The sequence below is a fragment of the Phalangium opilio genome, unplaced genomic scaffold (genome assembly GCF_054372755.1).
Source record: "Phalangium opilio isolate 3A_F unplaced genomic scaffold, DU_Popi_V2 ptg000053l_1, whole genome shotgun sequence".
Classification (NCBI taxonomy): Eukaryota; Metazoa; Arthropoda; class Arachnida; order Opiliones; family Phalangiidae; genus Phalangium; species Phalangium opilio.
Window position 1 is genome coordinate 5,911,495 of NW_028324172.1, and position 139,164 is coordinate 6,050,658.

General features: G+C 39.0%; 5 protein-coding genes, 1 long non-coding RNA gene and 54 other non-coding genes across 60 annotated transcripts; 6 read left to right on the plus strand and 54 right to left on the minus strand.

The window, feature by feature from the left end:
- Nucleotides 1-15,967: 15,967 nt before the first annotated feature.
- Nucleotides 15,968-16,813, plus strand: LOC149673255 (uncharacterized). The gene has a single exon (XM_089840248.1). The coding sequence runs from the start codon at nucleotides 15,968-15,970 to the stop codon at nucleotides 16,811-16,813; it is 846 nt and encodes a 281-aa protein (XP_089696374.1).
- A 44-nt stretch (nucleotides 16,814-16,857) lies between these two features.
- Nucleotides 16,858-18,011, plus strand: LOC149673256 (uncharacterized). Its single transcript, XM_089840249.1, has 2 exons — nucleotides 16,858-17,844; nucleotides 17,901-18,011. Exons 1-2 carry the CDS (start codon nucleotides 16,858-16,860, stop codon nucleotides 18,009-18,011), a joined length of 1,098 nt encoding a protein of 365 aa, XP_089696375.1.
- A 19-nt stretch (nucleotides 18,012-18,030) lies between these two features.
- LOC149673257 (uncharacterized) lies at nucleotides 18,031-23,110 on the plus strand. The gene is made up of 3 exons (XM_089840250.1): nucleotides 18,031-18,608; nucleotides 18,661-19,267; nucleotides 23,090-23,110. The coding sequence occupies exons 1-3, from the start codon at nucleotides 18,031-18,033 to the stop codon at nucleotides 23,108-23,110; spliced, it is 1,206 nt and encodes a 401-aa protein (XP_089696376.1).
- Nucleotides 23,111-24,207: 1,097 nt separating this feature from the next.
- Nucleotides 24,208-25,268, minus strand: LOC149673258 (uncharacterized). The gene is made up of 3 exons (XR_016367116.1): nucleotides 24,852-25,268; nucleotides 24,416-24,552; nucleotides 24,208-24,348 (listed from the first exon to the last, which is right to left on the minus strand). It is a non-coding gene; the product is annotated as an uncharacterized LOC149673258 (long non-coding RNA).
- A 26,814-nt stretch (nucleotides 25,269-52,082) lies between these two features.
- TRNAV-CAC (transfer RNA valine (anticodon CAC)) lies at nucleotides 52,083-52,155 on the plus strand. Its single transcript has one exon. It is a non-coding gene; the product is annotated as a tRNA-Val (tRNA).
- Nucleotides 52,156-53,591: 1,436 nt separating this feature from the next.
- TRNAE-UUC (transfer RNA glutamic acid (anticodon UUC)) lies at nucleotides 53,592-53,663 on the minus strand. The gene has a single exon. It is a non-coding gene; the product is annotated as a tRNA-Glu (tRNA).
- Nucleotides 53,664-56,687: 3,024 nt separating this feature from the next.
- Nucleotides 56,688-58,530, plus strand: LOC149673261 (zinc finger BED domain-containing protein 4-like). Its single transcript, XM_089840251.1, has 3 exons — nucleotides 56,688-56,966; nucleotides 57,048-57,480; nucleotides 57,533-58,530. Exons 1-3 carry the CDS (start codon nucleotides 56,688-56,690, stop codon nucleotides 58,528-58,530), a joined length of 1,710 nt encoding a protein of 569 aa, XP_089696377.1.
- A 1,846-nt stretch (nucleotides 58,531-60,376) lies between these two features.
- Nucleotides 60,377-60,448, minus strand: TRNAE-UUC (transfer RNA glutamic acid (anticodon UUC)). Its single transcript has one exon. It is a non-coding gene; the product is annotated as a tRNA-Glu (tRNA).
- A 469-nt stretch (nucleotides 60,449-60,917) lies between these two features.
- Nucleotides 60,918-60,989, minus strand: TRNAE-UUC (transfer RNA glutamic acid (anticodon UUC)). The gene has a single exon. It is a non-coding gene; the product is annotated as a tRNA-Glu (tRNA).
- Nucleotides 60,990-61,466: 477 nt separating this feature from the next.
- Nucleotides 61,467-61,538, minus strand: TRNAE-UUC (transfer RNA glutamic acid (anticodon UUC)). The gene has a single exon. It is a non-coding gene; the product is annotated as a tRNA-Glu (tRNA).
- Nucleotides 61,539-62,015: 477 nt separating this feature from the next.
- Nucleotides 62,016-62,087, minus strand: TRNAE-UUC (transfer RNA glutamic acid (anticodon UUC)). The gene has a single exon. It is a non-coding gene; the product is annotated as a tRNA-Glu (tRNA).
- A 201-nt stretch (nucleotides 62,088-62,288) lies between these two features.
- TRNAE-UUC (transfer RNA glutamic acid (anticodon UUC)) lies at nucleotides 62,289-62,360 on the minus strand. The gene has a single exon. It is a non-coding gene; the product is annotated as a tRNA-Glu (tRNA).
- Nucleotides 62,361-62,562: 202 nt separating this feature from the next.
- TRNAE-UUC (transfer RNA glutamic acid (anticodon UUC)) lies at nucleotides 62,563-62,634 on the minus strand. The gene has a single exon. It is a non-coding gene; the product is annotated as a tRNA-Glu (tRNA).
- Nucleotides 62,635-62,701: 67 nt separating this feature from the next.
- Nucleotides 62,702-62,773, minus strand: TRNAE-UUC (transfer RNA glutamic acid (anticodon UUC)). Its single transcript has one exon. It is a non-coding gene; the product is annotated as a tRNA-Glu (tRNA).
- A 339-nt stretch (nucleotides 62,774-63,112) lies between these two features.
- On the minus strand, nucleotides 63,113-63,184 carry TRNAE-UUC (transfer RNA glutamic acid (anticodon UUC)). The gene has a single exon. It is a non-coding gene; the product is annotated as a tRNA-Glu (tRNA).
- A 613-nt stretch (nucleotides 63,185-63,797) lies between these two features.
- Nucleotides 63,798-63,869, minus strand: TRNAE-UUC (transfer RNA glutamic acid (anticodon UUC)). The gene has a single exon. It is a non-coding gene; the product is annotated as a tRNA-Glu (tRNA).
- Nucleotides 63,870-64,070: 201 nt separating this feature from the next.
- Nucleotides 64,071-64,142, minus strand: TRNAE-UUC (transfer RNA glutamic acid (anticodon UUC)). Its single transcript has one exon. It is a non-coding gene; the product is annotated as a tRNA-Glu (tRNA).
- A 202-nt stretch (nucleotides 64,143-64,344) lies between these two features.
- Nucleotides 64,345-64,416, minus strand: TRNAE-UUC (transfer RNA glutamic acid (anticodon UUC)). Its single transcript has one exon. It is a non-coding gene; the product is annotated as a tRNA-Glu (tRNA).
- Nucleotides 64,417-65,165: 749 nt separating this feature from the next.
- TRNAE-UUC (transfer RNA glutamic acid (anticodon UUC)) lies at nucleotides 65,166-65,237 on the minus strand. The gene has a single exon. It is a non-coding gene; the product is annotated as a tRNA-Glu (tRNA).
- Nucleotides 65,238-65,714: 477 nt separating this feature from the next.
- Nucleotides 65,715-65,786, minus strand: TRNAE-UUC (transfer RNA glutamic acid (anticodon UUC)). The gene has a single exon. It is a non-coding gene; the product is annotated as a tRNA-Glu (tRNA).
- A 1,159-nt stretch (nucleotides 65,787-66,945) lies between these two features.
- TRNAE-UUC (transfer RNA glutamic acid (anticodon UUC)) lies at nucleotides 66,946-67,017 on the minus strand. The gene has a single exon. It is a non-coding gene; the product is annotated as a tRNA-Glu (tRNA).
- A 341-nt stretch (nucleotides 67,018-67,358) lies between these two features.
- Nucleotides 67,359-67,430, minus strand: TRNAE-UUC (transfer RNA glutamic acid (anticodon UUC)). The gene has a single exon. It is a non-coding gene; the product is annotated as a tRNA-Glu (tRNA).
- Nucleotides 67,431-67,907: 477 nt separating this feature from the next.
- Nucleotides 67,908-67,979, minus strand: TRNAE-UUC (transfer RNA glutamic acid (anticodon UUC)). The gene has a single exon. It is a non-coding gene; the product is annotated as a tRNA-Glu (tRNA).
- Nucleotides 67,980-69,275: 1,296 nt separating this feature from the next.
- Nucleotides 69,276-69,347, minus strand: TRNAE-UUC (transfer RNA glutamic acid (anticodon UUC)). The gene has a single exon. It is a non-coding gene; the product is annotated as a tRNA-Glu (tRNA).
- A 341-nt stretch (nucleotides 69,348-69,688) lies between these two features.
- On the minus strand, nucleotides 69,689-69,760 carry TRNAE-UUC (transfer RNA glutamic acid (anticodon UUC)). The gene has a single exon. It is a non-coding gene; the product is annotated as a tRNA-Glu (tRNA).
- A 202-nt stretch (nucleotides 69,761-69,962) lies between these two features.
- Nucleotides 69,963-70,034, minus strand: TRNAE-UUC (transfer RNA glutamic acid (anticodon UUC)). Its single transcript has one exon. It is a non-coding gene; the product is annotated as a tRNA-Glu (tRNA).
- Nucleotides 70,035-70,101: 67 nt separating this feature from the next.
- Nucleotides 70,102-70,173, minus strand: TRNAE-UUC (transfer RNA glutamic acid (anticodon UUC)). Its single transcript has one exon. It is a non-coding gene; the product is annotated as a tRNA-Glu (tRNA).
- Nucleotides 70,174-70,650: 477 nt separating this feature from the next.
- TRNAE-UUC (transfer RNA glutamic acid (anticodon UUC)) lies at nucleotides 70,651-70,722 on the minus strand. Its single transcript has one exon. It is a non-coding gene; the product is annotated as a tRNA-Glu (tRNA).
- Nucleotides 70,723-71,475: 753 nt separating this feature from the next.
- Nucleotides 71,476-71,547, minus strand: TRNAE-UUC (transfer RNA glutamic acid (anticodon UUC)). Its single transcript has one exon. It is a non-coding gene; the product is annotated as a tRNA-Glu (tRNA).
- A 477-nt stretch (nucleotides 71,548-72,024) lies between these two features.
- Nucleotides 72,025-72,096, minus strand: TRNAE-UUC (transfer RNA glutamic acid (anticodon UUC)). Its single transcript has one exon. It is a non-coding gene; the product is annotated as a tRNA-Glu (tRNA).
- Nucleotides 72,097-72,570: 474 nt separating this feature from the next.
- On the minus strand, nucleotides 72,571-72,642 carry TRNAE-UUC (transfer RNA glutamic acid (anticodon UUC)). The gene has a single exon. It is a non-coding gene; the product is annotated as a tRNA-Glu (tRNA).
- A 202-nt stretch (nucleotides 72,643-72,844) lies between these two features.
- On the minus strand, nucleotides 72,845-72,916 carry TRNAE-UUC (transfer RNA glutamic acid (anticodon UUC)). The gene has a single exon. It is a non-coding gene; the product is annotated as a tRNA-Glu (tRNA).
- Nucleotides 72,917-72,983: 67 nt separating this feature from the next.
- Nucleotides 72,984-73,055, minus strand: TRNAE-UUC (transfer RNA glutamic acid (anticodon UUC)). The gene has a single exon. It is a non-coding gene; the product is annotated as a tRNA-Glu (tRNA).
- Nucleotides 73,056-73,532: 477 nt separating this feature from the next.
- Nucleotides 73,533-73,604, minus strand: TRNAE-UUC (transfer RNA glutamic acid (anticodon UUC)). The gene has a single exon. It is a non-coding gene; the product is annotated as a tRNA-Glu (tRNA).
- Nucleotides 73,605-74,081: 477 nt separating this feature from the next.
- Nucleotides 74,082-74,153, minus strand: TRNAE-UUC (transfer RNA glutamic acid (anticodon UUC)). Its single transcript has one exon. It is a non-coding gene; the product is annotated as a tRNA-Glu (tRNA).
- Nucleotides 74,154-74,901: 748 nt separating this feature from the next.
- Nucleotides 74,902-74,973, minus strand: TRNAE-UUC (transfer RNA glutamic acid (anticodon UUC)). Its single transcript has one exon. It is a non-coding gene; the product is annotated as a tRNA-Glu (tRNA).
- A 616-nt stretch (nucleotides 74,974-75,589) lies between these two features.
- Nucleotides 75,590-75,661, minus strand: TRNAE-UUC (transfer RNA glutamic acid (anticodon UUC)). The gene has a single exon. It is a non-coding gene; the product is annotated as a tRNA-Glu (tRNA).
- A 201-nt stretch (nucleotides 75,662-75,862) lies between these two features.
- On the minus strand, nucleotides 75,863-75,934 carry TRNAE-UUC (transfer RNA glutamic acid (anticodon UUC)). The gene has a single exon. It is a non-coding gene; the product is annotated as a tRNA-Glu (tRNA).
- Nucleotides 75,935-76,136: 202 nt separating this feature from the next.
- On the minus strand, nucleotides 76,137-76,208 carry TRNAE-UUC (transfer RNA glutamic acid (anticodon UUC)). Its single transcript has one exon. It is a non-coding gene; the product is annotated as a tRNA-Glu (tRNA).
- Nucleotides 76,209-76,275: 67 nt separating this feature from the next.
- On the minus strand, nucleotides 76,276-76,347 carry TRNAE-UUC (transfer RNA glutamic acid (anticodon UUC)). The gene has a single exon. It is a non-coding gene; the product is annotated as a tRNA-Glu (tRNA).
- An 888-nt stretch (nucleotides 76,348-77,235) lies between these two features.
- TRNAE-UUC (transfer RNA glutamic acid (anticodon UUC)) lies at nucleotides 77,236-77,307 on the minus strand. Its single transcript has one exon. It is a non-coding gene; the product is annotated as a tRNA-Glu (tRNA).
- Nucleotides 77,308-77,508: 201 nt separating this feature from the next.
- TRNAE-UUC (transfer RNA glutamic acid (anticodon UUC)) lies at nucleotides 77,509-77,580 on the minus strand. The gene has a single exon. It is a non-coding gene; the product is annotated as a tRNA-Glu (tRNA).
- Nucleotides 77,581-77,782: 202 nt separating this feature from the next.
- TRNAE-UUC (transfer RNA glutamic acid (anticodon UUC)) lies at nucleotides 77,783-77,854 on the minus strand. The gene has a single exon. It is a non-coding gene; the product is annotated as a tRNA-Glu (tRNA).
- A 67-nt stretch (nucleotides 77,855-77,921) lies between these two features.
- On the minus strand, nucleotides 77,922-77,993 carry TRNAE-UUC (transfer RNA glutamic acid (anticodon UUC)). The gene has a single exon. It is a non-coding gene; the product is annotated as a tRNA-Glu (tRNA).
- A 615-nt stretch (nucleotides 77,994-78,608) lies between these two features.
- TRNAE-UUC (transfer RNA glutamic acid (anticodon UUC)) lies at nucleotides 78,609-78,680 on the minus strand. The gene has a single exon. It is a non-coding gene; the product is annotated as a tRNA-Glu (tRNA).
- Nucleotides 78,681-80,121: 1,441 nt separating this feature from the next.
- Nucleotides 80,122-80,193, minus strand: TRNAE-CUC (transfer RNA glutamic acid (anticodon CUC)). Its single transcript has one exon. It is a non-coding gene; the product is annotated as a tRNA-Glu (tRNA).
- Nucleotides 80,194-80,944: 751 nt separating this feature from the next.
- Nucleotides 80,945-81,016, minus strand: TRNAE-UUC (transfer RNA glutamic acid (anticodon UUC)). Its single transcript has one exon. It is a non-coding gene; the product is annotated as a tRNA-Glu (tRNA).
- A 202-nt stretch (nucleotides 81,017-81,218) lies between these two features.
- On the minus strand, nucleotides 81,219-81,290 carry TRNAE-UUC (transfer RNA glutamic acid (anticodon UUC)). The gene has a single exon. It is a non-coding gene; the product is annotated as a tRNA-Glu (tRNA).
- A 201-nt stretch (nucleotides 81,291-81,491) lies between these two features.
- On the minus strand, nucleotides 81,492-81,563 carry TRNAE-UUC (transfer RNA glutamic acid (anticodon UUC)). Its single transcript has one exon. It is a non-coding gene; the product is annotated as a tRNA-Glu (tRNA).
- A 201-nt stretch (nucleotides 81,564-81,764) lies between these two features.
- On the minus strand, nucleotides 81,765-81,836 carry TRNAE-UUC (transfer RNA glutamic acid (anticodon UUC)). The gene has a single exon. It is a non-coding gene; the product is annotated as a tRNA-Glu (tRNA).
- Nucleotides 81,837-82,445: 609 nt separating this feature from the next.
- On the minus strand, nucleotides 82,446-82,517 carry TRNAE-CUC (transfer RNA glutamic acid (anticodon CUC)). The gene has a single exon. It is a non-coding gene; the product is annotated as a tRNA-Glu (tRNA).
- Nucleotides 82,518-82,718: 201 nt separating this feature from the next.
- TRNAE-UUC (transfer RNA glutamic acid (anticodon UUC)) lies at nucleotides 82,719-82,790 on the minus strand. The gene has a single exon. It is a non-coding gene; the product is annotated as a tRNA-Glu (tRNA).
- A 202-nt stretch (nucleotides 82,791-82,992) lies between these two features.
- TRNAE-UUC (transfer RNA glutamic acid (anticodon UUC)) lies at nucleotides 82,993-83,064 on the minus strand. The gene has a single exon. It is a non-coding gene; the product is annotated as a tRNA-Glu (tRNA).
- A 750-nt stretch (nucleotides 83,065-83,814) lies between these two features.
- On the minus strand, nucleotides 83,815-83,886 carry TRNAE-CUC (transfer RNA glutamic acid (anticodon CUC)). Its single transcript has one exon. It is a non-coding gene; the product is annotated as a tRNA-Glu (tRNA).
- A 750-nt stretch (nucleotides 83,887-84,636) lies between these two features.
- TRNAE-UUC (transfer RNA glutamic acid (anticodon UUC)) lies at nucleotides 84,637-84,708 on the minus strand. Its single transcript has one exon. It is a non-coding gene; the product is annotated as a tRNA-Glu (tRNA).
- Nucleotides 84,709-84,910: 202 nt separating this feature from the next.
- TRNAE-UUC (transfer RNA glutamic acid (anticodon UUC)) lies at nucleotides 84,911-84,982 on the minus strand. Its single transcript has one exon. It is a non-coding gene; the product is annotated as a tRNA-Glu (tRNA).
- A 1,838-nt stretch (nucleotides 84,983-86,820) lies between these two features.
- On the minus strand, nucleotides 86,821-86,892 carry TRNAD-GUC (transfer RNA aspartic acid (anticodon GUC)). Its single transcript has one exon. It is a non-coding gene; the product is annotated as a tRNA-Asp (tRNA).
- An 881-nt stretch (nucleotides 86,893-87,773) lies between these two features.
- Nucleotides 87,774-87,845, minus strand: TRNAE-UUC (transfer RNA glutamic acid (anticodon UUC)). Its single transcript has one exon. It is a non-coding gene; the product is annotated as a tRNA-Glu (tRNA).
- A 611-nt stretch (nucleotides 87,846-88,456) lies between these two features.
- TRNAE-CUC (transfer RNA glutamic acid (anticodon CUC)) lies at nucleotides 88,457-88,528 on the minus strand. The gene has a single exon. It is a non-coding gene; the product is annotated as a tRNA-Glu (tRNA).
- A 45,226-nt stretch (nucleotides 88,529-133,754) lies between these two features.
- Nucleotides 133,755-135,674, plus strand: LOC149673314 (uncharacterized). Its single transcript, XM_089840252.1, has 2 exons — nucleotides 133,755-134,061; nucleotides 134,119-135,674. Exons 1-2 carry the CDS (start codon nucleotides 133,755-133,757, stop codon nucleotides 135,672-135,674), a joined length of 1,863 nt encoding a protein of 620 aa, XP_089696378.1.
- The last annotated feature ends 3,490 nt before the right edge of the window (nucleotides 135,675-139,164 follow it).

Sequence of the window (139,164 nt, forward strand, 5' to 3'; positions counted from 1 at the left end):
CTCATGATTTAGTTTTCATTTATTTAATGAAGCACATAAAATTAAAACATCCCGAAATGTTTATAAAATTGCTCTTTAGTTCTTGATATTAAAACTAGATGGCGCTGTTGTCTTTTCAACATATATAATGTGGGTTCTTGATGAAAGGACGTAACGGTCCAAAGTTAACCGAAAGTTAAATACATATTAAAGCTAATAGCAGTAGTAGTTTAAAAGAAATGTGTCGTAACTGATGCTACATACCTATATTAGGATATAACGTACAATCACTTCGGCACATTCTCTGGGAATCGAAAGGGGTAAATAAGCGTAAATATGGACAAACGTTAGCAATATATTGGCAAACGATAACGAGAGGGCCTTGTTTTAATTTAACTACCGAAGTATAAAGAGAGGGTCTACTAAAAGTAGTGAGATCCTATCAAAAACATCAACATGTACAAAAATGAGCCAAGCCTCGCCTCGTGCCCTTTCCGCCGTGCAACGTTCTGAGGTCCCATGTAGAGCCAAGTCTGTCATTTTCTTCTCATTCAATAGCCAATTGAACAATTATGTTATAAATTAAGTCCTTTTCCTAATTAATAAACAATATTCTTTGACTCTTTCATTATTATACATCTTTGTTCGTATCAATAATATCGTGACTTGTACATGTTAATGTTATTGATAGGTTCTAGTCTAAGCGAGGCGAAGCAGTTGCCCTCGCACAGTACGTGAGAGTAAGTTTCTTCCTTCTTCCGGCACGACCTGCAGAGAGGGTCGTCAGCAAGGCCCATCAGATGGAGATGCCGATTTTGCCGACAGTTTCCGGTCAGAAGACCGGTTGCCAGCCTAATACCCCATCTGCTGAACGCAATAAGGTCTCTACCGCGAGACTTACAGGGGCCATTGACAAACTGTTTCGTCTGTCTCTGGCCCTCCATATTATGCCAGAGCTGATTTTGAATGACAGTCAACCTGTCATGCAGGCTTCGTCTAGCGTACCCGTAGAGGATGGGAACAACCGGCGCCGGTCCCAAGAACTTGGCCTCTGCCCCCTTTCAGCAAACCTTTCGGCTTGCTCATTGCCATGATGTCCGCTATGCCTCGGCACCCACTACATTTGGATCCTGTTGCGGGACGCCAGTGGCGCAAGCAGATCAAGGCAGCTGCGCACCAGTTGAGGAGTGATCTGACACTGGTTAAGCGCTCACAGTCCGTCCAGTATACCCTTTGTTGATGCAGTAGTCCGTGCAATAACAGATCGCGACAATTTCCGCCTGGAACACACATGCGTAGGTGCCCAGACTCTCTGAGAAACCCAACTCTGTGGTTTGGCAGTAGTAGCCGTCACCAGCGCCGGAATCACTCTTAGAACCATCGGTGAACGAAAAAACGTTTTGCACTAATTAAATGGGGCACATCTATAAAATTCATCATCTTATAAATTTTTACCAAGACTTTTCAATAATCTTGCAAATCAAAATCCATCATGATGTTATTGGATAAATATATTGATTAAATTCCACATGATTTATTCAATAATATTTCTTATATTTTTGTCACAATTAAAAAGTTCCTGTTGAGTCCATAGACCGGGTACAATTTAATTGTAGAAACATTACATATAAAGCATCAAAGAGGTATTAGAGGAAACATTTTCCAAAGCTTCTACTGTGATTGGAACAAAAAGCCATCACAGATTTGTCCCTTTGAATAATCAGAGACAGAGGACCGAAGCTGTCAAACGAAGAATCAGCCATTCCATCGCAAACTCCTACAATTGGGTTACCAATAAACTTGTCAGAGTTTAAACTATCTGCCTAGGGTGAATTTTCAAGGGTATCCATAATTAAGATAAAAAAATTCGTCGGGGATATTCCCACCCACGACTGAGCCCAAATAAGGGGACCTAAAACCTAATCTTAGGACTGTAACCCCTATATACTCGGGCACGTCCCACCAAGGGACATTTGACCTAAGCTCTTGAAAGGGGCAAGGCGATTGATTCGCTGCGATTACCGTGGACCCCTTGTCTTAGACAAGCTCAAGGACCAAGGACTGATTTCCCGTTAATACCGCAGATAACTTGTGATTTCTGATTGAATTCAGGTGATTTTTTTGGTTAATGCCGTGACTACCACGGGATTCTTCGTGAATTTCGATGAATGCAGTGATTATTTCTATTTCAACTGATTATGATTTTTACTTTGGATTTTCGAATTCCTCGAATGATTATGCGTGATTATTTCACAAAAGGTGTGATAAGCGAGGTGATTACAAAAGATTACTTGTAAATCATTTATTTCTGATTTTCTGAAGATTTCACCTGACTTCCAGTGATTATCGGAGATTTCTGATTACCAACAAAAATAACTGTGTTCACTGATGATTTTCTAGAAATCAAGTAATCAATTTCTGCGTTTTGGTACACCTGATTATTCAAGTTACTAACCCCTCGGGGCTGAACGTTGACTATCAGCTAATAAAGTCTTAAAGCAAAGCGCTGGTCCTGCTCTGCGCATCCCCTGCAAGTTGACTTTCCTCCTAATGTCCGCGTTTAGCTTGGCGAAGGCTAGTGGGCGGGATTTATAAGTGTGCTTTTAAATCACGCCCACAAATGACTCCTGCCTTCGCCAAGCCAAAACTGGAGTTCTCAAGGAAAGTCAAGTTGTAGGGGATCCAATGGACCCGCGCTTTGCTTTAAACCTTGTCAATAAATGGTGATTTTCACGATTTTCGAGAAACAAACGAAATTAAATTTCTTTTTATCATTAAAGACATTGATCACTATTATAAAGGGTAATCATAAGAAGTTGTCTTCTATCTTTTCGTTGCGGTTACGAAAACTAGTCACGTCATGCGCAAAAGTAAGTGAAACGCGAAGTGAGTAAATACACATAATGAAAGGTGTTTTCTAAAAAACATTTCCTCCCGTAATAATGATTTAAGGTAATTGGCCTGTAAAAATTAGCTTGTGAGTTACAGTAAGCAAGTGTGTTCAGGTGTAGCGTGGTTCGGGTGGGAAACGAAACAGCGCTTTGTCGCTTTGGAAACGGATTTTGGCAAAATTGATAACTACTGCCAAAAATCACTTTTTAAAACCGTGAATTTTAATCTCCCCAAAGGAGATCAGTAAAAGTAATTAGAACAAGATGGTCTAGCCCATAATTAAGCCACATCGTTTACGTACTCTCGCTATCCCTACTACATTAAATATACTTCTAGTGAAATATCCCCTAATATACCGGTCAGAGGGAATATCAATGGCTGCTTGGCAAAGAGAATCAAATATCGCCAACGCCCGTTACTAAATTACTAATACTACCACTACTACTCAGGTAAAACTATTAATGCCATCGATACCTTGTAGCTAAGAAGAAACTAAAAAGATTTCTAAAGCGCGCTTCTAGAATTCTTTCCCGCTCAGAATTTCTTTTAAAATTCTACTCGATTTGAGGAGAAATACACGTAAATTCTAATAATAAACACCATTCTACATATAACGTCGGTATTTACTTGCTTTTGCTTCTTAAAAATCCCCCTCCATTTCTTTGAATTTTAAAATCGGGGATCGGGATGATTGATGGCGTGAAACCCTTATTGTCCACGGGTGACCGGAATTTTAAAGGGAGTATTAAACCTTCCATTTAAATTAAGGCAATACCATAGTCCTCTCTCTCGCTTTAAATATATCGAACAAACGTAAATACAATTCTCAATGTTTAACTTTGCTAGTACAAATAAATCCAATGCTTAAACTAACAATTATAATTCCCTTCCTTTTAAAATACACGAACGAAATATATCATCTCACCCCAATTCTCTCCCATTCACTCTCCCTTCAATGACGACCGAAAAATTTTATACTGTCTAAGGCAGTTCTCTTTCACGACGGCCCCACCACCTCCAACAGGCCAGGTCAAACTAAGACCCACATCGTAGATGTTCATCATACGATGTGGCTAAAAATTCATTTGTCTCTTTGCCTGAGTTGATTGTCGAGCTAATAATTCGTTGCTTTGAAGGAATTCACAGATGTCGGCCGCCACTGCTAAATATGAAAAACTGTTTCCCGATAGATACTTCAAGTACAAGTGAGTACTTATTGAACGTAACCAAGAATATTAGTTCCTTTCAACATTATTTTCTCTCTTCTAACAGATTTACGGAACCAGTTTGTATCAAGTTCGGAATGCTTGAGGTATAAATAAAAAATGAATTTAAGATTAAAATGACGTTTTAATAATTCTGGTTTTATAAAATTATCTTTCCTAGGAGTTGGATTCACTTCCGCTACAAAAGAAAAAATGTTACGATGCTATCGGATATGGAACTATGATTCATAATTTTACGTAAATGGTTAAAATTGTTTGACAAATAGTTGAGGTTTTCAAGATAATATTTTGTTCAATAGCCCTGTTTACGAACCGATCAGCGCAATGGATGTCATAGACTTAATCAAGGGTGGAAAATTACCAACCGTAAGTTACAGATTCAACATCCCACTAGATTGTAGGGGGTTGATCATACAATTTAGAAGGCTTATCAAGATCACTGCTAAAACATTGTGGTCATTAGTTAGTATTCAGTTTTCTGAGGTATTTTCAGAGTTTGGACATCATACTTGCTCCATCGGATATTTCCACTTTAAGCAAGGTGAGAGGACTTGTTTCCAGTGGTTTTTACGACTTCACCGAGACGATCATATTGTCAGCGGCACCCAAAGTGTCACTGTCAACTTCACTCTCATTCTTGTCAATGGATTTGATGGTACATCTGCTCAGGATCCACGTACGTCTAATTCCGAAAATTCTAATCAATTACATTTCCAGTCTGGTGTCGGCATTGGCTTTTTCGCCATTGTTACATCACTGTTATTGACTCACAAATTGTGGCACGCCATCCTAACAAAGTCGAGAAGTAACTTAAATCAAGTAATAACGCGATATCTGATGGTTTTATGGGATATCTTTTCTGTGCTCTTCTTTGAACGTAAGTAAATTTATCTCTCAAAAATAGCAGTAATTTGGGAAACACATTTTGTCTCTCGTGTCAAGCAGCGTACCCTGGTCAATTGCATCATATTTCCGAGCGTCTCGCCTACGCTTTTTGGGTAGTTGGCGTCACCTTTATCGGGTTCCTCATGAGTTGTTTCCTCAAGTCCGAGTTCTTCAGTGAAAAATATTTATTCATCGAAACGCTCGAAGATCTTCAATACATGCAGCGTCACGCCAATGTTCAACCACTGATGATAAAAGACGCATTGGTTCACCACAGTCTAAGCAATAGAGTAAGCGTTAGCTTGTTATAAATCCAGTTCGATCCTTTCATAACTAATTTTGTCAATTTATTAGGCCAGGCAAGAGGAAGGGCTCGATAACTGGATGAAGAAACACTTGAACGAGGAGAATTTTTGCGAATTTTACGACCTGGTTTCGTTAGAAGTCTACCAGGAAATTGTAGACGGCCATAAAGCTTTGATTTTGAACCAAAATTTCTTGTCTGCTACGTTGGGTTACGTTCTTATGCAAGACGATGACATCATCAGTGAATGGAAAACCAAATTAGACGTATTCTACTTTTCGAAATCGCTAAAAAGCGATTAAATCGTCTTTCCAGCCAATTCATCCTTTTTCAGCAACCCGATCTTTCGTGAAAACTACGAAAAAGGGTAATTGATAACCGCTCCATTCTTATATTGTTAACTGCAAACTAATTTGGTTTTGATTATTATTTAGAATGCTCGTTTTCTTCGAGACGAAAGCGTTTAGATATTTTGATTTCCCCGGGGATTACGCCATGGATTTCGTCAAATGGGAACGTCCAATGAAGACCGCGTCAGACCTGACGTTATTCGCCGTTTCTAGCGTCTTTTACCTTACTTTATCGGCTCTAACTGTTTGCGTCGCCATCTTGTTCCTTGAAATAATCCTCGGCTGGAAGAAATATAGAGGCGATTAATCAGAATATCAATCAATCAAAACGTCTTAAAAAAGTACACCTTATTGATTTTGAAATAATGACAAATATTTACAACGACATAAAATCTTACAACTTACAACCGAACATTGAAAACACTTTATTCTATTTCATTTACGTAAATTCAAATATCCGTCATCGGAGAATATGATCTATTTCAAGCACAAATCTACAATAAAAACTATCGTGACGACTAAAGATATAAAATACACCGATATAAGTTAAACATGATTATTTGTGGTTGTTGTTGTTGTTTACGTAATTCTTGATAAACAAACACGTTATAATAAACGCATTTTAAATATCCCGTTGATTTATCTCAATAATATAACGTAACCTTAACTATAATGATGTAACTATTAAAGAATTATTAATATTTCGAAAAATGAAGGAGTTGGAACAACAAGGTAACTTACTGAACCCATAGAGATTATATAAAAAGGGACTTGGGTTGCCCAAGCCTAAAAATCAAAACGATAAGAGTTTTTTCCAGTTGACTGAAGCGCGGATATTTTATTTTTCTATATAATTTTAAAGACAATCCGTATTTTACTACTCTTTAAAATTTAATTCAATCTCCTGATTTTACTAGTAATGGATTTATTTCCTATAAATTAATTGAAATAAAAAATTACTTATCTCAGATTTTTCATGATAAAATTTTACGAAAATGGAATTGTTGTTGAAAAATCTGAGATAAGTAATTTTTTATATCAATTAATTTATAGGAAATAAATCCATTACCAGTAAAATCAGGAGTAGTAAAATACGGATTGTCTTTAAAATTATATAGAAAAATAAAATATCCGAGCTTCAGTCAACTGGAAAAAACTCTTATCGTTTTGATTTTTAGGCTTGGGCAAACCAAGTCCATTTTTATATAATATCTGTTCCTTCAGTCTCCATTTGTATTAATCTATTATAAAAAAAAATTTTTCCTGAAATGCGAAATTTTTCACTTCTAGGACGAGGTTAAAAATGGTTCTACACTTCTACTAATTCTTATAAGATACGGCTCACAATTCGTTTTAGAACCCGAGCTTTATGGTCAACTTCAAAACCAACATCCTGCCACGATTTTTAAACTATTAAAGCCGTATCTTTTACAGTCCACTTTACGATTGCAATTATCCAAGACATTGCGTTCACTGCCGTTGTACGTTTACAGTGAGTGGCACCGTGGCCAGTTATTTTAATTAAAATACCTAGGCCACAGGTTCAGTTATAAAAAAATCCTTATTTCCAACACTGATCCATCTATCCTTCAAGCTTTTACAATCACTCATTGCATAGACTCGCTCAATAGTCTGCCTAAGCATGGATTTATAATAGAAGCTTACGCTTCCTTGATATTTCACTCACCTTAAAACGCGCACAACATTTATTCCTCGTCTGAAATAGTACCAGCCTGGCACGCGCGTTTGTGACGTAGAATTTGAGACAAATTCAGGGGGGGGGGTTGAAGTTTTTCACGTGATCGAGTTCTAATTTTTAATAGCGCGCGCGAATTTATTTTTAGAAAAGCGCGCGCGCACGCGCGCCGAAAGAAAAAAGTTTGCCTCAACTTCTACGTCATCAGCCCCCCCCCAGTCCCCACCCACGCGAATTTTTATGACATAAATGTGTTTAAAATCAAAATGCCTTACTGAAGGCTACAGTGAAATATCCATGAAGCGTAAGCTTCTATTATAAATCCATGGCCTAAGTAAGGCAACTTAAGTCTTGGTCGAAACTAACATCTAAAATATAAATTAAAAAGGTATCTTAAGTATAGAATTTCAACCGAGACAAATAATTAAACGAAAATTAGACCCGCCAGAGAAATGTTTAATAAATTTAGTGTTATATTTATTGAAAAATATTAAGTTAAAGTTTCAAGGCGGTGAAATGGCAAATTAGCGTCGTCCACTGTAGAGTAATGAACAATTAGCGTTGTCTCCTGTAGCATATTCTTTTGAGGTACTTACATTTTTAATTAAATTAACATACTTAGACTTAATTAATTTTGATGAAACTTGAAAAAGGCACACCTTGAATAGTTACTTGTTAATTTGAAAGTATTCCGAAACGTAACTTCGCTTTAGTTTTTAAATGATTCGATGTGCAGGAGCACCAAAAACCCCATGTTATTCCTATGGGAAAATCGGCGAAAATCTGTCAATTTTCATTTAACATTACGGGAGGGTGTAGGATCTTATCTAGAAGGGCCTACCGGCCCTCTAGAATAAGCACTGATTTTTTAGAACTCGGCATTATCTCTCCATTGTCAACGTCATCTTATCTTTATCGATACTCGAAAGTTGTTCTCAGAACTTGCTTGTTAAATCATATTATATCCACAACTTTGTTTATAAATAATCGTTTATCGACTCTGGAGACCCTACCTTTTCCCAAAATGGCTCCGAAATAAAGGAAGAGTTTTTGAACAGCAACGGACATCATTGATCCAGGAATTCCCTTGACTCGCTTTTGAATGATATCAATCATCGTTAAGACTCCCATGACGCAAAGCAGCCCGCTCCAAACCTGATGTGTTTTAAGAGAAGAGATTATGAATTACTTTGCAAAAAAATAGATACCTCTCAAGCAAAAGGCTTAACCTTAAATTCACCGGCACTAACAACAGAGTTCTTGAATACGCTTCACATACTTAAAGATATACATTCTACAGATTTACACGAAGATAAAATTCTACATATTTTATATACACTCCATTCTACATCATTATTTTGAAAGATTTATTTTACACGAACAGAAGATAATTTGGAACTGAAGGAAAATGTTTGCCCCGAATTGTAACTCGTTCCTCGACGACTAAATCTGATTGATTGGAGTAGTTTGACATTTCGTAACTCTAATTGTTACGTTACGTTTGGTCATAGCTTACATGAAGGGAACGATTTCAATATCGCGGTGTAATCATGTTGCACCAAAAGCCTGATAACACTTTAGGTAATATTCGATTGGGGTACATTAAGGTCTTAACAAACATAGCTGAAAAGCTCTTTTCGTCTACCCAACATCAACAGACAAACCACAAACATACACACTCGCAAATCGTAAACAGCAACCCAGCCTTGACACATAGTGCCCTTACCGCCTAAAAGTGAATCTCTCACTCTAGCTTACTTGCCCGCATTCTCTATCCCCCTACCCGCGCTAACCCCAGAAACTATAGTAAAGAGAAAATTAATTTGAAACGCTTTCAACAAATGGGCTTCGCCACAGCTGTCCATCAAACTAAACCAAATTGGAGGGTTTCCCCAGTATAACAGGGTGAAGTCCTAGACGATACCAATGTTGTTTATTTCCCAATACTCCCAAAAGCCGGAAGAGGATCTTTTCTTAACATTGGTCCCAACTAATTAGTTTAACGTCCGAAGTCAGTTTAACCGTTTGAAACGCAAACAAAAGCCCCAATGTCCTTTTCCTGCACAAGTTTTTGCTCCAATGAGGTAGCAGATCTTATCTTATTCGGTATCTAGTCACACTTGTTCATGGGGAGTTTCCGGCCACAAACACACAAACAAACACACGTACAGATCATCAGTGCAAAGCAAGGTCCGGTTACATAACCACACCTAGCAAAATTACCTGTACGTTAGCGATTATAGTTATGGAATAACAAAAATTACCGTAATTTATGGTATTGTATGTTATAGCAGGCTTATTACCGTGGTAATGTACGCAATTTAACGGTAAATTACCTTTGTAAAATTACGGTAATTTACGCAATTTAACGGTAAATTACCTTCGTAAAATTACGGTAATTTATGGACCCACATCTCTATACCTACAAAAATGGAAATAGTTTTTAAATTGTCGAAGGCTCCTACTGGAGCACCGTTGAACGTCAGATTTTTGGCAGACAGTAATCTTTGATGGGCGTACATGAATGGTACTGTGAATTTTGAGGACAATTCGTTTCGCATTCCAAATTCGTAACTCATTGCAATTGTTACCAGGTCCGCTTTCTGGAAATGCGTATGAGAAAAACTGTTTGTAGTGGGCCCTTACAATGGGAGTATGAAGGATTGAAAGAAGATAAACTCATTCGCTTTAAAATTATACAGTGAAATGAAAAATGGTTAATGAAAAGTAACACCTTGCTTTTAAACGATTTTCATAATGCCTGAAATGTATTCTCGACCATTTTTACTCTGAATTTCAAATAAAGCTCGACCATCCATTTTAATTAAGCCTTGTCAAGAAAACTAGAGTGCTCTCAGGTTGAGAAGATTTCACGAACTAGAGTTTTGGCGGAGAACGTATCGTCAGAGGAACACGACCTAACTCGCTACTACGTCACACTTGTTATATATTTTACTTATTTAAACTTTGCGGGTCAAATTGTTTTGTATTACTCATCGCTAGAGGTCGCTAACGAACTAGTCAAAGCAGGCTACAATAAACCTTAGAACAAATATGGCACCCGAACATCGTGGTTGTTGTTTCTTATTCTTAATTCACACTCGAAAGAACCAGCCATTATAATTAGTTAAAAGTGGAAGAAACCGAACTAATATAAAAGAACGTAAAAACACTCGAGGACCGTCGCTCCGTCGAATTTTTCAGAGGAACAAAGAGCAATTCTCTGGCAGTATTTGGGGCCAGTATGAAAAGGCGATTCTTGGCGAGTGTTGCACTCGTGTTCCCAGTGACGGACGAAAACTGGCCCAGAGTGCGCTTAGAGTGTTCTAGTGCAGTCGGTGGACTTCGCTATTAAGTTTACCCAGTTCCTATCTTCCACCCTTCAAGCTCTTTTTAAAGCTTAATCGATCAGCGACGTGAGAATATATTTTTTAAGTTTACGCATAGGTACAATATTCGAACCCTAAGGTTTTTTAGTCATGGCGTTGCTTGTTGCAATTTCGACATCAATAGCGCGCTCTGGTTACATATTCAAGTAGCGAGTTTTGCCAGAAGTTAAAGACAGCCTGCGCAGCAGGTGATGTGCAAATTTTCCTCTCTCGTGTGGAACAGATCTGCTTTGCAACTTGAATATCACTCAATGAAACCCAGGGTGGGGCACTTATTTCAAATTTAAGGCTAAAATGTTTTATTTTTAGTGACAAACCTCCAAGGAATCTTCATTATCATCATTCACGTGTGTGTACCTTAAAATATAAGCTAATTTATGAAATCGTATTTTACAATACCAAGAGCAAACCAAGGGGAGTACCAATCTATAAACCTTGAACAAATTTCAATATCGAAAATCATGTTTTCTAAGGGTGAATTTAGAAACTATAAATTTAATCCCACTTTTTGGTGAGAAAGACTAAATTTTCCCATAGACATATCGTGATGGTAAAATAGGAACCGTTATAAATAAAAGTCACGCAAATACAATCTCCGTATTAACTACGTGTGGTTATAGGTGGGGAAGGCGTGTTATTTTCGTATGAGCTAATGTAGTACAGTCCCGGACAAAAGTTTCAGGACATTTTCATTTGGCTGCCATTTTGTTCCTATTTGAGCTAGAGTAACAAAATAGTACTTTCTCAGGGGCGGACTGGCAAGTTGCACAGCTATCTGCCACCGTTTTGAAAAGGGCCCCCAAGCCAATCCCTAAAATGAGAGGGTAGTATGTCGTTATAATTCACACGGCCGTCGAAAGAGGGGGGCAGTTAGGTCCTTTTTCCCGGGCCCGTACCTCTCGGGGTCCCAGCCGGGCCTCGACCTTGTTTAATTCTAGTGGATAATGGTTGTGAAAATATAAATATAAATATAAAACTTAATTAATCTTCAACTAAACAGTAAAATTCAAAAAGTGATGAAGAGTAGTAATTTTTGAAACTTTAGCCTCCTCTTAAAGGGAATGTAAAGAAGGCATCGGCGGGTGGGTAAAAATTATTTGAAATACGTCAGAGGCACGTGACCAAGGAGAGGCGTGGTTCAAAGAAGCTTAGTTCGTTTTATTTCGAAAACCACCACTTCATGGAATTGGTGCTGCAATCTCGCGAAAAAAAGGACTAGATGTGCAGTTCCACTCCATGAGGAGTCTTTGTATCTTGGCATCACGTGTTGTCTGTGACGTATTTCAAATAATTTTTACCCTGCCGCCGATGCCTTCTTTGCAGTCCCTTTAATGTGCTCTCAGTCCCTTGTTTTCCCTTTTCTCACTAAGCATGAAAGTAAAATATAAACGGAGGTTTAAGTTTTGTTTCTCTCGCGATAGGCCACGGAAAAGCTTCAACATCTTCTGTGCCGTCGAGAGGGGGGGCAATTTGGTCCATTTTCCCGGGGCCCGTACCTCTCGGGGGGGTGTAACTCGAGCAATTCTCGGAAGAGCAGTTCTCGAAATAGCAACCGCGATTCCAAAAAACAGCGGCGTTAATCATAACTGCTCTTCAAGAAATAGCAGCTGCTGTTTTAGAAAGGACACTCGTGCGGGATATGTAAGATAATAAAAAAGTGAAAAAATAGGGGCTAAAAAGCAAGCATGAGGTGAAAATTTCTTTACTAGACGCCATACCATCAGTTTTGAGCTAAATAAATATTAACTTAACAGTAGAACACCTAGCAGACAGCGTAATTCTTCAGAAGGAAAGTTATTCCCTAGCACCATCCTTAAACTACCGCACCATCGTGCGCCACTATCACTAAACCACCGCACCATCCCCGGCTTGGGAGGAGGCGGGGTCTATTTATCCTTTTTTGTGTCTTCAACTAGAGTTCGTTCTGGTGGAGTCAGCAAATAAGTGTTTACTTAAAAAACTCGAAATCGGGATGATAGGGATGAAAAGCCCCAAACACACGGTTTTCCTGTCGCCATGCATTGCCAAAGCTATGCTAGAGAGAACTTGAAAAACCGGGACCAATACCTCGTGCGAGGGGGGGATTCTCCCCCGCACGAGTAGAACACCTGGCAGCAATACCAAAAGCTATGTTCTTCGGTGCAGCAGTGATACCGATAAGGTACTTGACCCGAACATCTGGCCTTCTGGGGTCTCTTGCCGCTGCTTAACAACGGATAAATTGCTATCGGAGGAAAACCTTAAAATCTGGGGAGTAAATGATGACCCGAGCTATAAAGCTGGTCCTCCTTACCAAAATCTAGATATATATTAACAAATTGCGGGGCCGAACTGAGGGCCGAAGATATCGTAGCTCATATAGAAGGGATAAACGTAACGGGTGTCAATGTATACCCGCATGATGGTGGCGAATACTGGACTGCAGACTTCATTATAGAATGTAATGGGAAATTTGATAAAAATATTCTAAACCTTTAGAATTGGCCAGCACCACTAGCCGTAAAACGATACAGGCGACCAAAAGAAATGGATAATTCTAATGAAATCAACATGAAGTCTGACTTCAAAACCCTACATTTGTTAATCAAGCTACATACGATTGCAAGCCTGGAAGCAATGGGGAGGGAAAGCGTTGACCGGGACTAAAAATTGCCTACCTGAATATAAAAAGTTTAAAATATAAGATTACCGAAGTGGAAAATTTACCAAGAAGTTATATCAGTATCTCAGAGAGAAGATATAAATTCGCCAGATTTCCAGCTTTATCTCCAGTCCTAACGTAGGTCCGCAGTCAATCCCCGTCTCTAAATTACAACCAGCATCTCATTGGTTCTTGAAAACTCACGTCAGCGCGACGACGCGAGTGAGGAAAATTTCCGACTGACGAGAGCGAAATAGCCCTGCGCCTCCTTTTACGTCCCCCCTTGTATTTTGAAAGGGGGACTGGGACTATGGCGCGCGAATACAAAGGCATCTTATATCTTCTCTCTGAGATACTGATATAACTTCTTGAATTTACTTAAAAGCCATAACATAGACATATTAGGCTTAAGCGAGACCTGGCTGCACGACGACATACCAAACGTAGTCTGTAATATACTAGGATACACACTATGGAGGGAAGATAGGCTGGGAAAAAGGGGGGGGGAGGTATTGCCGTATATCACAAAGACATGTTACCTATAAACCGAATAATACCTAAACCAGATAAATTACACCACTCCGATGTGGAGTCGATCTGGATGGAATTAATTTACCAAAGATCTAGCAAGTTCTATATAGGTATTCTATATATTCCACCAACTCCTAAAGTGGAAGAGACTCTTAAAGAACTACATAACCATATTACTTGGTTAGGATCCAAATCGAATAGTGAATTGATGGTATTAGGGGATACCAACTGTGATATAATAGCAACCCCTCTTTCGGCGAAAACAAAAGCACTAACAAATACCCTGGCTGATTTTAAACAAATGATACAAGAACCAACCACAAAACGCTACAGACAAGAACCCTAATAGATCACGCATATACGAATTACCCACATAGAATACTTAATGTAAAGGTAATAACCTGTGGAGTGTCAGATCATGATATGATTTTGCTAACAAGAAAGAAGATATGACCCAAAATCCCGAAGAAAATGCTTAAAGTCAGAAACTACAAGGATATAAACACAGACTCCTTCGTGTAAGACTTACAAATGAAATTTATTAATATAGCGCTCGAGACCACTGACCCTGTGTTGAAACTGTTTATAAGAAATAGTGGAAAGTTTTGGAGTTAGCAAGAAACGCGCTCTTGGGTGGTCAATAAGGGAAAGTTTGTGTCATCGACGAGAGCGTTTGACAGCTTAGGAGTCGCGGTGGCACACAAGCTTACATGGGTTAGGCCCCTTTCGTGGGGAGCTTTGGAAGAGGGGTTAAATTTGAAAAACAACCCTCTCCTTTGCACCAGCGAAAAGGGGGATTTGTTAAGAGAAAATCAGTTAGATTCTAAGGATAGGCGAAATAAGTTGTACCTTTTTACACCAGTCAAATAAACCTTATTTTTTTGTTTGTTACTCTGTGCGAATGATAATTTCGGGAGTATTTGGAAATTAGTTAAATACGAATGATATCCCAACAACATTACTCAACATTTGGTGCCGAAACCTGGAAAAATAGGAACTTTAGATAATTGGACAAATTAATTTGGATATCATAGTTAATTAACCGGGAAAAATGGCGTCGACAACGGTCAGGAAACGAGGCAGTTTAAAGGCTTCAATTACGAGGTTAATGAATAAAATGGATGATTGCCTTAATACGGAACCGGTCGACACGAAAAGATTGGAAGTTTGGCTGGAACAACTTATTCAAAAGGAATCTTTACTCCCAGCTTTGGACTTAGAAGTGCAAAATGCAATCACGGACAATAATGATTTCGACGAGGACTATAGAATTTCACTTGAGTATATGGAGGAAATTAGTGAAGCTAAAACATTGGCAAAACAACGTTTACGGGAAGACGCGGCGGGAAAAGAGGACAGCGCGAGCACATCGGGGCATTCGGGCTCAAGCGGTTGCTGCAAAGGAGGAAACGAAAAAGCGGTTTTAGTGAAACTACCAACTGTGACTAGTAGTAGTTATGGAACGGAAGCCACCGTTACTTGACGGTTCAACGTCAACAAACCAAATGAACAGGAGAACTATATATCTCCAAACGGCGCAGGCGACACTTCGTGGGCCGAAACAGCAACAAGAAAGGCTTCGCTGCCTGTTCGATAGCGCAAGTCATCGAAAATTCATCAAGGAAGAAATCTCGCGTCGTTGTAACTTATCAGTTATCGGCGAAGAAATTCTGGAAGTATACAGATTTGAAAGCGATACCCCAGAGAGGGTTAAAAGAAGACTCGTTAGAAAAACGCTGGAAAATATTCGAGATCCCAGGAATAGGATCGAAATAGACGCGCTCGAGTCTCCTAATATCTGTAGCGCTCTCATTGCCATCCCAGAAGGTGACATGATAGCGGAACTTCGAAAGAGAGGGCTGGAAGTTGCAGACGAACAAGATTCAGGCTTCACAGGAAATGGAGACCTTGGAATATTAGTCGGATCAGACCACATGTGGACAATCCTGACAGGGCAGGTCGAACGGTTAGGAGAAAAGCTGGTAGCGGTAGAGACTATCTTCGGATGGTCAGTACAGGGACCGAAATCTCACATTCGTCTACATCGTCGATTTGAGTAAACAGTGTCTCAGTAATGACAATTGGGGTCAATGACGCTGAAACCGAACTGAACAAGCAAATTCAAGCCTTATGGGAGCTTGATTCTATTGGGATTAAGGAAGATGGAACGAAATCCCTAACAGAACTAAAGGTTTTGGAAAACTTTGAGTATACTGTCACTTTTAAGAATGACCGATACGAAGTGTGCCTACCATGGAACGAACGAAAGGAAGAGCTTGGTGATAACTATAATGTGGCCAAAAGAAAAACTCTGAGACTAGCCAAGAGATTTAGAACAGATCCTGTATTATTTAAGGGATACAGAGACGTCATACGGGAGCAGGAAGAAAAGGGAATAATTGAAGAGGTTAAGGAAGAAGATAATTCGAATAATAACCCAAGGTATTATTTACCCCATCAAGCGGTCATCCGCGAAAACCACGATACGACCAAGTTACGAGTGGTGTACGCCGCTTCGTCCCACGAGAATGGGGTTCCTTCGCTCAATGACTGCTTGTCTACTGGAATAAATCTCAATCCAGAGCTACTCGGAATTCTTATTCGGTTTCGAAAATTCAAAACGGCGTTCACGGCCGACGTAGAAAAGGCGTTTTTGATGATTTCGTTGTCTCCAAGGGACAGAGACGCGGTTCGCTTTCTGTGGTACGCAGATCCTCAAAGGTTGGATGAGATCAAAACAAATCGAATAACCAGAGTACCGTTTGGAGCTTCTCCTAGTCCATTCCTGCTTTCGGCTACAATACATCATCACCTTAAGCAGCATGAAGATGAACAGGGCAAACTCTGTCAACTACTGAAGGAAGGAACGTACGTAGATGACACGAAGCGTACGAGATATCAGTTAAGGCAAAAGAATTAATGAAGAAGGCAGGGATGAACCTTCGAAAATGGCGCACAAATTCAATGGCGTTACAGGCTAGGTGGGACCAGGAAGACTCAGAGCCCAAGTGGAACGTCCGGAGTCATTCATTTAAAACGGAAGAGCTCAAGGAGAACCTGAAGTTTCTAGGATTGACGTGGAATCCAGACAACGACACACTAGTATTCGATTTGCGGTCGCTCCTGGAATTTATTACCACCAAGGAAATAACCAAGAGAAGTGTCCTGAGGTGCGTAGCACGTATCTTCGACCCTATAGGGTTTTTGGCCCCATTCATCGTTAGAATGAAAATACTGTTTCAAGAACTTTGGCAAGGCGAGTTCAAATGGGATGAAACACTAACAGGAGAGTTAGGGAAGAGGTTCGAAGATTGGTGTGCAGAACTTCCAAGGTTACACATACTCGAAATTCCTCGACATTATTATGGCGGTCTCACTGAAAATGAAATCGAAAGAGGTCAAATTCACGTATTCTGTGACGCAAGCGAACGAGCGTATTCAACGGTAATATATCTAAGATACGAGAATTCAAACGAACTCGTGGGCGTCAAATTGCTCCTGTCAAAAACGAGGGTGGCACCCTTGAAAAGGATAACCTTGCCCAGGTTGGAGCTGATGGGCGCAGTCCTAGGAGCTCGGATGCTGAGATATGTCAAGAACAATTTGCATGAGGAAATTTCAAGCGTCCACATGTGGACGGACTCGCAAATTGCACTACATTGGATCAAGGGAAATTCTCTAAAATGGAAACCCTTTATGGCCAACTGGGTACAGGAAGTACAGGCAAATACGGAACCAGTTGTTTGGAACCACGTGAAAGGAACTGAGAATCCGGCGGATCTACCAACAAGGGGCATGAACGTCGAAAAGCTGCTAACAAGCGACATGTGGTGGCGAGGCCCAGAATGGTTGAAACTTAAAGAAGATCAATGGCCAACCGGAAGGAATAGCGAACCAAGGGTCGAAGAGATTGAAACGGAAATGAGACCAAGATATCTGGAAGTGGTTCAAGCAAGCTGCGCTGCATTACCTAAAAACTAATCCATAATAGATCTGACTCGTTTCAGTACATTGACAAGGGCAAAGCGAGTAATGGCATGGATCCTGAGATGTATATGGAATGGAAAAAATCCTGGGAACAAGAAAGTTGGTCCACTCACGGCAGAGGAAATGGATAAGGCCGAAAGGGATTTGGTTATGCAGGCGCAAGCCGAAGACTTCTCTGAAGAACTGGAAAAATTAAGGAAAGGGCAGGGCGTGGGTACAGGCTCGAAACTTTGGACTTTAAACCCCATCTTAGATAGTGATGGGACTATTCGTTTGGGAGAAAGACTAAACAAATCGAACTTCAGTTACAGTCAAAAGCATCCTTACATTCTATCAGGAAAGAATAGACTTTCAGAACTACTGGTCATGTTTCATCATTCCCGACTAATGCACTCTGGGCTACGAGATACCCTAAAGAAGGTTAGAGAAAACTTTTGGATAACACGAGGCCGACAAGTGGCGAAGACAATTCTAGGACGTTGCGTCACTTGCAAGAGATTCACTGCAAAACCTGGACAAATGAGTTTTGCTCCTTTACCTCAAGATCGAATTACGGAAGCGCCCACGTTCACAGTGTGTGGCTTAGATTTCGCGGGCACACTTTTCGTGAAGACCGGAAGAAGCACAGTAAAGACATACGTGCGTGGTGACGCGTGGGATTCATCTCGAGCTCGTGTCGGATCAAACAACAGAAAATTTCCTCCTCGCGCTTCGGCGGTTTATTTCACGTAGAGGCATTCCAAGGGTAATATACTCGGACAACGCGCGTACATTCAAAAGAGCGGAAATAGAACTGAAGGACATTTGGGCGAAAATCAAGAGCCCACAGTTAAAGGACTTTATAGCGGGCAAGGCTATCACGTGGAAGTACATCACCGAAAGAGCCGCCTGGCATGGCGGGTTTTACGAGAGGTTGGTCAAGTCAACAAAACTGGCATTGAAAAAGGTGCTGGGGAAAGCTAGTTTAACTCACGAAGAGTTAGAGACCACGCTGACTGAAGTTGAGGCGATAATAAATTCAAGGCCTCTGACGTTTGTTTATAACGACGCGGAGGAACCTTCGCCGCTCAGCCCTGGACATTTTCTTGTGGGTCAACGCATAACCACTCTGCCTTCGAGGTCCTTCTCAGAGATGGAAAAGGTCACGGCTAGCCAGTCAGAGCTTCAAAAGAGGTATAAGTACAGGCAAAGGTTGCTGGACCAGTTCTGGTCACGTTGGCGAAAGGAATATGTGCTAGAACTGCGTTCAGCACATAACCAAAACAATCCAAAGATGGAAACCGAATTAAAGGTGGGAGACCTCGTTTTGATACACGAGGACAAACTTCCCAGGACGTATTGGAAGACGGGTATAATCAAGGAACAGTTAGAGGGTAGAGACAAAAAAGTCAGATCATACTCTATTATAAAAAAACGTCTTGGTTTGGACCAAGGCCGAAAAAACAAACGATATGTGTGAGGTTTATCATTTGACTGAAGTTTCAGATATTGCAATTGTTTTAGTTATTTTTATCCATTTAATCCTTAATCAGTATTAAATTCAATCAACTGATTTTACTGTTAATCGATCCATTCCCTCTAAATTAATTGAAAAAATTACATATCTACGCTTTTTCAAGAACAATTACATTTTCCGAAAACATTTTATCATGAAATTAATTATTTTGAAGGGAGTACGTGTTAAGAGCTCAGTATTGAATATTTGAAACACTCTGTCTAAAAAGACCAAGCGAACTTTGACATAATTCGAAAGGAAAATGTAAATTTTTAAAAGTCGATTCCAAACCACCCTGCACGAATTCATACATTTAATTTCGTATATCGAAATGCTACATTTCTAATGTCGCGACTATGAAGGAAAGGTTGCACTGCAATTTCCCTCTTCGTACTTTAGAGTTTTATAACGTCAGCACCCCTTTCTACATTGTTGGCGTTACTTGTACACCGGTAACGTATTACGCATAATCATTTTAGCACGCGTAAATACCATTTCGGAAAACACACAGTGGCGAGGCCACCATTGGGTATTATCCCTCGCACCAAGGGTCACCGCCAGCAGTCTTGGAAATAAGGATTTTTTTGAAACTAGTCCTCGGGACCAGTGACCCCCAGCGTCTACAATATTAAACTGGTCCTTGGGACCAGTGACCCTATCCCTAATTTATTTTTTACTAATCCTATTGAAAAATTAAGGGAGTATTTCGTTGACGCACAGCGCACTCGATCGGGCTATAGATGCAAAATTATGTCAAAAATCAGAGTTAACTCTTAACATTTCCGTCCTAATTTTGAAAATACTGGTTGAAATCTCTTGAAATTTTAATGAGATTTGCAAAATAATGTTTGGTATTTTTGTGCAAAGTTTTTCTCTTACAAAGCTTTTTGTAACAACATTAAAACGAAAATGAACCATAATTTAATGGCTTAGTCTCAAACAGTTTAAATTTGTTTCTTTCAGCTTCACTGGTTCGAGTCTCTTGAAATTTTAGTGAAAGGCATATTTAAAGTTTTTAAATTATTGTGGAAAATTTCGAACTTTTAAAACGAATAGTCCTTTTCCTAAAATTTCCCTAAGCGACTAAATAGGTTGTAGGATTATGCACAAGCACAATTTTAATGAATTTTTTGGAAGTGAATTGTTTCTTTGAAAACTTCGAAACTTTGCATCATAACTTAAAACCGTTCAATGTGCCTCTCACTAAAATTTCAAGAGATTCGAACAAGTGAAACGAAATATTAAACCGTTCCAAGACCAAGCCCTTCAAGTAGGGCTAATTTTCGTTCTAATATTTATACAAAAAAAGAAGGGAAACTTTTCAAAATTTCCAAAACATAGCAAACGTTGTTTTTTCACATCTCTTTAAAATTTCAAGAGGTTTGCACCAATAGTTTCAAAATTAGGGCAAAATAACGGTGTTCCTCCCATAGCCGGTCATGTTAAAAGCTGGCTCCTTGGATTTTTCGAGCGAAAAAGCTCAAAATTACCAACACGCGCTTTTACATAGGAAAAACTTGTGTGGAGGGGCTTCTATAATCTATAGCAAAGCGTGTGAAGCCAAAGCGTGATCGAGTGGGCAGTGGTTGTAGCAAGGAAGGAAAGAATTAGAAAATGTCAAGGCTAGGAGACTATATCCATGGAGTAGAAATTTATAATGTCTAGAATTTTTAAACTGGTCCCTCCTGAATTTTCATAAAAATTCTCAATTAATAAACTGGTCCCAAGGACCAGTAACCCCCGGATTTTGAATAAAAAAACTGGTCCGAGCAATTAATAAACTGGTTTTTGACCTGTGGACCTGTGCTATTTCCAAGACTGACCGCCAGACGGTAACAAAGTTGACTACAGGCAGGAGGCTAGTCAACTTGCACTGCCTATAGCGGTGCTTCTGGGCGAGAGAGAGAAGACCTTAATGGCGGCATCACACCTGTGTTTTAATTCTCTGTATGTAATTTCTAAAATGGTCTACTCTCTTACAAATGTACACCGATTAGACTGAGTGATCGGTCCTTCAGGCGCTAGCGAGTGTCAAGCCACAACAATAATCATTCTTGTACACGAACGTTTTATAGTTTTAGGTTATTAAGGTTGGCGGGCAAGTCCGGAGAGTCATGTACCGTTCACTAATGTGAAAAGGTTTCGACCTATATGGTAATATTTGCTGGGTGTATTGCGTCGGCTCAGATGACCCAAAACACTGGAACCACTGGTGATTGTAAAATTTTATATATTGGGGAAATGGAGGAAGGGGGGGGGGGTTAAGTTAAGTGTGACCTTCTTCGTTTAACTGGTAAAGAATGGAGATGAATATAACAAGCCATTGGTACTGAAACGTATTTCTTTTTATGTAATCTTTACCCTTACCTTTGGTTATATACCGTTATCATATTTGTCCAGTGCTACAGATAGCTACCTACTAAATGAAACCACACAGGATAAACGATGTTGCTTTGTCTTAAATAGACGACATTAGTTATTTAGTTTATTAACTAGTCTGATCAAAATAAATTTAAATTATCATATTTTTTTGGAACATCAGTCTTCTTAGCAACTTACAGATTTAAACTTTTTTGGGTGCACATTTGAAAATTTGTCAAGCCAGCAACAATTAAATCTAGGTCCGTCAAGGTGCTTACACGAAATCCCTTGAAAATAATTAATTTCATGATAAAATGTTTTCGGAAAATGTAATTGTTCTTGAAAAAGCGTAGATATGTAATTTTTTAAATTAATTTAGAGGGAATAGATCGATTAACAGTAAAATCAGTTGATTGAATTTAATATTTTTTAAGGATTAAATGGATAAAAATAACTAAAAAAAATTTCAATATCTGAAGCTTCAGCCAATTGATAAACCTCACACATATCGTTTGTTTTTTCGGTCTTGGTCCAAATCAAGACGTTTTTTTATAATATCTGTCACTTCAGTCTTAATGTAATGAAATTTTAAATAATTATGTTAGCTTTACCGTATATATATATATATATATATATACGTGGGCTATTTATATATATAGGCGCTAGCCCACTTGCGAGAAGGTTCAAGGTAGTTTGACCATAAAGGATAGGTTTGACTAAATTGACTCTGCGAGACTTCAAAATTCCAATCGTGCCGAGACTGCCGACTACCGTGTAGTTTTAAATCTAACTTAATACCACTACCAAAACCTGGTACCACTTGGCAAGCCCTTCATTTGGGTCTAAACTCTAGAGTGATGCGGTTTATTGTGTTTGAAATAGAAAAGTTAAGAGTAGAAATTGGAAGAAAGCTTGAATTTTTAAACTGGTCCCGCCTCCATTCTCATCAAAAAACTTAATTATTAATTTTTTCAATTAAAAACTGGTCCAAGCAACCAATAAACTGGTTTTGGACCAGTGGACGTGTGCTATTTCTAAGTCTGGTAGTGTTAAAATTGTAACAATACTCCTGTTAAAAAGGCACAAATACTGTAAAATCCCCCCCCCAAACTTTAAGTTTCGCTCCTTTTCAATGGCTCTCTTTCAATATGGGAAAAATGCTTTTAAATGACAATTTATTTAAGTGTAAGAATTAAACAGGAAAATGGAGGCTGAGTGTAAGATAAGTGTAGTTTTAATTATAATTTGTTAGTTTAATTATAAGGTATCCATGAATTTTCCAAAAACATTCGTGTTTTGGGTTGATTTCACATTAATTATACTTGATTAAGTTTAATTTAACGGTTTATCTAGTGTGGATACAAGTTTCGATAGAATATTAACTTTAATTGCAATTACCCTAAAATATGTAAGAGCTTTCGATGTATTTTAATGATGAATTAAATCAATTTGAAAGTGAAATAGGAAACATCTGTGGCTGTGCGAAAAACTTGCGTTGTTTTAATCTTAATTTGAGCGCAATTCGGGAGAGTCGATTAAGCTTAAAAGTATAATTTATTGGAATTTTTTACCCAAATTGCAACGTTTAGTGAAGTTTAACATTTTTGCCAGTCATTATTTTACCTTAAACTTTTGAATTTCGCGCCAATTAATGTACTTTAAAGACAGTTTAAATTAACTTAAGTGTGAAATAGAAAACATTGGGATTTATACCAATGGCTTGGGTAGTTTTAAATAAGATTAAAAGTTATTTGAGTTTTTATCCAAAAAATGAATATATTTGGTTTAATTTCACGTTAATTATATTTAATTGAGTGACAATTAACGTAGGATTGTGTTTCGGCAGTGTACATTTAGGTTATAAAATTACTTTCAATAAATACTTCACGTTAATTGCAATTTTTAGTGGAGCTTTTGAATCTTATTTTACTCTACACTTTCGAATTTCGCGCCTATTAATGTATTTTAAAGATAATTTAAATTGACTTAAGTGTGAAATTGAAAACATGGGGCTATACTAACAGCTTGTGCAGTTTTAATCTTAATTAAGTATTTTATTTCAAAGTTACTCGAGTTCTCATCCAAATATATATATTTCATGTTTAAATTCACGTTAATTATACTTAATTAAGTTGAAATTAATGAAGGATTGAGGTTTGGCAGTGTTGATTTAGCTTATAAAATGAGTTTCAAATCACCTTAATTGTAAAGTTTAGAAGAGTTTTTCATTCTTGCCAACACAATGCGTTAAATTTTTATCATACCACGTGCTAAATTTGCGGTAACATGAAAGATCATCTATAACATATGTTAATGAATGATGTGATTCTATAGTTTAGCAACTTTGGCTTCAATAACAGTAATTAAATTAAATACCTAAACAATTCATAGCAATTTAGAAAAATGAACAAACGGCAATGTGAACTGTGGAGATAGCGAACAACGTAACCCTCCGTTGCTGACGTGGTTACGTTGGAAAAATCTGCGCCGATGTAAACATGGAAATTATTTGACTAATTAAATTACATAACGACACTGTCCTCCTGGATTAATCAGACCACTGTTACTTATATTTATGAATTAACAAAATCCACTGTTGGTAACAAACTGCGCTAAGGTAAACACCACGAGTCTTTAAACTGCCGTAAGGAAAATATTTTAAACTTTTTGTCATCTTACCAGTAGCATTTTGAAGTTTTCGATCTTTTCACAGGGTGAAAAGCACTATCTTTATTTCAACACGTTAATAATTTGAATAGGTATGCCATTTTTTACATCAAATTGCAAGCGCACACGGTAAATACAGCATAAAAAACCTAGGGTAGTAGACTAGTAGGGTTAACCCGGTTAGGCTCTGTTTCTAGCATAAAATTGAGCAGACTATATAATGGATTCCAATCCAAAACAAATGAGAGCTGGAAATCAGCCTTTTTAATAATCTTTAAAGAGTAACTAAAATAGGGTAATGGCAGCCCTCTGCCTTCGACTGTATTAAGCTCTATGGGGAAACAACATGGGGTGCTATTAGTCTATATAACTTAAGCCTTGGCCGTAAAGAACGTCGAAAAACTTACTTCAAAAGATATGAAAACCTCTATTAACTGTAATAATTTACCTGAATTACTTTTCTAGACGAAAATTCGACCTGATAACGACCTATTTCTTATTAAGGGTGCTACAGTTAATTAGAAAATACATATAAAGGTGCTCAAGCTCGGACGAAATACCAAAGTAATTTGTTAGTCTACTGCTAAGAAATTAGGAAAATCAGCAAGAAAGCCAACATTTGCAATTTGTCAACGTAACTTGTTAGCACCCACAAACCTAGGCCCTTCTAGTTGTCAACGAGAACAAAATGAAGCATTAGGTTTAAGCATGGTTTAAGCGCGCTATAAGGTTAGGCTGACTTCTGGCCCAAAAGTAATTTTTTGACGTACTATCTTAATTAGTTAAATTACAAAAATTAGAATTCATTAATTAAAAATCGAAACACGTAAGTTTCCCATTTAATAAATGCTTGTTAATTTAGAAGTATTCCGTAAACTAACTTCGCTATAGTTTTTCCGTAAGGCCGGCTTCAATTGCCTTAAAAAACCGAAAATTTTTAATGCTTTTTCTATGGGACGCTAACCCTAAAAGGTGTGACTTTTTCTTTAACATTACGGAAGGGTGTCATGTCATATCTACAAGGGCCTACCGGCCCTGTAGAATAAAAATGAGTCACGGACAAGATCTTAAAAGGCCAATACAATTGATTTATCCAATAGAAGTTAATGGTTAATGATTATTACTGAAATCAATTTGAATTGAAAAATTGTTACATGTATCAGGTAATTTGGGTTTTATTAATAATTTGGAAAAAGGGTTACTAAAACACATCGGCGGGGAGCGTGTTGAAACTGTTTATAAGAAAGAAATAGTGGAAAGTTTTGGAGTTAGTAAGAAACGCGCTCTTGGGTGGTCAATAAGGGAGTTTGTGTGTCATCGACGAGAGCGTTTGACAGCTTAGAAGTCGCGGTGGCGCACAAGCTTACCTGGGTTAGGCCCCTTTTGTGGGGGGCTTTGGAAGATGGGTTAAAATTGAAAAACAACCCTCTCCTTTGCACCAGCGAAAAGGGGGATTTGTTAAGAGAAAATCAGTTAGATTCTAAGGATAGGCGAAATAAGTTGTACCTTTTTACACCAGTCAAATAAACCTTATTTTTTTGTTTGTTACTCTGTGCGAATGATAATTTCGGGAGTATTTGGAAATTAGTTAAATACGAATGATATCCCAACAACATAACTCAACATAGCCAATATAGTTTTTTGCGTTGTTTTCTTCAAATTTTTTTCTAATTCTTAAAATAGTGTAAAACGGGATTACTATCCTATTTCTGAACACCAGCTTATTATGCACCATGTGTGTAAAACTGCGGTATGCTGTATATCTATACATTCTGATTTAAAATTTTAAAAATCGATTAGAAACGCAGAAGTTTACATATACCTATTGTATAATCTTCTGGGAGCTGCCCCACCCCTTTTCAAATGATAATATCCTCTAAACGTGCCGGCTAAAGCCCTACGCCGTAAACACGAATGCCTAAATAGGCTGTGTTGGGTGACACACGCTGCGAAATTATCTCCTTCCTCCACTTCACTGACAGATTCTTTTTCGTTTAAAAATTTTGTAACTTGTTTACAACAAAAAATTCCATTTTGAACATCATTTTCTCCGATATAATGCCTCAGTTGTTGCCTTATATGGTCATTTAGGTCTTCTAAATCTTCAGCGCCTTCTTGCAGCCACTAGGGTATGCATTCAGTGCTAGAACAATTGTCCTTAATTTAGGTCAAATTGACGTTTAAACCCCCTTGCCTGAGTTCAATATTTTCTTCCGTAGTCTTTCCCTCTGGGCCAATTCTTCATCAGTGTACTCTGGCTCAAATTGTTAGGGCTGTACTCGAATAGACCCTCTAGCACCAGCCATTCTTTAAATTGAAATCGCGAATATTAGATATTAAATTCTTATAGACAACTTCGCGATATTATTTGAAATTAGTCACAGACAAACTTAATTTAGTTTAGCTGGGTCTCGAGCTGGGGCTAGAACTGGGTCTGCGGCTGGAGCTAGAGCTGTGGCTGCGGCTGGAACTGGGGCTAGAGCTGGGTCCGCGGCTGGAGCTGGGGCTAGGGCTGGAGCTGGGGCTACGGCTGGAGCTGGGGCTACGGCTGGAGCTACGGCTGGAGCTGATGCTGGGGACGGTGCTGTTTGATATTTTGTGACAATAAAAGTAATTCATACAATGATTTTATACAGAAAAAAAATAAAATTAAAAAGAAAAAAATTCTTAATGCAAAGCATACAGTAAAATACTATTTACACGTCTATCGACGGTCCTCCTTCAGTGCCCCATGGGGAGAAGAAGTGACGAGAAGCCGGTGCTTCTATTTCTTTCCAGTCAGCATAAAAAGGGGACTGCCAAATTAACGACGACATTAAAGAAATTAATAATGAAGTAAATTCACTGAAAATTCCATGTCAAATATACCTTGGGATCCGCCGTTGGACACTTCCCCCTATAGCGCCACGTCTTCCCTTTGTCCAACTATTCATAAGAAACATGAAAACATTTTAACTGATGTAATAGGCACAATGCCAACGCTTCCAACGGACCCACTTTAAGTAAACTTACTTTTTGGCCGCCTCTCAGGCGTACATGTTTTCCAATTCCTCCTGCCAGGTGAGGAATCTCCTCCTCTTAGCGCTCGGGCGTGGGCTGGCGCTTGGGCTGGAGCTGCGGCTAAAGCTGGGTCTGGAGCTTCGGCTGTTGCTGGAGCTGCGTCTAAAGCTGGGCCTGGAACTGGAGCTGCGGCTGTTGCTGGAGCTGCGTCTAAAGCTGGGCCTAGAACTGGAGCTGCGGCTGTTGCTGGAGCTGCGTCTAAAGCTGGGCCTTGAACTGGGTCTGCGGCTGGAGCTGGAGCTCTGGGGCTAGAGCTGGGTCCGCAGCCGGTGGTGGAGCTGGGTCTGCAGCTGGAGCTTGGTCTGCGGCTGGAGCTGGGGCATCGGCTAGGTCTGGAGCTGGGGCATCGGCTAGGTCTGGAGCTGGGTCTGGAGCTGCGGCTGGAGCTGGGGCTAGAGCTGGGTCCGCGGCTGGAGCTGGGTCTGGAGCTGGGGCTAGAGCTGGGTCCGCGGCTGGAGCTGGAGCTGGGTCTGAGGCTGGAGCTGGGGCTGCGACTGAGTCTGGAGCTGCGACTGAGTCTGGAGCTGCGGCTGGAGCTTGGGCTGGGCCTAGAACTGGGGCTGCGGCTGGAGCTGGGTACCTTGGGATCCGCCGGTGGACACTACCCCTATAGCGCCACACCTTCTCTTTGTTCAACTATTCATAAGAAATATTAAAACATTTTAACTGATGTAATAGGCACAGTGTCAACGCTTCCGACAGACCCCCTTTAAGTAAACTTACGTTAGCTTTCTCTCAAGAAAATAAGGGAATTTTTGGCCGCCTCTTAGGCCTCATTTATTCCAATTCCTCGCGCCAGTTGAGGACTCTCCTCCTCTTGGCGCTCGGACGTGCGCTGTAGCTGCGGCTGCGGCTGGATCAGGGGCTGCGGCTGGAGCTGGGGCTAGAGCTGGGTCTGCGGCTGGAGCTGGGTCTGGAGCTTCGGCTGTTGCTGGAGCTGCGTCTAAAGCTGGGCCTGGAACTGGAGCTGCGGCTGTTGCTGGAGCTGCGTCTAAAGCTGGGCCTAGAACTGGAGCTGCGGCTGTTGCTGGAGCTGCGTCTAAAGCTGGGCCTTGAACTGGGTCTGCGGCTGGAGCTGGAGCTCTGGGGCTAGAGCTGGGTCCGCAGCCGGTGGTGGAGCTGGGTCTGCAGCTGGAGCTGGGGCTACAGCTGAAGCTGGAGCTTGGTCTGCGGCTGGAGCTGGGGCATCGGCTAGGTCTGGAGCTGGGGCATCGGCTAGGTCTGGAGCTGGGTCTGGAGCTGCGGCTGGAGCTGGGGCTAGAGCTGGGTCCGCGGCTGGAGCTGGGTCTGGAGCTGGGGCTAGAGCTGGGTCCGCGGCTGGAGCTGGAGCTGGGTCTGAGGCTGGAGCTGGGGCTGCGACTGAGTCTGGAGCTGCGACTGAGTCTGGAGCTGCGGCTGGAGCTTGGGCTGGGCCTAGAACTGGGGCTGCGGCTGGAGCTGGGTACCTTGGGATCCGCCGGTGGACACTACCCCTATAGCGCCACACCTTCTCTTTGTTCAACTATTCATAAGAAATATTAAAACATTTTAACTGATGTAATAGGCACAGTGTCAACGCTTCCGACAGACCCCCTTTAAGTAAACTTACGTTAGCTTTCTCTCAAGAAAATAAGGGAATTTTTGGCCGCCTCTTAGGCCTCATTTATTCCAATTCCTCGCGCCAGTTGAGGACTCTCCTCCTCTTGGCGCTCGGACGTGCGCTGTAGCTGCGGCTGCGGCTGGATCAGGGGCTGCGGCTGGAGCTGGGGCTAGAGCTGGGTCTGCGGCTGGAGCTGGAGCTAGGGCTGGGTCTGCGGCTGTGGCTGGAACTGGAGCTGATGCTGGGGACGGTGCTGTCCGATATTTTTTGACAATAATAGTAATTCGTGCAATAATTTTATACAGAAAAAAAATAAAATGAAAAAGAAAAAACTATTTCTTAATGCAAATCATACAGTAATAACATTATTTTCACGTCTTTTGACGGTCCTCCTTCAGTGCCTCATGAGGGAGAAGAGAAGCTCGCGCTTCCCTATTTCTTCCCAGTCAGCATAAAAAGGGGACTGCCAAATTAACGACGATATTAATGAAACTAAATGCCCTAAATAGTCCATCTTCCGTGGATTCTGTGTATAGCACGAAATCTGTCCAGCGTAGTTTTTTAACCGCCATCTCTCTTTGTACCTGATAATAATAATAAGACTTTCTGTTTAGCTCAATTACTCCGTTATTATTTCTTTTCAAGCAAAATACTGTTAGTTTTTTCCTGTCATCAGGGTGCCCTGGATCGAATGTTTCCCATTTATCCTCTTGAAGTGATTCATTATTCTTCTTGGAATAAAGTTTTGGCCGATTTAAAGAAATTTCTTTCAGTGGTTTTGGATTAACATTTCATAATTTTGGAGCCTTCCAGCCACAGATTGTGGAAGTGCATGCTATTTCGATTTCTCCAGTTGTCATTTCGCTGTATCTTTCCAAAAATAATAGTAACGCACCAACAAGACTGCATGTTCCAGATTTTTTGAAAGAAGTATTATGAATAGGCAAAATAGGCAAAATCAGTACGACGGTTTTTAAAATAAATTTTGTACAAAAGTTCACAACGTACCCAACTGCACATTCGCATCTACCACCACATATAATATAGTCTATTTGGTCTAGAACAACGAATACGCGATAGCTCTCTGATCTCATTGAGGGGTAACAGCGAGACTTTACATACAGAAATTGATCATAAACCTATAATAATTGTAACTATTTTAACTAACTCTCATAATAATAGACTGTTTCCCTACCAGACTAGTTTCAATTCCGTTAATAATAACATTGGCTGCATCATGTGCTACAGCTCGATTAAAACCTTTAAAATTTCATTACTGGCATTATCGATGTTTGACTTCTGTTGAACCAAATAATTATAAACATCAACTGATGTTATTTTTGGAATAACAGTTGGATTTTTATTTAACGACCAATTAGGAATTTCATCTGGTTCTGGCCCATAACAGCCGCCGCAGATGTTCCCATCACCGCCACCGCCGCAGGTGTTTATGTCACCATATCCTTCACCGTGGTGTTGTCAGAGAAAGTAGCGAAACGACAAAATTAAGGATAGTGTATGACGCGTCCTCCCATGTGAAAAATTCTCCCTCACTCAATGAGTGTGAAGAGGCAGGCCCCAATTTGGTCCCTGAACTTTTTAAAATATGAATTGGTTTTAGTAAACATAGAGTAGCCTTTACAGGAGATATAGAAAAAGCATTTCGCCAAATCAGTATAGTTGAAAGAGATAGAGAAGCTTTAAGGTTCTTTGGGGTTAAGGGTTTGGTGGGCGCTGCAAAAAGAGAACTAGTAACTTAAAGAATAACTAGAGTTACTTTTGGTTGTACAGCTAGTGCGTTTTTGTTAGCGGCTGCCATAAAGTATCACGCAAAGAAGTTCATGAAATCCCACACTAGAGCTAGCGAGGTTTTGTCTAAGGACCTATATGTAGACGATTTACAGTATCACGCAAAGAAGTTCATGGAATCCCACCCTAGAGCTAGCGAGGTTTTGTCTAAGGACCTATATGTAGACGATTTAGTTTCAGGGGAAACAATACTAGAGAAGCCAATCAAACAAGCATCTGAGATATGGGGAAACCGGCAATAAGAAAATTCTACAGTAATTCGAGAGAAATTAGGAAAAAATGGGGTGACGTCTCTCAAGTTCAAAGGGAAAGTGACATTAGTGCGGGAGAAACAGAAAAGGTGGCGCAAGTTTTGGGAATGACTAGGAATGAATTCAAGGACACCTTCCATTATGACGTTAGCGAGATCTTAAACTTTTTATTGAAAAGGGAAAATATCAAACGTTGGGTTTTGAGGGCAGTAGCGAGAGTTTTTGACCCCCTGGGTTTGTTGTCCCCATTCAAAATACGTTCTAAACTGATTTTCCAAGAAATATGGAAGAAAGGGCTAGAATGGGATATCCCTTTGACAGGAGAAATAGCGGAAGAGTTTGACGCATGGTGCGAGGAACTCTCCCATTTAGTAACAATATCAATCCCACGGTACTATTTCTTGAATGAGCCGAAAAATGAAGAACCGGAAATACAAATGCATGGTTTCGTTAACGATAGCCAAAAAGCCTACGCGGCTGTTGCCTATCTTAGGGGTGTTTATGCTAATAATGAAGTGCACACCTCTATGGTGGCAGCAAAAGCGAGAGAGGCACCCATACAAGCTTTATCATTACCTCGTTTAGAATTAATGGGTGGACTCTTAGTGCTAGGTTTATGAAAAGTTTAGTTCAAACGTTAGGATATTTTCCTAACGGTTAATTAGAATGTGGATTATGCAGCTAGATGGAAACCCTTTGTTTCTAATCGGGTTAAGGAAATTCAAGGAATGATAGACATAGACCCCTCTTGTTGGCATCATGTAGAGGGAAGGGAAATCCAGCTGACTGGCCCTCGCGTGGTGGAAACATAGGAGAATTCGTCAATTCGGATCTTTGGCTTCACTGGCCAACTTGGCTATCAAAAGACGAAGAAAGCCCAGCAATATAAGTGGAATAAAGGGGGAAAGAACATGTAATTTTAGAAATTCCAGAAAACACTCTACAACCAATAATTAAGTTAGAAAAGTATAGTTCAGTAATGAAAGTGTTTAGGGTGCACTGAAAAAAATTAGCGTGCTTTCGGCATTCAAAAATGATGGCGACCGTTCAACTTTGATCAAACCTCTATTGTTGAATTCAGATTTAACCAGAAAAATTCAATTTTGAACAAAGACTTTTTACGCGCTCAAAACTAACCACTAGCTTTCATTTTTGAACAGCTTATATATTACCACTCAAAAAAGAATCTTTATTCCATTCAATTTTGAATAACTGCCTTGCGCCAATGAAACGTTCAGACATGGTCGTTTTGGCGTTCTAATAGGATTGTATTAGTATTCAAACTAGAGCGTTTTAGGCGTTCAAATAAGAACATTTTGGCGTTCAAATGAGATTGTTTTTCGTGTTCTAACAAGAGTGTTTTTGGCTTTAAAACAAGAGCATTATGGGCGTTCAAAGGTGACTGTTTTTGATATTCAAATGAGACCGTTTTTTGCTTTTTAACGAGAGCGTCATGAGTGTTCACACGGGAGCTTTTTTTCTAATCAAAGGAGAGCTTTTTGGCGTTCACGGGAGCAATTCCTGGCGAGTTTTTTGGGTGTTATATTTACAATGGTGAAAATCCAGGTTCATTTAATCAAAATTTTATTATTATAATGCAACAAATCATTTTTATTATATTTTGATGTTCAAGAACATAATAATTTGCCAATTATTCATTACCATTATTAAGTCGATTTTCTTGGCTCAGACTATTGATTTTTTCAGGAACACAAGCACACACAGACTCAAATTACGAAATATTATTAGAAAATGGAGGTTAAACGTAAACTAAATTACTTGCTTAACTGGGTGATTAATTACATAACTAAGTTTGATTGGCGATCGTCCTCTCTAAATAATCGTGAAAACTACTAGCTAAGTTTATATACAATAAACACCTGCCTTTTTCAAAATATTGCTTGTTTTGTAGGTCAGGTTGGGTTAGGGCTAGAAAAGGCTTAGGTTAGGTTTGGTAAGTGTTAGGTAAGACTTAGTTTAGGTTAGGTGTCTTTAATACCTACGGTTCCAAATTTAAGCTTTGATCCTCTTAATACTAGACGTGTGCATATACACACATCCTAAAAATTGAATTTTTACCTCTCCGCGTGACGTATGTCACGGAGAGGTTCAAATTTCGACGTGTCTGTCTGTCTGTCTAAAGTTACACCCCAGGGGACCGCGTTCGCAGTTGGAAAATCGGGGTAAATGTGTTTTCAATTTCCGAACCTGAAATTTGGAAAATTGTATTCCACTTATAATGGCTATTACTCCATTGTCTGTCTAACACCACTATCCTCTGGTCTTTTGTCCATCCCACATGGACACCAGTCTGTACTCACTGGCTTCTAAATACCACCATCATCCGGTCTTTTGCCCATCCCACATACTGGCTTCTATCTCCATCATCATCGTTAAAGTTAAGACATAAGCGACGATCGGCTAGGGTTACGAGAAACGTCTAGCCTCCCAATGGCGGGGTCTTTTTCCAAAGGTTCACGCAAATGCGATGTTCTCATCTACAGCTGCGATTCGAATCTCTTATATACTACCTATTTGAGTAAGGCGAAGCAGCAGTCGTATGCTTCATTTCAAACGTCAATATTAGTCAAATCTCTCAAGAATGATTAATTGTTATTTTTTAAAACGATGTAACGCTCAATAAGGCGAACAACTAACGAAGAAAATGTTTAATATTAATTATATTTATTTTAGTATTTAAGATAATCTTGTTTCTCAAATTAAAGTTAATACGAAAAGGGTTAAAAAACAGTCTATGTGATTGTCTGTGTGTGTCTGTCCGTTGTTACACTAGTGCGCCGCTTTAGCAGTTTGTTTTGTGTTGATGTGTAAAGAAATCCTACAGAACCTTAATATTCAATTTTTTCATAATGTAAAGTGAATATGTGGAAATATTTTTCGTATTTACGATGCCTTTAATAGTTTGGTAGCTTTAATGCTCTGTTTCATTTTGATATTCCAAGGATATTTTCTAATATTATTATTTGAAATGGCTGTTTATATATTACTTAAGCTATACTACATCTGTATATGCAATAATCCTTGCTATAGTGATTACAATAAAAAAGCTCAGGCCTAGGATCCGTCGGGTAAATTAAGGATTATCAGTATTTAGCTTAGTGAACCAAAGAGGAAGTAATTGAGACCCGAGATTCAGTAAATTATGGGTTTTGATTTTCTTGTCTGTATTGGAGAGACATTAACGGTTCAGAGTGAACCGAAAGTTAAGTACACGTTTAAATAAGGTCTAGTTTTTAAAACAGATGTAAGCAGTGGCGCCGCTAGGATTTTTTTGCGTATAGGCTAAGGAAGATTTGGGGGCCTTTATAAAATTTCAAGGGAAAAATTTAGTTCCACAGCGTCGATAATATTAAATTAACGACCATTTTTATCATATTATTCATATAGAGAAGTTTAATGTATTGAAGTTCAGTATTATCAGACAATTGACATATTATTATATCAGGGATAGATTGAATTTTAGAAGTAGGAATGGAGAACAGAGTAATCTGGGCGCGCTTTAAAGTCCCGGACCCCCTTCCCGGGAAGGGGTGAGTATGAAAGAAGAGGCGGGTCATAGCGACAGAGGTAAAACGGAATTACGTATTTTTCGCCGTCCCAGTCAGCAACGTCATCAAAACGTAGTTTAAGTGCATGAGCCAATAAGATAATTTAAACTTTTCGTTACGTGTTGGAGGGAGGGGCTCTTTACTGGGCTATGAGTTGGACTGAAGTAAATACTAACCGCTCTCCATTCCTACATGTAAAATTATATCTATCCCTGATTATATAAACTATAGTTTCCGAAAATAATAAAAACACGGAGCCGGAGAGAGCGAGGAGGGGGATTTTCAGTTAAGCCCCATATGAGGTCACTGTGCACTGTCGATGGGGTGGGGAAAAGGGAAATCGGTTTACCAAAAGGAGTCTGACCTAGACGTTTTATGGGAACAGAAGGAATGGGAGAGAAGAGAGTTAAAGAGCGCGAAACCAACAAGACGACACAAGGGCTAGTAATAGTAGCCACATCGTACTGTACTAAACAGGCGTACAGAAAATTTGAGTGAATAGCACTTCGATGCTCTACCATTAGATGTGATAAAATGATTGCCCGTAATTCTGACTTCATAGAAGTGAAGAAAATTTGAGTGATTAGCATCTCCATGAGCTATCTTTTACAGTACTAAATTCCTATCCCAATGAGCGATTAGCCTCTTGTTACGCTTGAAAGCGTAACATACTTGATTTTGTTTTTAAAATTCTTTAAGCAGTGGTATATTAATTGGCCTTAAGTGTATAAATGTAGTTATGTTGTAATTGTACTATCACGGATTCATAAGCAAGTATATATTTTCCTTTGCTTTTAAATTTTTTCTCGATTCCTGGAGAAACATACGTAACTTCCAAAAATAAACACCGCCTTAAGACCATTCCAAAAGTAACATCAGTATATAGTTCCTTTTGCTTTTAAAATTTTCCTCGATTTCTTTGAATGTTGAAATAGGGGAACGGGATTGAAAGCGTGAAATCCTTTTTGTCGACGGCTGACAGAAATTTTAAAGGGAGTTGGAAACCTCCAATTTAAATCAAGGCAATACCATAATCCTCTCTCTCTCGCCTTAAAAATATCGAGCAAATGTGAAACACAATTCACAATGCTTAACCTTACTAGTACAATTAAATGTAATGCTTAATCCTCTCCTATTCAGTCTCACTTTAATGACGAACGAAAAATATCACCTCACCACATTCCTCTCCCATTCACTCTCCCTTCAAATGACGAACGAAAAAGTTTATACTACCAAAGGCATTTACTGTATACTACAACGTCGCCTACAATGCCGCCAACAGGACAGGCCAAACTAATACCCACATCGTAGATGTTCATCATACGATGTGGCTAAAAATCAAAAAGCGAGATAACTTTTCAGGCTAGTCAAAAACATTTACCAGGAGTGTGTTAACCCATTCCCCATTTTGTAGAATATTGTAAAAATCAAATGCTAATAGGATCCTTATGAAACTTTGTCTAAAGTAAATTGCCTTGTATATCAAAATATTGTAATAATGGTATTTTAGTATTATGGGAACCTCATTTCGGGGCCCCTCTGAAATTTACGGGTAGGCTGTAGCCTACCCAGCCTACAACCTGGCGGCGCCACTGGATGTAAGGACCATGGTGGCAATTTGATCATTGAAAGGGCTTATCGTAATTGGGTTGTAGCTTCGGAGTTTTCATTCTTATTGTGGTGCATATTGACTTTCATTGCGTCTAACCACAAACCAGCTTTGGTGATAATTAACGTTAAACCTGCGTTGGCAAACTAAGAATATATATGAGGTGAAACGAGATAAGTGTTTATACTGCAAAACCAGTTGTGAATGTAGTTATGAGAATACAGGGTTAACAGTTGAGGCGTAGACAGCTGGGCCTTTTAAACACATAAAGACTATATCTCTCCCAAAAGTTATGCTCTTAATTTCCTGTTTTTTCCCCATTGACTGATTTCATGTGTCCAAGGCACATTCTTATTGGATGTAAAATGTCATCTGCTTTACTATATATTCTCTATGCTTGGAATACTGCGTTAAGCTTAGTTCCCACTAGACCGAAATCACGACGGAAACACTGCGTAAGTACCTCTGCGGTAAAACATCTTCCGCCTAACGTGACCGAAACAGAATTAGTGTTCTATTTTTGAAGCAGATGCCGACGTAAAATTATTTTCATTACCAATCAAATTTCGTTTCGAGATGAAGCTTCTGCTGACGTCATAATAGGGTAGTTTTTTATCGCCGCTTTGAGTTTTGTTTCAACTCGCCAGTCGCCATTTCCACCTTTGCATGCTATGAATTTTTGAGTTTGAATTCTCTAATCGGATTTGATCGCTAGTCGCTATTGCCGTGTTTGTACGAAATAAACCTTTGATTTGAATCTCTGACCTTAATTTGGTAGAAGTAAGCTCCCTAATTAAGATACCATCAAGGGAAAATCAAAGGCCAAGGCTTAAGTGCCACGTGACTACCTGCCGACCGCCCCTTTTGGTCTGAATTCGGTCGTATGTGTGAACCAAACTAAAATCTTGCCGTCAAAGGCCTGCATAAAACTCAATTTATTGACGCAGCGCTAAAGTTTTCGGTCGTCATTTTCGGTCAAGAGGGAACCTAGCTTTAATAATTCGTAAATTTTGACATCAAAAAGAGAGAAATATAATTCCTTATCTAGGTAAATAAGTTTGTAAGTAGTCCTCTTGACTCGGAGAGGTAGTATTTTGGTTTTTCCAACTTGGTTTTATCAATAATAAGAAATTTTTTATCGACGGCAGCGTTTAAAAATAAAATATTTGCTGATGTCTTTTTTATAGGTAGTGTATTACGTTAGGAAATCATATTTGGGTACTCGTTTTATGTTCAAATTACTTTGCAGTGTTATGTGATGCATATGACTTAAAAGTGAAAATAAATATCAAGAAATGTTTTTATAAAGGAACATTTCTTTAATTTAAAATTATTTGGTTCTTGTAAAGTATCAATTTTGCTAAATATTTTACAAAATAATTGGGTTTAGTGCTCATTTTATCTAGCCACTCAATCGTTATAGATTAAGTAGATTTTTGCAGGAAAAGATAGAATCTTTCCCTTCCCAGGAATTAGTAATTTAATTTCACTGGGAACATTTAACCCAAGATGTTTGTCCCATTTGATGAATCCGACAATTTACGGCGTTGGTCGGCAGAATGGGAGGAAAGCGGTTAACTACTATAGTCAAATCAACTTGAAATGCTGTAGACAGGGTACTAAAATGAGGTAAATTAGGTGAATAGAGGCTTAAATTAGGGTATTAATACGGACAAATAATATTTGACCATGGCGTGAATTGATCACACCAAAATCGTTCTCGTTAAATTGTTAATGCAATCCTATTATAACGCGAAACAGTTACGTATGAATGCCAATTCGTTCTCGTTTGAACGCCAAAATCGCTTACCTTTGAACGCCAAACAGGATCTCGTTTGAATGCCAAACACGACCTCGTTTGAACGACAAACACGATCTCGTTTGAACGCCAAACACGATCTCGGTTGAACGCCAAACACGATCTCGGTTGAACGCCAAACACGATCTCGTTTGAACGCCAAACACGATCTCGTTTGAACGCCAAACACGATCTCGTTTGAACGCCAAACACGACCTCGTTTGAACGCCAAACACGACCTCGTTTGAACGCCAAACACGATCTCGTTTGAACGCCAAACCCGACTTCGTTTGAACGCCAAACACGATCTCGTTTGAACGCCAAAACGCTTTCGGTTTAAATGCTAGTGCAATCATATTTGAATGCCAAAGTGACCTAATCTGAATGCTTCGTTAGCGTGAATTTTTGAATATCAATATTAGCGTTCAAATATGAACATTTCCTTAACGTGTACGATTGAATTCCACTTTATGGGTTAATATTTGATTGCTAAGGCGTACCACCACAGTGGCAAGGTATTGAACGCTGAAACATTCAATTTCGAATGTTCTTTTTTTACTGTGTGACTGCTTGGGTTTTGTGGAGAATTTGAAAAGAAAACAGAGAAAAATTACAGAAATTTGTTACGAAAAAAGACATCCTTGAATATTATCACAAAAAACCTGTTAACTGAATTGATAATTATTGTTTGTCATGTGAGACTTAAACATGATGGTGTAGATGATATTCTAGTAGAAATTTTGGATAAATAAGCTCAGATTTCCTATTAAGAGCAAAGTGCAACGATGTCCAGAGTGCAAAAGATTTCGGGCAAGAGCAACTGTAGCTGAAACGGCTCCCCTGCCAGAAGCGAGAATAAACCCATCACCTCCTTGTTCGGTTTGCGGTATTGACTTTGCCGGTCCACATTTTACAAAGGATGGACAAAAGTGCTATATCGCCGTTAAAGAGGAAACAATGATGGGTAAGATGAAGTCGTTAGGTCGTGCCTGGTTCGTTTACCGAACCTGTACAGATGCTCTATCCCCTTGAAATTTAATTCTGAACACTGTTGAAGGTGAGGAGGGTAATAAAAATCCAATTTTTAAGTGTTAATTTTTAGTTTTAAATTCATAATGAATTGAGTAATGATTTTTGTAAAGTGTAAAATTGTTTTGTTAATTTTATTTTTGTATGTAGAACTTTTGGCAAACCACCTTATTTTTTTGGGGTTTCCACACCTGTTTTTTTGTAAAGGTATTTTTTGTTTAGTTACGCACTAGGTTTTTTTCCATTCTGTTGTTGACGAACTCCTCGCTTAGGTATTTTTTAGAACCAAACAAATAAGTAAAGAAAAAAGTGGATGAGGGGAAAAGTATGAAAATGGCCAATAGTCGCGAGTCATCAGAGTTTCGCCGTAGTTGACCGTTTTATTGGCGTAGCTTTACTGGGACTGTTCACTCCCTTAAAATAGGTCTTGTTTTAATTCGCGGTTACGCGGTTACCGTCGTCTGCTATTGTGTAATCTCGGTAATTTGGCTATAGCGCGAGCAGCTTGCGTCGTGATGCGCGTGATCGAGTGGGCTATGGTTAAACCAAGGAGCATAAATGTCTGAACTACTTTCAGTTGCGAGTTTGCAAGTCCATCAGTCACTAGTAAACTAAATAGTTATTGGCGAAACTTTGATGTCCGCGTTTTTTAACACAGGCTTTATGGCCATAGTTATACTTTCCCTCTCATCCGCATTTGGTAAAAGGTATAGTTTTGAACGTAAAAACGAAAAAAGGATTATCATTGGCTAAGGTTAGGGCCTTTACCTGAAAAAGCCAGAACGTTCTTTGGTCACAATATGAGCGTTTCGAGCACGCTATTTACTATAAAAAAGCGTTTGACCAAGACACATTAGAGATTCCTTTTAGAACTTTTCAAACGAGAAGGCCTATCCGTGCGTTTAGAGACCATCAACGGTAAAAATAAGAATAAAAGCTACTCAAAGCGCGAGTAAAAACGAATAAACTCTTTATGAGAGACCCAAAACGCGGGAACAACAACAAAATTTTGTTTTTTTAAGATGCAAAGTGCGCCATAAAAGTAATTTTTAAAGCGAAAATTTGGTAGAGAACTCAATGTGCGAGAAATAATTAGTAACAATTTTTTAAGAAAAAATAAATTAACTTTTTTGTGTTTTTATTAATTCAAGAAACAGCCGCCTTCTTATTTAGCGAGTGAAAAACGTGCCAACGCGTAAAATAAATTTATATGTGAGTAGTCGAACTTTCCAACACATTTAATCGCGATACTGTTTCAGTCCGCTAACGCGATCGACTGACTACTACATGAACTCGGCTCTCCCAAAGCTATTTTCGCGTCCGTATACTTCAAGGCCACGGAAAAACTTCAACATTTTTACAGTTTTTGCTTTGCGTGGACGTTCGAGCTGACAAAAATAATATTACATAGATCATATACCTGCAGCATTCTAACTTCAAAGTTGATGTTAATGGGTTTAGGCAAAGTAGTCTTATAATTTGACAGCGTCTCGCAGTTGCACATAAATGGGATACTTTGTTGTAACTTCATATTTTGTGAGTTAGAATTAAAGAAGCCTAAAGAGTATCGTAATTTTAAGTTGAATAAACTAGTTATCCGTACAAAAACAAAACATATGACAATCTTCGCTTTAGACCTGCTTTAGATCCAATTTACAGCGGAGTTTTTAATGAAATTTTGTACAGTTCCTTTATATAACGCATATCTTACTGGGCTATAATAATGTTATTATTGTCTCGTCTTTCCTGTGCTGTATCCCAGTGACAGTATATTGTATATAAAAGATGGCTCCGGCCATATTAACGTTTTGCAATGGATAGCTAAATTTATTGTAAGGTGACCCCGGCCTATATACTTTACTGGTTATTTTTCTCTTTTAATTTTCAAATATTATACCAATTACGAATAATAATAATCTAGCATGATTTTGGGTTACAGATTAATGAAAAAAGTAAATAACAAACTTCTTTCCTATGAACTGGAACAATTTTGTTGATCTTTTTATTGCACACCTAATATTTGTGGGACAATAGGTGTGTTTGGGTCAAAAAATCATTCATTGATTGCACGCCCATAGCAATATGCAATAGGCGCTAAGAATTAGCCCGGAGTTATTTTGTCTTGAAATTTGAAGCGATAGAAATAATGTAATTTGAATCAGCCCTACCGAACAACGCTAGATGTGACACGTAAACGGACGGAGATTGAGAACAGAGAAAATAGTACTGGAATAAAAGGCAGGCCCGATAGATATAACCGCCAAAAGCAATCTCATTCCTTTTCTATTTTTGACGTACAAAGTGCTAATTAATCAGAGAAGCCGGAAACGAAAGACGTTAAAAAATTTCACAATTGATAAATTGATTTAAAATCTATTTTATTTGCCTAAAATCATTTATCTTTTTTGCTTTAAAACAATTTAAGAATTAAAAATGTAGTAGATAGTACAGTCATTTTAGCCCAAAATTTGAGGGAACCCGGAACAAATTGAAACAAAGCAGAAAATTTAAGAACTTATAGATTTTTGAGCGCTCTTTAACGTGGTGTTGTCTCCCACACTCTCCCCTTGGTGGAATTTCCGCCACATTTGGAAAATGGTGGACAAAATCGAGAAAACGTTTAATAACTCTGGTTGTACTTACCCGATTAACACTTTATTAGGCTTCAATTGTAGACTGCCTTCAAATATATAATTCATCCCATAAGATATGTTGTCCTAAAACTAACCGGAAGTTCCCAATCCAGCTCGGAAGGTAAGGCAAATCTAATTTTTGAGTATTGCAAAACGGTTTCAAGCGAAATAAGTGCAAACAGGGTTTTAAACCTAAAATATATTATTCAAATTATATTTTTACCTCTTTGAGTGACGATGACGTCACGGAGAGGTATTATTCTAGACGTGTGTGGGTGTATGTGTGTGTGTCTGTAACGGCGTTCGCAGCTGGCAAATCGGAGCAAACGTGTTCCTAGTAAGCAATTTTTGCCTTCTACTCCCAACACTAGGATCAAGAAGTGCGTGGCGATCGGCTAGGGTCACGAGAAACCTTTGGACTCCCAATGGCAGGGCTTCAACCAAAGGTTCACGCAATTGCGGCTTTCTTATCATTTATTGTGAATCAATCGCCTTATATACCCTAAATTTCCAAAAATTATTAAAGAGGCATACGGTAGAATTCAAACATCAACAATAGCTATGTTTAAAATTATTTTAGGAATTAAGTTTCTTCAGTAGAATTAAGTTAAACTATCGAGGTTTAAGTAATTAACATCAATTATATTTTTTTAATTATGTAAGAATAACCTTTCATTGCGTCTCGACTCGGAGACGTTTGTTTTGGTTTGCCAACTTGTATATTAGTATATCAGTATATTTATCAATATTGGTTAAGCTTAAGTTAACCATAATAATCTTCTTCAGGTTGAGCCTCAAAATCTCCATGTTCATTTGAATAAGATACTCCCTTGCAGCATTGAAGAACATACTGGGCCAGTTGTACGGAATTCAAATATCAAGTCACCGACTTCCTTGAATTTACAAGAGATCATCTGCAGAAGCTCATCCTTTTCATGATTATAATACCGCAACACCGGTGCTTCCATTAACATCTTTTTCAGTTGTTTGAATACTGATTCTTAACTGTCTTGCCACGTGAACAAAACATCCTTCTCAAGAAGCTAAGAGAAATAGAAGAAAGTCGTTTTAAGTCCGTGACATTCCCTCAAAGAGAGTTTAAAAAACTGAACGGATCTTTGGTTAAACGGTTTCAAATGACTGGAAGTTGTACGTCAAGCTTAGGAATTTATTTACTTCAATCATTTCGTTGAAAATCTGCATGTTGGTATGCTAGACTTCATATTTTTCTTCTTCTTCTTCTTCTTCATTACTTTTGTACAAACCAAATGTCATGTTGAGACCTACTTGGCGCATAATTCTTCTTATATATCTGCGTTCTTTTTCGTCTCCTTCAATCAATTTAACACTTTCAGCTTCATAAACAGTAGCAACTTTTTCTTTAAAGATAACGGCGAGTTCAGTTAATAAAATATTCGTATCACAGGATTCCCCCTTTCCTTCGAAATATTTTAAATGCGCTTGTAACGAGGACAAAAGATTTAGCAGTTTCATATAATTTGTTTTGCAGATTGCATTGTTAAGACTTTTCATTAAGGGCTTTGATATCAATTTATTGTTATGTACTTCGGCGTTTAGAACTTCGTAGATGAAATCGTCTACTTCCACAATTAGATCAACAAATACTTCATACCGTCGTAGCTAGATTGGGGTTGTTATCTCAAACTTTGAAGTTTAGCCGATAATCTGAATTTCAAAGTCATTATCCGTTTCCTTTGAGTTCAAAGATTTGGAAAGCGAATCACTTACAGCGCGAAAAAAATTAGTTTTGGAAGACACGTATAGACTTCTGAATCGACAGGCTTGCTGAACACTGAACATAGATTTTCAACCGCAGAAGAAAAGGAGTTTTGATCGATTGTTTCATGATTTTCAACTCTCGTGGATAACTCCTCCAATAAAATGTCAGTTAGCGTAAATTCCGTTGTTGTTTACACTTTTCCACGTTGGGTATCTTCCTGAGACCGAGTTTCCTGATTGTAAATGTTATTAGTCGTTATTTTTTCATTAAGTTTTCCGATTTCTTTACTAAGACTAATAAAATAATTAAACATATAACGTTGAACTTCTTCATAATCTAATTGCTCGAAATACGTTGTCTTGAAGAGATTTACAGTTTTCAGGCAACAATTGACTTGACCATTAGCCAATTGAATCGCGTTTTTAGCGTTAAATGCCGATTCATTCATGGAAAATAATTCAAGGACCCTGACGGAAATTTTGGAAAGGGTGAGAACTTTTTGGACATCGTTTTTACATTTCTTAATCTCAGTTTCGTCCGCGGTTACATCTTCAAGTTTCCCAACTAAGTTCTTAACTCCTCTTTCAATTAATTTAAGAAGTTCCGGTATGAACTCCATCTCCATGTTCTGTAAAACTTGATGGTTCATCTACTCTTCAAGTAATTGCGAGAGTAAATCGTATAATAAATTTAAACTGGCATTAAATTCGTCACTCGCTTCATTTGAATACGTTTCTTGAATTAAATTTTGAACATGTATCAAAAGACATCTTGGTATTTGTCAAACATATACAGTCAATCAAGAACTCATCTACAAAGAACAAAGAGTGAAAATCCCGGGGTCCTTGAAGTCAAAAGACTGCACTATAGTCATGTGGGCTCCACTGCAACCATCAGGAAGGCGCGAGAGCTTCAGCCAATGTGGGAAGGTCAGCCGCCCGAAATTACTCAGCACGGGTCAGCTTGTCGCGGCGGGCGAGGACTAGTTGGTCAGTGACTAGGTCCGTTTCCATCGAGAGGTCATGATACTTGCAGGCACGAACTAAGGTCCGTAGCCGGACATAAAATTGATCGACGGTTTCGGATGGTTTTGCGTTGCGGTGCGAAACAAATATCGTGGATAAAGTGTGTTTTTCCTCGAGGAGAAATGGTTAGTTAGAGCCGTATGATTGAAGATACCGTCTGTCGTAGAAATCGATGCAGCGGAGAGATTCAAAGATTTTACGACACTCGTCTCCCAGTAATGATCGAAGAGTGGCAACTTGAACGGCATCTGTTTTAGCGTCAAGTCCCGTGGCCATCGAGTAGTCAGCGATCGATTCTTTAAACGTGGCCAAATTATAGGCGGCATCTGAACTACATTCTACGGACCTTGGTGCGGGTACGTGCGAGGCGGTCATTATCGCAATGGCGTGAATCCTATTAAACGCGGCATGGATTTTATACGTAGTTGCCGCGAGCTCGACTTCTGACACCATGTTAGATTGCTTAATTTGTTTATTCGTGTCTGGTAAAAGTTACAACTGTTCACGCTGAGTTTTATCCCGCTATGTTTCATACCCGATTACAATCTAGTTATCAGTTCGGTATGATCAAAGGTCGATACTTATCAATCGTTGTCTATCATAGCTATCGACCTTTGACAACATCCAAACATCCAATATGGCATCGAAGTTGTTGTTAATATTAGTTATTTGTTGTAAATTCAGGAAGTGGGACATATTGAAAATGTGTTCCGCCTTGTTTTTAACATAGTGAGTGCAGTTTAGGTTATTCCAATTTGACCATGTTATACCTGGGAGGTTAAAGTCTCCAAGAAGTATTATGTCAGCTTCTTAGTTGTTAAGTTTTTCGTTTAGATGATTGACAAGATCCTCGTACGTTTTGACTGCCTAATTTGGAGGTAGGCAAATGGTTCCTAGTAGTACCTTTTTTCTCTGTGTGAAACATATTTAATAATATAGATTATAGATTATAGATATAATAGATAAGATAGAATAGATAATAGAGATTATAACAAGAATAATATCAAAGGTTATAAGGGTTCAGCTACTGTATAATCCACAGAATAGGAAGACAAGAATTTGGAAAGGCTTACTTTTGTATATTCTGTAAGAACCAAACACACACTTCCTCTAATTGCGTAGCATTTAAATTAGTGGAAAAGAAAAATATCATTCGAAACGAAAATAGGTGTTTCAATTATTCAAAGGGAGGCCACAGTACCAATAGGTGTCCCTCAAATTATCAGGGCTGTAAACGCTGTAATTGTAGACATAATTTCGCCGAATGCGAACAAAACAAAGTAAATGGAAATAAACAGGGCAAAGGGTCCAATACAAATCAGAATAACAGTGAACAAAGAAATAGCAATCCTATTCCTACAGTACAAGCGTCATCAGTAAACTTAAACAATACGGGGACTAAAGTTCTTCTACAGACCGCAAAAACAGCAGTGTTAAACACTTCAAACAAATCTCAAAGGAAATGTGCCAGGTGTTTGTTAGACCATAAAAGAAGAAATTTCCCGAAAGTTAGATTTCCCCATAATAGGAACCGAAAAACTAAATTCAATACTTTCTTAAACGAAGAATCCAAAACACTAGAATGCCGAACCTGGACGAAAGAAAGTAATTGCTTGTGACCTTTGGGCGCTAAAGGTAAGTTTATTGTGTTGACCCCAACCGTAGACCGAATAAAGAGCAGCATTGCCCTGATCCTGAAGGTGTTGACGGGATTGGCCCCATGCGATACATAGGATATCGTCGGCAAAGGATTGAATATCAGTGTTCAGCGGATAAGCCATATGAAAATAGTGTCACTGTTGTTAGTAGACCTAGACAAAAGGGTCAAAGATTATCTCGCTTATCAATTGCGTTTACGCCCCCCGATAAGAGATGACGTCAAAGAAAACATAGAGCACTGGCGCCAGCTGGAAACTAGACATTGTATAGATGAGTCGCTTTAATAAAGATCTGAGTCAAACCTTATTTGTTTCGTATACTGACAAATCATACTTACAAACATGGTGTCAGAAGTCGAATAATCAACCGTAGATATGTCCTCCCCCGTACTACGCTCTAATGGATTCACGAATCATGTGCCGTTGCCCAGGCCGATGGTATGTACCGGTGATTTAGCGGATAATTTCTCCTGTTTTAAAGAAGCATACGGAGACTATGCTATTGCTACGGGCATCACGGAAAAATCTTCAGCCATTCAAGTGGCTACGCTGCGGTCCTTTTTGGGAGAGGACTGTCGGCGAGTACTACGACACCTCGAGTTATCATTAACCGATGCCAGCACGACGGTTGGGATTTTAACAGCATTGGAAGCTCACTTTGCACCGAACAAGAACCCCCGTTATCAGCGGCAGTTATTTCGAATGGCGTTCCAGCAACCAATATTACATTCACCTACGGGCTTTAGTCAAGACCTGTCAGTATAGCGCTCTAGAAGATAAACTGATGTGTGATCAACTCATCCTGGGTAGTAACGATAAGAAAACCAGAGCAGCCCTATATCAAGCACCGAACCTTACACCGTTGTCGGACGTACTGCAGGTATTGCGGGTGGCCGCCGCCTCTAATGCACAACTAACCCAGATTGACACGGAAGTTCCAACGCTTACGTCCGAGGCCATAAATTATACTAGTTCCCGAGGAGCCGCATCGACGCGGCAAAAGTCTCAGCAGCCGTGTCGACGCCGCCCATCTTCATTACCGCCACAATACCAGCAAGCAAGACAAAGGTCTTCATTTCCAAGTACCTCGAGTTGCACTAACTGCGGGTATCACCGTCGTCATCAATCCGGTGAATCTTGCCCAGCATATGGACAACGTTGCAACAACTGCAATCGCTTGAATCACTTCGCGGCAGTTTGCAGGAGCAAACCTGAAGCTCACCACCAGTCCGTGAATTTTACAACAGAGACGCCATATTTTTATCAAGTAGACAACTTCCAACCACCATTTTCAGCCCAGGACCAGCCGCTACATTCCTCAGATACATTAGGGCAACACTACCCACGAGGGCTCTATCCACTATCGGGTGATCAACAGTCGGCCCAACAAAGTGCAAATTTCGTTCAAGATATTACTCGTAATCAGACATACGAATTAATAGAGGACCTATTCCAGCTAGACGAACATCCGATGTGTCACAAAGCAGCACGTAAAAAACTCTTTTGCACCCTATACGTTCACGAGTCATCCGTAAGTGGACAAAGGTACCCTATAAAATGTCAACTTGATACAGGAGCGACGTGCAACGTTATGAGCATTACCGACTTACAAAAGATTCGACGACCGTTGCCAATGTTTCCTCGCCAATCCTTAACCACTCTCACGATGTACGATGGCTCACTTATCAGCGTTCTGGGAGAGTACACTTTGTTATGTACAGCCGGCTCAGTTGTAAATCCCCTTACGTTCAAGATCATATCCGAACAGGGTCAATATAAGCCTCCCCTTTTATTGGCATCTACGTGCGTGGACATGGACCTCATACAAGTCAACGATGTATGTTACAGTCTTGACGTTGTCTCCAACCAACAGGCACTTGCTTCTGCCGCTACTTCCGCAAAAACGATCCTGGACGCTTTCCCTGACGTAGTCGAAGGATTGGGTGAACTGCCAGGCGCTTATGAGATAGAAATGGACTAAGCCGTTAAGCCTGTCCAGCATGCGCCCCGTAGGGTTTCGGTGGCGTTGTTGCAACCCTTAAGAGTTAAGCTGGACGACTTAGAAGAACGAGGCATAATAACGAAGGTTACGACACCTACTGATTGGATAAGTAGTCTGGTTATTGTCCATAAGAAGAACGAAGCCCCATTGCAAGACTTCACCAATACAGCCTGTCGGCTGAGTTGCCAACAACCGCACAATATATGCATTTGCATCGATCCGCAAGACCTCAACAAAGGAATTAAACGACCAAAATTTCCGATGCCAACCCTCGACGATATTTTACCACGGTTAGCGGATGTAAAAATCTTTACAGTGTTGGACGCCAAAGACGGGTTCCACCAAGTCCGGTTAACGGAGAAAAGCTCCTTTTTAACAACGTTCTGGACAACGTTTGGAAGATACCGGTACTTAAGAATGCCCTTTGGAATTTCCTCTGCACCAGAGGAATTCCAACGTAAAATGGTTGAGCTGCTAGGAGGTCTGAAAGGTGTATTCGATATACATGATGACATCTTAGTTGTGGGTTGTGGCGCAACTTTGGACGAAGCGATAAAAGATCACAATCAAAATCTAAAAGCGACACTACAACGAGCTAGAGAGGGTGACCTGAAACTAAGCAGCAGTAAAATTCGATTGGCTCTTCAAGAGGTGACTTATATGGGACATACAATTTCGGCACAAGGCATTAAACCAGACCCGATGAAAGTAAATTACTTAAACCGCTATCTGCCGGCAATGTCCATAATCAAGGAGCCACTCAGGGCCCTACTTGCAAAGAAAGCAGAGTACATCTGGCACGACAGGAAGGCAGAAGCGTTCCAGATATTGAAAATATTACTGACCGAGGCTCCGGTACTAGCATATTACGACCAACGTAAGGAAATCACAATCCAGTGTGATGCCTCTGAGGCGGGCTTGGGAGCAGTTTTACTTCAGGACGGGCGACCTGTTGCGTATGCGTCTCTAGCATTAACCATCAGTGATTGAAAAGGAGTGCTTGGCCATCGTATTTGGATGTGTCCGGTTGGATCATTACATCGGCTGCTTCCAGAAAATCAAGATAGAGACTGACCACAAGCCACTGATACCGATTTTTAACAAACCTATGCGCATTGCACCGAAACGTCTTCAAAGAATGTTGTTGAAACTTCAATCCTATACGCTAGAAGTCCAATACAAACAAGGGACGACCCTCCACATCGCAGATATGCTTAGTCGAGCGTTCTTACCACATAGGGGACCAGCTCAATTGCCACATATAGATATCTATCAGATTCAAGAAGGCGTCTGTGAGGTAATAGCGGCAGTAGACCCAATACGTTATCTAGCGGTAAGCTCGGCGACGCGAGATCTAGTACGAAAGGCGACAGAAGAAGACGATTCTTTGGTAAAGTTGCGCTTACTGATTGTGGAAGGTTGGCCGATGGCAAAGCTAAACTTAGAGCCGAATTTACGGCAATACTGGCAATCGAGAGACGACTTAACTGTTGTTCAAGGGCTCATCCTAAAAGGACAACGCATGTTGATTCCTGCCTCAATTCGACAGACTATCATGGAACGCCTCCATTATAGTCATGCGGGCCACCAAGCAACTATCCGTAAAGCCAAAGATATGGTCTACTGGCCGGGTATGGAGAGAGACATCACAAAATATGTGAATCAATGTAGCTCTTGTCAAGCGTTTTTAACTAAGCAATATCGCTTACCCCTGCAACCATTAGAAGTGCCGACCTTGCCATGGCAAATGGTCGCACAGGACGTATTTACGCTACACAATGTCAATTATCTGGTTACTACAGCAGTCTGGTACTACAGAAATTATTGGGAAGTGGATAAGCTCTCTAACACGACGACCATTATAAATCACACGAAAACCCATTTTGCCAGACATGGGATTCCTCAAGTCCTAATCACAGACATTGGTACTAACTTCGTCAGTCAAGAATACGCCGAGTTCTCAAAGGATTGGGGATTTTTACATATCACGACGTCACCATACCACAGCCAAGCCAACGGCAAGGCTGAATCGGCAGTCAAAATAGTAAAGAATATTCTGAAGAAGGTGGACTACGCAAAACAAGACGTCATGCTTGCCATTCTCGACTGGAGAAATACACCACAAAAAGACGGCATCACGCCAGCAGAAAAATTGTTTTTAAGGCAAACAAAATCGTTGCTACCTACGAACTTAGAAAAATTAGAACCAAATGTAGTGCCTGATGTTCCGAAATTGATTTGCCAGCGGCAGGAAAACATGAAACGTTGGTACGATCGGGGAACTAAAGAGCTAGCCCCTCTTATCGAAGGACAACAAGTTAAAATCAACCCACGTAAGCGACAAACTCCGTGGATGAATGGCACCTGTGAAAAACTAGTAGGCCCAAGGTCGTACTTAGTAAGAACTGAGCATGGAAATATCCTACGAAGAAATCGACAAGACTTAAGAGAGATTCCTGGGATAAGGACTGTCATTCACACCAAAAATTACCGACCACTGGAGACAAGATTAAGTAGGCCGGAAGTGTCAGCCTATCCATGGGTGCCGACATTTAACGGTCAAGCATCGTTTCTCAACCACGTCAGACAAAGAAGCCTTAGCAACACAAAAAGTGAAATCAGGACGACGCTGCCACTTGCAGCCCAATCAAATAGTAGTCGGAGTTGTCAGACACATCAGAGAACACGACCGACCATTGTTCCCAGGCAATCATTGAGTCCAAATGGCGGTAGAGAAAGAGAGGTACAGAGTCAAATCCAGAATGAAGCAGCTCGGGATGAAACTGGCCAGCCCATCCATCCAAATAGACTGACATTACGGGCAAACCCTGCAGTAACTTCGATAGGAGTGCGATGTTTACGTGCACCAGAAAGACTTTACAAACCTCACAGAAACGAGGCTCAATGACAAGGGTCGAACTTATTACGTCAAGATTAATTTTTGTAGTGTTTGAGTTTTGTTGTTTATTAGAATGTGACATTTAGTTAATCGTTAATCATTAATCCATTTAAGTTTTAAGAGTAGCAATGTTAAATTATATTCTGTTTAGAAATCTAAATAATATGACTTTTAGTTAATCATTAATCTATTTAAGTTCAAAAGAGCCACAATGTTAAATAATATTTTTTATAGAAATCTAACTAAAAGGGGAAGATGTTGGTAGTAGACCTAATAGACAAAAGGGTCAAAGATTATCTCGCTTATCAATTGCGTATACGCCCCCGATAAGAGATGACGTCATAGAAAACAGAGCACTGGCGCCAGTTGGAAACTAGACATTGTATAGATAAGTCGCTTTAATAAAGATCTGAGTTAAACTTTATTTGTTTCGAATACTGACAAATCATACTTACAAACACTTTTTGTTAACAAAATTAGAGTGGCACGCTCCATATCTCAGGCCACGTTTGTCACATGCCAGGCAACTTTAATTAAATCTCGTTCTAAATTTCCTTCGACATGGAGCGTGCCACGAGAGTTTTGTTAACGAAAAGGCAGGGCGTTATGTGATTGGTCGGAGGTCCTAGTTTAAAATTATCTATGAAATCTAAAACTACACGTGTTTCACTATGCTGATTGGTCTTATTCTACAGGGCCGGTAGGCCCTTGTAGATATGACTTGATACCGTTTTGTAACGTTAAAGTAATATTCACCCGCTTTTGCTAATTTCCTATGGAGATTAACATGGGTTTTTCGTGATTTTTCCCCACCGATAACTTAAAAACTACAGCGAAGATACTTTTCGGAATTATCTTAAATTAACAATTAAGTATTCAGGGTGTGCTATCAGCCAGTTTGATCAAAACAATTAAGTCTAAGTATGTTAATTTTAGTTAATTACAGAAGTAAGGCTTTGACCATCGTGATTGGACATAATAATTAGCTAGATCTCTTGGAAAACTCAGTGTTATTACGCATCTGTAGTGTGGTGGTTATCACGTCCGCTTCACACACGGAAGGTCCCAGGTTCGAGCCCTGGTAGATACATGTTTTGACCATCGTGATTGGGCGCTTGAATTAGCTAGATCTCTTGGAAAACTCAGTATTACCACGTATCTATGGTGTAGTGGTTATCACGTCCGCTTCACACACGGAAAGTCCCAGGTTCGAGCCCAGATACATGTTTTAACCATCGTGATTGGACATAATAATTAGTTAGATCTGTTGGAAAACTTAGACTTACCACGTGTCTGTGGTGTAGTGGTTATAATAAATATTTAACAATTATTTCACTTCACTTGGTTTAATAATGTGACATAGGTAGCATACTTTTTCCCTACTTTTAAAACCATTAAACTAAGTAATATTAGAATTTCAACAGATTGTCAAAAAAAAACATGTTAAAAGCCACTGTAAATGGTGCTTAAATGCCTAATATTTCCTTAATACTTCCAAATAATATTAGTAAATGGCGTGAATTGATCATAGAAATGGGGTTAAAGTACACCCTAAATGATGTCTTTTTTGGCACTGGAAAAAACAGCATATATGGTGTTTGAATGCACCATTATATTTTAGAGTGCAAGTGTATGACGGTAAAGCAAACATAATTATTCAAAATTTAATTACATTAAGACTGAAGTGACAGATATTATATAAAAACGTCTTGGTTTGGACCAAGGCCGAAAAAACAAACGATATGTGTGAGGTCTATCAATTGACTGAAGTTCAGATATTGAAATTATTTTCTAGTTATTTTTATACACTCAATCCTTAATCAATATTTAATTCAATCAACTGATTTTACTGTTAATCGATTTAGTACCTCTAAATTAATTGAAAAAATTACATATCTACGCTTTTTCAAGAACAATTAATTTCATGATAAAATGTTTTCGAAAATGTAATTGTTCTTGAAAAAGCGTAGATATGTAATTTTTTCAATTAATTTAGAGGGACTAGATCGATTAACAGTAAAATCAGTTGATTGAATTAAATATTGATTAAGGATTGAGTGGATAAAAATAACTAGAAAATAATTTCAATATCTGAACTTCAGTCAATTGATAAACCTCACACATATCGTTTGTTTTTTCGGCCTTGGTCCAAACCAAGACGTTTTTATATAATAGACCATATTGGATCTGCTTGGGTTTTAACAATTGAGTTCCTAGTATCTTTTCTTAATAAAGAATTTAGAAAACTGACCTCAGATACCGGGAATTGAACAAGTGCCTTCTGGGTGAGGGAAAGATAATCTAGCCACTAGACCATATCGGATCTGCTTGCGTTCTAACAATTAAGTTCCTAGTATCGTTTCTTAATAAAAAAATTTAGAAAACTTTCTCTGATACCGGGAATTGTACCCGGGCCTTGTGGGTGAAAGCCAGATATCCTAGCCACTAGACCATATCGGATCTGCTTGGGTTTTAACAATTGAGTTCCTAGTATCGTTTCTTAATAAAAAAATTTAGAAAACTGACCTCCGAAACCGGGAATTGAACCCGGGCCTTCTGGGTGAAAGCCAGATATCCTAGCCACTAGACCATATCGGATCTGCTTGGGTTTCCACTATTGAGCTTCTTCTTTCGTTTCATAATAAAGATTTTAGAAAACTGACGTCAGATACCGGGAATTAATCAAGTGCCTTCTGGGTGAAGCCAGATATCCTAGCCACTAGACCATATCGGATCTGCTTGGGTTTTAACAATTGAGTTCCTAGTATCTTTTTTTAATAAAGAATTTAGAAAACTGACCTCAGATACCGGGAATTGAACAAGTGCCTTCTGGGTGAGGGAAAGATAATCTAGCCACTAGACCATATCGGATCTGCTTGGGTTCTAACAATTAAGTTCCTAGTATCGTTTCTTAATAAAAAAAATTAGAAAACTGACCTCTGATACCGGGAATTGTACCCGGGCCTTCTGGGTGAAAGCCAGATATCCTAGCCACTAGACCATATCGGATCTGCTTGAGTTTTCACCATTGAGCTTCTTCTTTCGTTTCATAATAAAGATTTTAGAAAACGGACGTCAGATACCGGGAATTGAACAAGTGCCTTCTGGGTGAAGCCAGATATCGTAGCCACTAGACCAAATCGGATCTGCTTGGGTTTTAACAATTGAGTTCCTAGTATCTTTTCTTAATAAAGAATTTAGAAAACTGACCTCAGATACCGGGAATTGAACAAGTGCCTTCTGGGTGAAGCCAGATATCGTACCCACTAGACCAAATCGGATCTGCTTGGGTTTTAACAATTGAGTTCCTAGTATCGTTTTTTAATAAAGAATTTGGAAAACTGACCTCCGATACCGGGATCTGAACCCGGGCCTTCTGGGTGAAAGCCAGATTTCCTATCCACTAGACCATATCGGATCAGCTTGGGTTTTAACAATTGAGTTCCTAGTATCTTTTCTTAATAAAGAATTTAGAAAACTGACCTCAGATACCGGGAATTGAACAAGTGCCTTCTGGGTGAAGCCAGATATCGTAGCCACTAGACCATATCGGATCTGCTTGGGTTGTAACAATTGAGTTCCTAGTATCGTTTCTTAACAAAGAATTTAGAAAACTGACCTCCGATACCGGGATCTGAACCCGGGCCTTCTGAGTGAAAGCCAGATTTCCTATCCACTAGATCATATCGGATCTGCTTGAGTTTTCACCATTGAGCTTCTTCTTTCGTTTCATAATAACGATTTTAGAAAACGGACGTCAGATACCGGGAATTGAACAAGTGCCTTCTGGGTGAAGCCAGATATCGTAGCCACTAGACCAAATCGGATCTGCTTGGGTTTTAACAATTGAGTTCCTAGTATCGTTTCTTAATAAAGAATTTGGAAAACTGACCTCCGATACCGGGAATTGAACCCGGGCCTTCTGGGTGAAAGCCAGATATCATAGCCAATAGACCATATTGGATCTGCATGGGTTTTAACAATTGAGTTCCTAGTATCTTTTCTTAATAAAGAATTTAGAAAACTGACCTCAGATACCGGGAATTGAACAAGTGCCTTCTGGGTGAGGGAAAGATAATCTAGCCACTAGACCATATCGGATCTGCTTGCGTTCTAACAATTAAGTTCCTAGTATCGTTTCTTAATAAAAAAATTTAGAAAACTGACCTCTGATACCGGGAATTGTACCCGGGCCTTGTGGGTGAAAGCCAGATATCCTAGCCACTAGACCATATCGGATCTGCTTGGGTTTTAACTAGGGATGCAACGATTCGTAATTTTTCGGAATCGGCCGATTCGATGCATCGGTCTCTAAAAAATCGGCTTCGGCCGATTAATCGGCCGAAGCCTCAAGGTTATACGTTTTAGGCATTGGTATAGGAGTGCTACTTGTCAAAAATGTCTAAGGACAATAATCTATCTAGTTTGGTTTCCGAGATACTAGTTCATTTAGTTCAACACACATTTTGTCCATTCTTTCTGCTACAATTGTTTTTGATTATTATAAAAGCGTGAGTTTTAAGTTTCATTTCCTAAAAAAGCCTCTTTCCTTTCTCATACTTTTAAAAACAAGAAGTAGCATTCAAGACTTCAAGTATTATTACTATAAGTAAACAAGGGACCGCAGGAATACACGCTAGAGACAATGACACCAAAGTGACCAAACACATTAGAGGGATAGCTGACAATAATAAAATGCAGACTGTGATAGAGCGACATTGTTTGTGGAACGGGTGGGAAGTAGCAGTGAGCACAAATCGAAAGGATAGTCAAAGATAGAAGGGGGAAGGTACTTTATAACGGCCGGGCACCAAGGCTCTCCCGCGCACCTACCTCGGCGCACAGCCGAGGAGTAACACGTCACGTGATCCGTTGAGAAGGAAATTCAAAAAGGGTAAACCCGAAAATACGGTTAGAGGCTCACACTAGACTATAGATCAGCATTCAGCGTGGTTACTGTAGCTTTGTAATAACGTAAACAAACTTCTCTGATTTTTTTCTCTCTCGGTTGCGCCGATTGCGCATGTGCGCCACGCTCTTAGAGAGCGACTGGTACTGGTAACGTTTTTGAAAGGGGGGCTGATGGAGAATTTGGTCTATCCGAAGTAGCGAGAGGGAGTAATAAAGTGAATAGGCGGGTTGGTTCGCTTCATGTCTAAACTCGTCTCTCTCCGGCGCTTGCTCAGTCACACGCCGTGGTGTCCACGCGCACGCGCATGCGTCAAATTTAAAAACCGGCTTTCAACTGGATTGGGAGCTAACGGTAGTGTGGGAACCGCGCGTTAGCTGAAACGAGGGAGAGAGATAAAAAATAAAATTCCTAGCCTCACGTTTTTCCCCTTCCATTTGTATGACTGCTTTTTAAACATTAAATCAACACTCCGGCTCAAGTTCTACTATATTGAATTATTGAGTGTACCGACTACCGAAAGAGAGATTATCAGTCTCTCAGAATAATCGAGCATCGACTCATCAATAATGGCTGCTAGTTCATCATCAAGGAAAAGTGCCATTTGGCATTACTTTCAGATTTCTGACGACGACGACACCAAAGCTATCTGAAATTTATGCGGATCAGTGTTATCTCGGGGCGGCAGGGGTAAGTCGGCAACCACGACGAACATGCGGGCACATCTAGAGCGAAAACATCATGAAGAATTTAGAAAAATGACCAAAAAACTTGACCCCGCACCGACCTTAACAAGCCAACAGCCCCATTTCCGTCAACCAGCCATCGAAACCATACTGGATAAGAAGAAGATTTGGAACATTAACGATCACAGAGCAAGAGAAATTCATTACGTAATTGGCGAGATGATGGCTTTGGATAACCAACCGTTCTCAATGGTGCAAGATGTGGGATTTAACCGCCTTCTAAATAAAATTTTACCAAACTACAAGGTAGGTATTAGCTCCATTTCGTACTAATAGCTAAAACGAAAACGAAACAATAACTAAATCGATGAATTTTGAAATGGACAGGTGCCATCTAGGGCATATTTCAGTGACAGTATTATTCCTGATATTTATCAAAGATGCAGAAACGAAATTCAAAAGCGGGTCGATATGACTCAGTTTATTTCCTTCACAACCGACATCTGGACTTCAAACCATAATAATGAAAGCTTCATTAGTTTCACCGGTTACTGGCTAACCTCTGAATTTACATTGGAACATGCCGTGCTCTGCGTGCAGCATTTCCCTGAAAGGCACAATGCAGAAAATATTGCGAACATGCTGGCCCGGATGAAGGACGACTGGAAAATTGAAGAAAAGAAATTCCATCTTATTGTTCGAGATAATGGACCAAATCTTGTCAAAGGGGTAAACGAAGCTGGATTCCAGTCTGAATCTTGTTTTATTCATACACTGCAATTGGCATTTGGCGACTCAATTGGAAGCCAAAGAGCGATTGGTGATATGATAGCAGTTTCAAAAAGAATTGCGACACTTCAATCATTCTTCAGTTGCCTGCACTCGTCTCAAGGAAATACAAACTGAGTTACGCATGGATCATAAGAAGCTCATTCAGGACGTTAGTACCCGGTGGAATTCAACATATTATATGCTTGACAGATTGGCTGAGCAAAGGAGAAGCATTGCGCTTTTTGCCACGGAATCATCCAATGTAAAGGATTTGACACAGAACCAATGGTCACTTCTTGAAGCCACATTAGCCCTTCTACAACCATTCGAAGAAATTACAAGATCAGTCAGCAGCTCTTATGCCATAATATCTGAAGTTATTCCTAATCTTGTCACGTTGAATCGTTTCCTGAGTAAAGAAAATCCTGTTCACGCAGGCGTTGGAACAATGAAAGCAACATTGAAGAAAGCTTTGGACAAAAGATTCAAAGACGTGTATCTAAACAAACACTTCGTCCTGGCGACGGCATTGGACCCTAGATTCAAGATGGCATTCCTTAAGGGTAAAGTGGAACTAGTTACAAAATTTCTTCAAAATGAAATGGAACAGTTGGAGGAAATCGTCTCGACAGATGAAACTTGCCCCGCTCCTGAACAAGTAGAAGGGCCGCAACCTGCAAAAATAGCCCGTCACGCGTCGTTCTGGGAAATGTTTGACGAAGAAATCGCTGACACAACTGACAATGAGAGCCAATTTAATGAAGCTGGATCAGAATCATCACAGCAAGAAATCGAGTCACAGCCCTCGCCGCAACAAAAACAGCTGGCATCCGAATGGAATTCATATTCCGCACTAGCATTGATTGGACGCAAAGAGTGTCCGTTCCACTTCTGGAAAATTAACAAGTCAACTTTTCCAATCCTGGGATCTTTGTCCAAAATATTTCTCAGTGCTCCAGCAAGCAGTGTTTACAGCGAGCGCCTATTTTCGGAAGCAGGAAACATTTACGAAGATCATCGAAACCGTTTGCTGCCACAAAATGCTGAGAAACTGGCGTTCATTCACCATAACCTTCCACTTCTAAAATATATGTACTAATAAACTACAATTCCAACTCAATTTCAAAGACTTTTAATAAAGTAACACACGTTTACGTTATTTGTTAAATTGCAAACTTGTTAGTTCCTTTATACTAGCTCAAAAGATCAGATCTAACCAAAAAGAGTCGGCCGAAAAAAATCGGCCGATTACCTTAGAAAAATCGGCCGATTCGATTATTCGGCCAAGTGGCCGATTCTGGCCGAAGCCGATTCTTGGCCGATGCATCGTTGCATCCCTAGTTTTAACAATTGAGTTCCTAGTATCGTTTCTTAATAAAAAATTTAGAAAACTGACCTCCGATACCGGGAATTGAACAAGTGCCTTCTGGGTGAAGCCAGATATCGTAGCCACTAGACCAAATCGGATCTGCTTGGGTTTTAACAATTGAGTTCCTAGTATCGTTTCTTAATAAAGAATTTGGAAAACTGACCTCCGATACCGGGAATTGAACCCGGGCCTTCTGGGTGAAAGCCAGATATCCTAGCCAATAGACCATATTGGATCTGCTTGGGTTTTAACAATTGAGTTCCTAGTATCTTTTCTTAATAAAGAATTTAGAAAACTGACCTCAGATACCGGGAATTGAACAAGTGCCTTCTGGGTGAAGGAAAGATAATCTAGCCACTAGACCATATCGGATCTGCTTGCGTTCTAACAATTAAGTTCCTAGTATCGTTTCTTAATAAAAAAATTTAGAAAACTGACCTCTGATACCGGGAATTGAACAAGTGCCTTCTGGGTGAAGCCAGATATCGTAGCTACTAGACCATATCGGATCTGCTTGGGTTTTAACAATTGAGTTCCTAGTATCGTTTCTTAATAAAGAATTTAGAAAACTGATCTCCGATACCGGGATCTGAACCCGGGCCTTCTGGGTTAAAGCCAGATTTCCTATCCACTAGATCATATCGGATCTGCTTGAGTTTTCACCATTGAGCTTCTTCTTTCGTTTCATAATAAAGATTTTAGAAAACGGACGTCAGATACCGGGAATTGAACAAGTGCCTTCTGGGTGAAGCCAGATATCGTAGCCACTAGACCAAATCGGATCTGCTTGGGTTTTAACAATTGAGTTCCTAGTATCGTTTCTTAATAAAGAATTTGAAAAACTGATCTCCGATACCGGGAATTGAACCCGGGCCTTCTGGGTGAAAGCCAGATATCCTAGCCAATGGACCATATTGGATCTGCTTGGGTTTTAACAATTGAGTTCCTAGTATCTTTTGTTAATAAAGAATTGAGAAAACTGACCTCAGCTTCTTCTTTCGTTTCATAATAAAGATTTTAGAAAACGGACGTCAGATACCGGGAATTGAACAAGTGCCTTCTGGGTGAAGCCAGATATCGTAGCCACTAGACCAAATCGGATCTTCTTGGGTTTTAACAATTGAGTTCCTAGTATCGTTTCTTAATAAAGAATTTGGAAAACTGATCTCCGATACCGGGAATTGAACCCGGGCCTTCTGGGTGAAAGCCAGATATCCTAGCCAATAGACCATATTGGATCTGCTTGGGTTTGAACAATTGAGTTCCTAGTATCTTTTGTTAATAAAGAATTGAGAAAACTGACCTCAGATACCGGGAATTGAACAAGTGCCTTCTGGGTGAGGGAAAGATAATCTAGCCACTAGACCATATCGGATCTGCTTGGGTTTCCACTATTGAGCTTCTTCTTTCGTTTCATAATAAAGATTTTAGAAAACTGACGTCAGATACCGGGAATTGAACAAGTGCCTTCTGGGTGAAGCCAGATATCGTAGCCACTAGACCAAATCGAATCTGCTTGGGTTTTAACAATTGAGTTCCTAGTATCGTTTCTTAATAAAGAATTTGGAAAACTGACCTCCGATACCGGGATCTGAACCCGGGCCTTCTGGGTGAAAGCCAGATATCCTAGCCACTAGACCATATCGGATCTGCTTGGGTTTTCACAATTGAGCTTCGTTTCATAATAAAGATTTTAGAAAACTGACGTCAGATACCGGGAATTGAACAAGTGCCTTCTGGGTGAAGCCAGATATCCTAGCCAATAGACCATATTGGATCTGCTTGGGTTTTAACAATTGAGTTCCTAGTATCTTTTCTTAATAAAGAATTTAGAAAACTGACCTTAGATACCGGGAATTGAACAAGTGCCTTCTGGGTGAGGGAAAGATAATCTAGCCACTAGACCATATCGGATCTGCTTGGGTTTTAACAATTGAGTTCCTAGTATCGTTTCTTAATAAAAAATTTTAGAAAACTGACCTCCGATACCGGGAATTGAACCCGGGCCTTCTGGGTGAAAGCCAGATATCCTAGCCACTAGACCTAATCGGATCTGCTTGGGTTTTAACAATTGAGTTCCTAGTATCGTTTCTTAATAAAAAATATAGAAAACTGACCTCCGATACCGGGAATTGAACCCGGGCCTTCTGGGTGAAAGCCAGATATCCTAGCCACTAGACCATATCGGAACTGCTTGAGTTTTCACCATTGAGCTTCTTCTTTCGTTTCATAATAAAGATTTTAGAAAACTGACCTCAGATACCGGGAATTGAACAAGTGCCTTCTGGGTGAAGCCAGATATCCTAGCCAATAGACCATATTGGATCTGCTTGGGTTTTAACAATTGAGTTCCTAGTATCTTTTCTTAATAAAGAATTTAGAAAACTGACCTCAGATACCGGGAATTGAACAAGTGCCTTCTGGGTGAGGGAAAGATAATCTAGCCACTAGACCATATCGGATCTGCTTGCGTTCTAACAATAAAGTTCCTAGTATCGTTTCTTAATAAAAAAATTTAGAAAACTGACCTCTGATACCGGGAATTGTACCCGGGCCTTGTGGGTGAAAGCCAGATATCCTAGCCACTAGACCATATCGGATCTGCTTGGGTTTTAACAATTGAGTTCCTAGTATCGTTTCTTAATAAAAAAATTTAGAAAACTGACCTCCGATACCGGGAATTGAACCCGGGCCTTCTGGGTGAAAGCCAGATATCCTAGCCACTAGACCATATCGGATCTGCTTGGGTTTCCACTATTGAGCTTCTTCTTTCGTTTCATAATAAAGATTTTAGAAAACTGACGTCAGATACCGGGAATTGAACAAGTGCCTTCTGGGTGAAGCCAGATATCCTAGCCACTAGACCATATCGGATCTGCTTGGGTTTTAACAATTGAGTTCCTAGTATCTTTTCTTAATAAAGAATTTAGAAAACTGACCTCAGATACCGGGAATTGAACAAGTGCCTTCTGGGTGAGGGAAAGATAATCTAGCCACTAGACCATATCGGATCTGCTTCCGTTCTAACAATTAAGTTCCTAGTATCGTTTCTTAATAAAAAAATTTAGAAAACTGACCTCTGATACCGGGAATTGTACCCGGGCCTTGTGGGTGAAAGCCAGATATCCTAGCCACTAGACCATATCGGATCTGCTTGCGTTTTAACAATTGAGTTCCTAGTATCGTTTCTTCATAAAAAAATTTAGAAAACTGACCTCCGATACCGGGAATTGAACCCGGGCCTTCTGGGTGAAAGCCAGATATCCTAGCCACTAGACCATATCGGATCTGCTTGGGTTTCCACTATTGAGCTCCTTCTTTCGTTTCATAATAAAGATTTTAGAAAACTGACGTCAGATACCGGGAATTGAACAAGTGCCTTCTGGGTGAAGCCAGATATCCTAGCCACTAGACCATATCGGATCTGCTTGGGTTTTAACAATTGAGTTCCTAGTTTCGTTTCTTAATAAAAAATTTAGAAAACTGACCTCCGATACCGGGAATTGAACCCGGGCCTTCTGGGTGAAAGCCAGATATCCTAGCCACTAGACCATATCGGATCTGCTTGGGTTTCCACTATTGAGCTCCTTCTTTCGTTTCATAATAAAGATTTTAGAAAACTGACGTCAGATACCGGGAATTAAACAAGTGCCTTCTGGGTGAAGCCAGATATCCTAGCCACTAGACCATATCGGATCTGCTTGGGTTTTAACAATTGAGTTCCTAGTATCGTTTCTTAATAAAAAAATTTAGAAAACTGACCTCCGATCCCGGGAATTGAACCCGGGCCTTCTGGGTGAAAGCCAGATATCCTAGCCACTAGACCATATCGGATCTGCTTGGGTTTTAACAATTGAGTTCCTAGTATCGTTTCTTAATAAAAAAAATATAGAAAACTGACCTCCGATACCGGGAATTGAACCCGGGCCTTCTGGGTGAAAGCCAGATATCCTAGCCACTAGACCATATCGGAACTGCTCGAGTTTTCACCATTGAGCTTCTTCTTTCGTTTCATAATAAAGATTTTAGAAAACTGACGTCAGATACCGGGAACTGAACAAGTGCATTCTGGGTGAAGCCAGATATCCTAGCCAATAGACCATATTGGATCTGCTTGGGTTTTAACAATTGAGTTCCTAGTATCTTTTCTTAATAAAGAATTTAGAAAACTGACCTCAGATACCGGGAATTGAACAAGTTGCTTCTGGGTGAGGGAAAGATAATCTAGCCACTAGACCATACCGGATCTGCTTGCGTTCTAACAATTAAGTTCCAAGTATCGTTTCTTAATAAAAAAATTTAGAAAACTGACCTCCGATACCGGGAATTGAACCTGGGCCTTCTGGGTGAAAGCCAGATATCCTAGCCACTAGACCATATCGGATCTGCTTGGGTTTCCACTATTGAGCTTCTTCTTGCGTTTCATAATAAAGATTTTAGAAAACTGACCTCCGATACCGGGAATTGAACAAGTGCCTTCTGGGTGAAGCCAGATATCCTAGCCAATAGACCATATTGGATCTGCTTGGGTTTTAACAATTGAGTTCCTAGTATCTTTTCTTAATAAAGAATTTAGAAAACTGACCTCAGATACCGGGAATTGAACAAGTGCCTTCTGGGTGAAGCCAGATATCCTAGCCACTAGACCATATCGGATCTGCTTGGGTTTTAACAATTGAGTTCCTAGTATCTTTTCTTAATAAAGAATTTAGAAAACTGACCTCAGATACCGGGAATTGAACAAGTGCCTTCTGGGTGAGGGAAAGATAATCTAGCCACTAGACCATATCGGATCTGCTTCCGTTCTAACAATTAAGTTCCTAGTATCGTTTCTTAATAAAAAAATTTAGAAAACTGACCTCTGATACCGGGAATTGTACCCGGGCCTTGTGGGTGAAAGCCAGATATCCTAGCCACTAGACCATATCGGATCTGCTTGCGTTTTAACAATTGAGTTCCTAGTATCGTTTCTTCATAAAAAAATTTAGAAAACTGACCTCCGATACCGGGAATTGAACCCGGGCCTTCTGGGTGAAAGCCAGATATCCTAGCCACTAGACCATATCGGATCTGCTTGGGTTTCCACTATTGAGCTCCTTCTTTCGTTTCATAATAAAGATTTTAGAAAACTGACGTCAGATACCGGGAATTGAACAAGTGCCTTCTGGGTGAAGCCAGATATCCTAGCCACTAGACCATATCGGATCTGCTTGGGTTTTAACAATTGAGTTCCTAGTTTCGTTTCTTAATAAAAAATTTAGAAAACTGACCTCCGATACCGGGAATTGAACCCGGGCCTTCTGGGTGAAAGCCAGATATCCTAGCCACTAGACCATATCGGATCTGCTTGGGTTTCCACTATTGAGCTCCTTCTTTCGTTTCATAATAAAGATTTTAGAAAACTGACGTCAGATACCGGGAATTAAACAAGTGCCTTCTGGGTGAAGCCAGATATCCTAGCCACTAGACCATATCGGATCTGCTTGGGTTTTAACAATTGAGTTCCTAGTATCGTTTCTTAATAAAAAAATTTAGAAAACTGACCTCCGATACCGGGAATTGAACCCGGGCCTTCTGGGTGAAAGCCAGATATCCTAGCCACTAGACCATATCGGATCTGCTTGGGTTTCCACTATTGAGCTTCTTCTTTCGTTTCATAATAAAGATTTTAGAAAACTGACGTCAGATACCGGGAATTGAACAAGTGCCTTCTGGGTGAAGCCAGATATCCTAGCCACTAGACCATATCGGATCTGCTTGGGTTTCCACTATTGAGCTTCTTCTTTCGTTTCATAATAAAGATTTTAGAAAACTGACGTCAGATACCGGGAATTGAACAAGTGCCTTCTGGGTGAAGCCAGATATCCTAGCCACTAGACCATATCGGATCTGCTTGGGTTTCCACTATTGAGCTTCTTCTTGCGTTTCATAATAAAGATTTTAGAAAACTGACCTCCGATACCGGGAATTGAACAAGTGCCTTCTGGGTGAAGCCAGATATCCTAGCCAATAGACCATATTGGATCTGCTTGGGTTTTAACAATTGAGTTCCTAGTATCTTTTCTTAATAAAGAATTTAGAAAACTGACCTCAGATACCGGGAATTGAACAAGTGCCTTCTGGGTGAGGGAAAGATAATGTAGCCACTAGACCATATCGGATCTGCTTGCGTTCTAACAATTAAGTTCCTAGTATCGTTTCTTAATAAAAAAATTTAGAAAACTGACCTCTGATACCGGGAATTGAACCCGGGCCTTGTGGGTGAAAGCCAGATATCCTAGCCACTTGACCATATCGGATCTGCTTGGGTTTTAACAATTGAGTTCCTAGTATCGTTTCTTAATAAAAAAATTTAGAAAACTGACCTCCGATACCGGGAATTGAACCCGGGCCTTCTGGGTGAAAGCCAGATATCCTAGCCACTAGACCATATCGGATCTGCTTGGGTTTCCACTATTGAGCTTCTTCTTTCGTTTCATAATAAAGATTTTAGAAAACTGACGTCAGATACCGGGAATTGAACAAGTGCCTTCTGGGTGAAGCCAGATATCCTAGCCACTAGACCATATCGGATCTGCTTGGGTTTTAACAATTGAGTTCCTAGTATCTTTTCTTAATAAAGAATTTAGAAAACTGACCTCAGATACCGGGAATTGAACAAGTGCCTTCTGGGTGAGGGAAAGATAATCTAGCCACTAGACCATATCGGATCTGCTTCCGTTCTAACAATTAAGTTCCTAGTATCGTTTCTTAATAAAAAAATTTAGAAAACTGACCTCTGATACCGGGAATTGTACCCGGGCCTTGTGGGTGAAAGCCAGATATCCTAGCCACTAGACCATATCGGATCTGCTTGCGTTTTAACAATTGACTTCCTAGTATCGTTTCTTCATAAAAAAATTTATAAAACTGACCTCCGATACCGGGAATTGAACCCGGGCCTTCTGGGTGAAAGCCAGATATCCTAGCCACTAGACCATATCGGATCTGCTTGGGTTTCCACTATTGAGCTCCTTCTTTCGTTTCATAATAAAGATTTTAGAAAACTGACGTCAGATACCGGGAATTGAACAAGTGCCTTCTGGGTGAAGCCAGATATCCTAGCCACTAGACCAAATCGGATCTGCTTGGGTTTTAATAATTGAGTTCCTAGTATCGTTTCTTAATAAAGAATTTGGAAAACTGATCTCCGATACCGGGAATTGAACCCGGGCCTTCTGGGTGAAAGCCAGATATCCTAGCCAATAGACCATATTGGATCTGCTTGGGTTTTAACAATTGAGTTCCTAGTATCTTTTGTTAATAAAGAATTGAGAAAACTGACCTCAGATACCGGGAATTGAACAAGTGCCTTCTGGGTGAGGGAAAGATAATCTAGCCACTAGACCATATCGGATCTGCTTGGGTTTCCACTATTGAGCTTCTTCTTTCGTTTCATAATAAAGATTTTAGAAAACTGACGTCAGATACCGGGAATTGAACAAGTGCCTTAAGGGTGAAGCCAGATATCGTAGCCACTAGACCAAATCGGATCTGCTTGGGTTTTAACAATTGAGTTCCCAGTATCGTTTCTTAATAAAAATTTAGAAAACTGACCTCCGATACCGGGATCTGAACCCGGGCCTTCTGGGTGAAAGCCAGATTTCCTATCCACTAGACCATATCGGATCTGCTTGAGTTTTCACCATTGAGCTTCTTCTTTCGTTTCATAATAAAGATTTTAGAAAACGGACGTCAGACACCGGGAATTGAACAAGTGCCTTCTGGGTGAAGCCAGATATCGTAGCCACTAGACCAAATCGAATCTGCTTGGGTTTTAACAATTGAGTTCCTAGTATCTTTTCTTAATAAAGAATTTAGAAAACTGACCTCAGATACCGGGAATTGAACAAGTGCCTTCTGGGTGAGGGAAAGATAATCTAGCCACTAGACCATATCGGATCTGCTTCCGTTCTAACAATTAAGTTCCTAGTATCGTTTCTTAATAAAAAAATTTAGAAAACTGACCTCTGATACCGGGAATTGTACCCGGGCCTTGTGGGTGAAAGCCAGATATCCTAGCCACTAGACCATATCGGATCTGCTTGCGTTTTAACAATTGAGTTCCTAGTATCGTTTCTTCATAAAACAATTTAGAAAACTGACCTCCGATACCGGGAATTGAACCCGGGCCTTCTGGGTGAAAGCCAGATATCCTAGCCACTAGACCATATCGGATCTGCTTGGGTTTCCAATATTGAGCTCCTTCTTTCGTTTCTTAATAAAGAATTTAGAAAACTGACCTCTGATACCGGGAATTGAACAAGTGCCTTCTGGGTGAGGGAAAGATAATCTAGCCACTAGACCATATCGGATCTGCTTCCGTTCTAACAATTAAGTTCCTAGTATCGTTTCTTAATAAAAAAATTTAGAAAACTGACCTCTGATACCGGGAATTGTACCCGGGCCTTGTGGGTGAAAGTCAGATATCCTAGCCACTAGACCATATCGGATCTGCTTGCGTTTTAACAATTGAGTTCCTAGTATCGTTTCTTCATAAAAAAATTTAGAAAACTGACCTCCGATACCGGGAATTGAACCCGGTTCTTCTGGGTGAAAGCCAGATATCCTAGCCACTAGACCATATCGGATCTGCTTGGGTTTCCACTATTGAGCTTCTTCTTTCGTTTCATAATAAAGATTTTAGAAAACTGACGTCAGATACCGGGAATTGAACAAGTGCCTTCTGGGTGAAGCCAGATATCCTAGCCACTAGACCATATCGGATCTGCTTGGGTTTTAACAATTGAGTTCCTAGTATCTTTTCTTAATAAAGAATTTAGAAAACTGACCTCAGATACCGGGAATTGAACAAGTGCCTTCTGGGTGAGGGAAAGATAATCTAGCCACTAGACCATATCGGATCTGCTTCCGTTCTAACAATTAAGTTCCTAGTATCGTTTCTTAATAAAAAAATTTAGAAAACTGACCTCTGATACCGGGAATTGTACCCGGGCCTTGTGGGTGAAAGCCAGATATCCTAGCCACTAGACCATATCGGATCTGCTTGCGTTTTAACAATTGACTTCCTAGTATCGTTTCTTCATAAAAAAATTTAGAAAACTGACCTCCGATACCGGGAATTGAACCCGGGCCTTCTGGGTGAAAGCCAGATATCCTAGCCACTAGACCATATCGGATCTGCTTGGGTTTCCACTATTGAGCTCCTTCTTTCGTTTCATAATAAAGATTTTAGAAAACTGACGTCAGATACCGGGAATTGAACAAGTGCCTTCTGGGTGAAGCCAGATATCCTAGCCACTAGACCAAATCGGATCTGCTTGGGTTTTAATAATTGAGTTCCTAGTATCGTTTCTTAATAAAGAATTTGGAAAACTGATCTCCGATACCGGGAATTGAACCCGGGCCTTCTGGGTGAAAGCCAGATATCCTAGCCAATAGACCATATTGGATCTGCTTGGGTTTTAACAATTGAGTTCCTAGTATCTTTTGTTAATAAAGAATTGAGAAAACTGACCTCAGATACCGGGAATTGAACAAGTGCCTTCTGGGTGAGGGAAAGATAATCTAGCCACTAGACCATATCGGATCTGCTTGGGTTTCCACTATTGAGCTTCTTCTTTCGTTTCATAATAAAGATTTTAGAAAACTGACGTCAGATACCGGGAATTGAACAAGTGCCTTAAGGGTGAAGCCAGATATCGTAGCCACTAGACCAAATCGGATCTGCTTGGGTTTTAACAATTGAGTTCCCAGTATCGTTTCTTAATAAAAATTTAGAAAACTGACCTCCGATACCGGGATCTGAACCCGGGCCTTCTGGGTGAAAGCCAGATTTCCTATCCACTAGACCATATCGGATCTGCTTGAGTTTTCACCATTGAGCTTCTTCTTTCGTTTCATAATAAAGATTTTAGAAAACGGACGTCAGACACCGGGAATTGAACAAGTGCCTTCTGGGTGAAGCCAGATATCGTAGCCACTAGACCAAATCGAATCTGCTTGGGTTTTAACAATTGAGTTCCTAGTATCGTTTCTTGATAAAGAATTTGGAAAACTGACCTCCGATACCGGGATCTGAACCCGGGCCTTCTGGGTGAAAGCCAGATATCCTAGCCACTAGACCATATTGGATCTGCTTGGGTTTTAACAATTGAGTTCCTAGTATCTTTTCTTAATAAAGAATTTAGAAAACTGACCTCAGATACCGGGAATTGAACAAGTGCCTTCTGGGTGAGGGAAAGATAATCTAGCCACTAGACCATATCGGATCTGCTTCCGTTCTAACAATTAAGTTCCTAGTATCGTTTCTTAATAAAAAAATTTAGAAAACTGACCTCTGATACCGGGAATTGTACCCGGGCCTTGTGGGTGAAAGCCAGATATCCTAGCCACTAGACCATATCGGATCTGCTTGCGTTTTAACAATTGAGTTCCTAGTATCGTTTCTTCATAAAACAATTTAGAAAACTGACCTCCGATACCGGGAATTGAACCCGGGCCTTCTGGGTGAAAGCCAGATATCCTAGCCACTAGACCATATCGGATCTGCTTGGGTTTCCAATATTGAGCTCCTTCTTTCGTTTCTTAATAAAGAATTTAGAAAACTGACCTCTGATACCGGGAATTGAACAAGTGCCTTCTGGGTGAGGGAAAGATAATCTAGCCACTAGACCATATCGGATCTGCTTCCGTTCTAACAATTAAGTTCCTAGTATCGTTTCTTAATAAAAAAATTTAGAAAACTGACCTCTGATACCGGGAATTGTACCCGGGCCTTGTGGGTGAAAGTCAGATATCCTAGCCACTAGACCATATCGGATCTGCTTGCGTTTTAACAATTGAGTTCCTAGTATCGTTTCTTCATAAAAAAATTTAGAAAACTGACCTCCGATACCGGGAATTGAACCCGGTTCTTCTGGGTGAAAGCCAGATATCCTAGCCACTAGACCATATCGGATCTGCTTGGGTTTCCACTATTGAGCTCCTTCTTTCGTTTCATAATAAAGATTTTAGAAAACTGACGTCAGATACCGGGAATTAAACAAGTGCCTTCTGGGTGAAGCCAGATATCCTAGCCACTAGACCATATCGGATCTGCTTGGGTTTTAACAATTGAGTTCCTAGTATCGTTTCTTAATAAAAAAATTTAGAAAACTGACCTCCGATACCGGGAATTGAACCCGGGCCTTCTGGGTGAAAGCCAGATATCCTAGCCACTAGACCATATCGGATCTGCTTGGGTTTTAACAATTGAGTTCCTAGTATCGTTTCTTAATAAAAAAAATATAGAAAACTGACCTCCGATACCGGGAATTGAACCCGGGCCTTCTGGGTGAAAGCCAGATATCCTAGCCACTAGACCATATCGGAACTGCTTGAGTTTTCACCATTGAGCTTCTTCTTTCGTTTCATAATAAAGATTTTAGAAAACTGACGTCAGATACCGGGAACTGAACAAGTGCATTCTGGGTGAAGCCAGATATCCTAGCCAATAGACCATATTGGATCTGCTTGGGTTTTAACAATTGAGTTCCTAGTATCTTTTCTTAATAAAGAATTTAGAAAACTGACCTCAGATACCGGGAATTGAACAAGTGCCTTCTGGGTGAGGGAAAGATAATCTAGCCACTAGACCATATCGGATCTGCTTGCGTTCTAACAATTAAGTTCCTAGTATCGTTTCTTAATAAAAAAATTTAGAAAACTGACCTCTGATAACGGGAATTGTACCCGGGCCTTGTGGGTGAAAGCCAGATATCCTAGCCACTTGACCATATCGGATCTGCTTGGGTTTTAACAATTGAGTTCCTAGTATCGTTTCTTAATAAAAAAATTTAGAAAACTGACCTCCGATACCGGGAATTGAACCCGGGCCTTCTGGGTGAAAGCCAGATATCCTAGCCACTAGACCATATCGGATCTGCTTGGGTTTCCACTATTGAGCTTCTTCTTTCGTTTCATAATAAAGATTTTAGAAAACTGACGTCAGATACCGGGAATTGAACAAGTGCCTTCTGGGTGAAGCCAGATATCCTAGCCACTAGACCATATCGGATCTGCTTGGGTTTTAACAATTGAGTTCCTAGTATCTTTTCTTAATAAAGAATTTAGAAAACTGACCTCAGATACCGGGAATTGAACAAGTGCCTTCTGGGTGAGGGAAAGATAATCTAGCCACTAGACCATATCGGATCTGCTTCCGTTCTAACAATTAAGTTCCTAGTATCGTTTCTTAATAAAAAAATTTAGAAAACTGACCTCTGATACCGGGAATTGTACCCGGGCCTTGTGGGTGAAAGCCAGATATCCTAGCCACTAGACCATATCGGATCTGCTTGCGTTTTAACAATTGACTTCCTAGTATCGTTTCTTCATAAAAAAATTTAGAAAACTGACCTCCGATACCGGGAATTGAACCCGGGCCTTCTGGGTGAGGGAAAGATAATCTAGCCACTAGACCATATCGGATCTGCTTGCGTTCTAACAATTAAGTTCCTAGTATCGTTTCTTAATAAAAAAATTTAGAAAACTGACCTCTGATAACGGGAATTGTACCCGGGCCTTGTGGGTGAAAGCCAGATATCCTAGCCACTTGACCATATCGGATCTGCTTGGGTTTTAACAATTGAGTTCCTAGTATCGTTTCTTAATAAAAAAATTTAGAAAACTGACCTCCGATACCGGGAATTGAACCCGGGCCTTCTGGGTGAAAGCCAGATATCCTAGCCACTAGACCATATCGGATCTGCTTGGGTTTCCACTATTGAGCTTCTTCTTTCGTTTCATAATAAAGATTTTAGAAAACTGACGTCAGATACCGGGAATTGAACAAGTGCCTTCTGGGTGAAGCCAGATATCCTAGCCACTAGACCATATCGGATCTGCTTGGGTTTTAACAATTGAGTTCCTAGTATCTTTTCTTAATAAAGAATTTAGAAAACTGACCTCAGATACCGGGAATTGAACAAGTGCCTTCTGGGTGAGGGAAAGATAATCTAGCCACTAGACCATATCGGATCTGCTTCCGTTCTAACAATTAAGTTCCTAGTATCGTTTCTTAATAAAAAAATTTAGAAAACTGACCTCTGATACCGGGAATTGTACCCGGGCCTTGTGGGTGAAAGCCAGATATCCTAGCCACTAGACCATATCGGATCTGCTTGCGTTTTAACAATTGACTTCCTAGTATCGTTTCTTCATAAAAAAATTTAGAAAACTGACCTCCGATACCGGGAATTGAACCCGGGCCTTCTGGGTGAAAGCCAGATATCCTAGCCACTAGACCATATCGGATCTGCTTGGGTTTCCACTATTGAGCTCCTTCTTTCGTTTCATAATAAAGATTTTAGAAAACTGACGTCAGATACCGGGAATTGAACAAGTGCCTTCTGGGTGAAGCCAGATATCGTAGCCACTAGACCAAATCGAATCTGCTTGGGTTTTAACAATTGAGTTCCTAGTATCTTTTGTTAATAAAGAATTTAGAAAACTGACCTCCGATACCGGGATCTGAACCCGGGCCTTCTGGGTGAAAGCCAGATTTCCTATCCACTAGACCATATCGGATCTGCTTGAGTTTTCACCATTGAGCTTCTTCTTTCGTTTCATAATAAAGATTTTAGAAAACGGACGTCAGACACCGGGAATTGAACAAGTGCCTTCTGGGTGAAGCCAGATATCCTAGCCACTAGACCATATCGGACCTGCTTGGGTTTTAACAATTGAGTTCCTAGTTTCGTTTCTTAATAAAAAATTTAGAAAACTGACCTCCGATACCGGGAATTGAACCCGGTTCTTCTGGGTGAAAGCCAGATATCCTAGCCACTAGACCATATCGGATCTGCTTGGGTTTCCACTATTGAGCTCCTTCTTTCGTTTCATAATAAAGATTTTAGAAAACTGACGTCAGATACCGGGAATTAAACAAGTGCCTTCTGGGTGAAGCCAGATATCCTAGCCACTAGACCATATCGGATCTGCTTGGGTTTTAACAATTGAGTTCCTAGTATCGTTTCTTAATAAAAAAATTTAGAAAACTGACCTCCGATACCGGGAATTGAACCCGGGCCTTCTGGGTGAAAGCCAGATATCCTAGCCACTAGACCATATCGGATCTGCTTGGGTTTTAACAATTGAGTTCCTAGTATCGTTTCTTAATAAAAAAAATATAGAAAACTGACCTCCGATACCGGGAATTGAACCCGGGCCTTCTGGGTGAAAGCCAGATATCCTAGCCACTAGACCATATCGGAACTGCTTGAGTTTTCACCATTGAGCTTCTTCTTTCGTTTCATAATAAAGATTTTAGAAAACTGACGTCAGATACCGGGAACTGAACAAGTGCATTCTGGGTGAAGCCAGATATCCTAGCCAATAGACCATATTGGATCTGCTTGGGTTTTAACAATTGAGTTCCTAGTATCTTTTCTTAATAAAGAATTTAGAAAACTGACCTCAGATACCGGGAATTGAACAAGTGCCTTCTGGGTGAGGGAAAGATAATCTAGCCACTAGACCATATCGGATCTGCTTGCGTTCTAACAATTAAGTTCCTAGTATCGTTTCTTAATAAAAAAATTTAGAAAACTGACCTCTGATAACGGGAATTGTACCCGGGCCTTGTGGGTGAAAGCCAGATATCCTAGCCACTTGACCATATCGGATCTGCTTGGGTTTTAACAATTGAGTTCCTAGTATCGTTTCTTAATAAAAAAATTTAGAAAACTGACCTCCGATACCGGGAATTGAACCCGGGCCTTCTGGGTGAAAGCCAGATATCCTAGCCACTAGACCATATCGGATCTGCTTGGGTTTCCACTATTGAGCTTCTTCTTTCGTTTCATAATAAAGATTTTAGAAAACTGACGTCAGATACCGGGAATTGAACAAGTGCCTTCTGGGTGAAGCCAGATATCCTAGCCACTAGACCATATCGGATCTGCTTGGGTTTTAACAATTGAGTTCCTAGTATCTTTTCTTAATAAAGAATTTAGAAAACTGACCTCAGATACCGGGAATTGAACAAGTGCCTTCTGGGTGAGGGAAAGATAATCTAGCCACTAGACCATATCGGATCTGCTTCCGTTCTAACAATTAAGTTCCTAGTATCGTTTCTTAATAAAAAAATTTAGAAAACTGACCTCTGATACCGGGAATTGTACCCGGGCCTTGTGGGTGAAAGCCAGATATCCTAGCCACTAGACCATATCGGATCTGCTTGCGTTTTAACAATTGACTTCCTAGTATCGTTTCTTCATAAAAAAATTTAGAAAACTGACCTCCGATACCGGGAATTGAACCCGGGCCTTCTGGGTGAAAGCCAGATATCCTAGCCACTAGACCATATCGGATCTGCTTGGGTTTCCACTATTGAGCTCCTTCTTTCGTTTCATAATAAAGATTTTAGAAAACTGACGTCAGATACCGGGAATTGAACAAGTGCCTTCTGGGTGAAGCCAGATATCGTAGCCACTAGACCAAATCGAATCTGCTTGGGTTTTAACAATTGAGTTCCTAGTATCTTTTGTTAATAAAGAATTTAGAAAACTGACCTCCGATACCGGGATCTGAACCCGGGCCTTCTGGGTGAAAGCCAGATTTCCTATCCACTAGACCATATCGGATCTGCTTGAGTTTTCACCATTGAGCTTCTTCTTTCGTTTCATAATAAAGATTTTAGAAAACGGACGTCAGACACCGGGAATTGAACAAGTGCCTTCTGGGTGAAGCCAGATATCGTAGCCACTAGACCAAATCGAATCTGCTTGGGTTTTAACAATTGAGTTCCTAGTATCGTTTCTTAATAAAGAATTTGGAAAACTGACCTCCGATACCGGGATCTGAACCCGGGCCTTCTGGGTGAAGCCAGATATCCTAGCCAATAGACCATATTGGATCTGCTTGGGTTTTAACAATTGAGTTCCTAGTATCTTTTCTTAATAAAGAATTTAGAAAACTGACCTTAGATACCGGGAATTGAACAAGTGCCTTCTGGGTGAGGGAAAGATAATCTAGCCACTAGACCATATCGGATCTGCTTGGGTTTTAACAATTGAGTTCCTAGTATCGTTTCTTAATAAAAAAATTTAGAAAACTGACCTCCGATACCGGGAATTGAACCCGGGCCTTCTGGGTGAAAGCCAGATATCCTAGCCACTAGACCATATCGGATCTGCTTGGGTTTTAACAATTGAGTTCCTAGTATCGTTTCTTATTAAAAAAATTTAGAAAACTGACCTCCGATACCGGGAATTGAACCCGGGCCTTCTGGGTGAAAGCCATATATCCTAGCCACTAGACCATATCGGATCTGCTTGGGTTCCCACTATTGAGCTTCTTCTTTCGTTTCATAATAAAGATTTTAGAAAACTGACGTCAGATACCGGGAATTGAACAAGTGCCTTCTGGGTGAAGCCAGATATCCTAGCCACTAGACCATATCGGATCTGCTTGGGTTTTAACAATTGAGTTCCTAGTATCTTTTCTTAATAAAGAATTTAGAAAACTGACCTCAGATACCGGGAATTGAACAAGTGCCTTCTGGGTGAGGGAAAGATAATCTAGCCACTAGACCATATCGGATCTGCTTCCGTTCTAACAATTAAGTTCCTAGTATCGTTTCTTAATAAAAAAAATTTAGAAAACTGACCTCTGATACCGGGAATTGTACCCGGGCCTTGTGGGTGAAAGCCAGATATCCTAGCCACTAGACCGTATCGGATCTGCTTGCGTTTTAACAATTGAGTTCCTAGTATCGTTTCTTCATAAAAAAATTTAGAAAACTGACCTCCGATACCGGGAATTGAACCCGGGCCTTCTGGGTGAAAGCCAGATATCCTAGCCACTAGACCATATCGGATCTGCTTGGGTTTCCACTATTGAGCTCCTTCTTTCGTTTCATAATAAAGATTTTAGAAAACTGACGTCAGATACCGGGAATTGAACAAGTGCCTTCTGGGTAAAGCCAGATATCCTAGCCACTAGACCATATCGGATCTGATTGGGTTTTAACAATTGAGTTCCTAGTTTCGTTTCTTAATAAAAAATTTAGAAAACTGACCTCCGATACCGGGAATTGAACCCGGGCCTTCTGGGTGAAAGCCAGATATCCTAGCCACTAGACCATATCGGATCTGCTTGGGTTTCCACTATTGAGCTCCTTCTTTCGTTTCATAATAAAGATTTTAGAAAACTGACGTCAGATACCGGGAATTAAACAAGTGCCTTCTGGGTGAAGCCAGATATCCTAGCCACTAGACAATATCGGATCTGCTTGGGTTTTAACAATTGAGTTCCTAGTATCGTTTCTTAATAAAAAAATTTAGAAAACTGACCTCCGATACCGGGAATTGAACCCGGGCCTTCTGGGTGAAAGCCAGATATCCTAGCCACTAGACCATATCGGATCTGCTTGGGTTTTAACAATTGAGTTCCTAGTATCGTTTCTTAATAAAAACAATATAGAAAACTGACCTCCGATACCGGGAATTGAACCCTGGCCTTCTGGGTGAAAGCCAGATATCCTAGCCACTAGACCATATCGGAACTGCTTGAGTTTTCACCATTGAGCTTCTTCTTTCGTTTCATAATAAAGATTTTAGAAAACTGACGTCAGATACCGGGAACTGAACAAGTGCATTCTGGGTGAAGCCAGATATCCTAGCCAATAGACCATATTGGATCTGCTTGGGTTTTAACAATTGAGATCCTAGTATCTTTTCTTAATAAAGAATTTAGAAAACTGACCTCAGATACCGGGAATTGAACAAGTGCCTTCTGGGTGAGGGAAAGATAATCTAGCCACTAGACCATACCGGATCTGCTTGCGTTCTAACAATTAAGTTCCAAGTATCGTTTCTTAATAAAAAAATTTAGAAAACTGACCTCCGATACCGGGAATTGAACCTGGGCCTTCTGGGTGAAAGCCAGATATCCTAGCCAATAGACCATATCGGATCTGCTTGGGTTTCCACTATTGAGCTTCTTCTTTCGTTTCATAATAAAGATTTTAGAAAACTGACCTCCGATACCGGGAATTGAACAAGTGCCTTCTGGGTGAAGCCAGATATCCTAGCCAATAGACCATATTGGATCTGCTTGGGTTTTAACAATTGAGATCCTAGTATCTTTTCTTAATAAAGAATTTAGAAAACTGACCTCAGATACCGGGAATTGAACAAGTGCCTTCTGGGTGAGGGAAAGATAATCTAGCCACTAGACCATATCGGATCTGCTTCCGTTCTAACAATTAAGTTCCTAGTATCGTTTCTTAATAAAAAAATTTAGAAAACTGACCTCTGATACCGGGAATTGTACCCGGGCCTTGTGGGTGAAAGCCAGATATCCTAGCCACTAGACCATATCGGATCTGCTTGCGTTTTAACAATTGAGTTCCTAGTATCGTTTCTTCATAAAAAAATTTAGAAAACTGACCTCCGATACCGGGAATTGAACCCGGGCCTTCTGGGTGAAAGCCAGATATCCTAGCCACTAGACCATATCGGATCTGCTTGGGTTTCCACTATTGAGCTCCTTCTTTCGTTTCATAATAAAGATTTTAGAAAACTGACGTCAGATACCGGGAATTGAACAAGTGCCTTCTGGGTGAAGCCAGATATCCTAGCCACTAGACCATATCGGATCTGATTGGGTTTTAACAATTGAGTTCCTAGTTTCGTTTCTTAATAAAAAATTTAGAAAACTGACCTCCGATACCGGGAATTGAACCCGGGCCTTCTGGGTGAAAGCCAGATATCCTAGCCACTAGACCATATCGGATCTGCTTGGGTTTCCACTATTGAGCTCCTTCTTTCGTTTCATAATAAAGATTTTAGAAAACTGACGTCAGATACCGGGAATTAAACAAGTGCCTTCTGGGTGAAGCCAGATATCCTAGCCACTAGACAATATCGGATCTGCTTGGGTTTTAACAATTGAGTTCCTAGTATCGTTTCTTAATAAAAAAATTTAGAAAACTGACCTCCGATACCGGGAATTGAACCCGGGCCTTCTGGGTGAAAGCCAGATATCCTAGCCACTAGACCATATCGGATCTGCTTGGGTTTTAACAATTGAGTTCCTAGTATCGTTTCTTAATAAAAAAAATATAGAAAACTGACCTCCGATACCGGGAATTGAACCCGGGCCTTCTGGGTGAAAGCCAGATATCCTAGCCACTAGACCATATCGGAACTGCTTGAGTTTTCACCATTGAGCTTCTTCTTTCGTTTCATAATAAAGATTTTAGAAAACTGACGTCAGATACCGGGAACTGAACAAGTGCATTCTGGGTGAAGCCAGATATCCTAGCCAATAGACCATATTGGATCTGCTTGGGTTTTAACAATTGAGATCCTAGTATCTTTTCTTAATAAAGAATTTAGAAAACTGACCTCAGATACCGGGAATTGAACAAGTGCCTTCTGGGTGAGGGAAAGATAATCTAGCCACTAGACCATACCGGATCTGCTTGCGTTCTAACAATTAAGTTCCAAGTATCGTTTCTTAATAAAAAAATTTAGAAAACTGACCTCAGATACCGGGAATTGAACAAGTGGCTTCTGGGTGAGGGAAAGATAATCTAGCCACTAGACCATATCGGATCTGCTTCCGTTCTAACAATTAAGTTCCTAGTATCGTTTCTTAATAAAAAAATTTAGAAAACTGACCTCTGATACCGGGAATTGTACCCGGGCCTTGTGGGTGAAAGCCAGATATCCTAGCCACTAGACCATATCGGATCTGCTTGCGTTTTAACAATTGAGTTCCTAGTATCGTTTCTTCATAAAAAAATTTAGAAAACTGACCTCCGATACCGGGAATTGAACCCGGGCCTTCTGGGTGAAAGCCAGATATCCTAGCCACTAGACCATATCAGATCTGCTTGGGTTTCCACTATTGAGCTCCTTCTTTCGTTTCATAATAAAGATTTTAGAAAACTGACGTCAGATACCGGGAATTGAACAAGTGCCTTCTGGGTGAAGCCAGATATCCTAGCCACTAGACCATATCGAATCTGCTTGGGTTTTAACAATTGAGTTCCTAGTATCTTTTCTTAATAAAGAATTTAGAAAACTGACCTCAGATACCGGGAATTGAACAAGTGCCTTCTGGGTGAGGGAAAGATAATCTAGCCACTAGACCATATCGGATCTGCTTCCGTTCTAACAATTAAGTTCCTAGTATCGTTTCTTAATAAAAAAATTTAGAAAACTGACCTCTGATACCGGGAATTGTACCCGGGCCTTGTGGGTGAAAGCCAGATATCCTAGCCACTAGACCATATCGGATCTGCTTGCGTTTTAAAAATTGAGTTCCTAGTATCGTTTCTTCATAAAAAAATTTAGAAAACTGACCTCCGATACCGGGAATTGAACCCGGGCCTTCTTGGTGAAAGCCAGATATCCTAGCCACTAGACCATATCGGATCTGCTTGGGTTTCCACTATTGAGCTCCTTCTTTCGTTTCATAATAAAGATTTTAGAAAACTGACGTCAGATACCGGGAATTGAACAAGTGCCTTCTGGGTCTGGGTGAAGCCAGATATCCTAGCCACTAGACCATATCGGATCTGCTTGGGTTTTAACAATTGAGTTCCTTGTATCTTTTCTTAATAAAGAATTTAGAAAAATGACCTCAGATACCGGGAATTGAACAAGTGCCTTCTGGGTGAGGGAAAGATAATCTAGCCACTAGACCAAATCGGATCTGCTTGCGTTCTAACAATTAAGTTCCTAGTATCGTTTCTTAATAAAAAAATTTAGAAAACTGACCTCTGATACCGGGAATTGTACCCGGGCCTTGTGGGTGAAAGCCAGATATCCTAGCCACTAGACCATATCGGATCTGCTTGGGTTTTAACAATTGAGTTCCTAGTATCGTTTCTTAATAAAAAAATTTAGAAAACTGACCTCCGATACCGGGAATAGAACCCGGGCCTTCTGGGTGAAAGCCAGATATCCTAGCCCTTAGACCATATCGGATCTGCTTGAGTTTTCACCATTGAGCTTCTTCTATCGTTTCACAATAAAGATTTTAGAATACTAACCTCAGATGCCGGGAATTGAACAAGTGCCTTCTGGGTGAAGCCAGATATCCTAGCCACTAGACCATATCGGATCTGCTTGGGTTTTCACTATTGAGCTTCTTGTATCGTTTCATAATAAAGTTTTTAGAAAACTGACCTCCGATACCGGGAATTGAACCCGGGCCTTCTAGGTGAGGCCGGATATCCTAGCCAATAGACCATATCGGATCTATTTGGTTGCTCACAATTGAGCTCATAGTATCGTTGACTAATAAAAATTTTAAAAAACTGACCTCCGATACCGGGAATTGAACCCGGGCCTTCTGGGTGAGAGCCAGATATCCTAGCCCCTAGACCATATCGGATTTGCTTGGGTTTTAACAATTGAGCTTCTTCTATCGTTTCTTAATAAAGATTTTAGAAAACTGACCTCAGAGACCGGGAATTGAACAAGTGCCTTCTGGGTGAGGGCCAGATACCCAAGCCACTAGACCATATCGGATCTGCTTGGGTTTTAACAATTGAGTTCCTAGTATCGTTTCTTAATAAAAAAATTTAGAAAACTGACCTCCGATACCGGGAATTGAACCCCGGCCTTCTGGGTGAAAGCCAGATATCCTAGCCACTACACCATATCGGATTTGCTTGGGTTTTAACAATTGAGCTTCTTCTATCGTTTCTTAATAAAGATTTTAGAAAACTGACCTCAGAGACCGGGAATTGAACAAGTGCCTTCTGGGTGAGGGCCAGATACCCAAGCCACTAGACCATATCGGATCTGCTTGGGTTTTAACAATTGAGTTCCTAGTATCGTTTCTTAATAAAGAATTTGGAAAACTGACCTCCGATACCGGGAACTGAACCCGGGCCTTCTGGGTGAAAGCCAGATTGCCTATCCACTAGAACATATCGAATCCGTTGGGTTTTCACCATTGAGCTTCTTCTATCGTTTCATATTAAAGATTTTTGAAAACTGACCTCAGATCCGAACAATTGGCTAGGATATCTGGCTTCACCCAGAAGGCACTTGTTCAATTCCCGGTATCTGAGGTCAGTTTTCTTAAATATTTATTATGAAACGATACAAGAAGCTCAGTAGTGAAAACCCAACCTAACCTCCAATACCAGGAATTGAACCCGGGCCTTCTGGGTGAAAGCCAGATATCCTTGCCACTAGACCATATCGGATCTAATTGGTTTCTCACAATTGAGCTCCTAGTATCGTTGTTTAATAATTTTTTTAGAAAACTGACCTCCGATACCAGGAATTGAACCCGGGCCTTCTGGGTGAAAGCCAGATATCCTAGCCACAAGACCATATCGGATCTGCTTGAGTTTTCACCATTGAGCTTCTTGTATCTTTTCATAATAAACTTTTTAGAAAACTGACCTCCGATACCGGAAATTGAACCCGGGCCTTCTGGGTGAAAGCCAGATATCCTAGCCACTAGACCATATCGGATCCGTTTGGTTTGTCACAATTGAGCTCATAGTATCGTTGACTAATAAAGTTTTTAGAAAACTGACCTCCGATACCGGGAATTAAACCCGGGCCTTCTGGGTTAAGCCAGATATCCTAGCCCCTAGACGATATCGGATCTGCTCGGGTTTTAACAATTGAGTGCCTAGTATCGTTTCTTAATAAAGAATTTAGAAAACTGACCTCCGATACCGGGAATTGAACCCGGGCCTTCTGGGTGAAAGCCAGATATCCTAGCCACTAGACCATATCGGATCCGTTTGGTTTGTCACAATTGAGCTCATAGTATCGTTGACTAATAAAGTTTTTAGAAAACTGACCTCCGATACCGGGAATTAAACCCGGGCCTTCTGGGTTAAGCCAGATATCCTAGCCCCTAGACCATATCGGATCTGCTCGGGTTTTAACAATTGAGTGCCTAGTATCGTTTCTTAATAAAGAATTTAGAAAACTGACCTCCGATACCGGGAATTGAACCCGGGCCTTCTGGGTGAAAGCCAGATATCCTAGCCACTAGACCTTATCGGATCTGATTGAGTTTTCACTATTGAGCTTCTTCTATCGTTTCATAATAAAGATTTTAGAAAACTGACCTCAGATACCGGGAATTGAATAAGTGCCTTCTGCGTGAAGCCAAATACCCTAGCCACTAGACCATATCGGATCTGCTTGGGTTTTAACAATTGAGTTCCTAGTATCGTTTCTGAATAAAGAATTTAGAAAACTGACCTCCGATACCGGGAACTGAACCCGGGCCTTCTGTGTGAAAGCCAGATTGCCTATCCACTAGACCATATCAAATCCGTTGGGTTTTCACCATTGAGCTTCTTCTATCGTTTCATAATAAAGATTTAGAAAACTGACCTCCGATACCGGGAATTAAACTCGGGCCTTCTGGGTGAAAGCCAGATTGCCTATCCACTAGACCATATCGGATCTGCTTGGGTTTTCACTATTGAGCTTCTTGTATCGTTTCATAATAAAGTTTTTAGAAAACTGACCTCCGATACCGGGAATTGAACCCGGGCCTTCTAGGTGAGGCCAGATATCCTAGCCAATAGACCATATCGGATCTATTTGGTTTCTCACAATTGAGCTCATAGTATCGTTGACTAGTAAAGTTTTTAGAAAACTGACCTCCGATACCGGGAATTGAACCCGGGCCTTCTGGGTGAGAGCCAGATATCCTAGCCACTAGACCATATCGGATCCGTTTGGTTTGTCACAATTGAGCTCCTAGTATCGTTGATAATTAAATTCTTTAGAAAACTGGCCTCCGATACCGGGATTTAAACCCGGGCCTTCTGGGTTAAGCCAGATATCCTAGCCCCTAGACCTTATCGGATCTGCTAGAGTTTTAAAAATTGAGTTCCTAGTTTCGTTTCTTAATAAAAAATTTAGAAAACTGACCTCCGATACCGGGAATTGAACCCGGGCCTTCTGGGTGAAAGCCAGATATCCTAGCCACTATACCATATCGGATCTGCTTGGGTTTCCACTATTGAGCTCCTTCTTTCGTTTCATAATAAAGATTTTAGAAAACTGACGTCAGATACCGGGAATTAAACAAGTGCCTTCTGGGTGAAGCCAGATATCCTAGCCACTAGACCATATCGGATCTGCTTGGGTTTTAACAATTGAGTTCCTAGTATCGTTTCTTAATAAAAAAATTTAGAAAACTGACCTCCGATACCGGGAATTGAACCCGGGCCTTCTGGGTGAAAGCCAGATATCCTAGCCACTAGACCATATCGGAACTGCTTGAGTTTTCACCATTGAGCTTCTTCTTTCGTTTCATAATAAAGATTTTAGAAAACTGACGTCAGATACCGGGAACCTAACAAGTGCATTCTGGGTGAAGCCAGATATCCTAGCCAATAGACCATATTGGATCTGCTTGGGTTTTAACAATTGAGTTCCTAGTATCTTTTCTTAATAAAGAATTTAGAAAACTGACCTCAGATACCGGGAATTGAACAAGTGCCTTCTGGGTGAGGGAAAGATAATCTAGCCACTAGACCATATCGGATCTGCTTGCGTTCTAACAATTAAGTTCCTAGTATCGTTTCTTAATAAAAAAATTTAGAAAACTGACCTCTGATACCGGGAATTGTACCCGTGCCTTGTGGGTGAAAGCCAGATATCCTAGCCACTAGACCATATCGGATCTGCTCGGGTTTTAACAATTGAGTTCCTAGTATCGTTTCTTAATAGAAAAATTTAGAAAACTGACCTCTGATACCGGGAATTGTACCCGTGCCTTGTGGGTGAAAGCCAGATATCCTAGCCACTAGACCATATCGGATCTGCTCGAGTCTTCACCATTAAGGTTCTTCTATCGTTTCATAATAAAGATTTTAGAAAACTGACCTCAGATACCGGGAATTGAACAAGTGCCTTCTAGGTGAGGCCGGATATCCTAGCCAATAGACCATATCGGATCTATTTGGTTGCTCACAATTGAGCTCATAGTATCGTTGACTAATAAAAATTTTAAAAAACTGACCTCCGATACCGGGAATTGAACCCGGGCCTTCTGGGTGAGAGCCAGATATCCTAGCCCCTAGACCATATCGGATTTGCTTGGGTTTTAACAATTGAGCTTCTTCTATCGTTTCTTAATAAAGATTTTAGAAAACTGACCTCAGAGACCGGGAATTGAACAAGTGCCTTCTGGGTGAGGGCCAGATACCCAAGCCACTAGACCATATCGGATCTGCTTGGGTTTTAACAATTGAGTTCCTAGTATCGTTTCTTAATAAAAAAATTTAGAAAACTGACCTCCGATACCGGGAATTGAACCCCGGCCTTCTGGGTGAAAGCCAGATATCCTAGCCACTACCCCATATCGGACCTGTTTGAGTTTTCACCATTGAGCTTCTTCTATCGTTTCATAATAAAGATTTTAGAAAACTGACCTCAGATACCGGGAATTGAACAAGTGCCTTCTGGGTGAAGCCAGATATCCTAGCCACTAGACCATATCGGATCTGCTTGGGTTTTAACAATTGAGTTCCTAGTATCGTTTCTTAATAAAGAATTTGGAAAACTGACCTCCGATACCGGGAACTGAACCCGGGCCTTCTGGGTGAAAGCCAGATTGCCTATCCACTAGAACATATCGAATCCGTTGGGTTTTCACCATTGAGCTTCTTCTATCGTTTCATAATAAAGATTTTTGATAACTGACCTCAGATCCGAACAATTGGCTAGGATATCTGGCTTCACCCAGAAGGCACTTGTTCAATTCCCGGTATCTGAGGTCAGTTTTCTTAAATATTTATTATGAAACGATACAAGAAGCTCAGTAGTGAAAACCCAACCTAACCTCCAATACCAGGAATTGAACCCGGGCCTTCTGGGTGAAAGCCAGATATCCTTGCCACTAGACCATATCGGATCTAATTGGTTTCTCACAATTGAGCTCCTAGTATCGTTGTTTAATAATTTTTTTAGAAAACTGACCTCCGATACCAGGAATTGAACCCGGGCCTTCTGGGTGAAAGCCAGATATCCTAGCCACAAGACCATATCGGATCTGCTTGAGTTTTCACCATTGAGCTTCTTGTATCTTTTCATAATAAACTTTTTAGAAAACTGACCTCCGATACCGGAAATTGAACCCGGGCCTTCTGGGTGAAAGCCAGATATCCTAGCCACTAGACCATATCGGATCCGTTTGGTTTGTCACAATTGAGCTCAAAGTATCGTTGACTAATAAAGTTTTTAGAAAACTGACCTCCGATACCGGGAATTAAACCCGGGCCTTCTGGGTTAAGCCAGATATCCTAGCCCCTAGACCATATCGGATCTGCTCGGGTTTTAACAATTGAGTGCCTAGTATCGTTTCTTAATAAAGAATTTAGAAAACTGACCTCCGATACCGGGAATTGAACACGGGCCTTCTGGGTGAAAGCCAGATATCCTAGCCACTAGACCATATCGGATCCGTTTGGTTTGTCACAATTGAGCTCATAGTATCGTTGACTAATAAAGTTTTTAGAAAACTGACCTCCGATACCGGGAATTAAACCCGGGTCTTCTGGGTTAAGCCAGATATCCTAGCCCCTAGACCATATCGGATCTGCTCGGGTTTTAACAATTGAGTGCCTAGTATCGTTTCTTAATAAAGAATTTAGAAAACTGACCTCCGATACCGGAAATTGAACCCGGGCCTTCTGGGTGAAAGCCAGATATCCTAGCCACTAGACCTTATCGGATCTGATTGAGTTTTCACTATTGAGCTTCTTCTATCGTTTCATAATAAAGATTTTAGAAAACTGACCTCAGATACCGGGAATTGAATAAGTGCCTTCTGCGTGAAGCCAAATACCCTAGCCACTAGACCATATCGGATCTGCTTGGGTTTTAACAATTGAGTTCCTAGTATCGTTTCTGAATAAAGAATTTAGAAAACTGACCTCCGATACCGGGAACTGAACCCGGGCCTTCTGTGTGAAAGCCAGATTGCCTATCCACTAGACCATATCAAATCCGTTGGGTTTTCACCATTGAGCTTCTTCTATCGTTTCATAATAAAGATTTAGAAAACTGACCTCCGATACCGGGAATTAAACCCGGGCCTTCTGGGTGAAAGCCAGATTGCCTATCCACTAGATGATATCGGGTCTGCTTGGGTTTTCACTATTGAGCTTCTTGTATCGTTTCATAATAAAGTTTTTAGAAAACTGACCTCCGATACCGGGAATTGAACCCGGGCCTTCTAGGTGAGGCCAGATATCCTAGCCACTAGACCATATCGGATCCGTTCGGTTTGTCACAATTGAGCTCCTAGTATCGTTGATAATTAAATTCTTTAGAAAACTGGCCTCCGATACCGGGATTTAAACCCGGGCCTTCTGGGTTAAGCCAGATATCCTAGCCCCTAGACCTTATCGGATCTGCTAGAGTTTTAAAAATTGAGTTCCTAGTATCGTTTCTTAATAAAGAATTTAGAAAACTGACCTCCGATACCGGGAATTGAACAAGTGCCTTCTGGGTTAAGCCAGATATCCTAGCCCCTAGACCATATCGGATCTGCTCGGGTTTTAACAATTGAGTTCCTAGTATCGTTTCTTAATAAAGAATTTACAAAACTAACCTCCGATACCGTGAATTGAACCCGGACTTTCTGGGTGAAAGCCAGATATCCTAGCCACTAGACCTTATCGGATCTGCTTGAGTTTTCACCATTGAGCTTCTTCTATCGTTTCATAATAAAGATTTTAGAAAACTGACCTCAGATCCGAACAATTGGCTAGGACATCTGGCTTCACCCAGAAGGCACTTGTTCAATTCCCGGTATCTGAGGTCAGTTTTCTAAATATTTATTATGAAACGATACAAGAAGCTCAGTAGTGAAAACCCATACTGACCTCCGATACCAGGAATTGAACCCGGGCCTTCTGGGTGGAAGCCAGATATCCTAGCCACAAGACCATATTGGATCCGTTTGGTTTGTCACAATTGAGCTCATAGTATTGTTGACTAATAAAGTTTTTAGAAAACTGACCTCCGATACCGGGAATTAAACCCGGGCCTTCTGGGTGACAGCCAGATATCCTAGCCCTTAGACCATATCGGATCTGCTTGAGTTTTCACCATTGAGCTTCTTCTATCGTTTCATAATAATGATTTTAGAAAACTGACCTCAGATACCGGGAATTGAACAAGTGCCTTCTGGGTGAAGCCAGATATCCTAGCTACTAGACCATATCGGATCTGCTTGGGTGTTAACAATTGAGTTCCTTGTATCGTTTCTTAATAAAGAATTTAGAAAACTGACCTCCGATACCGAGAACTGAACCCGGGCCTTCTGGGTGAAAGCCAGATTGCCTATCCACTAGACCATATCGAATCCGTTGGGTTTTCACCATTGAGCTTCTTCTATCGTTTCATAATAAAGATTTTAGAAAACTTACCTCCGATACCGAGAATTAAACCCGGGCCTTCTGGGTTAAGCCAGATATCCTAGCCCCTAGACATATTGGATCTGCTCGGGTTTTAACAATTGAGTTCCTAGTATCGTTTCTCAATAAAGAATTTAGAAAACTTACCTCCGATACCTGGAATTAAACCCGGGCCTTCTGGGTGACAGCCAGATATCCTAGCCCTTAGACCATATCGGATCTGGTTGAGTTTTCACCATTGAGCTTCTTCTATCCTTTCATAATAAAGATTTTAGAAAACTGACCTCAGATACCGGGAATTGAACCAGTGCCTTCTGGGTGAAGCCAGATATCCTAGCCACTAGACCATATCGGATCTGCTTGGGTGTTAACAATTGAGTTCCTTGTATCGTTTCTCAATAAAGAATTTAGAAAACTGACCTCAGATACCGGGAATTGAACCAGTGCCTTCTGGGTGAAGCCAGATATCCTAGCCACTAGACCATATTGGATCTGCTCGGGTTTTAACAATTGAGTTCCTAGTATCGTTTCTTAATAAAGAATTTAGAAAACTGACCTCCGATACCAGGAATTGAACCCGGGCCTTCTGGGTGAAAGCCAGATATCCTAGCCACTAGACCATATCGGATCCGTTTAATTTTTCACAATTGAGCTCATAGTATCGTTGACTAATAAAGTTTTTAGAAAACTGACCTCCGATACCTGGAATTAAACCCGGGCCTTCTGGGTGACAGCCAGATATCCTAGCCCTTAGACCATATCGGATCTGGTTGAGTTTTCACCATTGAGCTTCTTCTATCGTTTCATAATAAAGATTTTAGAAAACTGACCTCAGATACCGGGAATTGAACAAGTGCCTTCTGGGTGAAGCCAGATATCCTAGCCACTAGACCATATCGGATCTGCTTGGGTTTTAACAATTGAGTTCCTAGTATCGTTTCTTAATAAAGAATTTAGAAAACTGACCTCCGATACCGGGAACTGAAACCGGGCCTTCTGGGTGAAAGCCAGATTGCCCATCCACTAGACCATATCGGATCTGCTTGGGTTTTCACTATTGAGCTTCTTGTATCGTTTCATAATAAAGTTTTTAGAAAACTGACCTCCGATACCGGGAATCGAACCCGGGCCTTCTAGGTGAGGCCAGATATCCTAGCCAATAGACCATATCGGATCTATTTGGTTTCTCACAATTGAGCTCATAGTATCGTTGACTAGTAAAGTTTTTAGAAAACTGACCTCCGATACCGGGAACTGAACCCGGGCCTTCTGGGTGAGAGCCAGATATCCTAGCCACTAGACCATATCGGATCCGTTTGGTTTGTCACAATTGAGCTCCTAGTATCGTTGATAAATAAATTTTTTAGAAAACTGGCCTCCGATACCGGGATTTAAACCCGGGCCTTCTGGGTTAAGCCAGATATCCTAGCCCCTAGACCTTATCGGATCTGCTAGAGTTTTCACAATTGAGCTTCTTCTATCGTTTCTTAATAAAGATTTTAGAAAACTGACCTCAGTTACCGGGAATTGAACAAGTGCCTTCTGGGTGAGAGCCAGATATCCTAGCCACTAGACCATATCGGATCTGCTTGGGTTTTAACAATTAAGTTCCTAGTATCGTTTCTTAATAAAAAAATTTAGAAAACTGACCTCCGAAACCGGGAATTGAACCCGGGCCTTTTGGGTGAAAGCCAGATATCCTAGCCTCTAGCCCATATCGGATCTGCTTGAGTTTTCACCATTGAGCTTCTTCTACCGTTTCATAATAAAGATTTTAGAAAACTGACCTCAGATACCGGGAATTGAGCAAGTGCCTCCTGGGTTAAGCCAGATATCCTAGCCACAAGACCATATTGGATCTGCTTGAGTTTTCACCATTGACCCCAGTAGCACAAGCCTTCCGCATAATAGTCGGTTAAAGGTCGAATAGTCGGTTTACGGTCCAGTCGGCTGTACCTTGCTTATTCCAACACTTTTCTGACTCATGGAGCCGACTACTTCTTTTAGTTGACATCTATCTGACAGTTGGAACTGAGATGGTTTAAAGTAGGCTTGCCTACCGTCTAGAAAATTCCAACTTATTTTTTGCCAATTGATTACCGACTCTTTCGCGCTAGTCGGTATTGTGACGTTTAAGAAGCGTAAAAATAAAAGCAAAGTTATGCTTAGGCCGTTTAGTAACCGACATTTATCCGACAGTTGGAACTGAGATGGTTTAAAGTAGGCTTGCCCCCCGTCTAGAAAATTCCAACTTATTTTTTTCCAATTGATTACCGACTCTTTCGCGCTAGTCGGTATTGTGACGTTTAAGAAGCGTAAAAATAAAAGCAAAGTTATGCTTAGGCCGTTTAGTAACCGACATTTATCCGACAGTTGGAACTGAGATGGTTTAAAGTAGGCTTGCCCACCGTCTAGTAAATTCCAACTTATTTTTTTTTCCAATTGATTACCAATTCCCTCGCGCTAGTCGGTATTGTGACGATTAAGAAGAGTAAAATTAAAAGCAAAGTTATTCTTAGGCCGTTTAGTAACCGACATTTATCAGACAGTTGGAACTGTGGTGGTTTGAAGTAGGCTTGCCTACCGTCCAAAACATGTAACCCATTTTTGCCAATTGATTACCAACTCCTTCCCGCTAGTCGGTATGGTCACGTTTTAAAAGAGTAAAATGAAACCATGCACGTCATCATCGAAGAGGGCGCTGCTAGTGCGAAAGCAAGTTAGCCTTTCCAGTATCTCTGACGCGGCTGGGCCGTTAGAATGTTTAAACGAGATTTTTGTGGTCGAAAATGATTAGTTATAGGCTTGCTAACTTTTAATTTCATCCCTAAGGTTCTTTGTCACACTATATAAACTAGAAACGTCTTCGTTTGTCACGTAAGGTTTGAATTTTGTTTTATGCATAAGCCTTTGTTTTTTACCTAGGTTCTCATCTGCTGGGAACCACACCCATAGAAAGTGAAACCAAAACTTAAACGTTTATGTATACCTTCAGTTTCTTTGTTTGAATATAAAAGAAGCAAGTGTTTTGGGGCGCTTGGAGTTCAAAAACCTTATATATTAAGTATTTTAAAGATTTTTGGTTGTGAAAATAATACTGAATTCCAAAATAGATTTCAATTTGTTTTAATTTGAGAATTTTTATGCGGTTTCAAACATTTTAAGAGAAAAATGTGTCAAGTAATACCCTTTAGAATTGTACGTTTTTCTTTTTCCTTAAAAAATCTGTAAGTGTATATTTTTCATTAAGATTTTTGTAATTTAAGAGATAGTAACTGGCCACATCGAAGATATTAACAATGAATATTAATAAATGCTTTAATTTATGTAAATATTATACTCGCCCAGAGAAGTTTTACTTTTTTTTAAAACCAATTAGCTAGGCAGCTAATATTTCCATTCGACTAGTTGTGTCATATCGAATACATTGTTTACTATTTGAAATTGTTATAATTGACCTGCATGTTACTTGAAATATTCAAAGTACAAATTCTTAAGTGTTGTTCATTGAAAATGTATTAAAGAAATTTCAATACTAGGTATCAGTATCCTTTACTATAAGCGAATGAAGCCTCGAGTTAAGGCTTGATTGTGGCAAAAGCGTCGGACCTCTTGCTGACAGGCGGTTAAGTCGACTCTCAAACGTGTTGGATGAGGGTCGTATTTCATTCGTGTCGTAACAGTCGCCGTAGTCCCACCGGGCGGACATTTCGATTCTCAAACCCTTACTCTACCAGCCCTTTACCGACGATTTACCGTTCCTATACTAAAAAGCCGCGAAATCGTCGGATTTAGCGCGGCTTTAGGTAGGCATAATGACGCCGACCTGTAGTCGGCCAACAGTCGTTTTATAGTCGCCTCATAACAGTCTGAAAACCGGCGGGCCGTCGTCCCGCCGGGCGGACATTTCGACTCTCAAACCCTTACTCTACCAGCCCTTTACCGACGATTAACCGTTCCTATACTAAAAAGCCGCGAAATCGTCGGATTGAGCGCGGCTTTAGGTAGACATAATGACGCCGACATATAGTCGGCCAACAGTCGTTTTATAGTAGCCTCAAAACAGTAGGAAAACCGGCGGGCCAGCGTCCCTCCAGGCGGACATTTCGACTTTCAAACCATTACTCTCCCGACTTATTAGTGACTTTTTACCAACTCGTCGGTAACACACAAAGCCGACCATTTAGGCCCTACGTCGGCAGTGCTACTGGGGTAGTCTTAAATCCAAAGGTATGAAGAGCTTCAATCGTGGCATATAAGCAAGTTACCAAAGACTTCTGTTGAAATGGGTACGCTGAGGTGAAGTACGGGCCTATTAAATCATATCCCGAAGTCATATCTCGCCACAGAAATTGCAATATGTACTGGGTTGGTGATGGACTTGTGGGTGTTGAAGCTTTATAAAATTCTGTCAGTTCTGAGTAGTCATCTTCGTTCATCGAGTATCCAACAAATTCGTGACTCTTTGAATTCCACATAATTACCTCTCCGTTTGACGTAGTCCAGGAGAGGTTCTGTAACGGCCGTGTCTGTCTGTGTGTCTGTCTGTGTTTCTGTCCGTTGTTACACCCACGTGACCGCGTTCGCAGTTTGCGTATCGGAGCAAACGTGTTCGCCATTTCCGAACTGCTTACACAGTCACGGAAATGGCTCCTCTACTTGAGTTCTCACACCACCATCATCTGGTATTTGTCCATCCCACACGGACACCAGTCTGTTCTTACTAGCTTCTTACCACCACCATCTTTTGGTCTTCGTCCTTCCCACACGGACACCAGTCTGTTCTTACTGGCTTCTAATCACCACCAGCTTCTGTTCTTTGTCAATCCCACATTGACACCAGTCTGCACTTACACTGGCTTCTAACACCACCATCCACTGGTCTTCCGTCTATTCCACATAGACACCAATCTGTATCATTGGCTTCTAACACCACCATCCACTGGTCTTCCGTCTATTCCACATAGACACCAAATTGTACCATTGGCTTCTACTCCATTATCATCGTTTGGTTTTAGGATATACGCGGCGATCAGCTAGGGTTACGAGAAACGTCTAGCCTCCCTAAGGTGGGATCGCCACCAAAGGTTTTCGCAATTGCGCTTTTTCCTTACTATTATAATGGAAACGAATCGTATATATACCCCAAAATTTAAAGAAAGCGGGCAAGAGGGGTACCCTTCACTTTAAACGTCAATATTAGGAAAGTTTGAGATGATAATAGGTATAACATTATTTTAAACGATTTAACTATTATTAATGTTAATTATTGAAGATTAAAATAATTAAAAATAATTATATTTATTTAAATATTAAAGATAAACCTCTCGTGCAAAGAGAGAGATTATCATTGCCTCCTTTATCTACCAAGGCCCGTGCATGCGATATATTTCCTTCATTGCCTCCTATATCTATCAAGGCCCGTGCATTGTGATATATTTCATTCATTGCCTCCTATATCTATCAAGGCCCGTGCGTTTCAAAACAACAACCAAAATGGGAAGCTCCTCTCAGAAACATAATAATTTCTTTTCTCTGTATATGAAATGAAAATATGGATAATATTGCGCTCCTTCTTTAATGGTATGAATCCTTGCCTGTCTATTAATATTTTGCGTAAGAGTAATACGTTTTTAGCGAAGTCTAGAGAGGATAAACATAAGCGAGATTGTTTCGGAAAAAAATACTGCTTCCACTAACGGGTTTATACTCCTTGTTACTGTTGTTTTCTAGAGTAATCATGATAAAAGCTTAAAAAATTACGAGAGGACAGACCTTTTTTATCCTCTTGTTTTATTCTTAATAAGAATATAAAACATTTATTTTGTATCAAAAAATATTTTTTGGTGCTAAGATTGCTTTAAAAAAATCCAAACGGTTAGGCATTGGTAAAAAAGACAAATGATATTTTTCAAATCTAATGAGATAACGCCCACCTTGTTGAAAATTGCCCTTTTTTATCCGCGGGAGCCATTCTTAATGTGAATTTCGATGCTAGTAGGTTTTCTATTAAACTACCGGTATATTATTGTTGTTGGAAATTGGATATTAAGTCAAATTAAGTGGTTGTAAAGAGCCAGCAGGTTTTTGCCGCTTCTTTTTGTGAGTATTTAATTTTGTATGTAAAATGGAGGAAGATAATGTTGAGAGTAAGGATGAAATGCGGAAGCGCAAAGTGCGGGAAAGGATGAAGGCAAAAAGGTCGAAGTTTTCATTGGATACTCAAGTTTATATAATCTTCTCGACACGGAGAGGTAATATTTTGGTTTTCCCAACTTGTTTTATCTATAACTTTGACTTCGTCCATAACCAAAATCCCGTCACCCTTGGGAAATAATTCATCCAGCAATTCTTTCTCCTCTTTAAAGCTACTGTACTTCAATTTTTTTTCTGCAAAAAACTCCTCTTGAACACCTGGCTTTAGGTTTAACTTCTGTGTTTTTTTTCTTTTAACGTTCCTTCACCGGGAAGATTTAAAATGTTAAAACCACGTAAGGCTTTATATGCCGCTGGGATGCGACAATAAACAGCAAGAGCCACTCTTAGAGTAATGGCATTCCATTTTCGCTTTTTAAGAGTTTTAAAAGTATAGGCCTGATCAGCCAGAAAATCTCTTTGATCTTGAAAGTGTTTCACATTCGAATCTCTTTCCCATGACTTCTTTAAAAGTTCTTTCGTAAAGCCATCTGTTGAGTCAAACGTTTTCTCCAGTTCATCTGGGAATTGTTGGCTAATGCGTTGAACTATATCAGACATTTCTTTGGAAAATGGATCCGAAACCTCTAAATCTCAAACTTCTAATTCCTTTTCAAGCTTTGATACTTTGCGTCTCATTTGAAATCGTGATTGCTTTATCTTTTACAGCCGATATTTTTTACTCTTAGGCGTTAGTAGGTGAATGGGAAAGTTACTAGTTATTCGCTGACGTTTAAATTTCCTAGTTGGGGTTTCATCTGCCCTTCGTTTCTTACCCTTTGTAATTTCGTTAGTGAGTGCCGCGCAAAATTAACATTGTTGGGTCTTTGGGAAATTTCTTCAATAATATTGGTGATAAATCTGAAATTGAACTGCCTGGTATCGTCGAAATGGGTATAAAATAGTTTTTAATCTTTTGTCTAGAACCAAATGCGCATTTTCATTTTCATTTGTTTCTTTAGTTTCATTAACACCGGGACAAAATGCGTGACCTAAACGGCCAGAAATCGTATCAAGTAATTTTTTTAAATCTTCCCCAGCTTCAAGCTGCACTATCTTGATTTCATTCGATCCACTCTCTAACTTATTAACTTTCTGTAGTTGAAATACTTCAACGGCTTTAAATACCACGTTTAAGTGGCATATTTCGCTTTCCCAAACTGTTAATTCAATTCGATTTAATCCACTGCCAGGGTAAAGAATGCCGGCCGCCCTTTTCCTTGTAATTCGTAAAAACAGTTCATGGTGCCGATCTTCAGAAACCTAAAAATACAATAACACAACCTTTTTATTTTATCACAGGTCATTATTTCTAAACAACAATCAAAGTTTTTATACCATATTTATTAACCAAGATGGCCATCCAAACTTTGATATATTTAAAATACATAACCAAATAATCATAGTTACAAGGCAGTTAAATTCTTCAGGATAATCACTAATAAGCTTGGAAACATATGCCGAGAAATTCTTGACCTAATGCTGGCTTGGTTTGAGACCATTTACATTTAGTAATTACAGACGGTCCTGTTGATTTTTCAGTAGTTTTTGTTTTTTGTATATCAGTTGATTTCTTTGGTGGTACAGTGATAGGAAGAGTACAGCATTGAGTTGCTTTATCTTTTATATAATGTCTAGACACTGTTATTTGCAAAGGCTTAGCTTGTTATTTGACTTTATCCTCTTGAAATTCAACACCAGCTTTAATATTACATGATACCGACTTACTTTTCATATTATTTTTCTTCATTACGTAATTCTGAGAGAGCGGTTGCTCTCTTAGATAAGACCTCATACTGCGTTTAATGTATAAGGGTGGTTTTTTGATTGGATGTAACTTTTTTCCTATCATGGTTACTGCTTTGAAAAAATTCCACTGAACTAAAATTCGGACCTTTAATATGTGGTTAAAATTTCAAAGAGATCCCTCCATTAGTTTTTTTTATAGAAAATAAAGTTGCTAAGGGTGGTTTTCATTTCCATAAAAAAATTCAGACATTTTGGCAAAAAAAGGGAAATTTTCCCATAGGAATAACATGGGAAATGTTTGCTGTGATAGCCAAATGGTCTCGACCATTTATGAAGCCTATTTATTCGATAGGTCTGAAAATGGTTTTAAATGAAAGGTTGAACATTTTTCTGGTGCCTTCCGAAGTTTTATTGAAATCAATTAATATTAAGTATTACTTTTTGTACTTTTAAGCACATACTTAAACTTACGACCTTTTATTCTGTTGGACTAACGTGGTTTAATCCTAGCTAAAATCATGGAGAAACGTACTGTTGGACATTTAGTCGTTTTAAACAACGTTTTGCCTTATAGTTCGAAAAGAGAAACCTTTAAAAATAATCCATATCCATACTCGGATATTTATTCTAATCCTTTTCATTCGAAAACTGTTAATACCACAAAGGATATATAGAATGAATAATCTGTCTTTCGAAAACAATGCAAATGTAATTTTGGTGAAAAAAACGAAGATAAGTATTTTTTTTTCAAATAATTGATGTTTTATAATCATGTCTTTAAAAAAAAAGTTTAATATCTGTTACTTCGGTCATTCCATTTTGTTCTCTTATCATTTACTTTTTCTAGTCTTTGTCCACGAAGACATTTTTTATTAATAAAATACTGATCTTAACATTTTTGAGTAACGTATAGACGAATATAGCTAGACTGTTTCATATTTTTTCTAATTATCACACATTTTGAGGGACATAATTACCAAAAAAAAGGAATTACATATACCCATAAGTGAATCATATTACAGCTCCCTATAAGTACTGGACGTAGGTTATGCTTTTTTAAACAGCGTTTATTTCCAAGACATCCAATGCCACCACCTATAGCTCAGTTTTACAAGTATAGTTTTCCCATTAACCCGGATCTGGAGTTACGTTAACTTATGCAAGTTCCGGTTGATGGTAATGGCTATCAGATCGCCGTCAGTGTCGTCATTAGTGTGAAGCTTGTTGTCGCGTTATGATTTTGATTAAGAATGGCTTATGCTTCTTTGCTAACTAGGAATCAATGTAACTAACTACAGTCGTCGCATTCCCAAATGAAAGACAGATCTGAACACGATTTATGTGATATTAAAAGCACTTAACCGTAAGCGACTAAAACGTTTTGTTAAACTGAAAAATATTGACCAGCATCTTTCGCAAACGGAAAACGTTAAAGCATTGAAGAAATTTGTCAGACTTAAAAAAGGAACAAATTTCTATGTCGACGCACATAACCTTTGATTAGTAATAAATCGGTCCAACTATCCCCGCTAAAAACCTTTAAATCGGTGAAAGCTCAGTGCTGTATTAGGCATGCATTAAAAATGTTCTAGCATGATAAAGGCTATTTTGTACACTTGAATTCATATTAATTTCCTTTTCAACACTAGCGTTTAAAAATTGCGCGAAATACCTATACACCGCCAATTGTTTTTTAAAATCTGAAATATAAAGTGGACTTCTAATAATATATTCACAACCCAACAATATGAATGGAACAACTTGTTTCCTTCCGCGCTCTTTTCTCTCAAACCTTTACTCATTGGCTATCACTTACTTCCGGTTGCTTGCCCCACTTATTAAAAATTTCTTTCGCGCCAAAATCATTCCTATGGCTTAGTTCACAAATTTGCCGCTGCGTTTCGCATATACCCTTTTCCCTTCAGTGCTGGGAGACAAAGCTGATGCACAGCGATGATATATCGACCAATATTTCTAGGGAGCTGTAATATGATGCACTTCTAGATAAGCATATATGCAAACAATAAGGTAAAAGTGCAAATGAGTTAATTTAGTTAAACATACAGCAATCATCTCGTTTACTACAAGGGCCCCAGGGCCTAGTGTCTAAAGTGCCTGCTAGTAAACAGGAGATCATGATTTCGATTATCGTCGGAGCCTAGTTGTTATGTTACTTGAACTAGTTTTCGTAGCTATAAAATTTAGAAAAACTCCAAAAATAGTAGTTGCTCGACATATCCATATATGCAAACAATAGGATTAAAGCGCAAATGAGTTAATTTAGTTAAATTACTAAAAAGACTATTTCAGTAATTTAACTAAATTAACTCATTTTAGGTGGTGTAATTGTTCAAGATTATCGTGGAAATGTGGGTGTCAAAGTTTTTAATTTTGGTCAAAGCGAATTTCGAGTTAATAAAGGCATGATAATTGCTCTACTTATCTGCGAGAAAATCGCGTACCCAGATCTAGAAGAGTGTAAAGTAAGGTAACACATCCCATTAAATCGTCTAGAGTTAATAATTTCTGCAAACTGGGCAATTTAATATCGAAGAGGGTAATGTTATTTCAAGATAAGAGTTTCCCAATGGGAATTGTTTATTTGTTTTTGACTTGACTCCGGACTTCTCTCATTCCGTGGAACATTTTCAGTTGTTAAAAAACGGAAGCGTACGCTTAGAGATAAAGTTCGAAAACGCTCTTACCCAGACTGTTTGCGTTATCTACTATAGCGAGTTTCAAAATTTGATTGAAATAAATAAAAATCGCGCGTTTTTCATCGATTATTCGAGCTAAGATTATGGATACGCTACAATTAACCAAAATATTAAAGAAAGATTCCGCGACATAAATTTCTTTCGAGGCGTCTTCGCGGCCAATAAATTACATCGTCGTGTTGCTTCTTTTCCACCATTGTACGTGGTCAATACGGGATTAGCAAATACTCCGGGTGAACATTGGACAGTCATTTATTTCTCGAGAAAGAAGAATTGCGAATTATTCGACAGTTTCGGCTACCCGCCGGATTTCTTCCGGTTTAACAATTTTGTCGAGAAAAATAGTTTAACCGTGACTTTCAATTCGAATCAACTGCAAAACAACACAGGAAAAAGGTGCGGGGGTTACTGCGTATATTTTACTTTAAATTGATGTCGAGGAATAAATTTGTACGATATCGTTAGTAAATTTTCCAACGATACGAATATTAACGACCTTATGATTTCCGAATTTATGGAGAAAAAGTTTTCAAAAAAATTTTATCGCAACAAATCGTTTTTTTTATTATTGTAATGTTGATATAGTACATTCCTACTTTGTAGTAAACAATAATTTTAAATTTGTGGCTGGATTTCTACTTTTCCATCACTTTTGCAGACCAGTAACATGTCTATAAATATGGTCAAATTGCAGTTTTAAATTTGCAGCTGGATTTCTGCTTTTCCATCCCCTTTGCAGACCCGTAACGTGTCTATAAATGTGATCAAATTACTGTTTTATACTAGCAGCTATTATTTCCACTTTTGCATCGCGTTTGGAGAATCGCGCTGCGTATTTCTTCCAGTTAGCAAACAGAAAATGTAGAAACGGCAGACAATTTGCAGTTCAGGAACTGCTGTGAAATTTTGGTGTTTTTTGAGCTGCAGAAAATGTAGCCTTAATGTATACCTATTACAGCGTGGTAGCGATAAACGCGCGTATGCAGATGAATTACAGCTTAAAATTTTTGTACGGGGAGGCAGTTCCAATTGCTTTTGCGTAACCACTAATCGTTGTACAGATTTTACGCTTCGTCTAATGTACTTACGATAGCTTTCACTGTATTCTTCATGTTATTTATTACTTCATCTTTGATGACTTCTCTGACTACCAAATTTAGCTGATGGGTGAAGCATCTATGCCATTTTATATTAAGCTCTTTTGTTACCGGTGCATGTACATCACTGACATGGTCCGTTGTAATTGATTTAACTCGGTCATTAATTTTCCAATCGGTCATTTCTTGGTCTAACACTTTGGCCAGGCCTTTTGCTGAGTGGTCGGTTATCTTTTCAGCAGTAAGAGTAGCTCGTTGTAGATTAAAATTTTTATCTCCGTAATGACAGGTAATATTCATGTAATTATCTGTCGCCCTGGACCCGTCGGTAGTCAAGCCAAAGGCAAGCGCCGCATAAATATCGTTACGCATTTTTCCGGAAACGTGTTTTCACTTGTTTGGGATTAACGTGTTACTTAAATGTTTTCTCGTTGGCTATTTGTAGCCAGGGGCCACCTCTTTCAATAATTGAAGAAAACCATCGTCTTTAATGATACTGATCGGTTAGTAATCTTGACACACCATCCTTATGATACACTCATCTAAATTTTTTGATCTTTTCAGCAGAGATATGAATCGCTTTTATCTGCTTGGTAAACAAGCTTGAAACAGTTGGTTGTAAATTGAGTGATTTGAATTGGGGGCATCGGTCTCGCTACCGGTTGATGTCGAAGCTGAACAATCGAAATTTCGTTTCGTACTTGAAGCGCATTTCTTCGACACAATTTGAATTTAATGGATGTTATTTGAAATTTGATGTCGTTCCACTTTTAAATGAATATTGTTTAGAACAAACATTGCATAGGGCGTTATTTTTTCCGGTGTTTTAGAAATACTTCCAAACATCACTGCTTTTGTTTCCAACAGTTATTTCATCACTCAGAAGGACATGAAGTAGAGAATCTGAACCACTTTCACTAGCCATAAAAATAAATAACACAATAGTTTCGAGTTTTCGACCAAGGAGAAAAACATCTTTTTCATTACTTTTTGAAACTCAATAGAAACATTGAACTAAACCGAGTTTGTTTTCGCAGTATAAATTTAACGCTAATGGTAAGTTATCAAGTGTTAATTTTGCCTGTGCGCGAAAGTCACTTTTAACAAAACGTGATGTTCATGGTCAGCATAACTCTGGTGCTAGCTATAGGAATGAAACACTCTTAGTTAAAGAAAAATGAAGCTTTAACTGCTGTAAAAACACTTTTAACATAAATAAAGTCTTTAATTGCATTCAAAATCACGGAGATACCGTGGGTTGATTCTTTGCCGCTTTGGACGTTTGTTGTAGTCATTATCCGAATCTTTCGTTTTTTCATTGGGACTCATTCTCTTTTTAGGTGTTGAACCATAGTTTCCATTACTCTTGGGGTAATTAGGAGCTTGGTAAGAATTTACTGCTCTTTGATTATTGAATCCTGGGTTTACTTGACTGACCACATTTCTTTCTCGGGGTTTGTTTTCCGATTCATAATTCGAGCATCTAATCATCAAAGCCTGAGCCTCTTGGGCTTTTTCTTGAACGTCGGACAACGTGGAATTATCCGGTAGCCTCATATTTTGCAACAGTTTTGGATCCATTCGTTTTAATACTATTTCAACAATTTTGCTATTTCTCATTGTTGTGTTTAGCTGAGCGCATAATCTTTCAATTTACAAAATATAACTTAATACTGGCTCATTAAATTTTTGTTTATTATTCAATATTTTTCTTTTCAACTGTCTTTTATAATCGTTTCCTGAAAATGCTTTGCAACACGCGTCTCAAAATTCAAACCAAGTCGTTATGGTCGGACTTACTCTATTCCACCAGCAAATTAAATTGTTCCCTAACATCAGCGCAACAGTTTCTAGCTTTTTAGCTTCGGTTAACCTTCTCGTGGCAAGACATTGCTCTGCCTCATTCAAGAATCTAAGAGAGTCCTCTTCTGATTTTTCCTCAAATTTTGGCAATGATTCTCTATTAAATATTCCCGTGTTACTAACCGATTCATTTTCTCTCTGCCTATCTTCTTCGGAAATTATAGCTTCAGCCAGGATCTCTAAGAGATTGGCTTGGGCTCTTCTATCATCATTTTGTTGTTCTATTAATTGTTGTATAACGTCTATATGTGAAGCCATTGCTGCAGAGTTGCTTCGCGTTATAGGTCCTAAATTTTTATCCGCGGCTGGTGGGCTCATGTATATATCAAAACAAACTTAAATTTTCCGTTCTTCCACGCGGCGGTTTTGGCTCGGATGATGCAGTTTTATCCGTGGGCTATTTCCTTTCTTCCACGTCGATTTCGACTAGGAGAATGCGGGTACGTCGGTGGGCTTGGTCTGTTCTTCCACTCGGCGTATAGCGGTTTCGTCAGTGGGCTAATTCCGTTCTTCCACGGTGAAACCTTTTAAAATGTTTCTTGGGCACGGCGGTATGGTAGCAGTTTTTGGCCTGTGCCCGGTGCCTCCACCAAATATTGCAAGGGACGAGTTTACGGATCGCCGACTTACAACAATAACTCGCAAAACTTAGTTATATTAAAAGTAAAAACGTAAAACTATATTCCAAAAAAGTATTCTCCTTTAGCGACTTGTCGGACCCAAAGCTAAATCTTATCTCTTTAATTCTCTCGCTCGGACCTCGCCTCTGCATCTCCTCCTCACACAATTCTCTTTCTTTTTCCCCAAAAGGTTTTTTTCCAAAAAACAACTTTTTACAAACAAAATACTGGATAAGGTGGGTTTTCACCTTTACAAAAATACTTACTACCAAAACAACTTCGAGTTTCTCGATAATCCTTTGCAGGTGGATTTTTGGGCGTTTTTCCATTCCACCTCTTACACAAGTTAAAAGGAAGGATTAATATTACCTTTCGATATATGGGGGAAATGCCTAGCACTTCTGCAAAAGCTAATTCTCCATTTCTCGAAAGGTTATATTATAGCACGGGTGGGGCAATATTAGAATGAACTCCTCTTTTGTTATCGGAGTCCATCCACCCAATTTCCAACCCTACCACCTTTTTCTTTCTTTGCCTTAGCTTTCTCCTTTTGATGGGTAGGAAAAATTCAGGAGAATTCATCATTTTCGAGGGCAAGAAAATTATGTTCGATTTGGATGTATCGTCTTCTCTGGCAGAAACTGCAATCTTATCAAACGAAATTCGTGAATATAGAGCTATTTCAGAGGGGGTAATGGCTACGTCACCAAGGCTATTTGCCCATAGAGAAAACCCTCATAAAATGGCCGCCCTACACTCAAAGGCAGGCCCAATTTTCGTAGCAGACGAAATTTTTCCCCCACTGAAATAGCTCTATATAATTCAAGAAGTTAAAGGTAGCGCCACATGGAAAAATACTTCAGTTTTTGATGTTAGGCTTTGAACGAAAAACCTTGATGAGCTGGGCGCATTCGTAGAGGACCAAATTTGAGATATTTGGAACTATTTTCAGACTTCACAAAAATCAAGATATCATAAATTTGAATTGCTTTTGCAAAGAATTTAAGAGTCTGAAACGGCATGTAGCAAGTCTGTTTCCGAAGGAAAAAAATCTAGCATGTTCGAAGTTTTTCAGCTAGTCGGTGTATATGGTATAAGTTTACATTCGGTGTATAAGGTATAAGTTTACATTCGGTGTATAAGGTATAAGTTTACATTCGGTGTATAAGGTATAAGTTTACATTCGGTGTATATGGTATAAGTTTACATTCGGTGTATATGGTATAAGTTTACATTCGGTGTTTATGGTATAAGTTTACATTCGGTGTATATGGTATAAGTTTACATTCGGTGTATATGGTATAAGTTTACATTCGGTGTATATGGTATAAGTTTACATTCGGTGTATATGGTATAAGTTTACATTCGGTGTATATGGTATAAGTTTACATTCGGTGTATATGGTATAAGTTTACATTCGGTGTATATGGTAGAAGTTTACATTCGGTGTATATGGTAGAAGTTTACATTCGGTGTATATGGTATAAGTTTACATTCGGTGTATATGGTATAAGTTTACATTCGGTGTATATGGTATAAGTTTACATTCGGTGTATATGGTATAAGTTTACATTCGGTGTATATGGTATAAGTTTACATTCGGTGTATATGGTATAAGTTTACATTCGGTGTATATGGTATAAGTTTACATTCGGTGTATATGGTATAAGTTTACATTCGGTGTATATGGTATAAGTTTACATTCGGTGTATATGGTGTAAGTTTACATTCGGTATCATAAGTATATGGTACAAGTTTACATTCGGTATCAAAAGTATATGGTATAAGTTTACACTCGGTATCATAAGTATATGGTATAAGTTTACACTCGGTATCATGAGTATATGGTATAAGTTTACACTCGGTATCATGAGTATATGGTATAAGTTTACACTCGGTATCATAAGTATATGGTATAAGTTTACACTCGGTATCATAAGTATATGGTGGAAGTTTACATTCGGTATCATAAGTATATGGTATAAGTTTACATAGTATATTTAGCCACATCGTATTTTACATGCAGTATCATAAGTATATGGTATAAGTTTACATAGTATATTTAGCCACATCGTATTTTACATGCAGTATCATAAGTATATGGTACATTGCTTCCATTTTTTTGTGCCCAAAATAAAGAGTGAAAGAAAAAAGCAGTCTTTAGTGCTTCAAGCAGGGAAATCGTCCTATGACTCAGAAACATCCACAGTAAACTTTCTCTGGGGTTGAGGAATTTTTCATGCATTCCGCCGCGTAGATTGTGTACTTAGGATAGTCATAAATCCAATGAACATGGATCACCGTGATTTGTTATTGCTTTCGACTTGTTTGGAACTTCAATACCTTATTGAAATATTTATTGCTATATTCATGAGTGTATATACTTGGGGAATTTTTCATACATTCGGCTACGTAGATTAAAAATCTCATTGTGTCCTTAGGTTATTCATATATCCGATGAATATGGAATAGCCGTGATTTGCCATTCCTCTCAACTTAATCAGTATATTGTTGAAGTATTTATTTCTATATTCATGGGTGTACGACTTACTTCATTAAATTTTCCCCCATTTTATTATTTATTTACTTGCTTTCTCTGAAATAGCTTACAATTTTGCATACCACGAGTGAAATTTTGCGAGAGAAGGTTGAATTTTTTACGCACTTTTTACGTTTGATTTTAAGTATTCCACTTTTTCTAATCTTAAAACTAAATTAGTTTAACATAATTTTTGTGTTTGTTTGTGTTGAACGGAGTGAATTTCAGAAAGAATTCAAGTAGGCTCTAATCTTTATCTTTTGGTTTTTTTACGTTTGATCTTAAATATATTCCAGTTTTTCTAATATATTAGTGTACAAAAATGTCTGATGGCAAAATTAGAGATGCTTTAGATAGAGGGGATAAGAGTAATGAAGATAAAGGCACGGGAAGCGCTTTTTCAAGAAACAGTTGTTAAGGATTGATTTATGGAGGAAATATCCGTGTTTTAGATGGACTTTGTTTCGGACTTAAAAAGGAAATTCGTTAGGGAGAGTCGATTTTAATACGAATAAATTGATTAAGGAATGGCGTGTGGATACGATGTGGCTTTAAATATCGGCCTTGACGATCTTGTCATTTCAATATTCTAAGAAGATCTTTTATATTAATATATCAAATTTGGTGTTTACTTTCTAATTCAGCTTTACTACATTTATATACAGTGTAAACATGAAATTTAACTTTCCTAGTTTCACTAAATGTTACTTCTAAATACTTTGGTAAGCGTTGTTCGGATTGGTTCCTTGAATTCGTGTGTCTTTGAGGAGGTCTTGACGGTTCACAGTGAGCCGAAAATTAAATACACATTTGAATGATGTAAATCAGGTCCTTAAATAGAACTATTGAGGATATACAGTAAAGGTTAAACGTAACCATTTCACACGCATCAATTCTTACACGGTTGAATAAGGCTTACAACAGAAAAAACGTTTACCCTTAATCCACTGGATTTGAGCAGCAGATTTTTAAAGACTAATCTATGGTAACTCATGTGTTTTGAAAAAAATAATTTCAAAAAACACCTTTTACAGAGTTGATAGACACCTTTCTGGTATAATTATAATCCTCTATTAAGGGTGATGGTTTAAACCTAACAAGAATTAAAAAGCACCAACGTCAATGGAATTTTAAAACACCAAATTAGTCTCAAAAAGACCTTTTTTTAAAGGGTTTATTAACACTTTTTCTGGTATTAATATACACCGCTATTCAAAGTGATTAAAACACCTAACAGGATTTAAAAAGCACCTTCAGAGAAGGTATTATTTCGCACCGTTTTGAAAGGTGCGTATTGACATCCTCTCGAATGGTGCTTTTAAACACCAATAGGGGTGCTGCTGGGGATGCATTAGGAAACACCTCTAAAGGTGTCAAACAGTTCCATTTTTTTAACAGTGTAGTATAAAATGTTAGCGGTTAATAGTTACAATCTGGGGTTTTCGGTTCAGTTCAATTATAAGTGAAAACTGAACTGATCAGTTCGGTTTCCTGACTGAACCGAACTGATAATTTCAGTTCAGTTTCAGTTCTTGAAAATCTTAACTGAAAAGTTTCAGTTCAGTGTCAGTTTTAGTCCAAAACCGATTTGAACCGAACTGTGGGAAACCTTAAACTGCAGACGTTAAATTTAAAATAATGTATTATTCATGCGTTGTAGGAATAATGTGGTAATAATAATAGTTGTACTAAAGGAACAATTATGGTTAGAATCCATGAAATATTATCATCGAAAAAAAGAGATCTTTGAAGTTAATGAGTTGGTTTACGCATGGAGGAGAGCACTATTTCGTGTCGTGTATACGAATTGCAAGTTTGAATTTTGGTTTCAGTTTATGGTAGTCCATTTACTTATCCACTTATCAGTTAAAATAACAAGTACTATTCGAGATAATTTATATTCGTTTAGCACCAGAATTTTTTTCAAATATAAATTTCACAGACGGCTTCAGTTTATCAAATCCAAAACGTTTGAGTAGGTAATGGTTATACAACACGTCAATTACTTTCATATTTTCTCGTTTCATCGTTAATTTACTTAGGTTATTTATAGGCAATTTAATTTCGCCCTATAGTTGGTTACTAGGCCTACATTGGTATTGTCAAAAATTCACACAGAGAAAAGGAGTATTGCCAGATTTTAAATGTAAGGAAGTAATCTAAAGCAAATAGATAAATGATTCAAAATATTTTGGGGATAGACTTTCAATGAAAATCGCGGGTTCCTTACAGGCGAGGACGTTTCTCTCGTCAAGACTATCCTTTCAATAAAGTGGAAAATAATCCAAATATATAATTATAAAAAGTCAAACGGCGAAAAGTACACGAAATTATAATTTTCCGTGAAAAATGGTTGGAAATAATATAGCATTTGGCAACACTCAATAGGCATCGTTAAACCAATTCTTACTGACTTACATTTTAGTTAATCAGAAGATTTTAATTAATTCAGCGTAACAGGGATGCTTTTGGACTCTTAAAATGGACAAACTATTCCCTAATAAAATCCATGAATTATTTTAAAACTTAACTGATATTTCTCGTCCAAATTAAAAAAACATTTTCTTATAAATAAATTCGTTATCATTTTGTTTTTGTAGCGTGTTATATGTAATTAAGAGGACCCTACAAGCTCAAAAATTGGCACAGAAAAACGTTGGGCCCGTTGTTTAAGTTACAAAGTAAAAGTAAAACCTTATCCAGACTAACATTTGTGCAAAGTTCAAATATAATGCCACAATATTTTTTAGGACATGGAACCCCATTTGCGGTCAGTTTTTCACAATATTTGCATAATAAACTGAAAATATATATTGAATGAGTCTTTTTATTGCTTATAATGTTATTCAAACAATTGAACAACATTTCGCATTCGAATAACATTTGGTCAATAAAATTGTACTCGGTCGATGGACTCAACATCAACATTTTTAATCTGACCAAAATATATTCAATATACTTGAATAAATCATGTTGAATTCTATCAATATATTTCTCCAATAAAGTTTTATGGGTTTTTTCTTCTAAATATTGGGCATTCAACATCATGTTGGATTTTGATTTGCACAATTAATGAAAAGTTCTGGGAATAATCTATAAGATCAAGAATTTTAAAGATGTCGTTACCCCCCATTTCACCCAATTAAATTGCTCAATCCCCATTTACGCAAACCTCATTCAACCCAATTCCCAGTTATCATATTCCAATTAACCAAATATTGCATACCCAAAAAGACTCAAATAGAGTAGAATTTGATGGCTTTATTTATTTTTCATTCCATAAGGGATACATTTTAATCCATTTTAAAGCCCCATTTGATAATATCTAGGAATTCTTCGGCGGTTTTGGTTCCGTTTTCTAGTTGCATACGCGCGTCGTGTCACTTCTTCACTAATATCAAACGTATCCTGAACCAAACCAAACAAAACAAAACCCAACCAAAACCAAACCTAACCTAACCCCGTCTCAGAAAAAGGTATTTAAATATCTCTTACGTACTTTGTTAACAGAATCCAGTGGCTTTGAAATAACTCTATCCTTCATAATCAACTTGCATTCCGCTACCGGGCATCGCCAGTATTTGCGATTTTGAACTTTGTTTTTTATCGTTATTATCTGGCCATGAATTACGGGGGTATAGTTTGCTTTTGAAGTTTTCAGCCATTCGACTTCCATATTTAATAAATTACACTGATCAACAGTATAATTTTAAAATATTGATTTTTTAACGGAAAATACGAATTAATTAAACGGGTATGTTTTTGTGCCAAATTCCTGTGTTATCGCCTTTTGTGGCAAACGGGAATTGGGAGAAATACATTTGGGTGAAGCAGGAATATACGATTTGGGTTCAATTCTTCTGATTGGGAAAAATGAGGTTGGGTGATATAGGGGGACAAAGTGCAGAATATTGAGGGTGATATAGGGGGACACAGTGCAGAATATTTAGGGTGATATAGGGGGACACAGTGCAGAATATTGGGCGTGTTAAGGCCGAGCATAAAGAGGTAAAAATATTGATTTTTATCGCTGCTATATTTGTAGAATTTTGAGAAATAATGATGAATTGTATATTGTATAATAATGTTTAATAAGGAAACTCACATTTAATTTCCATAAAAATGCTATTTTATATGGTTTCAAACCTGCGAATGAGCTTGTTAAAAAAATAGATTAGAAATCTTAGATTTCAGAACTACTTATTAAAAAAATGTTTATAAATAATTCAGAATATTTTTTGTTTCTTTTCCACTATTTCCGTTGAAATTTTAGAGCTTGTTAATCGTTTGGACATATTCTTGATACTTAAAAATAATCTAACATGGATAACCGAGTTTTAATGAAAGTCGTGTTGTTAATGGTAAGTACTCTTTGCCAGATCATCAAAGGTATCAAATATATCATACTACATTTTAAAATTTCGCCTTTTATAGCGACAACGCTTTTAAATATTTCTTAAATCTCGTGAACCAGATTGACCAAGGCAAAATTATGCTTGGTATTTGCAGGGTTGGCAATAACCACCTAGACGAGTTTTCACTATCGAGAAAAAAAGCCAGAGTTGAAACCTTTATTTTTAATGAGACTAAAGTTTAGAGAACAAACCAGAGTTTAGGCTGATCTATTTTTTTGGAAATAGCTGTATTTTTGCAAACCCTGGGTATTTAAAGTTTCTTAGCATTTTACTGCCCAGTTATAATTTTCTACGCGATAGCGCCTTCCTTCATAATAGGAATGACAAGTGCAAAGTGTTCTTGCCATATGCACTATGTTATAAAGCACCGATATTTTGGCAAGAATTCCACAAGTCTCATAGTTACAATATTTATGCTTGTTCGACTTCTACTGAGTTCTAGAATGTTGCCAAACTAATAAGTTTTCGGGTGCGCCATTTTCGGCCAAGTTAGCCTCCTGGTAGGTTTAAGTGGGTTTTGACGTTTGTAATGTGTAAAGAAATTCATTTTTATGGTATGTTAAAAGTTCCATTATTAAGTATCACATAACATTGGATATACCGAGAAAAAACTATCAGAAATTGCGCAAAATGGGTCATTTTTGATCAATGATTACTCTTATAAGCGCGAGTGAATTGCGACGCGCTTTCCTTTAAAATGAAGTGCAAATGTCATACTACAGAAATACCTGGAAGGATATTTGCGGTTCTTGCTGGTCTTTTAACAGTTGGTGTTCCAATGTCTTTAAAAAATGAAACGAAATATGCAAAACAGTAAACGACTCACATAAAACCATACAGGACCTTTATGCCAACAATAAGGGCAACACTAAAATTCATCATAAAACAGAATATGTTTATCAAACTTTTAATACCTGTTAGTATGATAGCACCGGATATTCCCGGAACATAAAACAGAAGATATATGCTTACTGCCGAATGTCGATTGTTTTCAGTTTGGGCACCGAGTGAAGAACGGATATGAGGTAACTGATTACGAGTAAACTGTTATAGTCTTATCATACCAAAATGTCCTATCAATTTGAAAAACAAACATATTCTGTTTCATCTTGAATTTTATGTTTCCCTTATTGTTGGCATAAAGGTGTTTTATGTTTTTAATAGAGCCGTTTACCGTTATGCATATTTCGTTCCATTTTTAATTTAGACATTGTGACACCAACTGTTAAAAGACCAGCAAAAAACCGCAAGTATCCTTTCAGGTATTTCTATAGCGTGACATTCTCACTACATTTAAAGAAAAGCGCGTCGAAATTCACTCGCGCTTTTAAGCGTAATCAATGATCAAAAATGACCCGTTTTGCGCTATTTTCGAATGTTTTTTCGCCCTATCTCTAATGTTAAGTGATATTTACTAATGGACCTTTTAACATAACAGAGAAATGAAGCTCTTTACTTATATAGAAAGTTCATGCTTCTTACCATTACAAACGTCAAAACTCAATTAAACCTACTAGGTAGGCTAAATTGTCCACAATATGGCGCACCCGAAAACCATTTAGTTTGGCATCATCCTAGAACTCAGTGGAAGTCAAACAGGGCTAAATAACGTCACTATGAGCCTTGTGTAATTTTTGCCGAAATATCGGTCCTTTATAACATAGTACATATGCGTTGACGTTTTTCGACATCAATCTTTCACTTATTAAAAGGGGGACTTGTCCACTTCGAAATGCTTTCAAAAATTTACTATCAATTGTCTTCCGCATTTGTTTCCTTAGAAGCATTACAGCAACAGAACGAGAACATTTGCTTATGAAAAGTTCACCCGTGAAGAAACTCTTATCAACGAATTCATTTTATATCCGACTGGAAAGTAAGTGTTTCTGGCGTTTAAAGTAATATTTTTAAAGTGAGACCTTAATTTTAATTCAAATTTAATAAAAGGGTAAATATCTCGTAGACTACAGGGGAATGCTTTTCAACTATTCGAAAGGGGCCTGCCAATAAAGGACTAAGTTTTCTCATGATTTGACCTGCCGTACTTGACAGATGATGGCTCTCCATCCATACTAATGTTCCTACCTCGAATTCTAGAATCTAGAGGATCATTTCGGAGTTCATAGTATTTTTCTGATGAGCTTTAGCTAATTTAAATAACTAGTACAATTGCATTATATCTATTTACATAAAATAACGGTCATACCTGACTAATTAGACCATGGGGAGTTCAAATAAAAAAATTAAAAAAATATTCGTCCGCCGGAACTGGGCCAAAACTTAGTTTGAAAATTGGAAATCACCAAAAATTCGCATCCCTATAGCTCTAGCTGCGGTTAGATTCAACTAGTTGCCACCTTTTCCAAGATATCGGTTTTTGAATTTAGTGCCTTCACCAAAAATTATGCCCCTTTTCCTAAATATGGGTTTTAAAATTTAGTTTGCTTTTACAACGACCATTTATTATTTTAAACCAGTTACGCATAAGCCAACAACACAAAACAGTTGTTAAGGCCTCCTTTCCAATATGTCCAATGTGAACAGAGGTTTCCACCGCAGCAGCTGTATCGACACTTAATACTTGTTGCACAAGAGGCACACTCATCTTCTGATAATGTGTTGGATTAACATGTGACGGGGTAAGTTTAGGCGCTAGTTTCAGATCTGAAGTTGCCCGAACGTTTATGAGGTGCAACAAGTACTAAATGTCAACATTCTTGCAAGGAAGAAAATATTTCGCAACACATTGCTCTGGCAGCTCCAAGACATCCACCGGAATAGAATTTCGGACACTTTTCAAAACATGAGGTGGACCTGGTATTACAAAAATCTTTGGATTTCACGGGTGTGTAAATTGGTGTCTCTTTTCATAACATGACACCCTTAATTCCTAGGTCACGATACATAGCCATATTTTTAGGGCCCTGGGCCCATATCACTTACTATCGACACAACGTTAAATCCAACGTCATGAAGGCATTTTATACAGTCCGTCATGAAATTCTTCAGATCACCGCTGTCTATAATGTTGCCGACAAACAACATGCCAACTAAGAATGTATTTCCATTTGGAGCAATCAGAGCGAACCATTACCACTAATCCCTGGGTAGTGGCTGCATGGTTGGTCAATGTTGAACGTCCCAATACACATTTTAATCCAGCATCATATTCCTATGAACGCTTAATTTGGATTTCGTCAACCAAGAGTAAAAAACGTTCTTCTATCTTTGTCATTTCGGATTATTGGTTTTGCAGCAGGCGCAGCGTCGCACTTCGAATACCTGGTGGAAATTGAAGCGTCTCTAGATGTTGATTTAGGCACCTTGTTATTGGAAGTGGATGACCTTGATCACGTAAGAAATTGTACCCTTTTCTACCAATACTGTACAGAAGTTGTAACGACGATTGTATGGCTAGAGAAGACCACTGTTTGCATCGTTTGCGCTGTTCTACAACGTGATTTATTTGATCCGCAGTGTAGAGTTGCCAAAGGCCGTCATTACTTTCTCTAAGTGGTACCTCGATCTTTCGTGTCCCGAAAAGAGTATAGCGTGCTGTTTTTAAGGTCTGTATTGTTCTTTGATAATGCCGCTATTGAAGTCTTCAAATCTTGTATAATTATTTTCAGGTTTTAAGAGGCATTCTTTGACTCATCAGAAAAAGTTTCTGTCTGTGTTTCGATGTGGCACTTTCGTGGATTGTCAACAGACGCCTTTAACACATTAATGCAAAGTTTACCAACGCTAAAAAGTTTAACATACATTCAATCTGTTTCTTAATCGTGATTATTTACATTTTTGGCCACGTCAATTGATTCCAAACGCCGCACTTTACAAAGTCTTGGGATTGATTGCAATAAGTAACTAAAACATCCCTGATAGCAAACAATTTCACGACGTTATTAAATCTAAACTTACCATATCATCTCCGGTGTTTTTTATTTTATTCCTTTCAGACATGGATCCGTCTTTTTGAGTTGGTTTTCGTGCTCCATTTGTAGGAACTGCATTTGGGAGTTATCTACCATTTGTGCCAAAGCAATTTGGAGAAAAATGATCCTTCAAACAAAGTGGTTATTAGATAACTATTATTCTTTCATTAATAAAACAAGACTTTACCTTGCAAAGTGCCGATATTTTCCATTTAAGGCATCATTGCTATGTCTACCGATAAATTTAAACCAGTGTTGTCTAACGTCAGGATTATTTGGAAAATAAAATAAATAAACATCATTTTCTGTGTTTGTGCAAGGCGGAAATGCGCATTTACATGACATAGTAAATTTTAAATCGAAAATTTAAATTCAACCTACTGCGATGACTTTAAATTTAATAATGAAAAACTCATGAAATTAAAATATGTTCAACTCTATTCATTAGTAATAAACAATGTGTAAATTGTGTTTAAAAATTGGAGAGAATACATTTCAAAATCTATAAAATAACACCAATATTCAGTTTTTTTTTGTTAAAATTTCAACCAACAATGTCTATAGTAACACCAATGTTCTAAAAACGAAGCATTTTAAATTTTGCGCTACTGCGTAGATTTTCTCGCCATCTACGTATTGCTGTTGAAAGTAAAACATCTGTTAAGTAAACATTTCTGCGCATGTCAATGGGCGGAGCTTTACATTTCCCCACACGGTCTATATCCCACTCTAGGATGGAGAAAAGACCAGATGGTGCTGTTCAGAAGCCAGTAAGTACAGACTGGCGTCCATCTGGGATGGACAAAAGAACGGATGATGGTGATGTAAAGAAGCCAATAACTACATTCTGGTGTTCAAGTGGGATGGACAAATGATCAGAGGATGGTGGTGTTACAGACAATGGAGTAATATTCATTCTAAGTGGAATATAATTTTCCAAATTTCCGGTCCGGAAATTGAGAACACATTTGCCCCGTTTTGTTAACTGCGAAAACGGTCCCCTGGGGTGTAACAACAGACAGACAGACAGAGACGTCGAAATAATAACCTCTCCGTGACATACGTCACTCCTGTGCGAAATGATAACTAAGGGACTAATAATTAACATCTCTTCCGTTAAAGCTCACAACGAGATCTATGAGAATGAGAGAGCGGATGCCCTTGCGAAAGAACCCTGCTCAAGGGCTATTGTAGATATAGAAATAGGTTATTCTAAGTCAAGTATAAAGCAATATTATTTACATTCATTTTGCTTAGAGCAATGGCAGTCCGATTGGGCGCACTCTGAAAAGGGAAGGAGCACTTTTCATTTTAGAAATAGAATTAGTGAAAACTCGTTTGTCCCTGACAACTTTGTGAGTCAAATTATGAGCGGGCACGGTCAGTTCGCGAAATATTTACATGAATTCGGTCATCGGGAAGATCTCTGCTTCAGTGGACAGGCAGATGCTTTGCATTATCCACAATTTGTAGGATTCATTTCAAACCGACCAACCAGACCAGATAGAGACAAGAATAATTTAGAAAAAGAAACAGTAAGAAAATAAATTAAATCATTAATGCACCATCTCACAGAGTTTACTCAATTAATACTTAAATAGTTTACTTGAGTTGAGCTCGAAGGGTTTTTAATCCGTTTTAAAGGTTTGTAGTTCAGACCATGATAGCATGTTCCCCTTTATGTGAAAACGACATAGGGTACTAATAAATTTTGAATCTGAATGTCCCTATCTACGGGCGGGGTTAAATGTGGCAGCTACTGTCGGGTAAAGCCGATTTATCTTTTTATTTCTGACCATCATCACGACTAAAGCATCCACGAGTTTCTTGGCTAGCGCCCCTTCTACTGATGGAAAGCATGCTGCCGTCGAGGCCTCTCCTAAGCATGAAACTGAATCTGACCTTTAGCACCCAGTAAAAGACTCTCTCGTACCCCTATGTTGAGAGACAGTATAGCCCTTGCCCAAATCATCTTATCCAACTCTTTCAAGGGCATGCCCCTTGATGCCGCAGATTCGGATACAACGGATGTTATTCCAGACCACTCCGCCAACACGACTGTCAATCCCGATCCTTCCTCCATCGAGGAAAGACCCTGTTCCTTCTCGGAGCCCCGTTCTTTGGCCCGAGCATTGGAATTTGTCCTTTTGTATAAGAAAAATCGTTTGTCAGCATCCCACAGTAATGAAATCATAGACATTAGAACACTATTAAGAACCTAGACAAACTATTGCGAGGGGGGGGGGTCTCGCGACATTTTGAGACGAAAATTACAATCCTCATTCGCGTGTGTGATAGGGTTTTTCGTACGTGGCGCCCCCATCGACGAGCGGAGAAACTATTACATTTAAATAAAAAGTGCGCCAAACCCAAGTTGCAATTTCCGTATTTTTGAAATCCTTAACGCAAACTACTATATCGTTAAATTTATGGATTGAAAAAGGTTTTTATTTTCATTTAAGTGAAAAAATATTGGAAAACAAGAGTTGATGTACAATTTTAAGTTTTATAAATATAGATATTTTTAAACAAACCAAACTTTTTAAGTTTTTATTTTAAAACCTAAATATTTGCCCAAAATGGGTAAATATTGCACTGTTCCATCTTGTAAATGTTTTTGAGCAAAGGACAAAATACCTTTCCACAAGTACTATTACTTTCATCATTTTATATTTCATGTTGTATACAAATTATTTTCACCCAATAAAGATTCCCTCTAAGCAAAGTAAATTTGTGCTTGAAATGGCTTAAGGCTTTAAATAGATCCGAATTAAAGCTGAGCCATTACCATTTCGTTTGGGTAAAGCATTTAGGGAGAGTGACTACCACACTATATAGCCATCCGTTTGACCCCTTTCTTTGGACAGTTAATTCTAGTGACTTTTTTTCGAATTAAACCCTACTCGTTCTCAACCAAATAGAGGCGCGAGAGATAATAAAATTGTTTAAAATTCTAATTATTAGTAATTTAGAATGGTTATAGCGAAGGTTTTTAGATTGAAAGCAATTCTTACAATAGTGTGTGTCAAATTGAAGGGTTCTTTTAACAGAAATGACCATTTCAACCTCAATCGTGCAAGTTTCAATTTTATGTTTAGCTACAATATTTGTTTAAATGTACTTAATTCAAAGGTTTCCGATATTGGCATGATATTTTGTATGCCAATCCCGTCATATTTCAACGTCATTGAGTTTTCGAATGCCATGGGTGTCGAGTCAACACATCTTTTTACGGGATCACCTATATCGAAGGAAAAGCGATATTTCGACATATTTCGGTCTTTCAGCAGAGGAGTAAGATATTAAATCATATCGAATAATATAGAGAACGTTTAAGACAACATTTCACGAAGAAATTAACCTTATTCAAATTTTAATTTCTTAACCTCAGTCCAATAATTTATCTTACAATCTTTGAATTGCTAAGTTGTCCTATTTGACTGAAGCAACGTTTTTTTTTCGCGGCAATGACTCTTCGACTGAAGCCGCAGCAACCCTATGTTTTTCAGGTTTGGATATCAATATGTTTAGCGCTACTAATAACACCATTTTTGCTTGCTGCGTCGTTTGCATTATATTTAAAACAGTCACAGTCATTTAAATCATTATACTTCAAATACTTGAAATGTATTTTGAAAACAACAATTAATGTGGGAAGTAAGTTAAGCCAAGAATTAATACGTGAATACAAAATCTACATTTTTTTATTGAAATTTAGATGATGTTTCAATTTTTCGAAATAAGACTTTTCGGCTATTCTGGGCTTTTTGGTTACTCGCAATTTTTAACATATCCATGTCCTTTACTGGTCTGCTGCTATCTAAAATAACGGTACCGGATCGCGTATCGTACGTTGAAGATATCTTAGACATTCTCAAAGATCCCAATCTTGAACTGTATGATGGTAGAGTTCCAGAAGAAGAATGGGTAAGTTTAATTATGCTTTTAAAGCATTTGCCTGAAGGGAAACATAAACAGTTTGTAATTAAAAAGTCCTCTATGCAAAAATATAGGTTAAAGGTGAATAATTATGACACGTGAACTTTTTAACAAGATTCGAAACTGTATTTTTATCTTGCTAATATTCTGAATTTAACTAACGTTACATTATTTTTAACTTTAGTTTGTTCCAATTAAGTCAGAAGTGTTGCCAAGGAAGAAAAATGTTCACGAATTATATAAATTGGAAAACCAAGTAGATAGTTTGTCTTGCTTGGAAGATGACCTGGAAAAGCTGCCAGTATGCTATCTTCATTATAAAACGATGGTCCAGATATATGTTTATCTATTAGATCTATCCGAAAAAACAAGAAAATACATATATGTTTCGAAAAACCCGTATGGATTCATCACGGCACACGTTCCATTTCGTAAATCTCTACATCCCGAAGCGCGGAAGATCTTAAGACATATGTAAGTATTCGAGCCATGGCGACTTCCATATTGACTGTGAAAGAGGTGAAGTTGAAACTCAGTAGCTTGACTAGAATGGCTTTAAGGATTTCGGGTTTAAATACGCCTCAATATTTTTAAACGGAGGCGCGAAACGTAGCTAACGGGAATTACCATCTCCTAAGGCTGCAACTTAGAGAAAAATTTAAACCTTTTGATTTATGGGATTAAAAATATGGACAACAAAATGTAGGTTTTAAGGTGGGTTATGGTTGTAAAAATAATAATATATTAGCCAAATTTCAATTAAATATTTATTTTCATATTGACTTTTTAGTTTAGACTTTAATGGCACAATACCTCCAGACACTAAATTAAACTTAACTCTCGCATCCTAAACGTGTTCGATCGATAATAAAATCTTCGATTCAAGATCTATGAAAATTATAGACAGGCCCCTGGTCTATTATTGAGCACGCGCAAGATCCCTCATAACTTACACACAAGGACTTGGTATCATAATTCCAGTCAAGTTTAGTCTCCGTCCCACATATTGTTTGTTTTATGGCAAATTTGCCACCAAGAGAGTCCATCTACCTTATTTACGCCGTGTCGAAATCCATTCTAACTTTTATGAAGGTTACCATCGGCATCGCTCGTGTTAATAGCGGTATGCAGAGCGCTAAGCTTATCCTCATTAAAATTATCAACGAAAGCAACGAGGAGTAAAGTTAACAGAAACGAATATAATGAGCTAAAGGTTTACATGTCTTTATAGGAAAACGGTTACAGAGCGAGGCAAGGTGGTGTTAGAAAAAGTAACTAATTCTAGGAAATAAATGCATTACCAGGAAAATCAGGTGATTGAATTAATTTCTAAAGAGTAGTAAAATACGGATTGTGTTTAAATTTCGTTAGAAAAATAATATCAGTGCTTCAGTCAACTGGAAAAACTCTAATAGTTTTGTTTTTTAGGCTTGGGCAAACCAAGTCTTTTTAATATAATATCAGAGAGGTGAAGCAACGCTGCATGCGGGCCAACACGCTCTGAGCCCTTACCGGTGTGCTACTTTGGGAATCTCATCTGACCTAATGCTATTCGGGTTTCAAAAAGAGATTTTTAGTCACAGTATCCTTGCATAAAAATTGGAAAAAGCACAAAGCCCTGTTCTATTCTTGAGCTTACGAGCGTCCATTATATTCTACAGACAAGGACCGATTATCCAGTTTAGCCTCCGTCCCTTTAAACGACTTATTTTATTTATAACCGTAGTATTGTTCTGTTTATGACATATCCGCCACCAGGATAGCAATATGCAAGAAATACTCCGCTCTGCCGTTTTATAAAGTCTGGTAAAAATTATTTTGACCCAGACTTACAGAAAGTATGATAGGCTTATGGTTTTAAATTAGTAAAATTATAAGACCAAAATGTTTAACTTAAATATGAAAATTTTTACAATTGTAGAACGAACGTACTCTTCAGTTCCAGAATGTTTTATAAAAGTTTGGACAAAATCCGTTTCGGGGCAAGAAACGCTTTTGTTGAACCACCTAAAGCCTTCGAGGATGGGGAAACTGCGATGAAGATCGACATGTTAGTCTTTCCGTTCTTGATTCTGCTAACTGGGTACTTACTTTCGTTAGTGCAGATCAGTAGTATAGGGCTACATTTCGTACCACGGTAGAGGTATAAAGTAGGTGCGTGGGAACTGGGTCATGGGAACTGGGTCATGGTAACTGGGTCAAGGGAACTGGGTCATGGGAACTGGAGCGTGGGAACTGGAGCACGCCGCCGCCGCCGCGGTGAATCTTCGCGAGTTCCCCGCGAGTTCCTTCCCCCCTCACCCCCGCGGGGTTCCACGCGCGCGCCGCGAGTTCCTTCCCCCCATTTTAACTCCGCGCGCGGCTCTAGTTTCGTACTATTCAATTCCAGGAAAAATTCTATTGTTAAATTCTTACTATTTACTGAGATTTTATACTGAGACTATCCCTTTAGTTTTTTATCCTGAGACTGTCCTTTTAAAGAATTAAGAGGTGTTTTCCCTCGGTAACATCAAACCTTAACCTTTCTGTTTTCATACCTTGCGTGTGACTAATCGGTAATAGGGATTATTTATTCAACAACACGAACTGGCTATAATACGTTTTATTCAATGCCTTCAAATATATATCAGTTTAGTTTTTAAATCATTTACATCGTTTACAATGTAGTTGTAAAGAAATGGTTCATCAATAGGTAGATTAGTACCAAAATCTTTGCGAAACTTTTCAATGACATTATCGTAGTTAATTACTTTTAAAGCTTTCACTAGGTTTTTTTCGACCCTTTCGTTCCAGTCAGTTTCTTCGGACTCGCACATAATATCGTGGGCTATTTTGTTTTGGCAAGAGATATTGTCGCAGCATTGGGTCATCTCCAATAAGATTTCCGTTACGTTTTTCAGAATCGCTTCTCTCATAGTTTCAACGGCTCTTGTTTTTTCGTGTAGCTCTAAGTCTATGAGGGCTTTAATTTTCTTCAAATAATCCCAACTAGATTGGTTAAAGGAAATGCCCCCGCTTGTAGCGTACAAAACGTTGTATTTTTCTCGACATCCTCTCGTGTATTTTCTAATGTCAAATATATGACCTTTCCGGTTTACGAAGCATTCTAGCTTTAAATTGGTAGTAGTTGGATGTAGCCAGACGGAAAACCTCGGCGAATTTCCTTTGAAGAAAGCGTCGATTTCGTTGGAAAACTCCCAAATATTAGACCAAACGTGTTTCTTTAATGATATTTGTACACGAGTGTCGGTACGTCTAAAATATACCTTTGGGGTCGTGACATTACCAACCCAAACTTCTACTTTCTCCGAAATATTGTGAACTTGGTTCATTTTAAAGCGGTTAAGAAATGACGATTTCGACGTTGAGTTCCTACCTAATATAGTTTTTTCTCAAAGTTCAGGTGATCTCCAAAAAAAGAGTAATACGAATGACGTCATATCTAATTCAACCAATCAATGCGCCTATATTATAACTGTTCGACGAATGACGTCTATTATAACAGTTCGACGAATGACGTCATATTTGCCTTAAGTTTTACTCTAATGATACAAACGTTTTTATTGTTACATTGGGGACTATTTGTTACAAACTTCTATTGTTAAAGTTAGATTTTTTTTTTGACGGTCGACGGCATAAGCATTTTCTAATGGCATAGAATTAAGGCGATATTTACAAAGTCACGTCCTGTTCTTATGGAATATTTACAAGTCAGCTATATAAAATATAAATGGAAAGACCTTTGTTTGTATTAAGAAGTGCTAAGCTTATTGGCTGACTTAACCATCTGGGTAGAATATTTAAAAAACTAACCAATTACAAATTATGTACTAGAACGTTTATAGCACGTGATTTTACTGTTACAAGCACTTCTTGGAATCGGATGTTTCTTAGAAATCAGCTAAAGACGGTCATTTAGAGGTCTTACCAAGTTATCTAAAATTTCAATAGAAAAATGGTCAAAATTTTTTAAAAAAGGCTTTTTGTTTTCAACTTGGTTTAAAGTTTTTGATGAAAATGATTTTAAGTACGAGTGCAAAATATAATTTGTGTGGATATAGTGGTTTCAAGCGTGTAATTTTCGAGTAAAAAACCACGTTTGTTTTTGTGATCATCAACTTAAATAAGGAATACATATATTCACATTGAAAGGTAACATTTTTTGCTATATTTAAATTAGTTTTGGGGTGCCTAGTTTTTGAAATGTGCACTTCAAGAAAAATATTGTATAAGTGAACTATCGTTATAAGTTATAAACGTGACAGGGTGTTAGCCACTAAAATAAGATCAATATACATGACAAAAATGGGTAATGAACGAAAAATAAACGAACTCCTCCTCCTCTTCAGTTAAATTAGCAATGTGTATAGAACTTCATCTATTTAGTTGTCTCAAACGGCAGAAAATCCAACCCTTTTCTTATGAAACAAGTCATACCATCCTGTTAACTGGAAATGGTAGCTGTAAAACCCTTTCGCTAGGAATGCGAGATGTAAAACCCTTTTCTCTAGAAATGAAAACAATGTATCTGACTGAGAATTTAAGTTTATTATATTACAATTTAGAATACTTATTATTCATTTCCGTAAAAAAAAAATTAATGTAAAAAAGATACACGAGCCACTTTAGTATGAGTTACCTCTTCTTGGTCTCTAAATGTAAATGATCTACGATTGCTAATAGTATGCCAGCCGGTATTATGCGAACAAAATTCCTCACTATACATATTAAATAAAGGTTTTTTTATGCAATTACTACAGAAACTTTTCTGAACGTCCCAAATTACTTCTACCATCATGTCGTCTCGAGGCACTACTGTATGAGTTTTTACCGCTAGATATTTCGTATTTGGTTCGTCCATATCGCTACAAAAGGCAAAACAGTCTCTGCAAACTCTACGTTGGCATTTCCTTTCACCTTTTCTCCGTGTTTTTAAAAAATAGTCATATGCTATGTGGTGGTACCCATCCAATAAAAAGAAAGGGATGGTAACTCTATTCCTTTGCGTAGCTTGAAATTGAGCAAAAGTCAAGCGATTATCCACTTCGAATTCAATTTCTGATTCTGTGATCCAAAGCCAATTTGGGATTTCTTCGGGATATAGATCTTCTTCGCCCAGGTTCCCTCGCTCACCAATAGCCGCTTTCCAAAATACCCGTTCAGATACTCCCAAAGTTGGAGTGGAACTGTTTTCTTAATATCATTAATGGTTTGCTCCGTATTAGCTAAAACGAATTCCATTGTTACTACTAACGCTCTAACGGCCATGGATCTCAAAGACATGGGTGAACGAGATTCCATATTGATTTTAAATATATGAAGAGATGCTTAAAAGTTAATAACTGAATGTTGTATGTGCCCTTAATTTTTAAATTTCCCCTTAAATACCTACTGTTAATTAGAAAAAAAATATTTGCCAAAAGTAACATTAGGTCGATTGAAAGGTTACTTACCGATAACTGGAATCGAACCAGGATCTTTCGAATTCCATATTTAGCAGCCAATACGCTACAAATCGACCTAATGTTACCTGTGATCTTTCCGTGTGAAACTATAGGTCTATTTTTCCAATAACTACTATCTATACAATGTATGACGGAGGTGATATTAGATTTTGTGCAAAGGTAGTGTAAGTATAGTAAAGCATATATAAGGCTCATTAGACTTCAAAGTTAATTGTTGCATTGAGTCATAATTCCAAGAAAAATCCTTTTATGCCAGAACTTCGAATTAACTAAAACGTCATACATTAAAGAGCTTCATCTTTGGGCTGAGATCATTACTATGTGGGAATGTGATTACGATAAACTGATGGCTGAAAATTCAGATTTTAGGGAATTTTGTAATTCAGTCGAAGTATGTGACCCTATCTTATCAAGATCAGCGCTTTATGGAGGACGATGCGAACCCCTAAAGTTATACTATAAAGCAGATCCAAGTAAAAATGAACGTATTTTATATTTTGACATTATGTCTTTATACCCTAGTCAAAATAAATATGGTATTTACCCGAAGCATTTCCCTGAGGTGATTCAATTCAATTTTGATTATCGGAAAGACGCTTATTTTGGAATCATGTCGGCGACATTGTTACCCCCATATGGTCTGTACATTCCTGTATTACCCTACAGACATAATGGGCGATTGTATTTTCCTTTATGTAAATCTTGTGTAATCGAAGAAAATACTGAACTTTGTAGTCATAGCGATGGTGAAAGGTCAATTTCGGGCGTGTGGTGTACCCCAGAAATTTATAAAGCTATGGAAATGGGTTACAAACTTTTAAAAATATCAGAAGTGCATCATTATAAAGAAACTTTCAAATATGAAAAAGGTGTAAGCGACGGACTTTTCGGTGGTTACGTAAATAAATTTTTAAAGATTAAGCAGGCCAACTCGGGGTTCCCCTCCTCAGTTAAAACCTTCGAAGAAAAGAGGGAATATTTAGATTCAATTTATGAGACTGAAGGAATCAAAATCGAAATGGATGAGGTAACTAAAAACCCTGGTATGAGAGCAATCTCAAAAATTTGTTTGAACTCACTATGGGGAAAATTTGGATTAAATACTAACAAACCAAAGTCTATCATAATAGATGATTATAAAGATCTAATTGGCATTTTAGTAGACGACACAAAAGAACTTATAGATTTAAGGCCCCTAAACGAAGAGCTATGTTTGTTAACGTATAGTTTTAAGGATGAGTTTCAACCCACATATTATAAGGGGAGCCCATATGTTGCCAGCTTTGTTTCATGTTATGGTAGATTAACTCTTTATGAAACACTTGCAAAGTTGAATGAGCGTGTACTTTATATGGATACTGATAGCGTAATCTTTGTTGCAAAAGAGGGGGACTACATACCCCCCACCGGTATTAACTTGGGGTGTTGGGTAAACGAACTGGGAGAGGAATCAATTTTAGAATTTGTTTGCAATGCTCCAAAAAGTTACGCCCTGAAAACTACAGACAACAAAACTATCGTGAAAGTAAAGGGCTTAAGTCTTCAAAATCGAATAAATGAAAATATTGTAAATTTTGACTGCATATTTGAAAGTATTCATAATCAATCGAAAAGAATTAAAGTAGCCGTTCCTTTTAATGTACGTAGAGATAAATATACGGCAACAATAATAAATAAAAAAATGGAAAAGACATTTGGATATACATTTAAGAAGCGCGTAGTTAAGGGTTTTAATACATTTGCATATGGTTACTTAACAGAGACAACTCAGGATGAGTAGATCTAAAAAGAATGTACATTTTTCACCAAATGTAACTGTGTTTGAAATACCTATCGAAGATAGACGTAATTACGCCCTTTACGATGCGCTAAGGTTTAAAGATCGTATTCGAAAGGTGGAAAAAATGTTACTCAAAATATATACAATTCGAACTGAGCAATAAAATATTCGAGTGTTGAATTTTTTGTGTCATTTTAATTACATTTATTAACCATGGCGTGTCGAATAAAATTTGTGGCGCCCTTTCAGATGTTATGCGCAGGCTCTAGCATGTGTGGTAAATCATCGTGGGTTTTTAATTTATTAAGATATAGAACATGCATGATTAGTCCAAAACCAGATCGGATAGTTTATTGCTATTCAATTTACCAAAATAAATTTGATGATCTGAAAAGGGAAATCCCTGAAATAGAATTTTTGGAAGGGTTACCTCCGAATAACGAAGAATTTTGGAATAGAAATCAAAATAACCTCCTGGTGTTGGATGATTTAGCTTCAGAATGTGGTAATAGTAAAGAAATAGCTGATATGTTTATTAAGGGGAGTCACCACTATAATACCAGCATAATTTTAATTACACAGAGCTTATTTAGTAAAAATAAAGAGTTCAGATTGATTAGCCTAAATTGCGTTTATATTTTAATATTCAAATGTCCCAGGGATTCATCGCCAATACAATTTTTAAGTAGGCAAGTTTTTCCTAGAAAAAGTCAGTTTCTAGTGAAGGCCTACGCCATTGCTACAGAAAAGCCGCACTCGTACATTTTGATTGACTGTCATCAAGCCACGGATGAATGTCTACGAGTTAGAACAAATGTCCTCCCTCCAGATGGAAATATGTACGTATTTATCGACGAATAAGAAAGAGTGACGGCGCATTTTTAATCTATTTAATACAATGATTCTGCCGGTCTCACTTCGTAAGAAATACCCCTACCTAACTTTGCTTAAACGAAGCAATAAAATTCAAAGAAAACACATTCTAAAAAACAGTACCAAAGATCAATTAAAGACGCTTTGTAATATTTGTTTTAACATTACACACGGCGGGATACCTTTGACCTCCAAACTAAAAAATCATTTAAAACGTCACAGGAGAGTTATAAGGCTATTGGCTCAAAAGTCTTTGCCATTAAGTAAGAAGCGTCAGTTGATGATTAATCAATCAGGCGGAGCCTTTTGGCCAATGTTACTGGCTAGTATTATCCCTAGTGCTATCTCAGCTATAAAAAGTTTAACATGAAGAAAATGGTTTTGGTGCCTGCCAATACCATTTTGGACCCGGTGGATAAAGAATTATCTGAGCTAGATCAAGAAATGCATAACATTCTTCGAAAGTCCGGGTCTACAGAAACTAAACTTAGAGAATACTTGGAAACCCTGCAAAAATATTTAAATATGAAGAAACTAGTACGACCCATTACCGTAAAAACTGTATCGGCACCTCCTACAACTTATCCAGCGCTACCTTCTACCCCGGTGGTTTCTACTTCTACCGCTACTTTACCCATTACTCCGAGCCTAACAGGAATACACGCAACTACCCCCATTATGCCTATCGCTTCTGCACAGGGTTCCACCATTTTTCAAGCACCACCTAGCGGGTCCACCTTGACATGGCAGCCATTTACGGCTACGGCTATAGCGGCTAAGTCTCCACCACCCAAAAGAAAAAAAACTCTACGTAAAAACAGCGTGGCTCAATCATTAGATGAATTTAAAAAATTTCAAGAACTATATTCGCCTCTTCATTCTAAACGTAAAACCAGAAAAGATAAAAAAACTGTTGTACCCACTACACTATGGAAAGAAAAATTTAAATAAACGTTTTTTTATTGATTGCAATATTTATTTTGATGTTTCAACAAATGATTACATAAAAACAATAGAACCAAAGCTTCATTATACATTAAATCATTTGGTTTATATAAATCTTGAATAATAACGTTTAGATTATAACCGTAACAGGCATTAACTAGATAAAAAATACAATGTAAACCGCATGTTAAAGATAATGGATATTGAACAGGTACAGGGTTTATAAACCATTCTTTAGCGTAGACATAAAGATCGCTAAGATTATAATAAGAGGGATCATTTCCATAAGAATCAAAAAAGTTCCCTACATTATTATTTACATATATAGCTAACCAATGAAGTCCTGGACTCGATGAAGGTTCCGTATTTAGACAAAAGCAATATTTAGCTTGCTTTGGCGGTAATGGTTTTTGATCGAAAGCAAATACACCGAGGAAAAAAGGTCTTGTTACAGGTTCACACGTTAAAATTTCGATTATTTCCACCGTATTCATTATCCCGATGGGTTATAAATCACGGTACGATCTTTAGAAATAATAATTTCAGATTCAAACTCGGCGTACACTATTACAGTTACGTTATGGACTAGCGGAGATTTGAACTTCATAGATATTCTTAGGCTTCCCTGTTTGTTTCTTGACAAATGTTCAGCGCCCGCTTGATCTTCCGGTGTAAGATCGAACGCGTACAGAGCGTTACCCTCTTTAAATTCTTCGAAGGTAATACAGTTTCCTTTATTACTTTTGAACAAATCCAAGGCCGTATAGTTTGAGAGGTACTCTCTGGAATACTCGTTAACGGCATAGTGGGGTGTAAACGGAGGATTGGGATATGTTTGATTTCCAATTGTTAGTGCCAAGTAGCTTAAATTAAAATGATTGAATTCAAAGCTATTCAAATCTAGGGCTCCATTAAAGGCCGTTGTTCTAACTAAGCCGATAACTTCGCGTGATGGTTGTCTTTCCATAAAGACATTTTCTCGTATAATGTCAGTGGAACCGCTACTGATGGAAAAGTATTTTAACACTGTTCTGTTAATTGGATAAATTACATTGTGCTTTTCGTGTACCATCGCCTGAGCTAACATAATCTCATTATTTATTTTAATCTTTTTTATAAATAATGTAACATCGTCAATTTTAATTTTAAATTTAGGATTAAGTGCTGCTGTAGATATAATTGCAAATTCATTAACTGACTTTATGAAGCGAAACCGTACATCAATATTATTAATGAGAAATCGACTCATTCGACATACATCCAAATGTAAATCACCCAACATATCAATGCGTTTCGATAGGGCAGCCCGATCTCTTCGTTTCAGCATTCCATTCTTGTCGTTGTTTGACGCCGGTAAAAACATTTTACTAGCGTCCACAGGGTCATCTTTGTAATACATTTTTGAAGAAAGATAAGACTTTTTGGCACTTGTACCATAGTTTAAATGTGTTTCAAAAAATGCCAAATATGGGTAGGCATTCGTTGGTGTATTAACTTGCGTATCTCCAAAAAATACGTCAACTTGACTAAATAAAGATGCGTGTAATAAATTTGTAGGACCAACGTCCTTGTCTTGGGAAGTTAAAGAAGATCCATCCTCCTTAACTAGTTTGACTCGAACTTGCAATAAGGTTTTAGACAAATCCATAAAGACGTCATTAGATCCAGGGATAAAAAATTCAATTGGTCCATCATCAGAAAGCGAAGCCAAAGCTTTATACATAGCATAATCACTATTTTCTATGTTGTAATTTGTTGGTGGCTCCGCGAACAAATCCAGTTCAGACATCATTCCTTCAACCATTGTTATTTTTAATCGAGAAAATCGGTTTTCGTTCTTTTTCTCTTTTTTGATCGCTTTTTAGGCTTCAGCTTTCTGCGAAGTCCTTGGCCCGTTTGTTGTTGAGCCAAGTGTTGGCTAGCCTTTTGTAGTAAATTTGATCCTGCTTCGCTCAAATTTGATTTCAATGATTCTCTTAGGTTTCTTCCTGCTACGAGATCCCCTGCTATTCTCGACCCCGTTCTGAGAGCTTCCCTACCTAACACTTTACCTGCTGGTCGAAATATCGGTGTAATATATCTAATTAAACTTTTGAAGATGCTTCCGAGTCCGTTTCCTCTTTGAAATACAGGCCCCCGGAAGTGATTAAGACCATTTCCGGTTTGGCTTAAGTAGTAGTTTAGATATATGTTACTTCGTGACATGCTTGAGAATGAAATGAAGTTTTATGACGGACTTGTTTAATTTAAACATAATATTTTCTCCGAAATCTGTCCTCATATCATTTCGATCATTTCAAATGATGGACATCTTAAAGGGTAATAATCAATGTTTTGAAACCTATGTACAGCTAAGCTAGAAGATTTATCATTTATTATTGGTATAACCCTCAGAAGAGGGGCATAAACGTCACCAACCACTTGTGGTAGAATTAAATTTGTATAAATATACAAACTAGCCGTACCCTTGTCTATATCGGCAACACTTTTTCCAGTTTGATCCATAAGGGGTCTATCCATTTGGTCCATGTGAAACCCTAATAGTCTACCTAGACCAGACTGATTTTTGCTAAAACACAAATAATAGTTATTTTCACATTTTACGTTTACTTTTCCGTCGGGATTAAGCTTAATTACAAAATTACTACTGTGTTCTCGAGGAATTGCGTGGCGCATTGCTTCAATAACATTTTCAATGTGGTTATACTGGCCGGGTTGAATTTGCAGAGTAATTTCCCTTGGATTCGTTGGGCCTTTTCTTTTTCTTATATGTAAAAAATTATTGGAACTATTTAGTTCTAAAGGATCGTCTTTCTTTCTTTTAATCAGTTCTTCGGGAAAAGTGTATCTCTCTTTGATCCAATCCATGAAGGGTAAGCCCAAGATTTTACCCATTTCTTCCGGTATTTGAACTTCATATCCATTTTTAGCTCTCAGAGCGCAAAAAGCCTTCTCATTGTCATCACTGTAGGTGATAAACATATAAACCGACCGTCGTATTTCGAGGGGTATGGTATTATTAATAGATTTAATTAAACTCTTATAAACATCGTATTCGTCTCCACGCAAGTTTCCCGCGACAAGTTGTATCTTATACTGGTCCCAACTGTTTTCAGTATAGTCATGTACTCCAGCATTGAAATATAAATACTCGCCGGATACATTATCCCAGGCGTGGGGTAAAAATGCTTCGGCAAGCCCCACATGCCAATTACCAACTAAGTTTAAAGGAGCTGGTAACTGAACTTTAAATTGAGATTGCGTGTTATCCGGAAAGACATTCATAGAAGCCGAACTTACGAGTGTAACATAAAATGAATCGTTCGACATGGTTAACTAGATTAAAATGAACATTTATTTATTTGCCAATAGACATATATCAGTAGACTACTTTTTGAAGTTCGCATTCGTAAAAGGCACCTCTTATTTCTTCGTCGTTGTAATCTTTAACTACGTAACAAACTGGATTTCTGTAAAGAACTTTTGATACGGTAAATATTTCCCTCGTCCAATAACCTTTATAACCCTTTTCGAAAAGAGGTTTACTCTTTGACAGTCTGACAAAATCACCAATCTTTAACTTTGGGGGTTTAGCAGGTTTTTGATTGCCATACAAACGCTGCCATACTAAATGTTCATTTTCGATATTAACATCTTTTGGAGCGAAACCAATACTTGAATGCGTACTAGAGTTATAGGCCTTCATGATTTTTGGCAAACTACCAATATAATTATATTTTTTCGTTCTTGTAAATAGTTTGAATATTTTATCCTTTAACGTTCTGTTAAATCTTTCAATAACACCGCACTTTATCCTTCCAACACTTGTATAGAGTTGAATACCCTCTTTCTTCAAATATTCTTTAAACAATTTTGATAGAAATTCACTGCCTTGGTCAACATTAATACGCAAAGGCTTTCTCTCTTTGATCGCTTTCTGAAATGCGCTTAAAACTTCTCTACTAGTTTTATTATTTAAAGGAAAACTCCAGGCATATTTTGAGAATACGTCTATTATAGTCAAAATGTATTGAAAACCTTTGTTATGCTTTTTGATACGTCGTAGATCAATTAGATCGCATTGAAATACTTCATCAGCTGTTGTAGCATAAGTTTGATTTCGAGGGAAGTTTATTCTCCTTGGTTTATGAATAGTGTATGTGGGTTGAGACTGAAGCCAAGTCTCAATTTTTGTTCTTTGAAATACTTTTTACTCCTTGTTTCAATTTATTTGCGCTTCCGTAACTAAGAGGGTTTTCAGAATCGTAATATACTCGGCTTAATTTTGATTCCATTGTTATTGCTAAGCTTAAATTCTATTACCCTATTCCTTTATTTAGAATTGATTTCACTATAACAATACAACTGTATTCATACGCTATAAGTTATCACCATAAGTCTATGATACTCTCTATAAGTATGGGTCTATAGAATATATGCCAAAAGCATTAATCACTACGTAGATAGTAAGAATTTAACAATAGAATTTTTCCTGGAATTGAATAGTACGAAACTAGCGCCACGCGCGAAGTTAAAATGGGGGAAGGAACTCGCGGCGCGCGCGTGGAACCCCGCGGGGGTGAGGGGGGAAGGAACTCGCGGGGAACTCGCGAAGATTCACCGCGGCGGCGGCGGCGGCGTGCTCCAGTTCCCACGCTCCAGTTCCCATGACCCAGTTCCCTTGACCCTGTTACCATGACCCAGTTCCCATGACCCAGTTCCCACGCACCTACTTTATACCTCTACCGTGGTACGAAATGTAGCCCTATACTACTCAGATCATCCTAACATTGAAGAAGTTAATTGGTTCAAGATTCTAAAAAGACTTCTTGGTGTCGTACCGACGATGTTTCAATCGTCTAGCTTAATTTAATTTTCTTCGATTTGATTTTTTGCTTCATGATACAAAACTTTACTTGAATAATGATTTAAAGTTACAGATTGCCTATTTAAGTTTAAAACCTGACTGAATAACTGTCAGTAACTGATGATCAACGCGCAGCCCAAACCACTTTACCCAGAAGGCTGAAAATTTGCATAGACCTTATACTCTTAAAAAATAAGATTTATTTTTCCAATCCAAAGCCTGCTGCCAAATATCCTACACACCGGTCTTATGGCTTTTCGGCTTCAATTTGCCGCCATTTTCATACTCAGATGGCCCTAGAGCCCATTAAACCAGAGTGTCGTATTGTAACCGCAGTAGTTGTTTTAAGTCTTAGCTAACTCGCAGATATAAAGCTTTGTTATATTACTAGAATTAAGAGGCTAAAGCTAGATTCCCACTCGACGGAAAACACGACGGAAACCCGGCAGAAAGGGGTTTGACCGAAAAATCTTTACGCCGAGCCCGACGGAATTTCCGTTCTGTCGGGCGTAAGTTGTGTTCTATTTTTTCGGTCGTGTTAGGCGTTACGCCGAGCTCTCAGCCAATTGGATTTGTAGATAGTGACAATTTTATCAAAGTCATTGGAGGAAAAAGGCTTCACAATAGTCTCGAAGAAGCTTTTTATCACGAGACAACATATTTCACTTTGGGGAATGATGGCAGAATTTTAAAAAACCAGGACCACGAAAAGCGCTATGAAAAAATTTTGCGGTTCAACGAAAATGGTCTTGTAATAAAGGTGCTACGAGAAAGCTCTCGTCGCGGCGAAAAAGTTAATGAATTATGGGTTGATGAAACTGGTAATTTTATTGACCAGAAAAGACTGAACAGCGGCATTGAACGCTGCTTGCAAGTTAATGATTTCGGTGTTGTCACGAATTTATTCAATGCAGTAGAAAACGTTTCAAAGGAAAAAAATCCCAAAGCGAATATCGTAGTTAACGAATCTGGGTTTATTGAAACCAAAGAAAAAGCTTCGTATTGGGAATGCAGTGACATTTGCAACGTTAGAGAGCGGACTATTTTTAAAGTCATAGCTTTCATTAACCAGGCGGCAAAGGCCAGTGATAGCGTCTTAAATGAACTTTTTAGTTCTAATTTTGATGTTTGCTCCTACAAAAATAAGTTTTGCCAAAAATCCGTTGTCAAATTGCCATTGGACGATTCAGATTTTGAAGTGAAAGTTCTGCCGTATCTTGGCCATTTTTCCTATTGCTCTCAAAGCGAGGAATGCCAAAGTTACTTGAGAGCCTTCAGAGAATTGGCTCCGCACTACTCCGGGATTAGAACTATTTTAAGTAAAATCTACTCTGTTCGAGCGTTGCTTAACGCTTTATCAACATTGACTGATGAGATTGATCATGGTGATTTCGAATCTCTTCAAAATGTTATACCCAAAATGAGAAAAATGGTTGAGCCGCGTAGCTTCAAAATGTCGAATGCGGAAAACGAGGCGACAAAAGGCAATGAGAACGATATAAGGCCTTCTCTCAATGAGAGTGAAATCTTGGCTTTCTACAATAAACAATTTGCTACAGCTGAGCGTGATACGAATGAATTTCACGACACATCTTGCGATTGTTGCACTAGATTATTCAAAAATTCTGATTTGAGGACCGTGGAAAAACTGGCATGCACTTCAGTTTTTGACAACCACGCTTTTCTCATTTTAAGAGCTGGTTTGCTATTGAAAAATCCTGACTTTAGAGAAATGGACATGCTTTTATGCCCGTATTGTTCTAAAGAGTTGCGAAAGGGAAAAATTCCAATTAGATGTTTCCTTAACGGCTTGGGAGTTGACGTCCCTCCGACAGAAGTCACGAGTTTGAACATGTTTGAAAAGGCCTTAATTCAGCTTGTGAAGGCATTTCACACTGTGGTCCGGTTAGGTACTAAAACTAATTCCAACATGCAGTTTGGTGCGGTGAAAGCTTTGAAAGGTAGAATCATATACTTGCCAATTCCAGTCCAAAAAAATTCGGATATGATACCAGCATCACTGCCTAAAGATCACGAATTGCACGTCTTGGTTAATGGTCTGCCCACTAGTGACAAAAAGGTTTGGCAAAAAATTGTTCGCCTTGATGCTTCGAAAAAGGCCGTCGCTAAGCTGAAAAAAATTAATCCCCTGTACAAAGACACTGATATTACTCAGATCAATGAGGATTATATTTATGGCACCGAAGAGATTAACGGAACTATTGAACACGAAAATTCATTAACTCCCGATGAATTAATGGCAAAAACGGATCCGCTGGCGCTGTTAAACAACCTCGACGAGGTCAATACAAACGGCTTCACTACAGTTGCAAAAAATCCGCAAGCGGAATCGCACCAAATCGATATCGATGTTATCAATGATGGTCAGATCGAATCAAATCTTTCGCCAGACGACCGTTATAAAATTTTAACTCAACCTGAGGCACTGTTGCGAAAACTCTCAAAAGATGAAGTGAATGAGCTGTACGATCACTATACAATTCACCCGGTGAATGTTCAGCCGTCAAAAGATTTGTTGGCTTCTTTCCAAATGAAGCGTGTCGAAGCCGAGCCTATCAGTAATTATGACAAAATTCTAGACTACATGTCATTCGTGCACTTGTTCCCAATGGCTCGCTATGGCAAGCACGACGAAAGACCGTTTGGGAAAATGACGGAAACTGAATACCGACTTTCTCGTCTTTTGAACGCGAATCCAATGTTTAGAGGAGATTATGCGTTCATGTTCCATTTATACCAAGAGGCCGAAATGAAATCAATATACAGTAGTTTGAATTACGTTCTACGAGTGAAAAAACCCATGATCGTATCTGTCAATAATTTCGTGAATCAAGTTGAATCTCGAGATTCGGAGCTCGAAAGTAATTTAGCGAATTTCATGGGCCACATTCGAGGAACCAAGGATTATTGGTATAAAGTTCTGAAATGTGTTTTGGCCATGATTAGAGAGTATGGCCCACCTACTTAGCTTTTAACTTTTAATCCGGCCGAATACGATGACATTGAACTTCACGACCACCTACTACGAGTGAATGCTGACGTCCCAGGGATCGAATCTATGTCGGTGGCTGAACTATTAAATTTAGATCCTCTTAGCCATAGTTTGCATTTTCACAACAAAGTGAAGTCGCTCCTAAACAACTTTGTTCTATGTAAAGAAAATCCGGTTCTTGGTCCGATAGCGCATCATTTTGTGCGCGTCGAGTACCAATCCCGAGGCTTAGCGCATTACCATTGCTTGTTGTGGGCTGAGGTAGCTCCAGTGATTGGTGCCTCTTTGGCACTAGCTATTTTGGAGTACGTGCAAAAGTATGTCACGTGTTCAATCCCAAAAGCTGCTGAAAGTCCAGAACTTTACCGGCTAATAAAAAACTTTCAAACACATAAATGTTGCAGCAGTTGCTACCGAAAGGATAAGAGAGGAAATAAGGAGCTGAAAGTGTGTCGCTACGGTTTTCCTCGAAACGTAACAAACGTCGCGACTCTGAACTCTGTTGAATCAGTTACGCGTCATCGTTAAATGAAACGAAGCCAAAAACGTCTGTACGATTTGCCCAGATATGAAAACGAAGTTTTTATCAATGACTACAATCCGGCTTTACTTTTGGCTTTGAAAGCCAATATGGATTTGCAGTTTGTCGCCGATTCCTCGGAACAAGTGGCGATATACGTCACGTCGTACGTGACAAAGGGAGATCGGGCTGAAATGGATCAGTGTTTCGCTGAGTTGGCACACGAAAGCTTGTCAAAAAGATTGTTCGCTTATGGACTGAAATCTTTGACAAATAAGTCGGTGGGAATTTACGAAGCTTTGGACATGATGTTGGGTCAGAAATTGTTTCAAAAGTCTGACAGCACCAAGTTTATTAACACTAACGTGAAAGAAAACCGATCCAAAATTTTGAAATGTTACAAGGATCTTGCACGCGTGAGGGAAACTGATCCTGAAAGCGAAGACATTTGCCAAAAAGGGTTTGTGGACGACAAGTATCCCAACAGACCCGATAGCTTGGAAGATTTAAGCTTGCGAGAGTTCGGGCGCATTTACGATTGCGTAAAGTACTCGGAGGTAGCCAAAAAATCTGAAAATGTAATCGAGTTGAAAAATAACCTCGGTTTAATGAGAAAGAGGATTAAGCCATACATAATAGAACATTACGTTCACGACCCAATAGAGGAACCAGAAAAGTACTGCCACGCTCTACTAATTCTGTTCAAACCATGGCGAAACGAGACTGAGTTATTGGGCGAGTTTGCAACCTTCGCTGAAGCTTTCGAAAGCTCATTATCAACGCTAAAACCCATGAGAGAATACCATGAGAAATTCTCGGTATCCAAAGAAGTTCTAAAGAAACGCAAAGCCTCCGAAAAAGCTAAAGAGATTTCCGCGATTTCGGATGCAGAAAGCTTTGACGATGAAAATGCCCTTCAAGGGAAAGAAATCGTCGTTGAAACAGAAAATGCGATGCATGATGTCGAAGCCGCTATGGAAATTGATTTCGAGGGCACGACACTAGACCAAGTTGCGTTACTCAACAATGATCAAAAAAGGGTTTATGATAAAGTCATGGATCACTTCACTCAAGAGGGAGGAAAAATTGAGAATTTCTGCCACTTTGTATCTGGTCCGGGCGGCACTGGAAAGTCCTTTCTTATTGCTACTATCGCCAACGCCGTTCGACGTCACTTTAAAAATGCCGGTACCGTCGCCATAGCCGCTCCCACGGGCTTGGCAGCCCTTAATGTCAACGGCGTAACGTTGCACAGATTACTTATGTTGCCAGTAGAACATGGGCGTACCGCGGAATACCATTCCCTCAATTCCGAAAACATTTCCATTATGAAACAAACTCTTGGAAATTTGAAACTCTTGATTGTCGATGAGATTTCTATGGTGTCTTCGGTACTACTAACTTACGTTCATTTGAGGCTAAATGAATTTTGGGAAATGAACAAGCCCTTCGGCGGTGTGGTTTGCGTTCTTGTTTTTGGAGATTTCTTCCAATTGCCGCCTGTTCAGGGTAATCCTGCGTTTTTAAAAGTCACTTGCCAGGAAGCTAGACTAAGATTTAATAGCATTGGAGGCACTGATCTTTGGAAATATTACTTCCAAAGATCAGTGCGGACGACCGAGTTTATGGCGACCTTCTTAACCGAAGTGGGAACTGTTACAAAAGATGACATTTCAACCTTAGAAAGTAGACTAGTTACGGGAGGGAACAAAATTGAGGTTGCTATGAATCTTTACCTTAAGCTGGTTAAAGAAGGATTTCATCCCATCTGTTTGATGCCGAAATTGGCCATGTGCGATAAATTCAACATAAAAATGCTAGAGGAAAGTCGTCAGAAAGTTGAATGCGTTCAATGCGAAGACAAACTCGTTGATTACGACAAAAATTACCAAAAACATTGTCAGGAGACTCAAAATGTTAGACAATGAGCCGTCAAAAACTGGGGGTTTAGAGAGCAAGCTGTATCTTTGCGTTGGATCTCGAGTAATGGTTAGGAGAAACATCAATTTTGAAGAAGGTGTTATTAACGGCACCATGGCCATTATAACGGGATTCCAAAAGAACGACAGTGGGAACATCACTGGTATCCGTATCAGAGTAGATCGGGAAGCAAGCGACGACATCAATAAGCCCGACTTTTTAGTCGAGAAAATGAGCGTCAAGTTCTTGCTAATGACCAATTTATACGTCAAACGAACGCAACTTCCGGTAATCTTGACATATGCCATTACTATACACAAAAGCCAGGGAATGAGTTTAAAATGCGCGATTATGGATTTGGGATCAAATTTATTTGGAACTGGCATGGCATACGTCGCTTTATCTCGAGTGACTTCCTTGGCCGGTCTCCATCTCTTGCAATTAGACCCGAATAAAATTATGGCAGATGGACGAGCCATTGCGGAGTATAACAGGCTGCGTCAAACACACATACCTGATCTTCCACTTATAGAAATAGTCGGGTCGGAAGGAAAAAGAGGTACAAAAAGGCCGACGTCGAGGTGTATTTTAGAAGTTGAAGGAGAGAGATCTGATGAAACGGCAAAAGAAAGACCAAATAAAAAGAACTGACTAGGTCGTCAGAGTATGGACATTTTTCCCTTGAAGGGATTTGAAAATGGAGATGGAGTAACGTGCTACTCAAATAGCGTTTTGCAATTGTTGTTACTGATTCCGGAATTAAGGAACATTATTAAAAAGCACAAAGGATCTTTGAGCGATAAGCCCATTTTGACTTGCCTTCGTAACACTTTTGAGCATGTTGAAAATTCCAATGAGAGTTTCAGCGACGATGGTTTCAATTTGCGAACGGCTGTTGGGTTGCCTTTTACCCACAACGAACAGCAAGATGCTAGTGAATTCTTATGGGTTCTCTTGCCAAGACTTTGCGAAGAAATGGAAACTCCTGACTCTAACGCAATGCGGGAACTATTATGGACAAAGTCGCAAAACGTTACCAAATGCCCCAGCTGTCACCTGGAAAAAAGTTCTGAAACATTATCCAAAGCTGCATCTTCACTCTTCCTTTGCCAAACCTCGGTAAAATTGATTGGAAACTATTAGTCCAAAGGATGAGACCAACAATGATGCCATGCGGAACTTGTAAACGCAGAGAAATTGATGAACGTGATGTATTGATTTCTACCGGTAAGTACGTATTTCTGTGGTTTCCAAGAGATACTGTAGTAAATGGTCACCCAATTAAGATTTTAACCAAAATATCGGGATTCGAAAATCAGAAAGTGGTTTTAAACCACATCGTTTACAAAACTAGGGGCGTGATCATTCATAAAGGTTCTTCTTTAAACCAAGGTCACTATCTGAACTTTATTCGAAAAGATAACACCTGGTACGAGGTTAGTGATACAACAATCAGCAAGCGAGACAGATTCGTCAGTAACTTGACTGACGTCTCAATCATCCTTCTAGAGAAAGTCTCTCTTTTTTTAAAGAGAACCCAGCAAAACTGGCGTTGTACACGGTCATCAACAAAAAGTGAATGAATGAATGTTTTATTGACCTTTTGAAAACAATCCCTTTTAAATCAGGGAGGAACACTCTTGGTGTTCACAGGTCCAGAACAATACAAATTACAATACAAAATAAAATACAATACAGAAACCACTAAAATATTTACATTTAAACTAATGACTATGTACATCAACGAAGTGCAGAACAGGCTAAGGTTGGCATTGTCGGCGCAAAGTGGCCCATTTTTGGAGAATCGATTTCGTTGTTCCTACCAAATCTACGTTTAGCCCCTCGCCAAGCGCCAGGGTATCCTCGATCGTGGGCAACCCAAAGGTCCTAAACGGCGCCCTCGCCAACTCCAGGGCTGGACATTCCAAAATAACATGGGCTATGTCCTCTTTGACCGCGCCACACAGAGGGCAACTAATTACCCCGTTTCCAAAAACGTGAGACAAGCGTCCGCTTGTTGGCAAGGCCCCCGTCCTAGCTAGGAAGAAATATCCACTCGCGAGGGAATTGTCGTAGAACGACTCTAGGCCCGGGTTTTCCTTCAAGGCGTAGCGGGTCAAGCTCGGATGGCGAGCTAGCTCCAACCGCCATCGTGCCTGGGAAGTAGCTGATACCGCTCTATCTATTTCCAGATACCATTAATGCAGGGAGGTAATAGAGCTGCGCGATAAGCCGGCGCCAAAACGTTCGTGGAGGTTTTCTAATCTCTTTAGCCATGTAGTCTTACGGCTCATTGTGCGAACATAACGATACACCCAATGCGCTACGCGAGCCTCCGCCATAAACCACAACCTCCCCAGATACCGCAGCTTACTCTTGGCCTCCCTCTCCTCAAACTCGGACCACGCCATTTCACCCTTGACGGCTGCATAGGCGGTCCTGAAATTTCCACCCAACGCAGCTTTCCCAACGGAAAACTGGGCCCTATCTAATCTCCGACAAGTATCCGAGCTGATACACAAGACTTCATTGGAATAGGTTAGGGCCGGGACCGCTACCGCCTTCCATAAGTTCGCATGACGCTATATTTGTTGTAAGAGTCAAACGCTTTGTGCTTAATAGCGCCAGCCAAACGGTTTGCCTTCGCTGCCAAACTAATCTCCTGGCTCTCCATGGAGTGGCGTCCACTGTTAAATTTCACACCTAGGTATGTAACCTCTAACACTTCCGCCAAAACCCCACCCTGTAAATAAATGGGGTCCGTCCCGCCAGGTGTTGGTGAATTCTTCGCGAATACGACACATTTGTCTGTGCTAAAGGTCAATCCATACTCGATCGCGTACGACCCACAGATACCCAGAATGGCTTGTAAATCGACCCTTGACTCAGCAACAGCAAAAATATCGTCAGCAAAGAAACCACCCGGGATCCTTTTTTCCTCATTGGCACTGCCAGGGTAACGAAGAGGGAACCCATAATTGCATTGCCTGAGGGCCCTATCTAAGGGTTCCAGGTATAGCGCAAATAAAAGTGGAGACAAAGGACACCCCTGCTTCAAACCCACCCCGCTACGCATAAAATCCGTGACATCCCCTCCAAACCAGAAGCGATATTTCACGTCGTCATATAGTCTAGCCAAGAGATTTACGAAACTAACAGGAATGCCCAAGTACCCCAGGGTCGCCCACAATCTCGGACGGCAGACACTGTCGTAGGCCTTACGTAAATCCAAAAACGCGAAAAACACTGGGCGTTGCTCAATTCGCGCAATGTCCATCAACTGAGAAACAACAAATAAACTATCCGACCCTCTCCTATCCCTCCTGAACCCGTTCTGCAGCTCCCCCATAATACAAAACAGTATTATGGGGGAGCTGCAGAGGAAAACACCTCGACAAATCGTTCGAGCCGTGTCTTTAAAATTGCCATGAAAACCTTCGATACACATTGGGAAAGGGCTATTGGACGGAATGATGCGATATTTTCAATGTCTTTTCC

Coding starts and splice junctions, on each gene's coding strand:
- LOC149673255 (XM_089840248.1), top strand. CDS start 15,968: ATGACAATTGGGGTCAATGACGCTGAAACCGAACTGAACAAGCAAATT.
- LOC149673256 (XM_089840249.1), top strand. CDS start 16,858: ATGGCGTTACAGGCTAGGTGGGACCAGGAAGACTCAGAGCCCAAGTGG. Junction 17,845..17,900: donor GATATCTGGAAGTGGTTCAA/GCAAGCTGCGCT, acceptor GACTCGTTTCAG/TACATTGACAAGGGCAAAGC.
- LOC149673257 (XM_089840250.1), top strand. CDS start 18,031: ATGCAGGCGCAAGCCGAAGACTTCTCTGAAGAACTGGAAAAATTAAGG. Junction 18,609..18,660: donor GCTTCGGCGGTTTATTTCAC/GTAGAGGCATTC, acceptor TACATTCAAAAG/AGCGGAAATAGAACTGAAGG. Junction 19,268..23,089: donor TAGAGGGTAGAGACAAAAAA/GTCAGATCATAC, acceptor CGGTTTATCTAG/TGTGGATACAAGTTTCGATA.
- LOC149673261 (XM_089840251.1), top strand. CDS start 56,688: ATGCGGGCACATCTAGAGCGAAAACATCATGAAGAATTTAGAAAAATG. Junction 56,967..57,047: donor AAATTTTACCAAACTACAAG/GTAGGTATTAGC, acceptor TGAAATGGACAG/GTGCCATCTAGGGCATATTT. Junction 57,481..57,532: donor TGGAAGCCAAAGAGCGATTG/GTGATATGATAG, acceptor ATCATTCTTCAG/TTGCCTGCACTCGTCTCAAG.
- LOC149673314 (XM_089840252.1), top strand. CDS start 133,755: ATGAAACGAAGCCAAAAACGTCTGTACGATTTGCCCAGATATGAAAAC. Junction 134,062..134,118: donor AGCTTTGGACATGATGTTGG/GTCAGAAATTGT, acceptor CTAACGTGAAAG/AAAACCGATCCAAAATTTTG.